Here is a 144,179-nt window from a genome sequence, read left to right as displayed (position 1 = left end):
ATCTCAACCGAAAATACGGATCATCCCAGGCAACTCAGAGACCAGGGTGCCAGCTATGCGGCATCCCCTGAGTGGCTTGGGGTGAAGCCTTTCCTCCTCTTCTGCCTCTCCTCCTCCTGATTTCCCCCCTCTTCCTCTACTTCTTCCTTCTCCTCATCCTCCAGCAGATAGGGGAGGGGAGCACAATGGGTGGTGGGCTACTTTGGGGGTTTGGGATGGGGTGAGCAAACGGAATCTTTTGGCAATCCCCAGGGGCCCTGTTAAAAATCTTCCGATCCAGGTGCGAACCTTCAGCAGGAGGGGGAATTCTAGAAAAACCAGGATGGCTGAAGAATGAATTCCCACATACCTGGACTTTACAAAGAAGTCCCTGATACTGAATTGCCCCCCGGGGGTCCTTTTCCTAAGTCTACCCCAGCCGCCCTCCTCCACCTCCCAACAGCTCCTCCCACGGTGGCTTTTCCATCCCCTCACTTTACAGATGACAAACAAAAACCCAAATCTGACTAATTTCAAGCTTTTACAGTCATGCCACCCCACGGAGCAACGCTTCCCTGGAGGAGGGGAAGGACAGCCAGGAAGCATTACCACCCACCCGCAACACTCAGAAATGGTGGTATTCCTTTAGTGCTCTCACTGTGCTAAGCACTGGCATAGATATAAGATGATGGAATGGGACACAGTCCCTGTACCAGCTGGGATTCCCACTCTGAGAGGGAGGGTGAATAGGATCTCATCCCCATTTTACAGATGAGGAATTTGAGGCCCAGAGAGGGGCCAGGGATTTGCTCAAGGTCACCGAGCAAGCCAGGAGCAGGAGAGATTCAGGTGTCACCTTGGGGAGTCACTTGTTTTTTCTCTGTCTTTTGCTTTTTTTCTGTCTCTGAGATGCCCCGGAGTTTTCTGCAGAATCCACAGGACAGTTGTCCATGGCACCTGGGGGCAGCCCACGGAGGGCCACATCTCCCAGCCTCGCAGCTCCCAGGCAGGATGTACTCATCCGAAACCCTGTAGGCATCTCCTCCTACACCCCCACCTCAATGCTGGAGGATGGCAAAGTGGCCATTCCTCACCTCCCAAGACAAAGGTCCTGTTCCCATGGCAAGAGGAGCCACACAGAGTGTCTCCAAGGGTCCCTCCCCTCAGTGGTGTCTACCTAGTCTCTCCAGCTCACCCGGCCCCTTCCTGGGATCCCCAGGAAGGGGGACGGGAAGCTGCAGGGCTGACCAGGGCCAACAGCCCCCCGACGGGCAGAGGACGGGAGTGGGCGATGGGTAAACCCCCACAGGCCAGAAAGCAGGAGAGGTCTAGACCGGATTGGGCCCCCCAGGTCAGAGTAGTGTGTGTTGCGAGCCCCTCTGACCAGGGCTGCTCCGGCTGGGGCTGGGGGAGCTGCCCTTGTGGCATTGTGTAGAGAAGCAGCGTGGCTCAGTGGAAAGAGCCCGGGCTTTGGAGTCAGAGGTCATAGGTTCAAATCCCAGCTCTGCCAATTGTCAGTTGTGTGACTTTGGGCAAGTCACTTAACTTTTCTGTGCCTCAGTTACCGCATCGGTAAAATGGGGATGAAGACTGTGAGCCCCCTCCCCCTCCCAGGGACAACCTGATCAGTTTGTAACCTCCCCAGTGCTTAGAACAGTGCTTTGCACATAGGAAGCACTTAATAAATGCCATCATTATTATTATTATTATTATCATCTCGGACCAAGAGCTAGGGGCTTGCCTTTTGCAGCCCAAAGCCGGGTGCAGGACCCCTGGACAGCTGTCAGAAGTGGAAGCCTGCGGCCCCAAGCGTTTTACTTTCAGATGGTGCTTCTGCTCATCTGTCCACCCGGGGGGCTGAGTGCCTGGCATTCAGCTGGCCAAGATATGACATCGGGAGTCTGCATTTCTGCACCCGGCCTCCTTCTGCCAGGGCTTTAGCTGCCACGATCCGCGCCTCAGCAGCAGCGCCTCTGTTCCCATGGAGCTGGTCTGGGAGATGCAGAGGACAGTCAATCAGGGACAGACTGCAACATAGCAGCACGTAGGACATCATTACAAAATGCACTGTGCCTGTCCTGGTGTCCCCAGAGGCCTAGGTGTCTGAGGACCTTGTGGGACCCCCTGACTCTCCCTATATTTCCACATGGGGCAAGGCGAGAGCCTGGCTTTCCATCCCTTGCTTAGTTCCAGAGCTCTCACTTTTACTGAGGCCCCTGCTTTTTTTTTTTGCCCTCTAGGAGTTTACAATCTTTTTTTATGATATTTGTTAAGTGCTCACTAGGGTAGATACAAGGTAATCAGATTGGGCACAGTCCATGTCCCACCTGGGGCTTCTAGTCTTAATCCCCATTTTATAGACAAGGTAACTGAGGCACAGAGAAATGAAGTGACTTCCCGGAGTCAAGCAGCAGACAAATGGCAGAGCTGAGACTAGAACCGTGTTTTTGACCCCCAGGCCTATGCTCTATCCACTAAGCCAGGCTGCTGCCCTAGAATGGGAAGCATTGACCAGGACCAAAGAACCCAGGAATGAGAAAATAATAATTATAATAATAGTAATAAAAATAAAGATAATGATGGTACTTGTTAAGTGCTTACTATGTGCCAGACACTGTTCTAAGCACTGGAATAGATACAAGATAATCAGTTTAGACACAGTCCCTGTCCCACATAGGGCTCACGGTCTTAATCCCCACTTTACATATGAGGGAACCAAGGCACAGAGAAGTGAAGTGACTTGCACAAGGTCACACAGCAGACAAGCTACAGGGCAGAGATTCATTCATTCATTCATTCATTCAATCATCATAATAATAATAATCATGACGGCATTTATTTAGCACTTACTATGTGTGAGTCACTGTTCTAAGAGCTGGGGAGGTTACAAGGTGATCAGGTTGTCCCAGAGGAGCTCACAGCCTTCATCCCCATTTTACAGATGAGCAAACTGAGGCCCAGAGAAGTGAAGTGACTTGCCCAGAGTCACACAGCTGACAATTGGCAGAGCTGGGATTTGAACCCATGACCTCTGACTCCAAAGCCCGGGCTCTTTTCCACTGAGCCACGCTGCTTCTCTAGTTACTGAGCACTTATTGGGTGCAGAGCACTGTACTAAGCGATTGAACCTAGATTAGAACCTAGGTCCTCTGATTCCCGGGCCCATGCTCTAGGCCATGGTGAGTGACCATGCTAGACAGGTCCAGGGCCGAACAGGTCCTCTTTAACCAAAGCTGTCTTTGGGAGACAGGTTTCTGAAGGGCAAAGCCATCGCTCACTTTGCCTTTGATATCTAGCCAGGCAGAGACACCGAACGTGAAACCAGACATTCGATTTTGTGTGACGCAGGGATGATAACCAGGTGATGGGTTTGGAGGTTCATCGTCGGACGGAAACGGCTAAGATGGTGGGCCCTAGCGAATCAGTTATTCAGCCACGGTGACCTAATCTTCATAATTTAACACCCGGTATCTATCGCCCAGCCCGACCCCGAGATTGTGTCGATTCCGATTTCACCGAAACGCCGCTTGGCTCCTCATCCACTGCCGCGCTGAAAGTCCAGGGCATTTCTCCGTAGCCGCTCCATAAACAAGAGATTTATTGCGTTATCTTTATCCACCCGGCGCAAACCTCCCCGAATCTCACCCCTCCCCAGTTTTCCGTGAGGCCGCCAGGGCAGAACTACTGGCTGTTTTTCTTTACCTTGTCGAACTGAAGCTAGTAAAATGTGATTTAGAGAGATTTTACTCAGGTCCAATGTTTTTCTCTCGCGTCCGTCTCAGGGCCCCGCCGCCGCTGTCCAAGGCACACAGAAACACGCCTGTGGTCGTTTCTGTTTACTTTGAACATTGTCAATCTCTGCAAGTATGGTGAAATGCTTTCAAATTTGGGGTCTGGGTGGTATTTACATTGGTCCTCCAGGAAAGGGGTGGGCAAGGTGCTGGCTGCCCTCCGTGCCTGCTGTCAGAGCGGGGCTGTAATGGAAATCTGGTTTAAAACCTGGAGCGTGTAAATGTTGGGGGTAATTAAGTGGGGGGGGGGGGGTCTGTGGAAGAGAAGGGGGCGGGACCGGCAGACGACGACGCCCAGAGAGAGCCCGGCAGCGGCTCTGAGACCTACTTTGTCACAGGGCCCAGTCTGCCTGTGCACGCGCAGATGGAGAAGGGGGAGATTAATATGTGTGGTCTTAACCACCTTTCATATCTTTACAGCTAAACATTATTTATAGAAATCAATTAGCCCTCTGTCCCCGCTATTTTATTCTGAGGCTCTGTCCAAGTTTCTGGCAAGCTCCTTAAGAGGATGATGGATGGGAAACTTTCAAAACGAATAAAAAATGAGCCGTCCCTTGGGGGCCGGGCCGGCCGAGAGCAAGGTGAACGAGCGAAATGACAAACTTTGCGAGTCACCGAGAAACCCGTGGAGGATCAGTGTGGTCATTGTTGCCCGCTGTTTTTCCTTTGCATGAGGGGTCCGTCTCTCTCCCCCCCTTCTCTGCCCCCCTGCTCCTGCTCTCCTTTCCCTCCCCCGCCCCCGCCAAACTCCTGTTCGCGCTGGAAACTTCAGGGGAGTTCTGTGTCTATTATTGAGCTTTTTGGAAAGCAAAGCATTCATCTGCCAACCTAGTAAATGCCAGTTTGATTACTTAGCTCGTTGGAGGAGGAGGATCCCGTGCCACGCCGAAAAGAACGCTGTACTGACGACATGTGGAAAATGCGGGCACACAGTTGGGGGGCTCGGGTGGGAAGGCTGGGGTGGGGGCTCTGTTTTCCCCCATCCTTGAACAGAGTACTGGGGTGGCTGGCTACAAAACGATCTCAAAATAGAGCAGGGTAAAGTAGAGAGCCTGGAGCCAGAAGAGACTGGCGACCCAGGTTTGGGGTTTGGCTGCAGGCCGGGTTCAGAGTCTTGGATTCTAATTGTGGTTCTTGTTAAACACTTACTATGTGCCAAGCACTGTTCTAAGCTCTGGGGTAGATATAAGTTAATCAGGTTGGACACAATCCCTGTTCCACATGGGGCTCACACGCTTAATCCTCATTTTACAGATGAGGTAACTGAGGCCCAGAAAAATTAAGCCCAAGGTCACACAGCAGACATGCCACAGCACCGGGATTAGAACCCGGGTCCTTCTGAGTCCCAAGCCCATGGTCTATCCTCTAAGCCACACCGCTTCTAATGGTGAAGGCATTAATAGGTGTAGGATCATCAGGACAGCACGGTCCCTGTCCCACATGGGGCTCCCAGACTAAGTCGGAGGGAGAATGGATACTGAATCCCCATTTTCCAAATGAGGAAACTTGAGGCCCAGAGAAGCTAAGTGACTAGTCCAAGTTCACACAGCCAGCAAGTGGCCGAGACCGGATTAGAACCCCAGGTCCTCTAACTCCCAAGCCCGTGCTCTTTCAGCTAGGCCTTGCTGATTCCCTTTATGAAACACTTGCTCTGTCCCAAGCCCTGGGGCAGATAGATTCGAAGTTGGGAGATCGACCCCAATCCCTGGCCCACGTGAAGCTCATGGTCTGTCTTCTCCCCATTTTACAGATGAGGAAGCAAAGTCCCAGGTTCAATCAATCAATCATATTTATTGAGCGCTTACTGTGTGCCGAGCACTGTACTAAGCGCTTGGGAAGTACAAGTGACTTGGCTGAGGTCACCCAGCTCCCAGGCCCTTGCTCGTTCCTCTAGAGCTTCCGTAGGGCTTGGATTGGACACCGCAGCTCATTAGGCAGAGCGTTTCAGCCTTTGGAGAAGCAGCATGGCTCAGTGGAAAGAGCATGGGCTTTGGAGTCAGAGGTCATGGGTTCGAATCCCGGCTCCGCCACATGTCTGCTGTGTGACCTTGGGCAAGTCACTTAACTTCTCTGAGCCTCAGTTACCTCATCTGTAAAATGGGAATTAAGACTGTGAGCCCCACGTGGGACAACCTGATCACTTTGTACCCCCCCCCCAGGGCTTAGAACAGTGCTTTGCACATAGTAAGCACTTAACAAATGCCAACATTATTATTATTATTATTTCCCTGCATACAGGCAGGAATACGTGTGCTCAGACTTAGACTGTGAGCCCCATGAAGGACAGAGACTTTGTCCAAACTGATTAACTCGTATCAACCCCAGCACTTAGGTCAGTGCTTGATACATAATAAGAATCTAACAAATGCAATAATAATGATAATAATAATAAAATAAACACGTGAGCATGCAGAGAGATGTCTATTAAATCATGCTTATCGATGAGGCTGCCGAGTGACAAGACGGATTGGAACAGCCCTTGTCTGGACAGATTTACTTGTACTTTCAGAGGCTGGCAATCAGCGATTAGCCAATTGTTTGGCTCAGTGACACTGGGCTGTATAGACACCATCAGCGCTTAACAAATACCAAAAAAACAACAGTCAATAGCATAAATGTATCTAGGAAGCCGCCGCTATCAGACATTCTGTTAACCCCCAGACTCGCCAAAGAACGTTGATTTCAGACTAGAGAATCAATCAATCAATCAATCATATTTATTGAGCGCTTACTGTGTGCAGAGCACTGTATTAAGCGCTTGGGAAGTACAAGTTGGCAACATATAGAGACAGTCCCTACCCAACAGTGGGCTCACTGTCTAAAAGGAGAGAAGCAGCTTGGGTTTCAGAAGACTGTTTGCCAAACGTTCGATGAGTCAATCAATAGGATTTATGGAGCGCTTAGTCCATGCAGTGCACTGTACTAAGCGCTTGCGAGAGTCTAGTAAAGTTAGTAGGCAGGATCTCTGCCTTCAGAAACAGCGTGACTTAAGTGGATGTGGAGCACAGGCTTGGGAGTCAGAAGGACCTGGGTTCTGATCCCAGCTCCCCCACAAGTCTGCTGTGTGACCTTGGGCAAGTCACTTAACTTCTCTGGGCCTCAGTCACCTCATCTGTAAAATGGGGATTAAGACTGTGAACCCCACATGGGAGAACCTGATCACCTTGTATCCTCCCCAGTGCTTAGAAAAGTACTTTGCACATAGTAAGCGCTTAACAAATGCCATCATTATTATTATCTGTAAAAAATGGGGATTAGAGAGTGTTCCATGTGGGACAGGGACTATGTCCAACCTGATTATCTTGCAACTACCCGGCGTTTAGAACAGTGCTTGCCACCTAATAATCACTTAACGAGTACCATAATTATTATTATTAATTAGTATTCAAAGAGCTGACAGTCTACTGTGTGCTGAGCACTGTACTAAGTACTTGGGAGAGCCTAGGAGAGTTGGGAGACCTGATCCCTGCCTTCAAAAAGCAAACAGGTTAGTGGGAGAGCCTGATACGGAAATAAAAGGCAGGTAGGGGGAGTGGGCAGTGGCAGGATGTTGAAGGCCCCCCCTCCCCCCACCACTGATGCAACATGGCCTAGTGGGAAGAGCCCAGGCCTGGGAATCAGAGGTCCTGGGTTCTAATCCTGGCTCCACCACCTATCTGCTGTGTGACCTTGGACAAGTGACTAAACTTCTCTGTGCCTCAGTTACCTCACCCATAAACTGGAGATTAAGACTGTGAGCCTCATGTGGGACATGGACTGTGTCCAACCTGATTGGCCTGAATCTATGCCTCAGGGCTTAGTACAGTTCGGGCCACATAGTAAGTGCTTAACAGATCCCATTAAAATAAAAATGATTGTTCTCTCCCCAAACTACCCCTCCGTTCCAGAGCAAAAAGGCAGCATGGCTCAGTGGAAAGAGCATGGGCTTTGGAGTCAGGGGTCATGGGTTCGAATCCCTGCTCTGCCAATTGTCAGCTGTGTGACTTTGGGCAAGTCAGTTAACTTATCTATGCCTCAGTTCCCTCATCTGTAAAATAGGGATTAAGATTGTGAGCCCCCCGTGGGACAAACCGATCTCCTTGTAACCTCGCCAGCGCTTAGAACAGTGCTTTACACAAAGTAAGCGCTTAAGTGCCATCATTATTATTATTAAGGACCATTTTTGTAAAAGCTGTGTGATCCATCAAGTTGTCACCCTTAGGAGACCCTTCTCTCCAGAGAGAGGGACCCCAACAACCCCCGAATCAGGCTCTGGGGGTTTGGGAGGGAAGCAGAGGAGAAAGCCCTCTGGGGTCACATAGCGGGATGATGGAGTAGAGGGAGGATGAGGAAGACCACAAATAGACTCGGATCTTGACTCTGCTGCTGAGTCACTCCACAATCACGGCGAAGTTGCTTCATCGCCCGTTTCTGGCTGTCAGCAGCTGTGGCATGCTGCCTCCCTGCCTTGAAGATTTTGTTCATCCCCGAGATCCCACCCCAGAACGCAACAGTGCATCTGCCATCTTTTCATTTCTCGTGGGGATCCGCAGAGGTGGAGTGAATTGTGACGGAAACTGTAGCGTACAGGGTGTTCTACATAATAATAATGATGGCATTTGTTAAGCGCTAACTATGTGCAAAACACTGTTCTAAATGCTGGGGAGGAGACAAGGTGATCAGGTTGTCCCACGTGGGGTTCACCATCTTAATCCCCATTTTACAGATGAGGGAACTGAAGCACAGAGAAGTTAAGTGACTTGCCCAAAGTCACACAGCTGACAAGCGGCAGAGCCGGAATTTGAACCCACGACTTCTGACTCACAAGCCCGTGCTCTTTCCACTGAGCCACACTGCTTCTCAATAAAGAGTCTCTGAGGGATTGCGGAGGTGGGGTGGGGTGTGTATGGGTGTGTGTGTGTGTGTGTGTGTGTGTGTGTGTGTGTGTGTGTACCTCCCTCCAGCTCTTCCTCCTTTTTTTTTTTAATGGCATTTATTAGGTGCTCACTACATTCCAGACACTATACTAACTGCTGGGGTAGATACTAACTAATCAGATTGAACACAGTCCATGTCGCTGATGGGGCTAGCAGTCTTAATCCCCATTTCACAGATGAGGTCACTGAGGGACAGAGAAGTGAAATGACTTGCCCAAGGTCACATGGCAGACAAGCGGCGGAGCCAGGATTAGAACCCAGGTCCTTCTGATTCCCAGGTCCATGCTGCTTATAAGCAGGGATGGCATCTGCCAACTCTGATGAATTGCACTTTGCCAAGGACTTAGTACAGTTTCTGCACGCAGTAAGTACTCAAAAAATCCCACTGATTGATTTTCCTGTTTCCCTCTCCTTTTCTCTCTCCTTCTCCCCCACCTCTTCACTTCTTTTCTCCTTCTCCTTTCCCTTTCTCCCTCCTTCCGTTCTTGTCCCTCTTTCCCCTTCCTCTAAATCCTCTCTTTTCTTTCTTTTTCCTTACTTTTTCCCTCTCTCCTGATTCCCTTTCTCTCTCCCTCTTTCCCCCCCTCTCCTTTCTTGACTCCCTCTTTTCTCTCACTTTTTCCCCCTCTCCTGCCTCCTTCTTCTCTCTCCCTCTTTTCCCCTCTTCTGTCTCCCTCTCGTCTCCTCTCTTCCCTCCCAGTGCCCTTCTCTCCTCCTCCTCCTCTTCTTCATCTACCTCCTCTCTCTGCTCTCCTTCTGTTTGTTTCTCCTCCAAAGGCCTGGTACCTGCTCCGTTCTGCACTTTCTGGCTTCAATGCTGAACTGTTGATTGGAGAAGAGATAAGGGGACTTTTGTCTCAGCAAACGTGCCCTCTTCGGTGGCCCATATCCTGAGTTCAGAAAAGACTACTACAAAACTCCCTTTTGTTGCTTTTCTTCTCCTGAGGGAAGGGAAATGGAGAGGCTGGGGGGAGAGGAAGAAAATACACGACAAAGCTAATGGCTCTGGCTTCTACATCGTCTCTGAGTTGCCTTTCCTGATGCTCCCTGGGGCTAGTCTCAAGCACGTCCAGTCCAGGCCTTGCTGGCACTCGGTTGTGATATTTATTAAGCCCTTACTATGTGCAAGTAACTCTGCTAGACACTGGGGAAGATAAATGGGCCCAATACACTCCCCATCCACATAATCAATCAATCAATCAATCGTATTTATTGAGCACTTACTGTGTGCAGAGCACTGTACTAAGGCTCACAGTCTAAGTAGGAGGGAGAACAAGCACGAGATGCAGCATTGCCTAGTGGATAGAGCACAGCCCTGGGCATCAGAAGGACCTGAGTTCTAATCCCAGTTCTGCCACATATCTGCTGTGTGACCTTGGGCAGGTCACTTTCTTCATCTGTAAAATGAGAATTGATGCTGTGAGTTCCAGGTGGGACATGGATTAGTCCAACCTGATTAGCTTGTATGTACCCTTAGTGCTTAGTACAGTGCCTGGCATATAGTATGTGCTTAACCAATACCAATTAAAAAAACAAGTATTTAAGCCCCATTGTACAGATGAGGAAACGGAGGCAGAGAGGATCAGGACCTTGCCCAAGGTCACACCGCAGGAGGGTGGCAAACCAAAATTGGAATCCAGGTCCTATGAATTCCAGGCCCACGTGCTTTTCAGTAGGTCAAGCTGCTTCTCAGCTCCTCAGGGTTCCAACCTCAGGAAAGGAGTTCCAACATTTCTGTTTCTCGATGTGTCTATTCTGGGCAGGAAGGACACCGAGACCTCTGGGAGAGTGTCCTGCTCCCAGGCAGCTGGTGGGATATGGGCATGTGGAGTCACAGGCACTGGGGTGGGCCAGAGGAGGAACTCTCACAAAGTTAAACTGGGCTGGGGGGGACGGCTTTCAAGTGTGGTGTAGTCAGGGGGTCTTTCTGGGAGCCCCAAATGCCTGCCTGTTCTCTCTTCTAATTAGACTCCTGTTTAGTCTCCACGAGAGGCAGGCACTAGATCCTGATTATCTTGTATCTATCCCAGTGCTTGGTACAGCGCTTGATCCAAAGTCAGTGCTTAACAAATACCAGAATTATTGTAACTGTAAGAACAGGGTTTGGAAAGAGGTCACCATAGGTACCAAGGAGGGCAGTGGCCCATCTATGCCGGACTACCAACCCTGCTCACGCCAGTGTCCAGACCAGAACCCAGAGTCTCCACCCAAAATGGCAGTTCTTCAAAGCTTGCCTCTCCCAGAGCTGACCCCACCCCCCCAAAAAAACCCAACCTCCACCTCACCCCCATGTTCACAGGCAATGACTGGTCCTTGCGGACTGGAAGCCACAAAATTTAGCCCAGGCTGGGGGCAAAGAGGTGCCCCCATGCCACCCAAGGGCTAATGAACGGTGTCTATTGGGCCAACACTTCTGGGAGCCGGGGTTAGCAACAGGCGGAAGCAGAAATAGGATGAGAGTTGTGACGGGCAAGGGCACAGATTGCAATATACCTGGGGCCAAAGGGTTTGTTCCTTTTTCCAATGAATTACCGGGAAAATTGCCTCAGTTTTGCCACTCTGCTTTCCCAATGCAGTTCCGCCCAGCGGGTCACCTGGCCCAAGGGTCTCTCGGCCCCACCACCCAGGCTTGGGAGGGAAGTTGGGTTCCGGGGAATTCCCATAGGTCAGGGAATGCATGCCTTGCTGCTTGAACACTCGTAAGAGCGTAATAAGGCCCTCCCTGCCCAGGTGAGTGCAAGAAGTGCCACTCATGGGCCGGTTGATGGATCAGATGGGTCGACTGGTGGATCCATGGGTCGACTGATGGATGTAACGCCTCTGTGGGGATTAATCAAGGTCAGGTCATTGTGGTCCTCAGACGCAGTGTATGCTCTGGCCGCGCAGGGCCACAGGGGTAGGGAACCTCCTGGGGCCAGGGTCCCTCTCACCTCCCCAGCCTGGGGCCACACCGGCGGGGGCCAGGACAGGCTTAGAGGCCAAGGCGGCTCCCCCAACTCCTCTGGCCCCCACTCACCGCCTCCCGGCCAGGGCCCTCACCACTCCAAGCCTCCGCGTTTAGTTATCAATCAGCGGAGATCTCGGCCGCCCGGGGCCGGGCAGACAAGCGGGGCTTTCTTCAGGCCAACAGGGGCCGGCTTGAAATAGCCAGACACACACCACTGATTGCTGCAGCCCCAGTGTACACAGCACGCTCCAGACCGTTTGAAATGGTTAGAATTAATGGCTTATTATTAGGTCGAAAAAAAATGCCTCCCCTAGACTCCTAATTTAAATCTATTTATTTGAATTTTGCAGAGTGTGACGGGCCCCCACTAGCCCGCTCAGCTCGGCTCTCGGCTCTCTCCCCTCCGGAGAGGTCCCACAGCCACAGAGGCACCACCAGACCCCCCGGGGGGGGAGGGGGGCGGCGGGGAGGGAAGGGGGAGGCCGCTTATGGCCTCATTTTCCTCCCAAGTGATGCAGATCGCTGTGGTTGTATGCACAGAGGGGTTAAAGAGGCCTGAGAGCCTCCAGGAACCAGGAGCATGAGGGAAAGATCTGACAGAGAGAGGGAAGAGCCCAGCTTCTCTCTGATTCTCTCAGTTCTGGATTATTGGCTGCAGGGACACAGAGAGAGAGGCAGGAGGGGGGAGGGGGGGAAAGAGGGAGGAAGAGGAAGGAAAAAGGGGAGTGGGGGTGAGGGAGAGAAAGAAGGGTGAGAGGGAGGGGAAGAGGGGAGAGTGAAGCAAGGAAATGGAAAGAGGAAGAGAGAGGGAGAAGAGGAATGGAGGAGGTAGATGGAAGAAGAAAGTGGAGAAGGAGGGAGGGAGGCAGAGGGAGGGGAAAGAGAGGGAGAGAGAGAGAGAGAATCAAACTCCAGGGGGATTGGAGCTGTGCTTAGACTCTAAGCTCGTTGTGGACAGGGAAATCATCTGTTCATTGTTGATGTATTCTCCCAAGCACTTAGTATAGTGCTTTGCATTCAGTAAGTGCTCAATAAATAAGACTGATTGATTGATTGTCTTGCTATGGATGCTGTTTAGATTCCTGGAGGGGAGACCTCTTGCCACACACCAGGTGGAGATCTGAGGGCCACCTGGATGGATATTTTGGTATGCAGAGCACTTGAATGGACACCTATTAGGTGCAGAGCACTGAACAAAGCACCTACTATGTGCTGAACCCTGCAGGATGAAGCTCCGCAGAGAATGGAATAGAACTACAACAGGAGCTGCTCAAAGGCAGAGCTGGCTTGAGAGGTGGCCAAGGGGTTTTAAGGAGCTGTCAGAGGGAAACCAGCCTGTCAGGGAAGTAGGCATCTAGAAGTGTACTCTGCATAATAATAATAATGTTGGTATTTGTTAAGTGCTTACTATATGCCAAGCACTGTTCTAAGCACTGGGGTAGATACAAGGTAATTATGCTGTCCTTCGTGGGGCTCACAGTCTTCATCCCCAATTTACGGATGAGGTAACTGAGGCATAGAGGTGTCAAGTGACTTGCCCAAAGTCACTCAGCTTGTCAGTGGTGGAAGAGGGATTAGAACCCACGACTTCTGACTCCCAAGCCCGGGCTCTTCCCACTAAGTCACGCTGCTTTTAGGCGCCTAATTCAACACTCTGCATGCAGCAGGTACCCAGGCAATACAGTAATACTCAATACAGTGCTCTGTTTACAGTATAGATTGCATCTATACTGGACGCAATCGATGCCCAGTGCTGTTCTCTGTAGTAGACACCCAGTGCCAGACACTGGACTAAACATGGGGGTAGATACAAGCTAATAAAGTTGGACACAGTCCATGTCCTACTTGGGGCTCACAGTTTTAATCCCCCTTTTACTGATGAGAAACTCAGTAAGCGCTCAATAAATACGATTGATTGATTGATTGAGGTTTAGAGAAGTTAAGTGACTTGCTCGAGGTCCCAAAGCAGTCACTCTGTATACAGTAAGCACCCAATGCAATGCTTTGCATGCAGGAAGCACCCAGGGCATCATGCTACATGCAGTAGGTACCCAGTACAGTGCTCTACATGCAGTAGACACCCAGTACCAGTGTTCTGCATCCAGTAAGAATAATAATAATGATGGCATTTATTAAGCACTTACTATGTGCAAAGCACTGTTCTAAGCGCTGGGGAGGTTACGAGGTGACCGGGTTGTCCCACGGGGGGGGCTCACAGTCTTAATCCCCATTTTACAGATGAGGTAACTGAAGCACAGAGAAGGGATTTGAACCCATGACCTCTGACTCCAAAGCCCGGGCTCTTTCCACTGAGCCACGCTGCTTCTCACCCAGTAGGCACCCAATGCAGCACTCTGCATGTAGTAAGTGGTCAATCAATAATACTGGATGCCTGAATGATGGTCTGCTGGGTCAGGGGCTGAGGACCCCAGTGCTGGGAGCTGGGATGGTCCTGGTGAGTCCCCTGGTCTGCCGGGATCTGACACTGTCAGGTGCGAGCCATGAGACAAAGGTTGCTTAGAGAACCCTCCCTGTACCCACACGCTCCCCCCATCCCTCTCCCAAACTCCCCTCCTGTACTGGGAACTTGCAGAATACTTACATTGTCAATACCACGGCGTCTGCTTAAGGACCCTTAACAACAAGTGTGGGTTGCCAATAATTCTTTAAGGGTGTTGACATGGTTTCAGCCTGCACACGAGCGGCACGTGACCGTGACCACCAGAAGCCCCGGGCCGTGGCCCCGGACACCGGACACCACGGCCGCCGCTCCGCAACCCCGGCCCGGCTGCCCTAGAGCGCGGCTGGGTTTGGGCCGCACGCTTCTTTCTTTACCGTTGAACAAGAAGCCTTTTGAAAACCGGGCTCCGACCCACTGGCCGCATTTCACCCCACAAAGCCGCTGTGCTTAGCCGAAGCTCGGGGGTTTTTGAACAGCTTGGAAAGCCATGGCTGAGGTGCCCTGATGGCTCACTCTTCAGATAGCCACACTAACAGTCCAACCATCCATCGTATTTAAGGAACGCTCACTGTGTGTGGAGCACCTTACTAAGTGCTTGGGAGTGTCCAATATAGCAGAGTTGGTAAACAAGGTGCCTGCCCACAATAAAGTTCCCGTCCAACCTTTTCCGTCCTCCTGGGAAAATCCCCACAGGTCCTGGGAGTCAGGGACCTGGGTTCTAACACCTCTGACCTTGAGCCAGTCTCTTAATTTCTCTAGGTCTCAGTTTCCTCGTCTGTTAAATGGGAATCCAGTACCTGTTCTCCCACCTACCACTCATTCATTCATTCATTCGTATTTGTTGAATATGCACTGAATATATTCTAACCTTTCCCCCTAGCCTAACCTTTTCCCCGGCCTAAATTTCCCCCTATCCTAACCTTTTCCCCTGGCTTAAACTTTTCCCCTGGCATATCCTTCTCCCCTGGCATAACCTGTACTAAGCGCTTGGGAGAGAACAATATAACAATGTAACAGACACATTCCCTGCCCACAATGAGCTTACAATATAGAGAGAGAGCCAGGCATTAATAGAAATGAACAAATTACAAATATGTACATACTCTGAACCCCATGTGGGACAGGGACTGTGTCTGACCTGACTATTTTCCCCAGTGCTTAGTATTAATAAGCGCTTAACAAACACCAAAAGTAGTACTGTAATGGATGATAAAAGAGTGGTGGGAAAAAGAGTCTTCACCCCCTCCCACCACCCCTAATACTCCTCAGTGGCCCCTGATGGGTCTCTGTGGCTCTGCTTGCTGAAAGATCCCAGCTCAGACTGGCTTCTGGGATGATGGTATTTGATGATGATGGTATTTATTAAGTGCTTACTATGTGTCAAGCACTGTTTTAAGCACTGGTGTAGACAGAAGCTAATTCATTCATTCATTCAATCGTATTTATTGAGCCCTTACTGTGTGCAGAGCATTATACTAAGCGCTTGGCAAGTACAAGTCGGTAACATATAGAGATGGCCCCTACCCAACAACAGGCTCACAGTCTAGAAGGGGGAGACAGAAAACAAAACAAAACACATAGACAGGTGATATGTATTTTTGGTTTTGTGTATAGTTTCCCGGGTTGCAGGCTGACGTAATACCTCTGTTTTTCTTAAGATGTATTAATGATAATCAGATTCAGAAAAGCAGTTTATAATCATTCATGCATCTTAATAATAATAATGGCATTTGTAAAGCGCTTATTACGTGCAAATCACTGTTCTAAGCGCTGGGGGGGAATACAAGGTGATCAAGTTGTCCCACAGTCTTCATCCCTATTTTACAGATGAGGTAACAGGCACAGAGAAGTTAAGTGATTGCCCAAGGTCACACCAGACATGTAGCAGAGACAGGATTAGAACCATGACCTTCTGACCCCCAGGTCTTCATTCATTCATTCAGTAGTATTTATTGAGCACTTACTGTGTGCAGAGCACTGTACTAAGCGCTTGGGAAGTCCAAATTGGCAACATATAGAGACGGTCCCTACCCAACAGTGGGTTCACAGTCTAGAAGGGGCAGGGGGGGGTCTGTGTGTGCTTTCCACTAGGACACGCTGCTTCCCTAACAGAGGTGGGAGTGACATTCCCTGCCCACAGGTGTACAGACTAGAGGGTGCTCCAATGCCTTATATCATCTGCTCTTTTCCCCAAGTCCCAGGAAATGGGGCAGGACCCTCATCCCCAAGAGCAGTAAAGTTCTACAGTCCGTTCTACCCGGACACGGTTCTCCAAGCGGGTTCTGGACAAGATGCCGGCAGAGGACAAGCTAAAAATGAATGTTCATCTCTCAAGGCCCGCCCCACCGGGTGGAGGGGGGCTGCCATGTTGGACAGGGGCAGGGGTCTGGGAGTTGAGGTCCTGGGTTCTAACCCCAGCTCTGCCACTTGTCTGCTGGGTGACCTTGGAAAAGTCACTTCACTTCTCTGGGCCTCAGTTACCTCAGCTGGAAAATGGGAATTAAAGCTGTGAGCCCCATGTGGGACATGGACTGTGTCCAACCTAATTCATTTGCATCTACCACAGTGCTTAGTATAGTGCCCGGCACATACTAAGGGTTTAACAAATACCATAAAAAAAGAAACTGTGGGGGAATGCCTATAGTAATAATAATAATAACGATATTTGTTCATTCATTCATTCAATCATATTTATAGAGTGCTTACTGTATACTAAGCACTTGGAAAGTACAATTCGGCAACAGAGACAATCCCTACCCAACAACAGGCTTTAAGTGCTTACAACGTGCCAAGCACTGTTCTAAGACTGGGGTAGATACAAGGTTATCAGGTTGTCCGACCTGGGGCTCACAGTTTTAATCTCCATTTTACGGATGAGGTAACTGAGGCACAGAAAAGTGAAGTGACTTGCCCAAAGTCACCCAGCTGACAAGTGGCGGAGCTGGGATTCGAACCCATGACCTCTGACTCCCAAGCCCAGGCCCAGATCCCCCCTACCACGTCCGACACGCTCTGCTCTCCCCAGGTTCAAGGCCTTTCTACACTGTGAGCCCACTGTTGGGTAGGGACCGTCTCTATATGTTGCCAACTTGTACTTCCCAAGCGCTTAGTACAGTGCTCTGCACACAGTAAGCGCTCAATAAATATGATTGATTGATTGATTCTGAAAACCCCAGCTCGTCCTCTTCCTTTACCAGGACCTCCAACACCCTGCAGCCTTCTCTGGCCCTCACCTTTCTCCACCTCCTACAGTCAATGCTCAGAGATGTGTCTGTCACCCCAGTCATACCTTCTGCCCACTCTAGTCATCACCATTTCCATGTCTGCCACCGTGTTGGAGCAGAAGCCCTTTTTGGGGGCAGGGCACGGGCCTTGTGCTTCCATAACACTTTCCCAGATGTTTTAACTGAGCCCGTTGTTGGGTAGGGACTGTCTCTCTATGTTGCCAACTTAAAAATAATGATGATATTTATTAAGCACTTACTATGTGCAAAGCACTGTTCTAAGCGCTGGGGAGGTTACAGGGTGATCAGGTTGCCCCTCAGGGGGCTCACAGTCTTAATCCCCATTTTACAGATGAGGTAACTGAGGCACAGAGAAGTTTAAGTGACTTGCCCAAAGTCACACAGCTGACAATTGGCAGAGCCATGACCTCTGACTCCAAAGCCCATGCTCTTTCCACTGAGCTACGCTGCTTGGGAACTTGTACTTCCCAAGCGCTTAGTACAGTGCTCTGCACATAGTAAGCGCTCAGTAAATACGAATGAATGAACTGCTCTGCATTGCTCCCATGGGCACTCAGTAAACACACTGCGGCTGCGGTAGCTACTCTGAGAGATGACTGAGACAGACAGGCCAGCCTGGTGTGCAGTCCACACCTGCCTTCACACATGTATACACACCTGCCTACCCACATGCAACCCACCGGTCTACATACATGCTCACACATTCATATATGTTCCCAGTAGCCACCACATCTGTACAGTCTCCCAGTTGGAAGCAGCCAAGCCAAGGCCTCCCCACCCCATCAATCACGGAGTAAGAAATGCCGTCTGGCCATTCAACCTCAGCAGCAGAACATGGCAGGCGGGCTTCAGCTCGGGGGGGCTTCAGTCAGCCCCCCGAGGGTTTTTGGGAGACCTGGAGTGGGGCAAGGTGGGAGATCAGCCGTGGCCATTTTAATATGTTTGTGAAAATCAGCGAGTGCTTAAAACCATCTAGTAAGAGCACTAATAAAGTAAATTAGGCCGGGCCTCTGCCAGAATCGCATCCACCTCCTCAAGCAGAGGGGCAGGAAACCGCATCCCAAATGGAAAACCCCAACCGGAGAAGAGAAGGGAGTCGATGCTGGGATCTCCCCAAAGGAAACGCTTCAGCCGGCCATTTGTGGAGAGTCTGGTGTATTCCCTCTGGGCCACGCGGTCCCCTGGGGCGGGTGCTGTTCTCCTTGGATTTTTTGTTTGTTTGTTTGTTTTACAGGTCTCACTTATTTGTTTTAACAAGGGTGAGGGAGGAGGATGTGTACCCAGCTCACTGCAACCAGAAGAATAAACGCTTTGTGCATTGTGCAGGCACACAGTGTACTGAGGGAGAACTAATAAGAGGGAAATGGTTGCAAGGAAGAAAAGCAGACGGGCCTTTCCGTGTCCCCAGGGAGAGGAGGAGAATGAGTGGGGGTGGACGAGGGGGTGGTCCCGTCCGACAGATGGACCGGGCCGGGCCATGTTGCTGTGAGCAGCTCTCGACCCCGGGTTGGTGTCGGCCTGGAATAGGGCGAATGCAGTGGATCATCATCATCATCATCAATCGTATTTATTGAGCACTTACTGTGTGCAGAGCACTGTACTAAGCGCTTGGGAAGTACAAGTTGGTAACATATAGAGACAGTCCCTACCCAGCAGTGGGCTCACAGTCTAAAAGGGGGAGACAGAGAACAAAACCAAACAAACAAAATAAAATAAATAGAATAGATATGTACAAGTAAAATAAATAGAGTAATAAATATGTACAAACATATATACATATATACAGGTGCTGTGGGGAAGGGAAGGAGGTAAGATGGGGGGATGGAGAGGGGGACGAGGGGGAGAGGAAGGAAGGGGCTCAGTCTGGGAAGGCCTCCTGGAGGAGGTGAGCTCTCAGTAGGGCCTTGAAGGGAGGAAGAGAGCTAGCTTGGCGGATGGGCAGAGGGAGGGCATTCCACCAGGGACCCAGGTGGGAGGAGCGATGCCCGGGATTGGTCCGATCCCAGGGTGGAATCGTGACTCGGTGCCAAGTGGTCAACTTGAGGTCCTCTGTCCCGGCAAATTACGGAGGCCCTCAGCAACATGCAGCAGAGCCACCCGATTGGAGCAAAATTGAAGTGCGGGTAACCCGGGGCGACCTCGAGCACCGGTTGACTAAAACCGTGAGCCCCATGTGGGACAGGGACTGTATTCAACCCAAATTGCCTGTATCCACACCAGCGCTTAGTACAGTATCTGGCACACAATAAGCACTTAACACTTATTATTATTATTACCGGATCACCACCCCAAGGTGGAGATGGGTTGGGGCTGGTGGAAGGAGATAGGAGAAGGGTGTTTGATAGGGCTGAGTTTGTTAATGAGGGGGTTGATATTAAAGGCGGGGGTTGTTGTCGTTGGGAGATTGTTCACCTGCCGGACTGTACTGGATTAGGTAGACTGACTGAAGGGATGTCGGGGTTGGGGGGCGGGAGGCGTTGTTTCCTTAGAAAGATGAAGCCTGTGAATCAGGGTCTCTGTGGGTGGTCCCTTCCACGTCTGTTGCCTCAGGCGGAGCACGAGGCACATGGATGGAGGGGCGACAGGTGCTGGACATCCAGCTTTTATATCCAAGAAGAGCATTCCTCCCCTTCCCACTGTGTCCACTCTAGTCATTCCACCTAGTATAGTTGTGGCGTTCGGTCTAGCCAGGGTTCCCAGTCTAGTCACGGCCTCCAGTTTAGTCTTGACATCCAGTCTAGCCATATTGCCCAGTCTAGTCAGGGAATCCAGGAAGGCAGTTACTGTGGCTGTGAATGTTGGACCCCTAATCAGCAGTAGCCTGAAACTGTTCTTCTAGCTACAGTACACTACTGCTGTTTAAGCTTTATTTTTGTATCTACCCCCGTTCTTATCTTTCATGTTGCTTTTGAGCTAGTTCCCTTTCCCCTTTATTCTTCAATTGTGTGCCCCTTGAGGGGTGGGTACCCTATCTCAGTCAAACCTGGGTACTCCTTACCCACGCTTAATACAGTGCTTTGCACCCATAAGGAGCAGCGTGGCCTAGTGGAAAGTGCAGGGGCCTGGTCAGAGGACATAGGTTCTAATCTCTGCTCTGTGCCATGTCTGCTGTGTCACCTTGGACAAGTTACTTAACTCCTCTGGGCCTCATTTACCTCATCAGTAAAATGGGGATTAAGACTATGAGCCCCGTGGGGGGCAGGGACTTCGTCCAACCTGATTACCATGTATCTACCCTAGTACAGTGCTTGGCACATAGTAAGCTCTTAAATACCACAATTATTATGATTATTATTATTATTTAGTCAGTACATTTACCACTACTAATAGAGGTGCAAATGTGAGTGACTTCTTCGGGAGTTCAAGAAGGGCATGGATGCATTCTTGGTGGGGAGAGACAACTTCAATGGGCTTTTAAGGGGAAAAGTGACGAAAGTGGGAAGGTACAACCACAGCCACAAGGACGACAACTATTACATGTTCTCTGAAACCACCGTTGAAGGGAGAGTACGGGGCTGGGTGCCCAGTCTATCTGACCCGTTGTGGAAGGAGGTGGCTAGTAGGCAGCAGTCCAGTTGCCCCCACGTGCCCAGAACACGGTCCCCTTTCAACTGTGAATCCCATGCGGGACAGAGACTGCGTCTGATCTGATTGTATTGTACCTCTCCCAGTGCTGAGTTTAGTAGTAAATGCCTAATAAATGCCACAAAGAGGGAAAAAAAGGAGCATTTTGGAAGCTGTTACCCTGCTGACCAATAGGCAGGAGTGTTAGTGCCAAAAGCCAAACCAAAAAAGAAAAACCCAAGGAGCTAATCCTGCATATTCTCAAGAAATAACCAATCCCATGTAAGGATTGGCAGGGCCGAGGCTTCTCAGCCCTCACCCAGTGACATGGCACACAACTGGGTTGACGGGCGGCTTCTGGGCATCTTGATGAAACGTGGAGAATGAAGAAAAACTTCCAAGAACTGCCTCCTACGTCTGTCTGAGTGGAGGGTCTGCCATGAGCTATCAATCAGTCTTTCTTGCAACCGGTTTAATGGCTCCTTTCATTACTAGCTCAGCTTTTTCTAAACCCAGAAAAAGCAGGCACTGGGACATCCCTGAAGGAATCAGCCAAAGCCCCATTTGGGGATCCTGGTGACCCTCCTTGTGGGAGGCCTGGCTGGAAGCGGATTTTGGCAAGACTGTCCGTCAGTAGGCCTCGTGGCCAGCGATATTTTTCTGGGATCCAACAACATCCTTTTTCTCTTCTTGGGGAAGATGATCAGCATCGGTGATCGGGGGATAGAAATATCGGCTTCTTTCAGACTGCAAGCTTGTTATGGGTAGGGATTGTGCCTGCTAAGTCTGTTGTATTATACTCTCCCAAGTGCTTGGTACAGTGCTCTGCACATAGTAAGTGCTCGATAAATACGACTGATTGATCGACTGATTGAAAAAAAAAGACTCGGAAAGCAGCATGCCGATTGGGACATTTCTTTGGAGGGTTGGGAAAATTAGTTCTTCTAAAACAGGTCTTTCAACTCTGTTGTGTTCATACAAGCATTTAGTCCCGTGCTCTGCACTCAATAGACTGTAAGCCCCTTAAGTGCAGGAATCACGCCTACTAATTCTATTGTATTCATCCAGTCAGTCATATTTATTGAGCGCTTACTGTGTGCAGAGCACTGTACTAAGTGCTTGGAAAGTACAATTCAGCAACAGAGACAATCCCTACTCAACAACAGGCTACTTTCCTAACTGCTTAGACCAGTGCCTTGCACTCAGTAGACTGTAAGCTCCCTGCAGCCAGAGACACCCCTAACACTTCTACTATCTCAAGTATTCAGTACAGTGTCCCTCCTACCTAAAGTGGGTGTCCCATGTGGGCCAGGGACTGCTTCTAACCTGATTACTTCGAATCTATCCCAGCACTTAAAAGAGTGCTTGACACATAGTGAGTGCTTAAGAAATATAATAATAATAGAGAAGCAGCATGGTCTAGTGGAAAGAGCATGGGCCTGGGAATCAGATTGACCTGGGTTCAAATCCTGTCTCTGCCACTTGTCTGCTGTGTGACCCTGCGCAAGTCACTTAACTTCTCTGGGCTTCAGTTATTTTATCTGCAATATGGGGATTAAGACTGTGAGCCCCGTGTTTGACATGGACTGTGTCCAATCTTGTGTCTACCCCAGCACTTAGTACAGTGCATGGAACATAACGCTTAACAAATACCATTAAGAACAAAATAATAGTAAATAAACTCCTTGAGGGAGGGATTATATCTTCTAATTCCACGGCACACTCTCAAGCGTTTAGTACGATGCTCTGCACGGAGTTAGCATCCGGAATAGACTCTCAATGGATTGACCATGGCAGCATCATTGAAATCCCATGGCATCCTTCTTCTTCCTCTCTCCAGCCCTCCAAAACCATTCCCATGTCCTGGGGATTGTCAGTGGACATAGCGAGCGAATCGTGTTGAGCTTGGGACTTGGGGGCACCAGCAGGTGTAAATTCCCTTTTCCCTCCTGATGCTTTCAAATGACTTTGACCAGGGGACTCTCCGGTGGCCCTCATCCCCCTCCTGTCTGTCAGGGCTTCTAGTCCCTGATTCAGCTTCACTGTGGGATCATTCCCGTGGATTTTTCCCCCCTTAATAAAACGCTTCTGTAAGTTAATTCAAATAAAAGACTATTTGTCTCCCAGGAAAATCATTCAAACGTGTGGAGACTGAAATCTCATTCTGAAATATTAGGTTTCACTTGAGGCCGCGGCATGCCACTCGCTCCAAAGTATCTATATGAAAAATCCCAAACTAGCCGGGCCTCCCCTCTGTGCCCCTCCCCCGCTGCTAATGTACATTTATAAAAACAGGGACCCATCGGCTGGCACACAGACCGTACGCTAGTTTATCGATTACAATGAAACGGAGTGGGATCATATTTCCCGCGACTGAGAAAACAGGAGAAGTGGAAAACACGGAAGTCGATTATAAGCGACCTGGAATCGGGAAGAACTTCAGATCAGGGCTTGCCTTAGCGTAGGGGTAGAAGGATTTATAAAGCACTTACTAGCCTTGTAAACTCAAACGATAAAAAGAGGCTAAGAAAGTCCGTTCCTCAGCCGTCAATCACTCGGCAACTTTTGCATATCCCCTTATAACCATGCAGATGCCAGACATTGCAATAGTAATAATAATGATGTTGATAATGATTAGAATTATCGGCGTCATTATTATCATAATCACAGCTTTTATTAAGCACTTACTATGGGTCAAGAGCTGGAGCAAATAGCAGGTCATCAGTTCAGACACAGTCCCTATCCCATATGGGGCTCTCCATCTCAGAGGGAGCATGAGGAAGGTATTTTATCTCCATTTTACAGATGAGGAAACAGATCCAATACGGTAAACTGACTTGCCCAAGGTCACACATCAGCAAGGAGGTGGGACCGGGTCTAGAACACAAGATTCCTGATTCCCAGCCCCGTGCTCTCTCCACTAGGCCATGTTGCTTCTTTACTACTTTCCTAGAGAGGTCAGGGGTGCATTTGCTGCCCAGTAATAATAATCAATCCATGGTACTTATTGAGCACTTACTATGTGCAAAGTACTATACTTAGCACTTGGGAGAGTTCAGTACAACAGAATTAGCTGACACTTTCCTTGCTTATAATAAGGAAGACTGGTATTTGTTAAGAACCTGTCATGCTTAGGCACAAGGCATGGATGGAGTAATAATAATAATAATAATGATGATAATAATTACCAAACGCTTAGTACAGTGCTCTGCACACAGTAAGCGCTCAATAAATACGATCTAACGATTAATAATAACGAATTACGGTACTTGCTAAGTGCTCACTAGGTGCCAAGCACAGTTCTAAGCACTGGGGTACATACAAGTTATTCAGGTTGAACACAGACCACATGGGGCTCATGCTCTTAATCCCATTTTACAGATGAGGTAACTGAGGCCCAGAGAAGTTCAGTGACTTGCTCAAGGTCACACAGCAGACATGTGGCAGAGCTGGGACTAGAACCCAGGTCCTTCTGTCTCCCAGGCCCGTCCTTTATCCACTTAGCCGTGATGCTTCTACGCCTCCCTCCACCAGACTGCGCGCTCTGCACAGGATTGTCCTTCCCAAGCGCTTAGTACAGTGCTCTGCACTCAATAAGCGCTCAATAAATACGATTGAATGAATGAATGAATGACTGTGGGCCTCTGTGATTGGGTGACTGTGGTGTGGCGGCCGGCAGTCTGGGACTAAAGCTCTCTGCTAGCGGCAGACGGAATAATAAAGTAGAACTCTGTATTGGGCAGTATCAGTTTTGATGGTGTCTTCAAACCACCTTCCCCCAAATCATACATTCCCAGTGATCCACCAGGCTCAATGATACAGTTTCCCCAGTTCACAAAGTCCTTCGAGAACTCAACTACCCCTCGACTGCAGAATAATAATTCTGGTATTTGTGAAGCGTTTGCTCCATATCAAGCACTGTACTGAGAGCTTAGCGGTACAATATAATCCGGTCCCACACGGATCTCACTCGCGGTCTACATAAGAGGGAGAACAGGGATGCAATTCCCATTTTACAGATGAGGGAACTGAGGCACAGAAGAGCTGAGGGCACACAGCAGTCGTGTGGCGGAGCCGGGATTAGAACCCAGGTCCTCTGACTCCCGGGCCTATGCTCGTTCCACTAGGCCACGCTGCTTCCCAGTGTGCATAAATGACTGCGCATTGTTAACTATGGCTTCTTTGTTGGCCTAACCAGTGCCACATAAAGAAATGTCAACCCATTAGCCATGCTGTTCAAAAGCATCCCTGAAATGAAAGACCTAGACCCATCTCCTGATGCGTTAATTAGGCAAGGCTGAATCTGAAACTTTCCTATGTTAGCCAATTAATTAAAGCAAAATAATTGGGAGCATTCAGCCCTTCTAAATATTTACACGGGGCTGATACAAATATTTATTTACACAACGCCTGTTTGCAATTGTTTATCACCCCAAAGCCCTTTGCAGTCCATCCGATTGTACTTCCCTAAGGCTTGAATTCTGGACTGAACTTACCAGAGTGAAATCTCCCCATTCCAATTCATTGTCCCGTGTACATTTTTGACACAGTGTTTGCATTCCTCATGTACTATGGAAAGCGATCTTGCTGCCGACCTTTGAAAGCACAGACCCTGAGTCTCTCTAATGCCCATTTATCTGATCTCATTACATTCCCCTGGTTCAGTGGGCTCAATTGGAGCCCTTTTTTTTTGCGGTATCTGTTAAGTGTTTACTATGTGCCAGGCACTGTACTAAATGCTGGGTGGATAAAAACTAACCAGGTTTGACACAGACCATGACTCACTTGGGGCTCACAGTCTTAACCCCCATTTTACAACAGATGAGGAGAGGCCCAAGGAAGTTAAGTGACTTGCCCAAGGTCAGATGACAGACAATTGGTGGATCCAGGATTAGAACCCAGTGCCTTCTGACACCCAGTCCCGAGCTCTAACCACTTGGCCATGCTGCTTCACGCTACAGTTGCCGTCTTTGTCGATGTTGATTATGCCGATATCACTTGCAAACTTGTTTAACCCTTCCTTAGCCCTCAGGGATCTATGTCTGTTTATGGGGTTCCCTGAACAACGTCCAAATGGAACAGACATAGGCATGTTCATTCATTCATTCAATCGCATTTATTAAGCACTTACTGTGTGCGAACCACTGTACTGAGCTCTTGGGAGAGTACAATACGATAACAGACACATTCCTGCGTACAACGAGCTCACAGTCTAGAGGGGGAGGCAGACGTTAATATAGATAAATAAAGACGCATACATATATATGTGCATGTCTTCCCTACTCCTCCTCCCTCCTGCATCGCCTGTGTAGTTGGATCTAAGTGCTTAGAACAGTGCTCTACACATAGTAAGTGCTTAATAAATACCATTTATTGATTGACTGATGGGATTGGGGGGTGGGTGGGAGGTAAGGACTCAATAAATACCACCGGTTGATTGATTTGACCAGCAGATGATTTCTAAACTACCTTTCCATTTTCTTTCTATTTTAGAGTCGGCCCTTTAGGACCAGGCCTGCAGCCTGCGGGAAAATGTGAGTAGTGGCACCTCCTTCCCTGCCGCACCTGATGACAGGGTGGATTTATTGCATCACGCTTCCCCAGCCTGGCCCCCAGTGCCCTCTATGTGCCCCCATGCCCCTTCCCGAGGCCCATCATGTCCCTCGGTGACCCCCATTTCTCACCGGGTCCCTATGCCTGCTTTCCAAACTAAAGAGCATTTCAGGCACTCAGAGGAAAGACGGGATCCAGGGGTGGGGGTCTGGGTGGGGCTTCCGGCGAGATCAACTGGCCTGGGTGGGAGTTCCTTCCTTTGGAAACTGAAATTAAATGATAACCAAGCCTAGGGATCCTCCTGCCCCCCGGGTGGGACCAGTTACTCACAACCCACATCGGGCACATCGTGGGTGCCCAGCGCTGTGTCAAAAACCAGGGGGTAGACACAAGAGAATCGGATCCGACACAGCTCCTCCCCATCCCCCATGGGGCTCCCAGTCTCAGAGGGAGGGGGGTGTCCTTCTCCCCATTTTCCAGCAGAGGAATTGAAGGCCCGCAGAAGTCCGTAGACTTGCCCAAAGTCATGCAGTGGACCCATAGTGGAGGTGGGGGAGGACGCGATGCCCCGGCTCACAGGCCTGGGCTTTTCCCCGCGCTGTGAACGAGCTCCCAGAAGCGCCTAGTTGGCCCTCCACAGCCACTGTGACTCTCCCTCCTCCGCAAGAGCAGTGGGCTTGAAGGGGTCACCTGGGAAGTGTGGCTAGGGACTGCCTCGGTCTCCACCCCCCACACTTCCCCACTCTCCTAAAAATAATAATAATAATGGCTTTCTTAAGCATTTACTATGCACCAGGCACTCTACTAAGTGCTGGGGTGGATACAAGCCATTTGGGTTGGACACAGTCCCACGAGGGGGTCACAATCTCAATCCCCATTTTACAGATGAGGAAACTGAGGCCCAGAGAAGTGAAGCAGCTGCCCAAGGTCACATGGCACCTAGTACATGGAAAATGGAAGTTAGAGGGTTGCCTTGTGGGAAGTGACCCCAGTAGCCCTTCCTGAGACACCTGCCCTTCCTGAGGGAGAAGAGGGATGCTACTGCTACTACTACTACTACTACTACTAATAATGGCATTTATTAAGTGCTTACTATGTGCAAAGCACTGTTCTAGGCACTGGGGAGGTTACAAGGAGATCAGGTTGTCCCACGGGGGGCTCACAGTCTTAATCCCCACTTTCCAGATGAGGGAACTGAGGCCCAGAGAAGCGAAGTGACTTGCCCAAAGTCACACAGCTGATAATAGGCAGAGCCGAGATTCGAACCCATGACCCTCGACTCCAAAGCCCGTGCTTTTTCCACTGAGCCATGCTGCTTCTCTACTACTGCTGCTATTACTACAACCACTATAGCTACTACTACTAGTTGTGATACTATTGCTACTACTACTACAACTATTGCTACTGCTTCTATAACTACCATTAGTGCTCTTCCTATTGCTGCTGATGCTATTATTATCACTTAGCTTGGCTAGCTTGAAGAGTAGCCAAAACACCATCCATATTGGTTTCCCAAGGTGAAAGGGCTTTTTTGCTTTTGTTTTTCTTGAATAATAATGATGGCATTTGTTATGTGCTCACTATGCGCAAAGCACTGTTCTAAGCACTGGAGTAGACACAAGGTGATCAGATCGTCCCACGTGGGGCTCACAGTCTTCATCCCCATTTAATAGATGAGGTCACTGAGGCCCAGAGAAGTTAAGTGACTTGTCCAAAGTCACACAACTGACAATTGGCAGAGCCGGGATTTGAACCCATGACCTCTGACTCCCAAGCCCGGGCTTTTCCCATTAAGCCATGCTGCTTCTCTCAATCAATTGAAGCTCCCCAAAGAGGCAGTTTGCCGTATGAAACGAGCATACACCTAAGAGTAAAGAGGTCCCTGTCCTATTCCCAACTCTGCCCCAGGACTGCTGGGCATCTGGGCGCAAGTCACTTAACCTCTCTGAGCTTCAATTTTCCTGTCTGTAAAATGGAAATAAGATCCCTGCTTTCCCTCCCCCTGAGATTGGGAGCCTCAGGTGGGACAGGGGCTGTGTCCAGTGGGATCATCCTGCAACTGCTCTAACACTTGGCAGAGAGTAAGAACTTAATAAAAGCCAAAATTTCTAAGAGCAGATACCCAGTCCCCCAAATTTTGCCCCGAAAGCAAGAACAACATCTTTGAATTATCACTGTGCTAGCACTGGCTTTCTGCTTTTTAAAATACGGTATTTAAGCGATTACTCTGTACCAGGCACTGTGTTAAACACTGCGGTGAATACAAGATAATCCAAGTCCAACATGAGGCTCGCAGTCTTAATCCCCATTTTACGGATGAGATAACTGAGGCACAGAAAAGTTAAATGACTTGGCCAAGGACACACAGCAGGTAAGTGGCGGAGCCAGGATTAGGACCGAGGTCCTCTGACTCCAAGGCCCTCCCTCTTTCCACTGAGCCGCACTGCAACTTGTGGTTTAATAGACTGCATTTAGGAGAAACTTGTTGCATTGTACTAAGAGTTAAATTCCATTTAGTAGGATACAGTTTTATACCAGATGCCGGAGGTGTCGGTGACAATATTTTGCTTTTTGCCTTTTATTCCGATATCTATCCATGAAGATATGATGAGTATTGTCGATCGATTGACAGCACATGCCTCATGGGAATGTCTTGGCAATCGCTGCCCCCCGTGTTACCCATAGTTCGTGGGTCGGGGCATTTATCTGCCATCGCTGTCTGCTGTTGACATGTGTGGCGGATTTGGTGTTGAGGTACGGGTGATCCTTGTGCTACATGGGGGATTTTCTACTTCTTTATGAACATGCCAACTGTAGAGTTCCCATAGCATTCTTTTTACATTAAAATATTGGATTTCTAAAATAATGTTACCATGGATTAGTGGTTTGTGAAACCACTCAGACAGAACAGGGATATTCAGCTGAGGTGTAGAAAAGGCAGCCTTAATCGTCTTTGTGGACCAAATTCCACCCTTCCGTCTTCCTGGGCGGCAGCGTGGCTGAGGGGAGAGAGGACAGCCCTGTCCCGCAATCGAAAAGGGAGGGAGAGTGGGGAATAATAATCATAATTATGGTATTTGTCAAGTGCTTACTCTGTGCCAGGCATCATACTAAGGGTTGGGGTGAATACGAGCAAATCAGGTTGGACACATAGTCATTCCATTCATTCTTTCATTCAGTCGTATTTATCGAGCGCTTACCGTGTGCAGAGAACTGTACTAAGCACTTGGGAAGTACAAGTCAGCAACATATAGAGATGGTCTCACATCTCTATATGGGCTCACGGCCTAGAAGGGGGAGACGGCTCCCACTGTAAAGATCGTGAAACTGAGGCCCAAGGAGGCCAGCTGACTTCATCAATCGTATTTATTGAGCGCTTACTGTGTGCAGAGCACTGTACTAAGCGCTTGGGAAGTACAAGTTGGCAACATATAGAGACAATCCCTACCCAACAGTGGGCTCACAGTCTAAAAGGACTTAACGAAAAAGGACTTAACGAAAAAGGACAGTCAGGTCTCAGAGCAGGCCTGAGGAAGAGCTGGGATTGGAACCCAGGTCTCTGACTCCCAACTCTGAGCTCCTCACCACAGCCTACGCCACCCCAAAGGATGATTTGTCTCATGGTCGACTGAGGGAGAGCGCTGGGGGTCCAGATCATCCAGCCCCTGAATGGCCGGAGTCCCGGCTTACTTCGGGGGCAGATCCAGAATAGGGTCCCAGCAATGACTCCTTCACCAGCTCCGTGTCTGACCCACGGAGTCTGCTTCCCGCACTCACGGCTCCTGGAGAGGAGAGTCATCAGCGTGGTTTAGGGGAAACAGCCCAGACTTGAGAGTCAGAGGTTGTGGATTCTAATCCCTCCTCCGCCACGTGTCAGCTCTGTGACTTTGGGCAAGCCATTTAACCTCTCTATGCCTCAGTTACCTCATCTGCAAAATGGGGATGAAGACTGTGAGCCCCACGTGGTACCATCTGTTTATCTTGTATCTACCCCAGAGCTTAGAATAGTGCTTGGCACGTAGTAAGCGCTTAGCAAATACCAACATTATTATTATTATTATCAATGCTGCCGAGCCAGGCCGAGTGAGCTACCCCGAGGGTGATAAAATGCACAATTACGGTTCAAGAGGTACCCAGCAGGAACAGGGGGCCTGCTGCCAGCAGGGATGGCGTTCTGCAATTTGTGGTTTTGCAATTTCTCTTGAAGCAGACAACACCCTGGCTCTGGTTCAGTGCCCCACGGTGGGGATGGGGAGAGAGAGTCCCCTCCGGGGCTGCGGCTGCTCCTGGAAAGCCAGGGAAGATTCATGAAGTCAGACCGAAGGAATGCTGGTGTGCCCCGGCTCAGGGGGCACCTGAGGGAGCAGCTGGGCCTGTGACTGGCTCTGAAGGCAGTGGGGGCCTTTCAAAATGGTTGCACTGGTGTCCGGCTCGGGAGGCTGGGGGGCGGGGAACCCAAGGGAGCGGCTGTGCCAACGGTCGGGATTCCAGCTCCAACTTGGATCAGGCGATCCTGCCAGCCACCGAGCGTGGCTCTCCGGCCTCCCTGAGCCTCAGCTTGGCTCGGTCAGAGCTGCGCTCTTCGCCTCCGCCCTCCTACATTGGTCACTGGATCTGAAGGGCCCCATCGAGCTCTCTCGTCTTTGCGCCTTTCAGATTTCCGTGGGCCTGGCAAAGCCTCCTTTAAATGCCTTTAATAATGACACTATGTCATAAAAATAATAGGATAATCATCATCATAATAACAGTATGTTTTAAGTGTGTACTAAGTGCTAAAGCACTGCGCTGAGCACTAGGGATCGGTAAGGGATCATCAGGTATTGATGTGGGACGGACTGTGTCCAACCCTATTTGCTTGTACACACCCCAGCGCCTGGCACACAGTAAGCACCTAACAAATCGAACAATCATTATTCTGCTTATTAGACACAGTCTCTGCTCCACACAGAGCTCCCACTCTAAGAGGGTTGGAGGGCATCACTCAGTAGTAATTACTGAGGGCTTTCTGTACTGTACTAAGCACTTGAGAAAGGATACAGAGAAGTAGCGTAGCTCAGTGGAAAGAACACGGGCTTTGGAGTCAGAGGTCGTGGGTTCAAACCCTGGCTCCACCAATTGTCAGCTGTGTGACTTTGGGCAAGTCACTTAACTTCCCTGTGCCTCAGTTCCCCCATCTGTAAAATGGGGATTAAGACTGTGAGCCCCCCGTGGGACACCTGATCACCTTGTAACCTCCCCAGTACTTAGAACAGTGCTTTGCACATAGTAAGCGCTTAACAAATACTATCATCATTATTATTACAGCAGAGTTGGTAGACATGCTCCCTATCCACAGTCTTACAGTCTAGAGCATGGTTCTTATAACCCTTACAGATGAAAAACTGAGGTCCAGCTGCATAAAGTGACTTGCCCAAGGTCACCCGGAAGGCCAAGGTCAGTGCTGAGATTAGACCCCAAGTTTGAATCCAGTTCCGAGGAGTGTGCTCTTTCCACTAAACCACACTGCTTCTCATTATGCCACTGATCTCATCTTGGAACCCACTTGGAATCCCATGAGGCTAGGTTGTCTACATGGGACCTGAGGTCCCCGCCTTCTCCTCTGAGTCTAAAACAACCTTTTCACCTGAGACCGGGCCCCACCGCCAGTTTCCGAGGTAGCACTCATCAACGCTAGAATAATTTGTCCTGGCTTATGGCTTTTACCTCTGGAATCGCTCTGCTGACGTCTGTTTGCTTTCTTTTATGGCGGCGAATCTCTGTGCTGAAGGATTTAGAGCAGCGCGAAGCATAATCCCTGTATTCTTCTCCTCCTCACTCTGTCATATCAAAACAGCTTCTTTGCTCTCCCCCCACATGCTCCTGGGGTGTCTGGGGTGGCCACAGTGAACCTCACTGGACATTGCATTGATGGCATATAGCAGTGTAAGTGTTTCACTCTGTCTGTGGTATGTGTTAAGCGCTTATCATGTTCCAGGCACTGTTCTAAGAACTGGGGTGGATCCAACCTCATCCAACCTGATTAGCTTGCATCTACCCCAGCATTTAGTACATTGCCTGGCACATAGTAAGCACTTAACAAATACCATGTTTATTACTATCATCATTATTACGGTAATTAATTTGGAAAAGTCCACCTTCCACATGGGACTCAGGGTCTTAATCCTCCTTTTACAGATGAGGTAACTGAGGCACAGATTAGTCGTGTGACTTGCCCATGGTCGCACAACAGACACGTGCCAGAGCTGGTATCAGAACGCAGTCTTTCCGAATCCCAGGCCCAAGCTCTATCCACTAGACCACACTGCTTTCCAGGTTAGGTAGGAAGATCTGAATCATGCTCCTTCGGACACAGTCAGAGAAATCCCTGCCTTGGATGATCCGTAATCCCCGGGCCTGGAGTGCGAAAGCCTCTCAGTCAATCTGTGGTATTTATTGAGTGCTCACTGTGGGGAGAACACTGAACTAAACACTTGGGATTGTACAATACAACAGAGTTGGTGGACACATTCCCTGCCCTCAAGAACCTTACTGTCTAGGGGGGAGACAGATATTAAAATCAATTACGGACATAAGTGCTGTGGAGCTGGGAGGGGAGATGAATAAAGGGAGCAAGTTGGGGCGACGCAGAAGGGAGTTGGGGAAATGAGGGTTTAGAAAGGGAAGACTTTTTGGAGGAGATGTGCCTTCAGAAAGGCTTTGAAGTGGGGAGAGTAATTGTCTGTCAGACAGGAGAAAGGAAGGTATTCCAGACCAGAGGCTCACTCACTTCTCTAGAAGGCATGGAACTGAGAGAGAGCAATCCAAATTAGTGTCTCTTCTGGATAACAGTGATTTCCTCCATTGTGTTGCCAAACCTTTTCGTTTATTGCATTGCCGTTACCAAGTATGATTCTAGGATCTAAGAATGCCTGGACATCGGCTGTATTTTGAGTTAGAGAGGTCCCCGCCGACCCCCCAGTGATTGGTCTCGTTTCCCTATGGTTGAGGGTCAACATTGTTTAGTACCGTGCAAAACGCTTAGTAAACTGCTCCGCATACAGTAAAAGTTCAATAAATGCCATTGACTGATAGATCGTGTCACCGTAACTGTCATGTCCATTACATAAGCATGGTATTGGTTTAGTGCTTACTGTGTGCCAAGCACTGTCCTAAACGCTGGAGTAGATACGAGTTAATCAGGTTGGATGCAGTTCCTGCCCCACATGAGGCTCAGGGTCAAACTGGAAAGGAGTAGGATTTAATCCCCATTTTACAGAGGAGGAAAGTGAGGCACAGAGAAGTGAAGCAATTGGCCCAAGGTCACACAGCAGGCAAGTGGCAGAGCCAGGATTAGAACCCAAGTCCTTCTGATTCCCCGGGCTTTTCCACTAGGCCACACTGCTTCTCTGTGGGTATAGAATGTGTCTGTTATACTCTTAGTACAGTGCTCTGCACACAGTAAGCACTCAATGATTGATTGACTGACAACTACCTCCATCAATCAGGGAGTGTCCATTGGACACCGGGAATCTGCCTGGACTCGGCCTTCCCCCATACACCAATCAATCAATGGTATTTAATGAGTGCTTACTACGTGCAGAGCACTATTCTAAACATCTGGGAGAAAGTCCAACAGAATTATTGCATTGCAGAACAGCCCGCGCCTGGATGTGTGGTGTCTGAGTGGAGCTGAGGGTCACGGGCCTCTCCCTGACTGTAGGGTTTCTCCGGGACACGGGTCTCCCCCCACCCCCACACCACCACCCCACAAGAGCTGGATCTCCTCCACTCCCAAAGAGCCGTGTCCGTTTCCAGACCTTCGAGACGTGCAAAAATAATAGGTTCAGACGCAATTATTCAATTTTCTGGTGGCTGCTTCAACCTCAGCCTCGACCATCAGGAACTCATTTGCATTGGAAATTGCTTTTTACAAGCTGAAATGGGAAGATAATTATTATTTACTAAATACGCTCCGCATTACGGGACCAACCCCTCCCCGGCTTCGGCCTCTTCCCGTCTCCGTCGGCTGGAAAGGGAGCGAGAGAGCAGGCCGGGTGGGTGGGCAGGCGGGAGAGCAGGCGGGGAGACCGCTGCTTTCCCACAGCTCAGGCATCTAACGGTTCTGGCCACCACAGCCGTCCCTGCCCGGGAAAGGGAGCCGCGGTCAACGCGGCGTCCTTCCTCCTGGGGTTGGCGTCGCTGTGGCCCCGGAGGCTGCTGGTAGGTGGGTGGGACATGGGCAGAGGACAAGGGTCCCAGCAGGAACCCGTCTTTTTCTCTACAAGGTTAGCATATCCCCCCCGTCCCACTTGTGATAGTCTCACAGAGCAAACAGCTGTAGCTGGATAGGCCTCATTCATTCATTCAGTCAGTCAGTCAGTCATATTTATTGAGCGCTTACTGTGTGCAGAGCACTGTACTAAGCGCTTGGGAAGCACAAGTTGGCAACATATAGAGACGCGGTCCCTACCCAACAGTGGGCTCACAGTCTAGAAGGCCTCAGGAGGGACAGGGGTGCCTGGAGGCTGCCAGGCTGCCTGGTTGGGCCCTAATAACAATAATAATGGTATTTGTTAAGTGCTTACTATGTGCAAAGCACTGTTCTAAGCGCTGGGGAGATTACAAAGTGATGAGGTTGTCCCACGGGAGGCTCACAGTTTTAATCCCATCTTACAGATGAGGTAACTGAGGCGCAGAGAAGTGAAGTGACTTGCCCAAAGTCACACAGCTGACGAGTGGCGGAGCCGGGACTTGAACCCATGACCTCTGACTCCAAAGCCCGGGCTCTTTCCACTGAGCCATGCCAGCCTCTCCCCGCTTCTTCAACTGTGATCCCCAAGTGGGACGGGGACCGTGTCCAACCTGACAAACTTGTATTTACTTCAGCGCATACAACAGTGCTTGAAACTTCAACTGTATTTATTGAGCACTTATGTGCAGGGCACTGTACTAAGCACCTGGAGAATACACTACAAGAGAATTAGCGGACATGTTCCCTGCCCATACCAAGCTTACAGTCAAGATGGGGAAAGAGACAGTAATGTGAATAAATAAGTAATTTATAGTAGTAAGCGCTTAACCAACATCATCGAACCAAGCAAGCCAAACAAATGTCTTCCTCTCCCTTCGTGACTTCCGTGGACACTCCAGCAAGACTTCTCGCCCAGTGGAAGCTACCCCAGGGAGAACCAGAACCCACCTCTGCCACGGAGCGGCAGTCTGACTTGGAGCATGAAGAGGCCGGCCTGGGCTTCCAAATGAGATCTTTCTTGCTCCCATTTTCCCTCACACATGATGATTTTATTAAGATGATATAGTATTTTTATTTGCCGTGAAATCTTAGTTCCGCAAATCTAATGGGGATCAGATGCTTTTACCTGACATGCGAATTTTAAGAACTTCGGTGAACTCTGTCAAACCAGAAATGTCCGTGTACTTTTGTGCCAGAAAAGAATATTTTATGGCAAGTCATACCCAGTTGATGTCAAAGAAATAACTAGAGCAGTAATCTCCAACTAGGTGAGTTTTTCTAAAGTATTTCCATTTGGATGTAACATTCCTCCGACACACGGAGGTCTTGATGAGGTGCAGTGGCAGCAAAATGGGTGTTGAATCAGGAACTTTCTTGCACTCTGGTCGGAGGCAGGGTAGCCTAGCAGAAAGATCGGTGAACTTGGAATCGGGCTACCTGGATTCTAGCCCCAGATCTGCCCCTGGCCTGCTCTGTGACCTTGGGCAAGTTTCCTTATCTGTAAAATGGGGATATGTAATACCTCCTCTCCTTTCCTCCTAGACTGACATGTCAGTTGCTTCTGTTGTACTTTTCCAAGGGCTGAATACAAAGGGCTCAATGTATAATCTCTTTACTGCTAGGTAGTAACTATTTGAGAAATCGTTGTCACTGCATGGCAGAAAGAACCGTGTGCAGATCTCCAGACATTTTATCATTCTATGATGTTAATCGATGCCTGGCAGTCACTGGCTCTCTCCCTTAAATAATAATAATATAATATTGGTATTTGTTAAACGCTTAGAATGTGCAAAGCACTGTTCTAAGCACTGGGGGATACAAGGTGATTAGGTTGTCCCATGGGGGGCTCACAGTCTTAATCCCCATTTTACAGATGAGGGAACTGAGGCACAGAGAAGTTAGGTGGCCTGCCCAAGGTCACACAGCTGTCAAGTGGCAGAGCAGGGATTCAAACCCATGACCTCTGACTCCCAAGCCCGTGCTCTTTCCACCAAGCCACGCTGCCTCTCTAAAGGGACCAGAGGAGAAAGGGACCGTCTGGATTTGATCCCAAGCCTGTCTGTCAAATTATCAGTTCCCATAATAATAAAAACAATTATAATAAGAGTATTTAAGAGTTTACAATATACCAAATACTCTGCTAAACACCAAAGTGGATGCAAAGTAATCAGATCAGACTCAGCTTAGACTGTAAGCTCCTTGTGGGCAGGGAATGTGCCTGTTTATTGTTGTATTGTACTCTCCCAACCGCTTAGTACAGTGCTCTGCACACAATAAGAGCTCAGTAAATATGACTGAACGAATGAACGAATCCTGTCCGCTGTGGGGTTCAACAGATGAGGCCATGGAGGCCCCAAAAAGCCAAATGACTTGCCCAGGATTAGAACCCAGGTCTCCTGACCCTACAGCCCGGTGCTCTCTCCACTAGGCCAAGCTGCCTTCCATCACCCCTACCCTTCTTCCTTCTGGAAGAAGCAGCTTTCTACCTCGCAAAATTGAGCTGAGACCTCCTGGCTCCCCGGAATCTCAGCAAAGCGACTCATTCGGGCTCCGGCGGAGCTGGAGGAGATGAACTTCCTAAGCTTGGCACCTCCAGAGTTATACCCAACCAAACTCCAACGTCTCCATGTCTGGCTGGGACCTGGCCCAAACTGACTTCCTGTTTTGAAGAAAAGAACTTGTTAAAAAAAAAAAAAGAAAAAGGAAAAGAGGAGGCTCATACTGATCCTTGGACACGAGTGGCTTGTACAAAACAACATTCTAATGATTGAAGTGTAAATGAATCAGAAGCATATGGATTCCATTTCCCGTCGCGATCACAAGGGGTTGGAAGTGAAAGATGGGGGAAATTAAGTGCCCACTTGAGCTGGGCTGGCTTTGACTTTTGATCTGAACTCAAAACTTTTGGGGTTCACGTTGAAACTGCATCAGGCGCATGAAACCCCCGGCGATGAAGAGAGAGAAGATTGAAAAAGTCTTATTAAAAAGGGATCATAACTCTTCTTCGACATCAAATAATTCACACTATACGGTATTTTGATGAGTTCAGTGTCAATGAATCAGTACCATACGGATTGTGTTTGAAACACACATGGCTGAGAAATGAAGGCGAGGAATACTCGGAAAAGTATGTCTGGGGTTCGGCCAAAACCCGGAATGTTCAAGGAATAGTTTAAAACAACTGATGAGCCCCTTCATCCCTGCCAGCTTCACCCTGGCCCCAGTGGAAATGGGAGGTTTTGGGGGGCGATCCAATGGGAACTTCAAAAAATGTCAACAGCAGGACTTTCCAAATGGTAACGGAGCTCTAGTCTTTCAACCCAGGTCTCTCTGGGAGAATTTTAAAAGCTTGAGAGCTGGGTTTCCTCTCTCTCTCCTCCCCACCCCCAACAGAGGACTATGAAAAATCTGCTTCAAAGAAGTAGTTTGCTCCCAGTTATTTTCCCCAAACAAAATGGTGGCCTCGCTTGGGAACAGTGAAGGGACTGGATCGGGATGGTCCGACTGTTCGGAAAAAACAGACTGAAAAGCCGATGCTCCGTTGTCTATTAGTCAAAACGTGAACTCACAGGCTAAGTAGGAAGTAGTCTTGGCATTGGATCACCATTTTACAGAGGAGGAAACTGAGGCCCAGAGAAGTGAAGAGAATTGTCCGAGGTCACCTGCCTGGCAAGTAGCAGAACGGGGACTTGAACCCAGGTCCTGTGGCCCAGGCTCTTCCCACAAGGTCACGTGGCTCCCAAGAAGGAGAGGGACCCTGACGACTCCACTGAGAGAGGAGCCTGATGTTGGCCCCAACACCCACTGGGACACACCCTGGCCTAAGGGGAGCTATGGGACAACCCTACCCTGTTGAGATAATCCATGACTCGGGCTCTGGAACCATCTCCTGCCCAGGGGTGAGAGAGGGCCCTTCACTAGAGCATACACCTCACTGGGTTTCTAGGATAACAATCAAATCAAGCCCTTGGGCACTGAGACAAGGGAGGGGTGGTGGGGGACAACAGGCATGACCCCTAAACCATTGTGGCAAAATGACTTGTGCCCCCGTGCCCGCGGGGGAGAAACGGGGCCAGTTTCCCCAGGCTGTCTGAGCGCCAGATTTCAAATAACCAAAATCCACGGAGAGAGCAGGCTTCCTATAAGGTGGGATGGAGCTATATTAGGAAACGGTCTAATTATAGCGATGGGCATATATGGAATCAAAGCAAAACACTATATGGGAATGGAGAGGTGGTCTACCAGACTAGGGTGGTCTGAACTCGGCTTTAATGTATGTACAATATACAAACATTTTTGACAGACCATTAACACCTATAATCTTGTAAATATTTGCAATTTTCTAGATCATAAATATAGCTGCATAAGCAGTTCTTTCAGGACATCATTTATACTCCATTAAAGGTTAATTTACAAGTTAGTACCTTATAGAAAGAAGATATGTGTACTTTTATACGAACTTTCCCGGTGTCTCCAGGAGCAATTTGTAGCTCTCCCCGCGAGTCTCCCCGTGGTGCTATTCAGAGCACCATGCGAATTCTTTTCACCAGCTCATGTTCTCGCAGCAAAATTAATCTTCTGTTTTGGAGAGGGAGGCAGGGGGTGTGTGGGGGTGGGGGGTAAGGGCAAGAGAGAAAGAGAGAAAAATCAAAAGAGAGGGAAAGAGCAGGAGGGCAGAGACAAAGGGATAGGAGAGAGGGAGGGAGAAACGGGGACTGTGGTTGGAGGAAGGGAAGGGAGAAAGAGAAAACGCTTAGTAGTGTGCTCCGCACATACTAAGCACTCAGTAAATCCTGCTGATGAGAGAGAAAGAGGGAAACGGGGAGAGAACAAGAGGAAGAAGAAGGAGATGGGGGAAAACAGTGGGAGGAAGAACAAGAGGAGAGAGAAAGGGAGACATTGCCGGCCAAGAAGGAGAAAGATCTATAGGTAATAGACGTAGATCTGTAATTGACTTAAATGTTTGTCTGAAAGCTGGTTGTGGCAGGGAATGTGCGTACCAACTCTGCTGTATTGTACTCTCCCAAGCGCTTAGTAGCACAGTGCTTTGCAAACTGCTACCATGTTAATACTCATCCTCTCCCTCCTGGATCACTGCATCGTCCTCCTTGCTGACCTCCCAGCCTCCTGTCTTTCCCCACTCCAGCCCATACTTCACTCTGCAGCCCGAATCATTTTTCTGTAAAAATGCTCAGGATATGCCACCCCGCTCCTCAAAAAACTCCAGTGGTTGCCCATCCACCTATGCATCAAACAAAAACTCTTCATGATTGGCTTTAAAGCACCCCACTACATTGCCCTCTCCTACCACACCTTACTGACCTTTTACAACCCAGACTGTATATTTCACTCCTCTAGTGCTAGCCTTTTCACTGTGCCTCTATCTCGCCTGTCTAGCCGCCTACCCCTAGCCCACGTCCTGGCTCTTTAAATCTGACAGACAATTACTCTCCCCACCTTCAAAGCCTTATTGAAGGCACATCTTTTCCAAGAGGCCTTCCTAGACTCAGCCCCGCCCCTCCTTCCTTTTCTCCCATTCCCTCATGTAGCTTTGACTTGCTCCCTTTTTTCTTCCCCCTCTTCCAGCCCCCCTGCATTTATGCACATATCTGTAATGCACTTATTTGTATAGATGTCTGCCTCCACCGCTCTAGACTGTAAGTTTGTTATCACTTTTAGACTGTGAGCCCACTGTTGGGTAGGGACTGTCTCTATATGTTGCCAACTTGTACTTCCCAAGCGCTTAGTACAGTGCTCTGCACACAGTAAGTGCTCAATAAATATGATTGATTGATTGATTGTGGGTAGGGGATGCGTTAGTTTATTATTGTATTGTACTCTCCCAAGGGCTTAATACAGTGCTCTGCACACATTAAACGCTAAATAAATACAATTGAATGAATGAAGTGCTGAGAAAATACTACTGATTGATTGACTGAAAGTGGAGACGGGGAGGAAAAGAGAGAGAGAGGGACACAATTTGGTGAGGGGGAGGGAGGGAGATCTGAGGCCTTTAATGTCACTTGGCACAGACCACAGGAAGGAGTGAGTGATGAGGGGACGGGGCTCCCCAGGTCTGAGCAGTGTGGGTCGGGGCAGGGAAGTGAGTTTAATCCCTGTTTGTCATCGCAGCCGAAAAGGAGTTGGGTTTAGCAGAGGTTTTGTGGGGGTTCTTTCAATGGTATTTGTTAAGTGCTTACTATGTGTCAAGCACTGTTAAAACCGCTGGGGTAGATACAAGCTAATCAGGTTGGACACAGTCCCTGTCCCACGTGGGGCTCACAATCTTAATCCCAAATTTTGCAGATAAAATAACTGAGGCACAGAGAAGTGAAGTGACCTGTCCAAGGTCACACAGCAGACAAGTGGCGGAGCCAGGATTAGAACCCTTCAACTGACTCCCAGCCCCCTCCTCTATCCACTAGGACTCACCGCTTCCCACTAGGCCACACTGCCCCCTGTAAGAAAGGCTTGGGGTTGGAGTAGACACAGTGTCTAACCCACACGGGCTCACAGTAGACAGAAGAGCGAGAACAGGTATTCAATCCCCATTTTACAGATGAAAAAAACTGATAAGTGAAATGTCTTGCCCAAGGTCACCAACAGGAAATTAGAGAAGCCAGGGGTAGAATTCAGGTCTACTGACATCCAGTCCTCTGCTCCAACCACCTGACGAAAGAAGGTTGATAAAAATGTTCATTTTAATTATGCCCTCTTTTCCTTGTCTTCCATGCCCTTCTGCGTCGCCCTGACTTGTTCCCTTAGTCATCCCCACTCCCAGCCCCTCAGCGCTTATTTACATATCTGAAATTACATATCTGAATATATGCACACATATATATTGTGTATATATTCATGTCCAGGTCCCCCTCTAGACTGTAAACTCGTTATGGGCAGGGAATTCGTCCATTACATTGCTATATTATACTCTCCCAAGTGCTTAGAACAGTGATCTGTACACAGTAAATCCTCAATAAATACCAATGACTGGTGGGTTATTTATTGAGTGCTTATTATGTGCCGAGCACTGTACTAAGTGCTTGGGAGAGTACAATACAGCAATAAACAGATACAATTCCTGTCCACAAAGAATTTACAGTCTATAGTTCACACTGACTAACTACTACAAAGTTCAATAGCCACATTGTAGAGGAATATTAAACCTGAATATCATTTAAAGCTCTTGCAATCAATGTAACTTCAGATGAAAGACAAGCCACCACATTAGATTATCCTTTCAAAACATAGTTGGATGAAATACAGACAAGTTAAAAAAACAAGATCGATAGAATATAATCATTTTCTGATCACCAAATCTTGCCACATGATCATCTTCCAACAAAAGGACCACGCTACTGTAACCCAGGTCAATGGCAAACGATTTCCACCCTGGGGTGGAGGCTGCCGTTTGCTATTTATAGTGAAATGAGAGAGATTCAAGGTCAAGGAAAGAGGCTGGAGAGGACTAAATTCTAGCCTGCCTCCAACACACCCAATGACAGAAGAGACTCGGCCCTGAAACGTTAGGCCACGCGGAGGAGTTGATTGGAGTGCTAGTGTCTGGCCCAGTGTCACTCGTGCTCTATTTTCTCTGAACGTCAGGCTCCCTCCAGGGTCCAGAACACAAGGAGCAAAGAGAAGCAGCATGGCTTAGTGGAAAGAGCAGGGGCTTTGGAGTCAGAGGTCTGCCAATTGTCAGCTGTGTGACTTTGGGCAAGTCACTTAACTCTCTGTGCCTCAGTTCCCTCATCTGTAAAATGGGGATTAAGACTGTGAGCCCCACGTGGGACAACCTGATCACCTTGTATCCCTCCCAGCGCTTAGAATGGTGCTTTGCACATAGTAAGCGCTTAACAAATACCATCATTATTACTATGGGCAGCAGGGCAAGGTTTTCTATGTGCAAGATCCTTCCCACTGTCAGTAGAATTTGTTGAGTACTTAATGAGCTCACAAGTACAAGCACACATTCACCATCCTCCGTTGGTGGCCAAAGTGAGAGCAGCACAGGGCCGACGCTGGGCCAGAGCGGTCGGTGGTGGTCCCCATAGCCCCTGGGGTCTTCACTGCCCACATCGGCCCACTATTTTTCAGGATCCCCACTGGGCCCGTCCACCTCTTCGGTTGGTCGGAAACCTTGCCTTGCCCGCAGTTGGAGCTCTAAAGACAAATGCCTAATGTTGACCTCCTTGACCTTTAACAATGGCCCGGAGACCCCTGGGGGACACGTGGATTCTACTTCTGGGTTCAGCTCAGCCAGGAATGAAGAAATGGGGAACAGGCTGTTCCTTAATGATTCTTTTCAGAGTCCCTAGGTTGGCTCAGGGGGAAGGGAAAGCTTGCTTTGTTATGCAGAGCAGGAGAGGGTAGGTGAACTTTCCATGGCCTGATCCGTGATAGAGGGGGCCCCCTCCCACCACTTCACATACAAGAAGGCCCACATACACACGTTCCCCGGCTCAGGAGGCTTTCAGCTGGTTACACTGTGTTCTCGGGAAAATGTAACTCTCCATTGTACTGATTCGGCCTCCCACCCTCCGTCTTCCTTCCTTCCCTCCCCTCCCTCCTGTGTGTGGGGCAGAGCCAGGGCCAACCTCCAGGGTTCCTCCTCAAGCTTTGAAGAGGCTCTCCCCCTTCCTCAGAGAAGCTCCGGGCAGCTGGGCACACACAGTTAAGGACAGCAAGCGGAGGAGCCCTGCCCACAGGTCTGCCAAGCCTGGAGAAGGTGCCCAACAGCTGGGTCCCAGGGGCTTCGGGGGTTGTTTTCAGATTTCTGCTACCCTCACACTTCCTATGCCTCATCATCATCATCCTTCTCTCTTTCTCCTCTCCGTCTGTCCATCAATCAATGGTATTTACTGAGTACTTACTGTGTGCGGAGCACTGTCCTAAGCTCCTGGGAGAGTGCGATATAATAATGATGGTATTTATTAAGCACTTTCTATGTGCAAAGCACCGTTCTAAGCACTGGGGAGGTTACAAGGTGATCAGGTTGTCTCACGGGGAGCTCACAGTCTTAATCCCCATTTTACAGATGAGGTAACTGAGGCACAGAGAAGTTAAGTGACTTGCCCAAAGTCACACAGCTGACAGTTGACAGAGCTGGGATTTGAACCCATGATCTCTGACTCCAAATATGACACACGTGCCCTCAAGTGCCTTACAGACTAGTGGGTGTTCTTCTCCTCTTCCTCCCTCTCATCTCTACTGCTGTTGGCGAAAAAGTTCTTTGTGCGGTTTTGCAGGTACTAGACACTAACATAAATTTGGTAAGAGTGAAAGCTTCCCCAGGGCAGGCCCCGGCTGGTTTACAATTCCAGGTTGGGTGACTAGGAGCAGCTGCTGTTGCCTACAGTCCAGGAGAAGACTGGGAGCCCACTTTCTAGACTGTGAGCCCACTGTTGGGTAGGGACCGTCTCTATATGTTTCCAATTTGTACTTCCCAAGTGCTTAGTACAGTGCTCTGCACACAGTAAGCGCTCAATAAATACGACTGAATGAACGAATTTCACCTCCCTTTCCTCTAAATCCTCTCTCGCACTGGTCCGAGACTCTCAGAAGAACAGGCAGGGAGGACAAACTGGGACCCCAGCCTGCCCCTAGGAAGGGCATGAACATTCATTCATTCATTCAATTGTATTTATTGAGCACTTACTGTGTGCAGAGTACTGTACTAAGCACTTGGGAAGTACAAGTTGGCAACATATAGAGACAGTCCCTACCCAACAGCGGGCTCACAGTCTAGAAGGGGGAGACAGACAACAAAAGAGAACATATTAACAAAATAAAATAAGTAGAATAAATATGTACAAGTAAAATAGAGTAATAAATATGTGCAAACGTATATACATATATACAGGTGCACTGTGGAGGGGAAGGAGGGGGAGAGAAAGGAGGGGGCTCAGTCTGGGAAGGCCTCCTGGAGGAGATGAGCTCTCAGTAGGGCACTGGGTGGGACTCATCAATCGCTGTGTTGACGGAGTACCGTCCACAAAGACTAAGCACTCGGGAGAGTATAACAGAAGCACTCTGTCTGACCCGATTATCCTGGATCTACCCCAGCGCTTAGTCCAGTGCTTGGCACGTAGTAAGCGCTTAACAAATACCACCGCGATTTCCAAAACTCACTGAGGGATCCAGGGCCAGCTTCAGACATCTGACCACCCCCTTCCCGTTGCCTACGATGTGACATGATGTTTTAGGAAAGCCCAATCAAACCTCCAGACCCCGATCACATCACTGGGTGTGGGGGGATCCCTCACTCCAGAGCCCCCATCTTCCCTGACCAGGCCCCGAGGACCAGGGCACCATTTCTGATTCGGACAGAGAGAGTCTAACCTCTGCCAAATCTTCAATCCCATTGGATTTTCATCTGGAAACTCAATTTTTTAGTCTTCAATTTCCCCTGGGCCCGGCTGAGCCATTCCCTCCCACACAGCCTCTTGGAAATCATTCTTCTTTCCACCTTGGGCTCCCCAGTTAGGCCAGAAGCTACTGAGGGCAGGGAATGCAAGGGTCGCTTCTCTCGTGCTCTCCTCAGCAGGAGCCCCATAAAATGCCACCGGCCGACTGATCGGTTGGCTCGAGTCTTAGGGATGAAGGAGTCTGTGGTCAGCGGGAGGCGCCCGGAGAGGCAGGTGGGCAAAGTTGCCACCTTGGGGCTCAGGAGTCCCAAGGTCTGAGGCTACCACTGCTCCACACATCTGCAGGAGTCTCCGTGCTCCCCAGCCTCCCTCCCCTACAGTTTCTCAGCCTTTCGAGTGGCCAGTCATGCCGAACCCCGGTCTTGTCCTGAGCCCCCAACTCTGAGGAGAACCCACTCAAAGGTGACCCCTCATAAGAGGGAGGAATACAGCCCAGAAGGTCCCACCTCTGATCAGTAAACTGGGGCTCAGTCAGTCACCAAAGGGCGGGAGCAGAGCCGCTTGGAAGATTTTTCAGGAGTTTGGGCTTGGCACAGACCAAATGTGCTTTGCCAAGTCTCCCCCCTCCTGCCGCACCCCTCCTCCGCTTAATTTTTAAGCCCATGTGTGTTTAAAGGGAAACTTAATCCACGTGTTGCTGTTTCCTTAACACTTAACTCATAAAAATGGTTTGTCAGAGCAGCCTGGTGTCCAAGAAGCATTTGGAGCCTTTTTAATGATATTTTTAAGCCTTCTTTTCCCCCCCTCGAGAGACAGGAAATTGCACTCTGCTGAGAGCATATGAATCAAACCCGGAGAGGCTGGAGTTCAGTGTCGATAGGTTAGATAGGGCCGAAGGTCTGAGGGGTGGGGTGCTTGGAAACCTGGGTTTCCCCATCAGGGGGTGGAGGGGTCTCTAAGTGAACCTGGACCAGGTTTGCAGGTGGGGCTCTGCTCCAAAGCCTAGCCTCTGGTCTGGCCTCCCACCCAACCTCCCTCCTGGCCGCCAGACCAGCCTACCACAAAACCTTCTTCTCAGCTTCCCTCTTTACCTCCCTCCCGGTCTCCCAGCCAACCTCTCTCCTGGCCTCCCATCCAGTTTTCCCCCTGGCCGCCCACCCAGCCACCAGCCCAGCCTCCTTCCCAGCCTCATCCCAGCCTTTCACTCCATCTTTCCCCTGGCCTCCATCCCAGCCATCAACCCAGCCTCCCAAACAGCCTCCAGCCTAGCTCTCACCCGGCCTCCCAACTGGTCTCCCCCCTGGCTCCCACCCAGCTTCTCTCCTATTTTCCCACTCTCAGTTAAAGGGTATCCAGGGCAGGCAGAGGAGCAGAAGGGAGGGACCTCACCCCAACCCCGCCTCATGGAACCTCATGCCTGTGGAGTCAACTTCTTGCACCTCCCATCACCCCCATCTTAGTAGAAGAGCCTTCCCTGCTGGCCCCCCAGGACCCCAGCAATACCAAGCCAAGAACCACCCCAACCACGGGTACACCATCTCCCTAGCCTTAGCTCTTATGCCCACCCCCAGATTTCTACTTATTTGGATCTATCAGTCCATTAATGGTACCAAGAGCTTGGGAGAGTACAGTACAGTAGAGTTGGCATATTCATTCATATGCTTATTTGTAAATTCAATGATTTATTCCACAATTTCTGCCTGATATATTTGTCCTACTTCCTGCTTGAGCCTTAGTTATTCTCCTGCTCCTACTAACAGTAAATAGTTTGGATCTGTCCATTCATTCCCACCCGCCCCTGACACACACTAGATGATAACTCCCGAAGGGCAGGGCAAATGTATCTTGTTTTTGCAGAGCTCCCCCATGCTTGATGATGATGATGGCATTTGTTAAGTGTTTACTATATAACACCTGTACATATGCATATGTACATATACACCTGTATATATGTATATATGTTTGTACATATTTATTACTCTATTTATTTATTTATTTATTTATTTATTTTACTTGCACATATCTATTGTATTTATTTTATTTTGTTAATATGTTTGGTTTTGTTCTCTGTCTCCCGCTTCTAGACTGTGAGCCCACTGTTGGGTAGGGACTGTCTCTATATGTTGCCAACTTGTACTTCCCAAGCGCTTAGTACAGTGCTCTGCACACAGTAAGTGCTCAATAAATACGATTGATTGATTGATTGATTTACTATGTGCCGAGCACTATTCTAAGCGTTGGGTTAGATCCAACGTTATCAGATTGTCCCATGTGGGGCTCACAGTCTTCATCCCCATTTTACAGATGAGGGATCTGAGGCCCAGAGAAGTGAAGTGACCTGCCCAAAGTCACACAGCTGACAAGTGGCAGAGCGAGATTAGAACCCACGACCTCTGACTCCCAAGTCCGGGCTCTTGCCACTAAGCCAAGCTGCTTCTCACTAAAGCCAAGCTGCTTCTGGGCTGGGCTTGCTCATCACCCCATAAATATCATCAGTTGATAAAATGAATCATTACTCACAGATTGTAATGTGACACGGATAAATACAGATAAAGGTGACAATCATAGCCAAGAACTTCACTAAGCACTGAGAAAGATACAAAGTAATCAGATCGGATAAATTCGCTACCCTGACATAATGATCACAGTCATTAGTCAAGTAGGGAGAGCAAGGATTTTCTCTCCATTTTACCAAAGGGGAAACTGAGGTCCAGGAATGTTAAGCAACTTGCCCACACAGAAACACAGCACATGAGTGGCAGAGCTGTGACTAGAACCTGGGTCTCTCAATGCCCAGGTCTGTGCTCTTTCCACTAGGCTCTGCCACCCCAAAATAGGCGGGGGTAGAATAACAATAATAATGACATTTATTAAGTGCTTACTATGTGCAAAGCACTGTTCTAAGCACGGGGGAGGCTACAAGGTGATCAGTTTGTCCCACGGGGGGCTCACAGTCTTAATCCCCATTTTACAGATGAGGTAACTGAGGCCCAGAGAAGGTAAGTGACTTGCCCAAAGTCCCACAGTTGACAATTGGCGGAGCCGGCGTTTGAACCCATGACCTCTGACTCCAAAACCCAGGCTCTTTCCACTGAGCCATGCTGTTTCTCAGTGATGGTGAATAATCAATCAATCAATCAATCGTATTTATTGAGTGCTTACTGTGTGCAGATCACTGTACTAAGCACTTGGGAAGTACAAGTTGGCAACATATAGAGACAGTCCCTACCCAACAGTGGGCTCACAGTCTAAAACTGTGATAACTGTGGCATTGGTTAAACTCTTACTATGTATATACAAGATAGTCAGGTCCCACATGGGGCTCACAGTAAGATGGTGAACAGGCATTGAATCCCCATTTTGCAGATGAAGGAACTGAGACACAGAGAAGTGAAATGACTTGCCCAAGCTCACACAGCAGTTACCTGGTGGAGCCGGGATTAGTACCCAGGTCCTCTGTCTCCCAGGTCAATGCTCTTATTCCACTAGGCCACACTGCTTCATGCTTGGCGACAGGCCCCTCAACCACTTCACACGATCGGCAGCTCCTGAGTAAAGAGACTGAGAGGTTTCTGACCTGTTCTTAGTGGGTTCTTTGTCTTTCACTCATTCATCCATTCAATCATATTTATTGAGCACGTACTGTGTTCAGAGCACATTATTAACACTTGGGAGAATACAACACCACAGTAAGCAGACACATTCTCCGCTTAAATTCCCGGCTCCGCCACTTGCCAGCTATGTGACCTTGGGCAAGTCACTTAACTTCTCTGGGCCTCAGTTCCCTCATCTGTAAAATGGGGATTAAGATTGTGAGCCCCACGTGGGACCACCTGATCACCTTGTATCCCCCCCCCAGCGCTTAGAACAGTGCTTCGCGCATAGTAAGCACTTAAATACCATTGTTATTATTATTTAAACGAGCTTATAGCCCTGCTGTGGGCCCAGTAGGAACAGCATCATTCTGGGAATCAGTACTCCAGAGTCTTAGTCCTGGTTTGGCCAGTGGCCGGCTTCACCCCCCTCCAGCCACCTCGCTTGTTCCACTCGGTACCCCACGGGAGCACAACCGTCAGGGACGAGAGAGCAAGCCGCTGGCACTAGGCCCAACTCCTCCGGGCGACTTTTCGGTCTTGGAGTCTCAGGCCTAAGGCATGACCTTCTTTCCTGATGGGAGACGCCGCCACCGCCTTGTCCAAAGAAATCCTTCAGGGAAATCACAGATGAGGCGTAGGGCCTCAGCTGCCCTGTCTAAAGGGTCAGAAAGAGGCCTGGGGCTCTCTCCTTGGTACTGAGAAAAATCTCCTGGCTCGCAACTACTTGATCCCATGGTCTTTGCACTGGACGGGTCTTCCCTGGGAGCCACTCTTAGATAAGCGACCTTTGATCAAGTGGCCTGGCCTCCCCCCAAGCTGTTCTGACCTGACATGTGGCCTGGCCTGTGAGTGGACTTCAAAAGTAAATCCTGCGGAGGAAGAACTCAGAGATTTGTAAATTCCTCCACTCTATTGTAAGCTCCTTGAAGCCATGATCCATTCATTCAGTCGTGTTTATTGAGTGCTTACTGTGTGAGAACACTGTACTAAGCGCTTGGGTGGCTACAATATATAACAATAAATAGACACATTCCCTGTAATTACAACTTTGCAGTCTAGCTCCTTGTGGGCAGGGATTATCTATATTCTTATAGACAGTCTAGTCTTTACAAAAGCCAGCTGCCTACTCTATTGTACTTTCCTGAGCACTTATCATAGTGCTCTGCACGCACTAAGTGCTCAATAAATACCACTGGGCTGATTAACTGACAGAAGGAAGATCGTGCAGTTTTTCTAGGTAGTCTGATTCAATGTTTTATCACCTGGAAGGTCAAGTAATAGAGCGCTCCTACTCTATAGCACTGTGTACCTATCTGTAATGCATTTATTTATGTTAATGTCTGTCTCCCCCTCTATCTGTAAGTTCACTGTGGGCAAGGAATATGTCTGTTATATTGTTATACTGTACTCTCCCAAGTGCTTAGTACAGAACTCTGCACACAGTAAACAAACAAATAATACGATTTAATACGTAATAAATATTTACATACTGAGTATTGAGTATATGTATTGAGTATAGATTTAATATTCAATAAATACGATTGACTGACCAAGTAGTAACAGTAGCATTTATCGGGCTCTCACTTGGTGCAGGGCACAGATTGAAAGCTTGACTAGTACAAAATAAAGAAGTCGTAAGTTCTATGCCCAGAAGGATCTTACACTCTAAGGGGGAAGGCAGGCATGAAAACATTTACAACCAGTGAAAAGGAAGGAGTATCAAAGAAGCTCTGTCTTAAAGCCTCCCGCACTCTTCCCTGCTGATGTGGGGAAGAGAGAGCAAGAAAATGAGGACACAAGGAAGGTAGATCTGTGTGGCAGAGAGAGAATCCTATGGGCTTCCAGTAGGACTGCAAAGTTGCTCCCGAGCAAATAAATAATAATAATTATGGTACTTGTTAAGCGCTTACTATGTTTCCAACACTGTTCTAAGCTCTGGAGTAGATACAAGTTGGACACAGCCCCTGTCCCACATGGAGCTGATGCTCTTATCCCCACTTTAAAGACGAGGTAACTGAGGCACAGAGAAGTGAAGTTACTTGCCCAAGGTCACAGAACAGTCATGTGGCGGAGCTGGGATTAGAACCCAGGCCCTGCTGACTCTCAGGCCCAAACTCTATCCACTAAGCCACGTACCAGCCCCTAAAGCCATCCCTAGCCCGGAGGGTCAGGGTGAGATTGAAGACACAGAAAATCTGAAGAAGGTTCCTCTGAGGTCCAGCAGGCAGATTAACAATCAATCGATCAATCGATGGAATCGATTGAGCGTTTACTGTGGACAGAGCCCCGTACTGCGCACTCGAGAGAGGACAATATAACAGAGTTGATAGGCATGTCCCCTACCCCGAGGGAGTCCTTCTGCTGCCCTCAGATTGGCCTTTGAGCCCACTTGCTTGACAGATGCTGCCTGAGGATAATGGCGGCTTTGGGCTGCTCCCATTTTCCAACTGGTTTCGGAGCTCTGTTTGGCAGCATCCCCTAGGCCACGTGAGGCAACAGGCAACTTCCACAGGCAAATCCCTGTCCCAGAACATGGCTGCAGACCCAACCAGCAGATAGACATCCCTCTCCCCACCCTCCCCCACCTGATCATTAAACCAAACCCATGCTCCTTGGCAGGGTTGTAATTGGCAGAAAAACACACACACATACACAAACAAAAACTTCCAGCGTGATTGCTCCAGAACCTCCTAAGATTACCGAGGTATCTTTTGAAAACTAGTCAGTATTTGTGGGTTCTGAATTGGTCTATCAGTGATCTATTTATTGAACACTTACTGTGGGCAGAGCACTGTACTACTAAGCACTCTGTGGGCATCTGCATTCCCTGCAAATGTCCACATTTTCTGGTGTGGAGGGCAGAAGATGCCCAGAGCAGCACTATACACACAGTAGATGTCCAATACAGCACTCTGCATGCAGTAGACACCCAGTACAGCGCTCTAGACACCCAGTTCCACACTCTGTATACAGCGGCCGTTGAGTGCACACCATTAGTAATACGTAATAGGGACCGGAGGAAACAAAATGCTTTTTTCAGTCCACAATAAAGCTATAAAATAATTTTATGTCCCAAGGGTGTTATTTTCCTGTAACGGAGGTGAGGCTCTAAAGCCCACTCAATCTTCCTTGCTGCAAGGTGCTTTCATTTGCAGAGCAACCTCTCTGGGATACATTTTCCATCCTTGCCTCTCCACCCCACAGGAAAGAGACCTGAGGACTTGGTTCAGTTCATTTTGGCAGGGCTGGTCCTGAGAGAGGCAGGGTGAGAACAAGGCAGAGAGAGAAGGTTGGACAGTTATTGGCTCTGGAAAACTGCAAGCCCTCTAGGCTGCTTAAATACTCTCCAGGAGCCCCACCTCAGTGAGGCCGGGGCCACAGGTCTCTGATGCGATTGGATGCAAATAATCTCCCGTCCAACCGGCATGGGGTCCTCGGGGCACCCCCCACCCTGTTGCTCTTGACAACGTCATTATTTTCAGGAGAGTCGGCAGGGTAATTGGTTTCGGGAGAGCAGCAATCATGTTCTGATGGGTCTAATGGGGTCAGGGTAATTTTGTGAGCTTTTGAAGATGACTACGTCCCCTCATCAGGCCCTCCACTCTTCCCTCTCCGGGAGAACAATGATTGCTGCAGCTAGGAAGCAACTCTAGAACTCTGGATCCTCAACAGGAGGCCGGGCTCCCCAGGTACAAAAGCAAGAAGCATTAGCGCAGGGCTTGATAAGCTAAGTGGGATCACCAGTGGCCTTAGCTACTGGTTTTTGATTCTGCAATTAACCTCTGAATGACCACAAGCACTCCCAGCTTCAAGAAGATAGCGAGACCTGTGGGGAAAAACACAGCCTTGGAAGTCAGGAAACCCAGGTACAAATCCCAGCTCTGTTCCTACCCAGCTGGGCAGGTAACTCTACAATGATAAGAGTAACAAAAAAAATAATAATAATAATGGTTGTAGCATCTCTTTACTACTTACTATAGGTCAAGTGCTGTACTAATCACAATAATTATGATTGATTGGGGTAGATACTTGTTAACCAGATCCCATATTGGAGTTCACATTCTAAATAGGAGGGAGAACAGGTATCGAATCCCCATTTTGCAGATGAGAGAACTGAGGCACAGAGAAGTTAAGTGACTTGTCCAATGTCACACAGCAGGTAAGTGGCGGAACCAGGGTTAGAATCCAGGTCCTCTGACTCCAAGGCCCTATCTGAGCCTCAGGTTCCTCTTCTATGAAATGATGATGAAGTTGATATCTGTTCTCCTTCTTAAACTGGGAGTCCCTGTGTGGAGCACTCTGATGATCTTATATTTGCCCCAATGCTTAGTACAGTGCCTGGCACACAGAAAGCACTGAACAAATTCCACAATTATTATGATTATTATTATTATTGTCATCATCCCACATCTACCCCTACCCTTAACATAGTGCTTGCCAGATAGTGCTGGATAAATATTATTATTTAGGCATGGTGATGACCCAGAGGTTCGCTCGCTACCGGACGGCTGTTGCCCGTCTGTGAACTGAAAGGCCAAGATCGGATGGTAGGAGCATTGGCAGGATCCCCACGTGTCACCCAGCCCAAAGATTAAACCTTCCTGGAGAGGCCCAGGAAAGGGACAGCGACCAGCGGGAGATCCACAGCCTTCTCTCATCTCATCTTGCATTTCCCCATCCCTCAAAGTCCTGGAGCCCAACTTAGAGAGGCAGAAGCAGAGATCAGCAGGAGCACTGATCCAACACCAACTATGAGCGGAGTAGTTCACGGCGCTTGGGAGAGCACGGTAGAATTGGAGGTTAGGATCCCTGCCTTCGAGGAGCTTACAGTCCGACCGGGGAGACCGACACTTAAATAATGCAGGGATGGGAGGAAAGAGAGAGTGGAAAGGTGGATGACTGAGAGCAGGTGGGGAGGGAGGGAAGGAGGGAGGGGGCCATGCCAGCAGAGAACTGAGTGGCTGCTGCCATCTATTGATACATGGCATCGATCGGAGCACGGACCATCGGCTCCGAGGAACCGAGAGCGGGAAGCTCCAAGGAGGGCCAGCGGAATCACTGCCGCTTGTTTCCGTACAGAGAAAATCCTCCCAGTGGGGCTTTAACCCAGGCCCTGCAACCTGTCTGCAGAGGGGATGAGAAGCAGCGTGGCTATAGAGAAGCGGCGTGGTTCAGAGGAAAGAGCCCGGGCTTTGGAGTCAGAGGTCATGGGTTCAAATCCCGGCTCCCCACTTGTCAGCTGTGTGACTTTGGGCAAGTCACTTCACTTCTCTGGGCCTCAGTTCCCTCATCTGGAAAATGGGGATTAATCAATCAATCATATTTATTGAGTGCTTACTGTGTGCAGAGCACTGGACTAAGCGCTTGGGAAGTACAAGTTGGCAACATATAGAGACAGTCCCTACCCAACAGTGGGCCTGTGAGCCCCCGCCGTGGGACAACCTGATCATTTTGTGACCTCTCCAGAGCTTAGAACAGTGCTTTGCACATAGCAAGCGCTTAATAAATGCCATTATTATTATTATTATGAGAGGAAATCAGAATGGTGTGAGCAAGGCCTATGATCTGCCTAATTGGAAAACATGACAAAAATAATAATAATTATGACATTTATCAGGTTCTTACTCTGTGACCAGAGGGCCGGGGGAGGTGATAAAAATAATAATAATAATAATGACATTTGTTAAGCATTTACTATGTGCGAAGCACTGTTCTAAGTGCTGGGGGGGATACAAGGTGATCAAGTCATCCCCTGTGGGGCTTTCAGTCATAATCCCCATTTTACAGATGAGGGAACTGAGGCACAGAGAAGTGAAGTGACTTGCCCTGTGAGCCTGCTGTTAGGTAGGGACCATCTCTATATGTCACCAACTTGTACTTGTACTAAGAGCTTAGTACAGTGCTCTGTACACAGTAAGTGCTCAATAAATACAATTGAATGAATGAATGAATGAACTTGCCCAAAGTCATACAGCTGACTATTGGCGGAGCCGGTATTTGAACCCATGACCTCTGACTCCAAAGCCCGTACTCTTTCCACTGAGCCATGCTGCTTCTCTAATGCTTATGAGCTTGGACACGGTCCCTGCCCCGACACGAGATTTACAATCCAGCTCATCCCCATTATACAGATGAGGAGACCAAAGCTAGGGACAGTAAGAGTCTTCACCCAGGTCACCCAAGAAACCACTGGTGGAGCTGAGACTCAAAACCCGGCCTCCTGACTCGTATCCCCGGGCTCTTTTCCTCGTGGGGAATGAGGGTAATTCCCTGTCAAAATCCCCTTCCTTTCTCAGGGGGACAGCAAGTTGAAGCAGGTACTGAGCTGCGATCCCACCTCGGAGCTGGCTTGAATCCAAGGAATGGGATAGAGTGGATGTACATATGGGGCCCACTCGGTGGACGGCTGAAGAGAAGACACAGGTGCTTAAGTTGGTCTTTGAAGAAGGCCTTTGAGAACCTCCCATGATAATAATAATCATAATGGCATTTACTGAGCACCCACCTGGTGCAATGTCCTGTACTAAACTCTTGGAAGAGTAGAGACTGTAAGCTCATTACGGGCAGGGAACTTGTCCACTAATTCTGTAGCATTCTCCTGAGCTTTAAGTACAGTTCTCTGCGCATAATAAGCACTCAATAAATACCAGAGTAATTGATAGAGATGACAGGCCTGGGAGTCAAAAGGACCTGGGTTCTAATCCTGGCTCTGCCAATCGCTTGTTGTGTGACCTTGGGCAAGTCACTTAACTTTTCTGTGCCTCAGTTACCTCATCTACAAAATGTGGATTAAGACTGTGAGCCCCCCGTGGGACAACCTGATCACCTTGTAACCTCCCCAGCGCTTAGAACAGTGCTTTGCGCATAGTAAGCGCTTAATAAATGCCACCATTATTATTATTATTTAGAGCAGTGTTTGACACATAGTAAGCACTTAACGAATACCATTTTTAAAAAATGCTAATAGGAGTGATGGTATTTATTAAGCACCCACCGATTTTACTGCACCGCACTAAGCACTTGGGAGTGAACCGCTAACCAAAGGAGTGAAACCATTTGCCAGTGGGCATTGTACACCTTTAGACAAGGTCTGAGCTAGTCCACAAAGTCTTTGTTTTGGTTGTATTTTGGGTGGAGGAAGAGGAAGAGGAGGGAGAGCAAGGGAGGTAGTGTGCATTGCTCACAATTTCACCCAGATTAATAAAAACGGCGGTATTCCCGGTTCCACCCTGGGGTGGGGGCCTTCTTTTCCGACTCTTGTTATCCCTTTGTACCGGGATTCAACAGCTAGCAGATTTTATCTGAAAAAGGAACCAGAGGGCAAGGGCAGTGGGGGTGGAAAGGAGGATTGGCAGCCTGCCTCTCTGGGCTAAGGAAGGGCAGGAAGAATGGGGGCCAGTGACACTCAGATGGAGAAGGACCACCATTCCGAGCCTCTCCTGCTTCCCTGCCCCCTTCAACTGATTTCTGATTAAAAGCCCCTGAAAAAAAAAATCCCTGCTGAAAAGAAACAGAAAAATTGTTAGAAAATAGCCATAAAATGGTGATAAATTCAAATTTACTTCTTGCGAAACCACACAAGACTGACCGCAATCAGAGGCATTCCTCGGGATGTATGGATTTGTGGGAAAATGTGGGGCGGAACTTCCAGTGGGGATTGTCCGACTGGATGGGGCGCTGCTCCTTTCTGTTTCAGTCCAATCCTGATGGGACCCCTGGAAGTCTGACTGAACCCCCAGCAGCCAAGGTGAACCGCTCTGCAGCTGGAGGAAATTCTGTCAATCACTTGTATTCACTGAGCACTTACTATACACCGAACACTGTTTTAAGTGCTGGGGAGAGTCCAGTATGGGAGAATAAGCAGGCATGTTCCCTGCCCATAATGAGCTTACAGTCCTGGCCATCCCGCTGCCCCTCCAATGGCACAGGACCATTAATCCCATTCCCAGTGGAGACAGCCAGGCCTTCCCATGGAGGGGTCAGTCCAAGACACGGAATTGGGGTTGGTTGTCAGTAGTGCTTACAGCTTATAGACTGCCCTTCCAGTGCGCCCAGCACTGCACTAAATGCTGAGACAGATAAGAGATGATCAGATCAGACATGAGCCTGTTCCACAGAGGGCTCACAGTCTAGGTGAGGCAGAGATGGACACAGAGAAAGCAGGAATAAGTCACAGACAAGAAAATAAGTCACGGAGGAAGAAAAATACTGGAGAAGCCGCTTCACCTACTGACAAGAACCCAAAGGACCTGGGTTCTAATTCTGGCTCCACCCCTTGCCTGCCGTGCGACCTTGAGCAAGTCACTAATCTCTGGGCCTCATTTTCCTCTGTAAAATGGGAAATCAATACCTGTCTCTTCCACACCTTAGACTGTGAGACCCAGGTGGGACACGGGGCTGTGTCCAACCTCATTATCACGTAGTTAGTCTGGCGCTTAATAATAATAAGCATCTAACAAATACCACAATTACTATCAATACCGCAATAACTATTGTTATTTTCATTAAAATAAAACTTCAGGGCAAAAAATAGGTGGCTGCACTTAGGTAAGAATAGGGAGGTGAGGTGAGTGACAAAATGAGGAAGAAACAAGGGGAAGAGAGTAACAGGAAATGATGCCTCCCCACGCTGGAGTTCCTCTGCCCTTCCACCGCCGCTCCGGCCAAAATCCACTGGGTTTCTTCAGGAGTGGGGTAGTTTAGTTTGGGGATTCTCTGCCAGAAGCACCTTCCAGGGAGCCAGCTTATCCAAACTTTTTCCACTCTAACCCAGCAGCCCAAGCCCAGAAGAGCTGGACAAAGACTCCGTCGACTTTGAGACCGTTAGCTCGTCGCAGACAGGGAACGTGCCCACTTGCTCTCTTGTATTCTCCTAAGCACTTTGTACGGTTCTCTGCACTCAATAAGTGCCCAATAAATGCCACCGATGATCATGATTAGCCATTCGGCCTATTGGATAGTGCAAAGGCAGAAGGACCTGGGTTCTAATCCCGGCTCCACCACTTGTTTCCTGTATGATCTTGGGCAAATCACTTCACTTCTCTGTGACTCGGTTACCTCCTCTGTAAAATGCAGGTGAAGACTGTGAGCCCTGTGTGGAACAGGGACGGTATCTTGTGTCTATCCCAGCACTTAGTACAGTTCCTGGCACACTGTAAGCGCTTAACAAATAAAACAATTATTATTATTATTATTATGATCACTCATTCTGTGGGCAGCTGGGTGATCTGGTTGGCGGTGAGGCAAATGGACCTGGGAGAAGCTCTGATAAAGGCAAGTCAAGGGACCCCAGAGCCCATCAGCCCCACCCCTGACCACCCTGCAATCTGCAGGATTGGCTTCTAGACTGTAGGGTCCTTCTGGGGAGGGAACATGTTTAACACCTCTTATCTTGTACTCTCCCAAGTGCTTAGTACAGCATTCTGCATGCAGTAAGGGCTCAGTGAATACCACTGATTAGTTAAGTCAGAGCCAGCATGCCTCATTTTTCCTCTGGCACCTCCGGCCCCTCCGGATGGCGTGTGCTGTGTGCTCTACCCGCCCGGACTGAGAGTGTGCGGGTCTCTGCCTCCCCTGCAGAATAGGCAGGACGTTCACCTGCTTCGCCCGGAGGCTGAGCCAGAAGAGAAAGCCAAGCCGAGGCGGCTTGCTGGATGAAGACGCCGGATTTGAACCCACCACCTGTGCCTGCTCCACCTCATATCCCCTTGACCGGTGAGTCCCCTTTTGCGGCCCCTTCCTCTGATCCTCTACGGGGCCAATAGCGTGGTGATGCCTCTGTGAGGACCTGGGTTCGGCGGGTGAAAAATAGGCATGTTCCCCGGTCAACCTCCCAGGCTGACACTCCCACTCCCACATCCTTTCAGGGGGTCCACAGGGTAGGACGGACTTACCCCGCAGCTGACCAGGGGAATTGGTCAATCAATGGTATTTATTGAGCACTTCTGGTGTGTAGAGCACTGATCTAGTATGATGTGCGTCTTTGGCTAATGTGCAGAATGGGGCAGCTGACAGCAGAACCTGATGCTTTTCCCTGCAGGCTCCCTTCCTCTCAAAGGGTTTCTTTGGGGCTCCTGAGGGATGGTCTTTTGGGGTTCTGGGCTCCCCCCAGGATGGGAAGGCCGGTCACAGTGCCAGGAGCACAGAGGAGATTCACCCAGGCCTGGACAGGCCTGGCTTCCCAGCCCATCTGCCCCTGTGTAGGCTGGAGGATGGATTTCCCTTGGGGCCTGCATCGGGGAGTGGGATGGGCAGCAGAAATCCCGACACCAGGGCAGAGCATAGCTTCATGTGGTCACCCCCACCAGGAACCACCCCGAGACAATGAGCCAACAGATCCAGGGTCTGCTGCCATCCCAGGCACGGAGAAACCACACCCTGTCTTCACCCAACGCCGCCAAGAGACTCTACAGGAACCTCTCCGAGAAGCTCAAGGGAAGCCACACCTCCTTCGATGAGGCCTACTTTCGGGCCAGGACGGAGAGGCTCAGTCTCAGAAAGACCTCCGTGGTGGGTACCGCTCTCCTGGGGCAGTAACCGCGGAGGGCGGCGGGGACACCGGGCCGTCTCTGCAGGGGGGTGGGTGTTGCGTTCATCGGTGAGCTGTCACTTAGGACATGATAGGTTCCTTCAAGCGGCGTCGCAAGCCCTTTTCCCAGAGGAACGACACTGTCAATGCGGGCGTTGGGTTGGATGCCCAGTTCCTTCTCATTTTGACCAGGATCATTTACCCCATCGATTACAGATAAATAACAGAACTATATGAATGGATGTATCTTGAATCTGAGCATTTCCATCCTGGGGTAGCTAGCTCTTCCACCATCAGAAGTAAAGTGGACACACCACCCTAATGATTATAATAATATGGTATTTGTTTAGCACACACTCTATGCCATGCACTGTACTAAGTGCTGGGGTAGATACACGATAATCATATCAGATAGAGTCCTTGGTCTATATGGAGTTCACAGTCTAAGGGGGTGGGAGAGCAGGTATCTTATCCCTTTCTTACAAATGAAGAAACCAAGGCCCAGAGAAATTAAATGACTTGCCCACTGTCACACAGTAGTTAAGTGGTAGAGCCAGGATTAGAAGTCAAGTCAAGATTTCCAGGCCCAAGCTCTGTCCACTATGCCTTGCTGCTTCCCCAAGTTGAAACTCCATTCCACTTCCCTCAGGCAGGAGCAAAATTTGCCTTGAGTTTTCTTCCACGGCGAAACCCAAGAAAGAGACTCAAAAACTGCTTTGGGCTTTGTAAACAGATTCCATGGAATAGACCATTCTCCCTCACTAGAAACTGCACGACACTAAGACAAAATGACAGCCCTTCAGGAGATTACTCTTCCATCTTTCCACTGTCCTCTTCCTTGAACCTGGAATTATCTAGTGTTTGTCCCCTTCTATGGACTGTAAGCTCCTTGATGACAGTGATCATGTCTCCTAATCCTACTGTACTCTCCCAACCCCATAGCACAATGCTCTGCACATAGTAGGCACTCAGATCATAACTATCAATTCCCCAAGAGGCCTAAATATCACCAAGAGTTAGACTGAGTTTCTCCTCTATAGTTGAGATGGGCATAGCATGGGATTTCCCGACTCACTCTGTTTCTGAGCGGCAGAGTCGCCTTGCTCAAAATACCTTCACTGTGGCTCATTTGTGACAGAACCTTCGGTGAGTTTCCAGTTTGGCGTCGGCCACCCGTCCCATATCATTCCATCCGGCAGACTGTCCTGGGGCAAGAGCGTCTGCGTTCCCGGGCACTTCCTTCCTGAGATCCTGGCTGTCAAAACGAGCGTTCGCATGATCTTTTTGTGTCTCCAAGCCCAGGTTGGGTCAGCTGGAGCCGATTCTGGGAGAGGGAGGAGGACTGAGTTTGAAATGAGGCTGCAAATGGGAGCTTCCTGTCAGTTCTTCATTTGGATTCTAAGGCCTGTTATTGCCGTATGAGCATGGCATGGAGCCTGCAGAACAACTCAGCTGGAGTTCCTTGGGGAGCACTAGCTATTTCCCTTGAATCATCCCACAGAATGTGTTGAGCACTGAAATGGGTGCCTATTTTGCATAAGGCACTGAACTGAGTGACTATTATATGGAGACACCACCTATTTTGTGCAGAGCTCTGTAGTGGGTTCCTAATAATAATAATGATAACTGTGGTATTTGTTAAGCACTGACTCGGTGCCATGCACCATCCTAAGGTCAGGGGTAGAGGCAAGGTAATGGGATTGGACACAATCCCTGTCCCGCAGTGGGCTCTCCTTCTGAATCCCCATTTTACAGACAATGGGACTAAGGCCCAGAGAAGTGAAATGACTTGCCCAAGGTCCCACAGCAGACAAGTGGCAGATCTGGGATTAGAACCCAGGTCCTTCTAAGTCCCAGGTCCTTGCTCTATTAGAGAAGCAGCGTGGCTCAGTGGAAAGAGCCCAGGCTTTGGAGTCGGAGGTCATGGGTTCAAACCCCGGTTCCTCCAATTATCAGCTGTGTGACTTTGGGCAAGTCACTTAACTTCTCTGGGCCTCAGTTACCTCATCTGTCAAATGGGGATGAAGACTGTGAGCCCCCCGTGGGACAACCTAATCATCTTATATCCTCATCAGTGCTTAGAACAGTGCTTTGTGCATAGTAAGTGCTGAATAAATGCCATTATTATTATTACTATTATCCACTAGGCCACACTGGTTCCTCCTATGTGCAGTGCATTGGACTGGCCACCTGCTGTGTGCAGAGTGCTGAACTGAGCTCCTGTCATGTGCAGAACACTGTACTAAATGCCTGGGAGAGTACACTAGATGCAGTGACACGCTCCCTGCTCACAACCAATCACTGAGTAAATCAAGGGTATTTATTGAATACTTTCTATGTGCAGAGCACTGCATTAAGTGCCTGGGAGTAAAATAGGTGCAGGTGACATAATCCCTGTCCACAGCCATTCAATCAATCAAGGGTATTTATTGAACATTTTCTGTATTCGGAGAGTTTTCATTTTTTCTGGTTTTTTAATGGTATTTGTTATGTGCTTACTCCTAGAGAAGCAGTGTGGTTTAGTGGATAAGAGCCTGGGCCTCAGAAGGACCTGGGTTCTAATCCCAGCCCCACCATGTTGGCTGTGTGACCTAGGACAAGTGATTTCACTTCCCTGGGCCTCAGTTACCTCATCCGTAAAATGGGGTATTGAGGCTGTGCATTCTGTGTGGGACAGGGACTGTGTCCAACCCAATTTGCTAGTATCCACCCCAGCGCTTAGTTCAGTGCCTGGCACACAGTGTTTAAGAAATACCATAACAATAATAATAATAATAATAAAAGTAATATTGCAAGCCCCATGTGGGACAGGGACTGTGTCCAACCAAATTAACTTCCAGTGCATGGAACAGGGTTTGGCACATAATAAGGGCTTAACAGGTACCATCATTATTATTATGTGCCAGATACTGTACTAAGCACTGGGGTAGATTCACTGTCATCCGGCTGTGGTACTCTCAGTCTTAATCCACATTTTACATATGAGGTAACTTAGGCACAAAGAAATTAAATAACTTGCCCAAGGTCACACAGCAGGCAAGGGGCAGAACCAGGATTAGAACCCAGGTCCTTCTGACTCCCAAGCCTGTGCTTTCTCCACTAGGCTCCGCTGCCTCTCTGTGATTTGATTAAAATAGGGCTTTGAAGATGGAGAGAGTGGTGTTCTGTGGATGGGAAGGAGTCCCAAGCCAGCTCCCTTCAAGGTCTTGGTTCACTGGTTTGTCTTTTTTCCCATTCAGAACTTCCAGGGCAATGAAGCAATGTTTGAGGCTGTGGAGCAGCAAGATTTGGACGCAGTGCAGGGCCTCCTGGACCACTACACAGTGGAAGAGCTGGACCTGAATACCCCGAACAGCGAGGGCCTGACCCCCCTGGACATCGCTATCATGACCAACAACGTGCCCATCGCCAAGACCCTGCTGCGGAACCAGGCCAGGGAGAGTCCTCAATGTGAGCAAAGCGGGATCTGGAAAGGGAGAGGAGGGAGAGGAGGGAGAGGAGGGAGAGGAGGGAGAGGCGGGAGAGGCGGGAGAGGAGGGAGAGAGAGTGTGCCTTCCCATAAGCGTGCATGTGTACCTATTCCTGTGAGAGTTAGTGTCTGTGTACCTGGAATCCAAACTCTCCCACCCGCGCTGTGGTCACCGAAATGGCCACTACCATGGTAGACCGCAACAATATCCTATCGATCTGAAGACATTGAATGTCATGCCGAGATAGTATCACCAAGGAGAGCCTTGTAGGCCAAAGAGGGAAGAATTACCTGATTGGATTTGGGAAGGGAAGCAGTGGAGAATACTGATGGGAGAGAGGGAGAGAGAGAAGGCCGGAGGGGTGGGAAAGAGATAGAGAGGGAGAGAGAGAGTGATGTCTTTTGGATTTGATGGTGTTGAAGTGTACCGGTGGGTATGTGTGTGACTCCAAAGGCCCTCGCCAGACTTTCAGCTCCGGCCATAGGGAGCACCCACAGAGACCATCCCCTGCCAGCCAGCCAGGTTTGCACTGCCCTGGGTCGGGACAGTCAGTGGCCACAAAGTCTGCCATCCACCTTTCTTCCGAAAGGGTGGGAGCCGGATAGGGAAATCTCCCCAGCGCACAGGCCACTACTCTCCCAATCCGAAACACCCCTCCCCAAGAAGGCTGGGAGTGAGAATCCCAAACGAGGTCGGCGTCTGGAAGAAAACAATCTCCCTCTCTGCCTCTGCCTCTCTCCGTCTGCCTCGCTCTGCAGCAGACATCCACCCTCAGACGAGAGCGTCTCGAGGAGAGGGAGGCCGCTGGGGCTGACAAGGGTCTGTAGAGAGACGGGTTTACAAGGGAGAAATAAAACCAAAAGGGCATTTTGCTGCTCTGAGATTTATTCAGCAATAATGTCGGGCCCGGCGAGGCAGCGAGGGAGGGAAGCAGTGGGTCTGAATTCTCTAAGTGCAGACTGAGTGGCATTCTGTGAGCAGAAACAAGGGTGCCATTCATCTGGGCCGGCCCCTGCCTCCCCGCCTCCCCGCAGTGGCCTGGAAGAAGCATTGGTTGTGTTTCACCTGGACGCCGTAAAGAGTTGTGCACTTCTCATGAAAAGAGCAAGAGCCCACCGGCCCGCCCGCCCTCCCCACCAGTGGACATTGAAACCGCCTGGGCCACCCGAGTCCTAGAAACGCCAATTAAACCAGAGCTGACGCTTGGGGGAGACGGGCCCCCGGCACGTAATAATAATAATAATAATAATTGTGGTGTGTATGTTAAGCACTTACTGTGTGCCAGACACTGTACTAAGTGCTGGAGAGGATACAAACAAATACGGTCAGGCATAATCCCTGTCCCACATGGGGCTCGGAGTCTCGATTCCCATTTTACAGATGAGGTAACTGAGGCACAGAGAAGTAAAGCGACTCGCACAAGGTTGCACAGCAGACAATTAGTGGACCTGGGATTAGAACCCATGACCTTCCTACTCCCAGGCCCATGCTCTATCCAGTATAAGCGCCTAACAAATACCATCATTATTTGGGAAGCAGCATGGTGTAGTGGATAGAGCCCCGGCTCCACCACTTGTCTGCTGTGTGGCCTTGGGTAAGTCACTTCACTTCTCTGTGCCTCAGTTACCTCATCTGGAAAAAGGGGATTACGACTGTGAGCCCCATGCAGGACAGGGATGGTGTCCTACCCGATTTGCTTGTTTCAGCCCAGCGCTTAGTACAGTGCCTGGCACATAGTAAGTGCTTAACAAATACCATAGTTATTATTATTATTACTATTGTCTGCCCCCAATCCTCCCCCACTCCTCCCTGGGCCCAATTGTACCATCCCTTCCGCAAAAACATCAAAGCACTGGGGCCCTGGGAGAGGCCATGATTTCCAACAGTGTACCTCGATGACGATGGGGCACCGGGGGGACGGAGCCCTGAGCCCTAATGATCAATCCTTCAATCCAGCGGGACCCCTTAGGCAACATTTCCCGTCACAATTGGAAAACTACAAGAGTCTGGAGACATGATTCCAGCCCTCAAGCACTGTACTGAGCACTTGAGAAAGGGCAGTAGACTGAGTGGACACAACCCCTGCCCTCAGGGAACTGACAGTCCGTTATGTCTCCACTCTGACAGTATAATCGCTTTTTCTTTTTTTCCTCTTTTAATGGTATTTATTAAGCGCTTACTACGTGTCAGGCGCTGTACCAAGCACTGGCGTAGATGCGAGCTAATCAGGTTGGACATAGTTCATGTTCCACGTGGGGCTCGGGGTCTTAATCCGCATTTTACACTTGAGGTAACTGAGACACAGAGAAATTAAATGCGTAGCCAAGGCCATTCAACAGACATGGCGGAGCCGGGATTAGAACCCATGCCCTTCTGATTCCCGGGCCCATGCTCTATCCAGTAGGCCATGCTGAAGTTTGAGGACCTGTGCCGCCACCTGCTTTAATAATAATATTTGTTAAGCGCTTACTATGTGCCAGGCACTCTACTAAGTGCTGGGATGGATACAAGCAAATTGGGCTGGACACGGTCCCTGCCCCACACGGGGCTCACAATCTCGATCCCCATTTTACAGATGAGGTATCTAGTCTATTTATTTTATTTTGTTAGTATGTTTGGTTTTGTTCTCTGTCTCCCCCCTTTTAGACTGTGAGCCCACTGTTGGGTAGGGACTGTCTCTATATGTTGCCAATTTGTACTTCCCAAGTGCTTAGTACAGTGCTCTGCACATAGTAAGTGCTCAATAAATACGATTGATGATGATGATGAGGTAACGGAGGAACAGAGAAGTTAAGCGACTTGCCCAAGGTCACACAGCAGAGAAGTGGTGGAGTCGATGACAAATCCAAAGTGCCCTGGACCCCGGTCATAACCCACGGCTGATTGAGAGCTACCAACTTCCTGGCCGACCAAGGGAGGGATGACTGGTGAAGGAGGGGTGAGCGGTGAAGGAGGGCCAGCCCCCAGAGCACACAAATCTCCTTCCTTGAGCAGTGGGGACAAAAAGAGAAGGAGGAGGGAGAAAGGAGCAGCACTGGGAGACCATGGGGGAGCAGGGGTCCCAGGACCATTGGAGGGGCAGGCCCCTGTGGGATCCACACCCTCCCCACAGAGGGCAGGGAAGAAGGGACAGTCACGGGGTGAGGACAGGAAGCGTCTAATTAGGGCACGCAACTCCTCAGTCTTGAACCTCATTGTCCTTAGAGAGGGAGTCAGGCCAGACTCCCACATTAACAACCGGGCTAGAAAAGCACAGCCAACACTGAGAGCTGTTTATAATTCATGCTATTAACAGTAATTAATACTCATAATAATGATAACAACAACAGTTATGAAGAGCTTCCTAAGGGTCAAGCACGGTGCTAAGTGTCACAGTTGACACGATCAGTCGGATCAGACAGAGTCCCCTCCCCGCACAGGACATTCTGCCAACATCGTCTTCATTCCACCCTCCTCCTAACTCCTCCGCGCCGAGAGAAAACGTGCTCCCTAAAACCACTCGCCAACCAAGAAGTGTTTTGCATTTCACGCTCCGAGACTTTCCAGGCTTTTCCTAAGCGACATCCGGGGCCTGATCCCGACTCATTAAGAACAAGGCAACCGGAGTTGGTGAGCCGTCCCCTCTCCACCCCCACCCCCCCAACTACCCACCTCCCCGGAACCGGGTCCTCAAGAAATCCGTTCATTCATCGAAGCCTCTTTATCTCCACTCACACAGTAACTGTGCGTCCTCTAAAGCCAACATTTCCCCGGCAGTTAATTAGCCGGTTGTGTATCTTACATCCAGCGCCGGCAAGCTGGCCCGGGGTGGCAGGAATTCTGGTGATAATTAAACACCACAATAGCACTAATTCTAGTCTAGGAACCGGAGAGAGTGAGAAACTCCGCACACGTGTGCATGCACACACATACACACACACTCTCCTTTCTCTCTCTCTCACAGACCCTCCATTGTGTGGCTGCAGGCGACACAAGGATGGTACCCCTGAAGAGAGAGCCCAGCAGGAATGAGGCGGAGACCCAGAGATGAGAATTCCCAGGCCTACTGGAAAAGGAAAGACACCCAGGGGCGCAGAGATGTGAGCGAGGACAGGAGAAGGCAGAAAAGAAAGGGGACAGCAGAAAAGTCAGTGGAACCAAAGACTGTCACAACTTCCCTACAATTTCAAGGACCACATGGCCTAGTGGAGAGACCACAGGACAGGGAGTCAGGAGAGCCGGCTTAGAGCCCCGGCTGCACCAGCGGACTACTGCTAGTGACCCTGGGCAAGTCATTTAACCACAACTGGATAACGGGGATGAGATAGACTGTAGACCCTTGCGGAACAGAGACTTTGTCCGATCCCACCGTTTTGTAGCTACCCCAGTGCTTATTATTATTATTAAGTGCCGTCGAGTCGTTGCCAATTCATAGCGACTCCTTGGATATAGTTTCTCCAGAAGGTCCTGTCCACTGCCATAATCCGCAACCTTTCTAATGGTTCTTCCATTACTGTTGTTATGGTCTCTATCCATGGTCTTTACCCCAGTGCTTAGCACAAAGGAAATGTTCCATCAATGCCATAACATTAAAGCTGGTACTAATGACTGCTGATTTCCCTATTGTCTGTGTTAATTGGTGTGGGATTTTTTTCCTCCAATTTCTCCTGGGATGAGTCTCTTCTCCCCAGAGTGAAATGCGGTTTTTAAGGAGGAGGCAAAGCTGACTTTGGAGATTTCAAATTGACCATCAGAAGTCAAGAGGAAATGCAAATTTAATTTTCATTCCATTAGAAAGACTTCATGGCCTCCCTTTAGGCTGTAAGCTTGTCTCTCTAAACGGTAAGCTCGTTGTGGGCAGGGAACGTGTCTACCATATCTGTTACACTGCACTCTCCCAAGCCCTAGATACAGTGCTCTGCCCACAGCAATCTCTCAAAAATATGATTTATTGAGTGATTCCACACCCATTTCAAGTGGATAAAGTGTTTCCCCTTCCATTTGCTCTAGAACCCGTAAATGAGGAGGAGCATGAGATAGCATTTTCCATAGGAAAATGCAGGCAACCTTCCAACCTGTAATAGTGATCTGAATGGACACTGGTGTGAAAAACAGTGTGGTCTACTGGAAAGAGCACGAGCCTGGAGACCTGGGTTCCAATTCTGCCTCCACCAATCACCTGCTGGGTGACAGAGGACAATTCAGTTAGCTTCTCTGGGCCTCAGTCTCCTCCTTTGTAAAATGGGGACTCAGTTTCCTGCTTTCCCTCCTACTTAGACTGTCAGTCCCTGTGTGATTCAGGCACTATGTCTGACCTGGCTGTTTCGGTATAACCCAGCGCTTAGCATGGTTACTTGGCCCGGAGTAGGAATTTAACAAAATACCACCGTGATTATTATTAGGGTGAAAAGTTTCTGGGACTTAGGAGAGTGAGACCCAGAGAGACTGAAACTGCGCCAGCGAAAAAAACAAAATTGGAATAAAGCCCTAGCCCAGCCAGGGGAACAGAATAGCTCGGGACCTGGGGGTGGGGCAGATAGGTGTGGGTGAGGCTATTTTCAGAGTCTCCATATCAGAACTTTTATCAATGCTTCCGTCACGGACTTGTCAGGTGCAAACACACAATGTATAATAATAAGCCCACGCTGAAAACGGTTGGTAATAATGACAATTCCTCCTCACCCCACACCGTTTTCTACATAATTTGGGGAGGACGGGGAGAATGAAGGGGGCAGTTACTGGGTCGATTAATCAACTTGAAAACCCTGACACCTAGTCAGACGCCCAACCTGAGTCTAAAAATATGCGAATGGATACGAATTTGTTTTAAACTGTCAATGGCTATATTTAGTTCATTCCCAGCAAGGCTATAATGAGACTGTGTTTGAGGGCGTCAGTCCTAGCAGACGATGCCATTAATTTGAAGTTAGTTAAATTAACAACATTTAGGACTGACTTGTCGATCTCACCGAGCCAGGAAATTGCACCTTGAGGCAACTAATATTGCCAATTTTTCCACTGGCGTGCTCGTGTGTATGTTGTGCATGCAGGCGAACGAGCATGCGTATGTGAGGGCGAGGGAGAGAGTGGGTCTGTGTGCACGCGGCTGGCTTTTTTTCTTCTCTCCAGAACCACACATTTGTCCACCTTTATTGCTTTTCTATGTCCACAGCACTTATATTATCATTTATTCTGCCTCCGTTAGCCTCCCCAGGAGACTTAGCGCAGTGGGGCTGCCCAGTGAAAGAGTTTTTTAGCCTGATATTTATTTGTTTATTTTTCTGTCATGGCTCATGAGTGAGGCTTTTAAAAAAAAGTGTGACAGTGTTTCGAGGGCATGATTGACTGCTGCAGCAACATTCGTTAACTGTGACAAATCTTCGGGAAAACACAGTTCGGAGTGTTCTAAACAGCAGTTAAAAAAAAAAATAAAAAGACTCAGCTAATTTTTCATTGACCTCATCTGTAAATAAATCCAGTCTGATGGTGAGCAGGGGCAATCATAAATTAGTATTCATTTCCTGTAATTAATGCAAACATGCCTATGAACACAGGGAATATGAATATATAACCACCTCATTTCCATTTCAAAATACGCCTAACCAATTTCCACTTGGGTTGTCTTCATTTTTTCTCGCCGCCGCCACCGAAATAATGGGATGGCCCTTTTTTCAGCCGACGGGATGGTTGTTTTAGACCTGGAGGGTCTAAGTGGCCACTTGGGGAAGGATCAGACCGCTCCTGAGACCAAGTTTCTATGCGAATGACTCGCTTTCTTCGCTATCCGAAGGAGCGTTTCCTTAATCTCCCTCCCAGATGATTTGTGTCCTCCCCCCTGCCTTCCCCCTCGTTGCCCAAGTGGTCACCGCGTCCTTCTTCCCACAGTTGTGAGCCTGGAGAGCAGGTCGCTGCTCCTCAGCACGCTGGTGCAAGAAACCGAGCGGAGAGTGGCCGAGCTGGCCTCGCAGGTGGAGCACAAGGGCTCGGGCCCAGACGGGGCTGGAAAGGAGAAGCAGCTGAAAGCCTGGGAGTGGAGATACCGACTGTACAAGCGCATGCAAGTGGGCTATGAACACGCCAGTAAGTGCAATAGCAATGCAAACTATGATATTCATTAAATCCTTCCTATTTGCCAGGCTTTGTACTAAGCGCTGGGGTGGATATAAGCAAATCGGGTTGGACCAAGTCCCTGTCCCATGTGAGGCTCACAGTCTCAATCCCCATTCTACAGATGAGATAACTGAGGCGCAGAGAAGTCAAGTGACCTGTCCTAGTTCACACAGCAGATAAGTGGCGGAGCCGGAATTAGCACTCGTGACCTCCTGAACTTCCAGGCCCACACTCTATCTGCTATGCCAGGCTCCTTCTCCATCCCATAGCCCACTGGCACTGGAGTGTGCCTCCATGCAATGCGTTTAGATTCAAAGCCCAGGGGAAGGAAAATCTGGAATTTCTAGACTGTGAGCCTGCTGTTGGGTAGGGACCGTCTCTATATGTTGCCAACTTGTACTTCCCAAGCGCTTAGTACAGTGCTCTGCACACAGTAAACACTCAATAAATACGATTGAATGAATGCAATGGGGTCGGACCATGTCCTCGGGGGCCCTGAGGAGACTTCTAAGAGGCCTCCGTTCATAGGAAGTCCCCCATTGTGAACTCCCTAGAGTTCCCCCCTAGACTGTCAGCTCCTTGAAGGCAGGAAGTGTGCCTAACAACTCTACTGTACTCGCCCAAGGGCTTAGTACAGTGCTCCCCTCACAGTTCTGTTGTCTTGAAACCGATTAAGGGTGTCAACCAGGGTAGAGCAGGAAGCCCTGAAGGATCAGGTCAGAATCTCCTTCAAAATGTAGGACTCAGTTTTACCTTCCAATCAATCAATCAATCAATCATATTTATTGAGCATTTACTGTGTGCAGAGCACTGTACTAAGAGCTTGGGAAGTACAAGTTGGCAACATATAGAGATGGTCCCTAGCCAACAGTGGGCTCACAGTCTAGAAGGGGGAGTGGGCACAGGTCTGACTAGCATTTTCAATCCTGAATCCCTACACTAGGGTTGCAAAAGCATTACATCTAGGTTAGAAAAGAGGCTTAGCCAACGGGCTTTGCCCGTTCCCTCTGGCCATATGTGTGCGTAAACACTACTCCTCTCTATTCCTGAAATAATAATAAAAATAGTTGTGGCATTTATTCATCCTCTGCTATGTGCCAGACACTGTGACAGATATGAGATAATCAAGTCAGAATCCGGTCCCTCTCCCACGGGGCTCATGGTCTTCATAGGACGGAGAACAAGTATTGAATCCCCATTTAACAGATGAGAAAACCGAAGAACAAATTAGTCAGGTGACTTGGCCAAAGTCACACAGCAGGAAAGTGGCAGAGCCAGGATCAGAACCCAGATCCTCTGACTCCTAAACTCATGCTCTTTCCACTAGGCCATGTTGCTTCTGTAAGAGAGTCTGAGAGGGAGATAGAGCAGGTATTACATCCCCACTTTACAGATGAGGATACTGAGGCCAAGGTAAGTCAAAAGACTTGCCCGAGGTCACACAGCAGGCCAGTGACAGAGACAGGTTTGTGGCACTAAAAGCAAAGGGATATTTTAGATTGTGCCCTCCAAGCCAAGAATGAGTCACCCAATCTTTAGGGATGATCTGAAGTGGCCCCTTGTCCCTTGGAGACACACCCCAGAAGCAGCATGGCTCAGTGGAAAAAGCCCGGGCTTTGGAGTCAGAGGCCATGTGTTCAAATTCCGGCTCCGCCAATTGTCAGCTGTGTGACTCTGGGCAAGTCACTTAACTTCTCTGTGCCTCAGTTACCTCATCTGGAAAATGGAGATTAAGACTGTGAGCCCCCCATGGGACAACTTGATCACCTTGTAACCTACCCAGACCTTAGAACAGTGCTTTGCACATAGTAAGCACTTAGTAAATGCCATCATTATTATCCCGAGCATCAGCACGGACCCCATTTCTCGCATTCCCACCTCTCCCCAGTTTCCCTTCCTCCAGCCACCTGGGGAGACCCCAATCCTCATCGTCAACTGAGTCTTTAAACGGAAGCTTGCTGCGTGGTGGCCAGTGGGGAGGATTGGCGGGCGGTCAGGGTGCGCTATGAAGAGTTTGGGAGCGTCAGTTCCGCGAGGGTGAGCCTGGCTGAAATCCTCTTGTTTCCTCTCCCATCCCAGGAGCCCCTGAGGCCCCGACCTGCGTCTGCCTCACGGTGACTGGAAGCACATCGCTCACCGTCACCTTCCAGGAGCCGCTTAGTGTCAACGCAGCCGTGGTGACCAAATACAGAGGTACCAATTGCCGACAATCTTCTTCAGTCGCCCTTAAGGAGGCTGGAGCTCTCGGGAAGGGCGGGGTCCAGGACACCGTCTATTCTGTCCTGGTTTTTTTCCGGCCGATAGGCTCTTCTTTTGTGTGTGAGATACAAGGTTGTCAGGTTGGACACAACCCTAGTCCCACGTGGGACTCAGTCTTAATCCCTAATTTACAGATGAGGTAACTGAGGCACAGAGAAGGGAAGCAACTTGCCCAAGGTCACACAATAGACAAGTGGCAGAGCTGGGATTAGAACCCAGCTCCTTCCGACTCCCAGGCGCATGCTTTATCCATGGGGCCATGCTGTTTCCCTAACACTTTCACCCTTCCACTACTAAGGGTTTTTCAGCTTTGAAATATTTTCAACCATCCTTGGTGGTAGGATGAAATACAACGCCAACATTGTTGGCTGGGGAGGGAGAGTTGACTAAGACTCCTCAATTTTTTTTTTTTCCAATGGTATTTGTTAAGTGCTTTCTATGTGCCAGGCACTATTCTAAGCAGTGAGGTAGATACAAGGTAATTCATTCATTCAATCGTATTTATTGAGCGCTTACTGTGTGCAGAGCACTGTACTAAGCACTTGGGAAGTACAAGTTGGCAACATATAGATATGGTTCCTACCCAGGTAATCAGATTGGATACAGTTCATGTCCCACATGGGGCTCAGTCTTAATTCCCATTTCACAAATGATGCAACTGAGGCCCAGAGAAGTGAAGTGACTTGCTCAAGCTCACACAACAAACAAGTGGAAGAACCAGGATTAGAACCCAGGTCCTCTAACTCCCAGGCTCATGCTTTAACAACTAGGCCACACTACTTTCCATCAGGTCTGGACTCCCCCGAGACCTTTCCCCAAGCCCAGGAAAATAGGCCCCCTTTCTCCCTGCCCAAAAAGCCAGTTAGCCCAACTCTCCCAGCCGACCCATCCCTCAGGGAGCACCCTGAAAGATTCAGTCAGGAATATGGGATGAAGGGATTCTCACCTCCATTTCACAGATGGAAAAACTGAGGCTAGTAACTGAAATGGTATTTATTGAGCATCCACAAAGGGCAGTGTCCTGAGCAATGGAAAAAGTACAGCAGAAGCACAAGATATCCCCTGCCCTCTGAGAGCTTCTGCTCTAGAATGTTGTTTTTCGGGGCTGGTGGCGGCGGGGTGGGGGGGTAATGGTATTTGTTAAGCATTTACTATGTGCCAGGCACCATACTGGGATTGATAACAACTAATCAGGTTGGACACAATCCACGCCCCACATGAGGCTCACAGCCTTAATCTCCATTTTTACAGATGAGGTAACAGAGGCAAGAGAAGTTAAATGACTTTTCCTGGGTCAAAGCACACAAGTGGCAGAGTTGGGATTACAGCCTAGGTCTCTCTGATTCCCAGGCCATTTCTCTATCCACTTGTCCACTCTGCTCCTCTTTTCCCAGACAACATGTGAAAGTTCATCTAGTCCGACTGTTTCTTGGTGTTGTCCATTACAGGCAGTTTTTTTTTTAAATTTGTTAACAGCTTACTATGCATCCTAGCAGTAGTAATAGTAGTACCATTTATTGAGCACCTACTTGGGGCAGTTCACTGTTCTAGACACTGGGAAGTACAGAATAACAAAATGACATATTCCCGGCTCATAGGGAGCTTAAACTTCAAGAGGAGAGCCAGATGTAAGCTATTTACAATAGAGTCCAAAGAAATAAATTGAATATTCACATATAAAGGAGAGGAGTATAGCTTTCTCCTGCTTCTCCTTCTCTCTCTGGAATTTCCTGGGAGCTGTGGGGCAGGGGCCTGGGGACTAGTTGGTTCATATCCAATCCCCCTGCCATCCACCTCCGCCCACGCTTCTCCTCCTTTGTGTTTTCCCACGACCGCTGCCACCCCTCTCGCTGCCACTTCCCGTGGGGGACCCCCATCCTGGCAGGCGGCTCCCGTTTCCATTCCGGACCACGAGGCCAGCCTGCCGCCTCAGCGCTGACCTCTGACCCGGGCTCGATGGGGGAGACCCAGGCCTGAGGCAAGACGTTGGAAGGAGAGGGCCCGGTCTGGCCCGTGAGGGGCTTGCGGCAATTAATTAGGCATTAGGAATAGAATTGTCTCTTGCATTATGGAGTGCATTTCCTTGCATTAATTTACAAGGCCATAAATCGGGCCCTTACCCTGGCCACTCACAGAGCTATTAAAAACAGATGACAGGAGGCACCGGACCTCCGAGGAGACCCCTCGGCTCCGAGACGGAGGCACGATTTGCTCCTGGCTTGAGGAAGGCAGCGCTGTGGCACCAGAATTAGACGAGTTCTTTTCTCCATTTCCTGAAAACAGACAGCGGCCCACCAGTCCTCAGAAATAGGCAGCGGGTCCCCAGGCAGGGGACAAGGAAACCTCCAGTGGACCAGTTTGGGATTTGAGCCAACATTCTGGCCTCCGGGGAGTCCCCTACCACTTCTCCACCAGCCTCCCTTTGGCTTGGGGGGGTCTTCTGAATCCCAGGACTCCGGGATCGTGCCACGCGGAACCTCCGACCCCGGAGCGGGTCGGGAGGTTCAAGCGCAACCACAGATTCCCCAACAAATCACCTCTGACTCTCCACTCTGACGGACATTCTCCAGCAGAATTACTGGCTCTGATAGCTCTATCAGAAAACATTTCTGTCTCTGTCTTTCCCATTAGAGGAAACTCCCCGAGGATGAGGAACAAGGCTCTAGCTTCTCCCAAGCACTTCCTAATAATAATGAATAAAATAATAATAATGGTGGGATTTGTTGAGTGCTTACTATTTGCCAAGCTCTGGGTAAAATACAAGGTAATCAGATAGGACCGAGCCCTTTTCCCAAAGGGGGTTCACAATCTGAGTTGGAAGGTGAATAGGAATTTAATCCCCCTTTTAGAGAGGAGGAAACTGAAGCCCAAAGAGGGACAGTGACTTGCCCAAGATTACGAAACAAGCCAGCAGCAGACGGGGATTAGAACCCCGGATCAGTCAGAGGTATTTATTGTGCATCTTCTGTGTGCACAGCACTATGTTTTGACTCCCTCTAGGCCACACCACCACAGCATGAACCAAAAGCTTCTTAACTCTACTATGTTAATCAATCGATTGTAATTACAGAGAACTTACTATGTGTAGAGCACCGTGCTAAGCGCTTGGGAGAGTACAACAGAGTTGGTAGACACACTCCCTACCTACAAGGGGACTCACCATCACCCTCTAGACTGTAAGCTCGTTGTGCGTATGCAATGTGCCTGTTATATTGTTGTGCTGTACTCTCCCAAGCACTCAGTATAGTGCTCTGCACACAGTAAGTGCTCAGATGATTGATTGATTGATAGAGGGGGAGACAGACATTAAAATAAATGATAGATATGGACATAAGTGCTGTGGGGCTGAGGGTGGGGTGTGCTCAGCGCTTAGAACAGTGCTTTGCACATAGTAAGCATCTAATAAATACCATTTTAAAAAAAACGAGAATACAAACCCAAGTGCAGTGGTGACACAGAAGGGAGAGGAAGTAGCGTTACTAGCAGCGTAGCTCAGTGGAAAGAGCACGGGCTTTGGAGTCAGAGATCATGAGTTCGAATCCCGGCTCCACCAATTGCCAGCTGTGTGACTTTGGGCGAGTCGTTTACCTTCTCTGTGCCTCAGTTACCTCATCTGTAAAATGTGGATGAAGACTGTGAGCTCCACTTGGGACAAACTGATAACCTTGTAACCTCCCCAGCGCTTAGAACAGTGCTTTGCACATAGTAAGCACTTAATAAATGCCATCATTATTATTATTATTATTACTAGAGAAGGGAAAGTGACACGGTTAACCATACACAGCTTCTCCCTCCTCCCCCAGGACACATTCTGAATGGTTTTCAACCATCCATACCATCAGGGAGTGTTTCTTTGTGAACAGTCCCAATCTTGGGCTACCATTTAAATCCATTTCCTCTGGTTCTGTACTCTTTAGCCCGCTTTAATTAGCCGGGGAGGGTGGGCGGAAGGTGGGGGACGATATACGCAATTTGATCTGGGTGCCTGGGGACGTCAGATGAGGAAACGTGATGCAGGTAATAGATAAACCTCATCATCCTGACCCTCCGCTCTGGAGGACTGGAAATAGGTGAGTCTGCAGAGATGGGTCACGGGAATTCAACTTGCTTCTGGCTGCTGTTGTCCTTGCAATCCTGCCTGCCGCTTGTTTTCCTAAACTTTGTTCAGGGTGAATCCAGATGTCTTAACTCATAATAACGGGAGGGGGTCAGGAGAGGAGCAGCAAGGAATACAATCATAATAATAATAATAATGGCTTGGCTTTACAGGGAACTGCTTTTTCAAAGGATGGCCTAGTGCCTATGGGAGTCGGAAAGATCTGGGTTCTAATCCTGGCTCCTCCACTTGTCTGCTGCGTAACTTGGGCAAGTCACTTGAAGCCTTTCCCTGTGCCTCAGTTACCTCATCTGTAAAATGGAGATTAAGGCTCTGAGCCCCATGTGGGATATGAACTGTGTCCAACCTTTCTTGTGTCTCCCCCAGTGCTTAGAACAATGCCAGGCACACAGAAATATCAATGTCCGTCTCCCCCTCTAGACTGTAAGCTCACTGTGGGCAGGGAATGTGTCTGCTATATTGTGTGGGAGTCTCCCAAGCGACTACGATAGTGCCCTGCACATAGTAAGAACTCAATAAATACAACTGATTGACTGATAGTAAGTGCTTAACAAATACCATAAAACACAAAACCGTAAAACACAAACGTCATTTTCTCACTTGCTCCTCACAACATCCCTACTTTCAGGTGAGGAAATCGAGGCCCTGAGAGGTTAAGTGACTTTTCCAAGCTCACCCGGCAGGCCAGTAATGGAGCTGGGACTGGACTCCCAGCTAGACTCCCAGAGACATGTTCATTCCACCAGGACTCATGAAGCTTAAAGCAGAGGCTACAGCACACTGAGAGACTGCAAGCCAGAAGAGGAAAGATAGAAAAAAGCTGAGAGGAATAAAAAAAAAAATACCTCCAGAGTTGCCGGAAGAATGGACCCTGATCCTACTGGCTTTTTCCTAACCAAATCCACAGTAAAAATGGGATGAGCAGAACTGAGAACAGTGGGGAAGAGAGAAAAAATCAGCCTCCTAACAGAGGTCTCATTAGATCTGGGTCTGTCACACAAAGTGGAGATAGGAACAGGGGGGAGAATAATACCTGTGTTTTTCATAAAGTGCTTTCTATTTGCCAAGCACTGCACTAAGCAGAGGGGGTAGATACAAGATGATGAGGCCAGAAAGAGTCCCATCCCACATGGGGCTCACAGTCTAAGAGGGAGGGAGAACTAATGAGGAAATCGAGCAGTATAAGAATGACATGACTTGCCCAAGGTGACACAGCAGACAACTAGCAGAACTGGATTCAGAACCCAGGTCCTATGACTCCCAAGCCTGTGCTGTTTCTACTAGGGTGGAGACAGAGACAGAGGAAAAGAGGATGGTGGGGGGGAGACAGAGACAGATTCAGATAGGCAGAGACAGAGAGACAGAAAGAAACAAGACACTTGAAAGCACAGAGAAAGAGAATAGTGATAAATCCTGAAGTTTTGTACCGAATTGTTCCCCCTTTATACCAACAGGTCAGATTGTCCCTTGCTGGGCCAGACTAGTGGATTTTAATCTTCTAGAAAGAAATTTTAGGGAGCTGATGTTGCACCCAGGACAGACCCCCTCAAGGACCCAATGATCCCCCAGAGAACTCTCCCTCATCTCTCTTCTGTTTGCTCAGAGCACTCATCAAGGAAGCCAGGTGTTTCATTTTATTGGGAGGGAACTCCAGAACTCCCAGATGTTCCGTGTTTTAGGTGAAACATATAACACAAAATGCAGGTAATTCCTACAGCAATTTCTGAGTGAAAAATGCACGCATTATCCAATATCCTGATGGAATGAAAGGAGAACGTGGCAAGGCATAGTAGAAAGAGCCGAGTATGGGAGTCAGGGCCCTTGAGTTCTCTTTCATGCTCCAACATTTCCACCTGCTGTCTGCCCTTGGATGATCACTTAACTTCTTTGGAGCTCAGTTTCCCTATCTGTAAAATGGAGATATCGTTTCCTGCTCTTCCTCCCCATTGATCTGTGGGCCCCATGTAGGTGAGGGTTTGTGTCCTCTAGACTGTAAACTCATTGTGGGCAGAGAATGTGTTTTTTATATTGTACTCTCCCAAGCACTTACTACAATGATCTTCTTACATTAAGTGCTCAATAAATATGATCGACTAACTGACCAACTTACCTACCTTGAATCTGCCCCAGTACTCAATATAGCGTGTGGTACATAATAATTACTTAACAAAAACCACCATTAGTATTTTTCAGGAACCTCAACCAAGAGGCATTTAACTTGTCTTTCAGCATTTCTGAAGAGAGGCAAAAATGAAAAAGCCCCTTTGTTATTCCAATTTAGTTCTGTGGGATTCACCTGTGCGCACCTGATAATAATAATAATGATAATAATGGCATGATCTCCATGACCACCTAACTAGCTGTTTGTGGTTGTCTGGAGTTTTTCTCCTCAAACAAAAAAAAAGTGTGTTTATCATCATCATCATCATCAATCGTATTTATTGAGCGCTTACTATGTGCAGAGCACTGTACTAAGCGCTTGGGAAGTACAAATTGGCAACATAGAGAGACAGTCCCTACCCAACATTGGGCTCACAGTCTCTATGACATATTCAGACATCTCACTGGTAATAAGTGGGGTCTTATATTCATTAGTGAGATTTTTATTTGTCCCCTTACCCCCCAAAAAAATTTAACCAGTGAGTTATATTTCAGTAACTAAAGAGAAGGGCAGTTTGATTCCTGGATTTTTCTCTCTGGTGTGTAACTCCATTCCTCAGAGTGCATGCTTTCATCAGCACAAGGCATTTTTCCTCCCTTAATACTTATGCACATATTTATACACCCTCACTAACCTGTGTCCATAGCTCCTTTCTCTTCTTCCTCCTATCTGTAACTCATTTGAGAGCATGTCTCCCCAACTAGATCATAAACTTGAGGGCAGGAATCATGTCTACTGACTCACTGTATTGTCCTTTCCCAAGCGCTTAATACAGTTCTCTGTACACAGTAAACCATAAGCTCCTGGAAGGCAGGGATCTAACTACTAATTCTGTATCCTTCCGGGACAATGCTTCCTTACAGTAGAAACTCAGTAGTTACCATTAATTGGTGCAGCCTGCTAAAAAAACCCTCCCTGTGGGTCCCACCCCACCCCACCCCACCCCCATTACGCACTTACTAGGCGGTCTCTGGACTGCATTAAGCCCTCCCCATGACCGGTTCCCCATATTATTATTAATGTTATTCATGGTATTCGTTAAGTGCTTATTATGTGCCAGGCACTGTTCTATGCTCTGGGGTTGATATACAATAATCAGGTTGGACACAGTCCCTGTCCCACATGGGGCTCACAGTCTAAATGGGGAGGAGAAATACGTTCTCAACCTCTATTTTACAGTTGAGGAAACTGAGGCCCAGAGAAGTGAAGTGATATCCCCAAAGTCACAAAGCAGACAAATGGCAAACCGGGATTAGAACCCAGTTCTTTCTGACGCCCAAGCCCGTGTTCAATCCACTAGGCCACGCTGCTTTTAACGAGGAACGTTTTTCAATGGCCGGGGCTCCCCGTTCCCAGATCTCACCATCACCATAACGGGAATTTCTAGACATTTTAGTGTGTGACCAAAGACCCAGGCGAGGAGGCGGGGAGGCAGGAAGAAACCGTCTGGGCAGGGACAGACAGTCAGGCCAGTGACCTAATGGCGTCCATTGATAAAATGCAGAAAACGCAGGTTTACAATGGAAAAAGTGACAGACCGTCAGAGGAGTGGAATTGTGAGCAAGAGGGCTTAATTACCAGACGTGCAAAGAATGCCACAGGGCTTTATAGTTTGGGGAACTTCTAGCAGTCGGGGGTGGGGGAGAGGAGTGTGTGGCGAGGGGGGAGACTCACTGCAGGACCCTCAATAAAGTTGCTGGTTTATACAGCTCCAACTCCACTGCAGTCCCGATAATTTGCCTGGATAGAGTAGTCACAAATGCTGGAATTCCTCCCTCCCTGCAGTTTCCCGGATCATGAATCAAATCAATCAATCAATCATATTTATTGAGCACCTACTGTGTACAGAGCTCTGTACTATCATCATCTTGTGGAAATACTGCTCAGGGTCTGCAGCCACCTCGGACACTTTGGTGTTAACTTGAAACACAACCTTGGCCCTAGGTGTATCGATGTGTACTAAATTGTGCATTCAGTGATTTCTTCTGATTCCGCTATTATTAAACATTGCTATGTCCGCCTACCCCATTAGAGTGGAAATTCCTTGCGGGCAGGGAACATGTTCATTCATTCATTCATTCAATTGCATTTCTGGAGCGCTTACTGTGTGCAGAGCACTGTACTAAGCGCTTGGCAAGTACAAGTTGGCGACATATAGAGATGGTCCCTACCCAACAACGGGCTCACAGTCTAGAAGGGGGGGACAGACATTGTGTATTGCCCAATTATTCTTCACCAAGCACTTAGCACAGGGCTTTGCACCCAGTAAATATCATTCATGGCTACTATTGTCTGTGTTCAGGCAGCGCACTCTGTGTACAAACTGATAGCTCTTTTGGGAGAAGGGGTTTTCTCCATGTGCCGGATTTTATTTTCAATACTTTGGGATTTGGAAAAGAAAGAGAAAGTCCTTTCAAGTCCCCCCCAAACTTTTTTTCCACTTTATTTAAATCATTGTTTTTCTAGGGAAATTTAATTTGAAAAAAAAAATGTTTTTCTAATTAGAAGGAAAGCTGTGCTATGCAAACAATAAAGATTCTTGTGTGAAAGCAGTGCATTCCCTGCTTCGAGGACTACCAGGGGAATCAAATAAAAAAAATGAAAAAGAGCTCGCGTTTGCTCCAGGCCCGTGCCTTGCCAGAGTCAGACAGGACACCCCGCGTCAAAGTTTTGGCTTTCTACCCACAAATTCTGAGCGAGTTCAGACGCCAGCACTCCCTCATCTCTCAAAATTGCCCTATTTGATCTCTCTCTCTCTGAGTTTTTTTTTTTTCCCCGACTTGTGCTCCTCTCTCCCGTCTCTCCGGCTCCTATTATGTTTGGTCTGGAGAGTCAGAGAGAGGCACCAGTGGTAGTGGAGGGAAGTGGGGAGGGGTAGGGTTCATGATTCTCTCCCAGAGCGCTGAGGGGCCACTGGAGCCCTCACAGTGGCTAACACTTGTGCGCAGGAGGGGCCAGGGGATGCCACCCTTAGGCCCAGCATACAGCTGTGCTGATGTGCAGATTTAATACCCTCCTGACTCTTGAGAGGAAGCAAAGATTGGGACGAGGGAACTGGTGGGAGTTTTGGGCTCCTGGCGTCTAGATCCTCCCCACCACTGACCGTGTGGCCTCTGACAACCTAGCTGAGTCTCCAGTAGAAATAAAGACTCCTAACCATTGGCTTCAGGGCGCTTCATTAGCTCTCTCCCCCAGTCTCAACCTCACTCCTCTCCCATTACTCTCCAGCTCACACTCTTCTTACCTTTCAAGTTAACCTTCTCACTTTACCACATTCTTGACCTTCCCTCCTCTGACCTCCTGCAACCTCCCTCTTTATATTCATTCATTTAATCGTATTTATTGATTGCTTACTGTGTGCAGAGCACTGTACTAAACACTTGGGAAGTACAAGTCTGCAACATATAGTGACGATCTCTATCCAACAACAGGCTCACAGTCTAGAAGCGGGGGGCAGACAACAAATATGTGGCAGCACCCATCTCCCAATCTTCTAAGCCCTTCCAAAAGCCCACCTACTCCAGGAAGCCTTCCCTGATTCACCTCCCATCTCCCCACCTCCACCAATTTCCATTTTAACACTTCCACCTAAACCAAGTCCTCGAGTACTAGCCACCCGCCACATCCGCAGCACTTATGTACATTTCTTTATACTCCATTGTTTCATCCCACCTCTAATGTACCTCAGTGTCTGTCTCCCTGATAGAGTGGAAGCTCCTTGCAGGCAGAGAGCAGGTCTTGGATTTCTTTTGTTCCTTCCTAAGAGCTTAGTCCAAGAGGAGCTCAATAAACACTTTCTTACACACAAATCCCATACAAGCGCTTAGTACAGTGCTCTGCACACAGTAAGCACTCAATAAATACAATTGAATGAAATATACCAACTGTGTTTTCAGGATTGCTTCAGATCTAATTTTGATTCCCAAGCCTTTGGGACAACTGTCACGACCTCTCAAAGCTTGCGTCTTTTCTTTCTGCCAAAAGCTGAAACTGTGCCTTGCCACCGGTGGCAAAAATAAGGCAACTGAGGAAGGGGAAAGAGAGGAAGGGGGAAGGAGCACCTAATTCTTTATTGGTGAAATTTAACTTGCCCTCTCCCCTTGCTTTGCAGTGGAGTGGAGCTGCTCTAGAGACTTCTCCCCCGTGGCTGGGGAAATCATTGTGGATCAAGTGCAGGCTCTGCGATGCTCCATAACCGGGCTCACCACGGTAGGCAGCGAATCATCCCATCACAGCTGGCATCCCGATGCCCATTGGGTGGGCGCAGAAGCCGGGGAGGAGTGGAAAATGTGAAGGGCTGAGGAGATGGGGATCGGGGAGACACCTTTGCCCCAAAACTGGGGCAGCAAGCAATGCACCACCATCCCCTCCTGCCAGTCATTCATTCATTTTCATTCATTCAATCATATTTATTGAGCGCTTACTGTGTGCAGAGCACTGTACTAAGCACTTGGGAAGTACAAGTTGGCAACATATAGAGACGGTCCCTACCCAACAACGGGCTCACAATCTAGAAGGGGGAGACAGACAACAAAACAAAACATGTGGGCAGGTGTCATCAGAATAAATAGAATTAAAGTCTGTTTGGAAGCAGCACTCAAGTACCTCCCAGAGGGCTGTGGGGCATTGTGAACCATTATAGCAGTTGACAAGTCTAGAGAGTTCAGAAAGGATAGATCTCACACACACCTCGAGAGCTGCTGCTTTTTCACGCCCAGCCTCACCTGCCCAGGGTTCCCAGGTTTTTGATCAGTCAGTGGTATTTATTGAGAGCTTACTGTGTGCAGAGCACTATGCCAAGCGCTTGGGAGAGTACGACAGACTTGGGAGCCACGTTCATTTGAGCAAACCAATTCACACCCCACTTGTATAGTTAAAACAACAAGTCCAGTGACCCTATGCTAGGGCCTCATTCGCTGTCTGTCCCCATGTTTCCCTCCAGGAATCTGTCTTCCCACCCCCACCCCCACCCCAGTTTCTAAAGTTTCTCTTTGTCTCTGTCTCCCTCCCACCACAGGGGCAAAACTACTTCATCCGGGTGTCGGCTCACAACATGAAGGGATGGGGACCGGCTCAGACAGCGACTCCAGCTTCGGCTGCTCCTTCCAGTAGGTGACTGGGGGAGACAACCCCCGATACCCCCAAAGCGCGGCGCTCCCCACCAACCAGCCCCATCTCCCTGAAGCACTGGTACCAGCACAACCCCTTCAGGGCCAGTAACCCGGCTGGCAGTGATGTGATGAACGCTTTCTGGGTGACCTTGGGCAGCAACCCCTAACCTCTTTGTGCCCCCCTGAGATGAACAACTGTTGCGTGACCTTGGGCAACTCAGTCAGTCTGTTGATCATATTTATTGAGTGTTTACTGGGTGTAGAGCACTGTACTAAGCACTTGGGAGAGTACAATAGAAGAATATGATCTCTGTGCCCACTGAGATGAGGGTCTCCCTCACACTTAGGGGCCACAACTGGTTTTACATGAGGATTAAGCGAGACATTATTTTTCATAATATGTGGCAGACCATCCATCTCCCAATCTTCTAAGCCCTTCCGAAAGCCCATCTCCTCCAGGAAGCCTTCCCTGATTCACGTTAATCAGCATTATATCCCCTTCATGGAAAAGTGAGTATCACTGCGTGCTTAATTTAGGTAGAACATTTAAACCCAGGACCAGATATCAAAGGAAACAAGGAGGTCATTATCCCAGGACTTTTAATAAAATTATAAACTACTAGCTAGGATTATTATCATGGTAATCATTAAAAGCATATTACACGGGAAGCACTAAGGTAGATGAAAGGAAATCCTATTGGCCTGCTGTGGGATTTGGGAGAGGCACTCAACCTCTCTGGGCCTCAGTTTCCTCCTCTGACAAGTGGGCATAAGATATCTACACTCTCCCTTCCTGAGACTGTAAGCCCTATGTACAACAGGACTGGGTATTTTGTATCTACCCCAGCACTCAGCATGAAAACCACCTTTTTTATAACAATGAATATATGCTCGGAGAATCAACTAATTCTCAACAAAGTCGCTAGGAGATGGATTTTTCCATCATCCTTGCAGGAACCCTGAACCACCCTCCAGAGTGGGGAGAGTAATCCAAACGAAGCCGATGCGACCGATTAAACAGGCCATCGAGGGAAATGTCTCCTTCGGATTGGACCCTCTCCCAGCTTCTCATCTCATTCAGAAGAAACAACATAAAAGCGTTCTGGTTCCATTTAAAAACATTCCATGACATTGGCATGTAGCATTCAAGATTCTAATATTTACCAGGGCGGGGTGGGGGGGTGCTGCATTCTGACAGAGAAGAGTGGTTGGAGGAGGGACTATAATAAGTTCCAGTTAGACATAAAGTGGGGGCTGCCTGGGAAAAGACTTTGCAGTGGTTTTATAGATTTCTGTTTGATGGTGAAGAACATAATAGAAGACCCAGAAGGATGTATCCGAGCTGTGGTCAAGACTGGGTCAATATCATCGACCAATGTGAGGATTGTATTGTGTTGGAGGCGGTGATCTCGTGAACACCACTGACCACCATTATGGATCCCAACATAAACGACCCCAGGCACCCCTTTGACTCTTTCTTCCATGACTCTGATTTACCTAATGTTTTTTCTATTTTCTCCCTCATCTTCACAGTCTGCTCTTTCATAGAGGGGCTCAGACCTCCCAAACATCCCTAAGGGAAAAAAAAATATCATGGGCCAGTGGCCCTGACACTGACTGAGCTGCCATGTTGCATTTGCATTTTCTAATGGAGCCCTTTGAGAAATCGGAATAGATGCCCACAGCAGACACCCAAACCCCTCCTGTTTAGCTCGGAGGCATCATGGCCTAGTGGAGATGGTGTGGAGCAGCCAGCTGTGCCTCTGATCTCCTGGATGACTTTGGGCGAGTCATAGAACCTCTCTGGGCCTCAGATTAAAGGATTACAGGCACCTCCGCCTGACAGGTCAACAAGCCCAGACCTATTTTCTGACCGGTCCCAGGGCCCTGCATTTCCTGGGGATGCAAAAAGGGACCAGACTGTGTGCAAATATTTCTCCCCCAATGCCCTGTGCAGGTTTGAGATATCAGGGCATTTTCTATGATCCATCAGAACCGGAAGGTTTTTTGTTTGTTTTATTTCAATTTTATTTGTTAAGCACTTACTATGTGCCAGTCACTGTACTAAACTCTAGGGCAGATACAAGCTAATCAGGTTGGACACAGTTCATGTCCCACAGGGGGCTCAAAGTCTTTAATCTCCATTTTACAGATAACAGGCAAAGAGAAGTAAAGTGAGTTGCCCAAGGTCACAAAACAGACAAGTGGCAGAACTGGGATTAGAACCCGCGTCCTTCTGACTCCCAGACTCATGCTGTATTCACTAGGCCATGCTGCTTCTCATCCCAGAGTTCAGCTTATCCTGGGCCAGGACCGAAACCTTTCCCTCAAAAATAATCTCAATGACAGCCGCCTCAGCACTGAGCATCTGGGCCGCAACTGTTTAATTTTAGGGGCCAGAAATCCTAGCATTTTTGCCCAACTGGGCTAGCTGCCTCTTTCCTAGGCTGTTAATTGACTGGAATGTGCCTGATTAATTCATTAATCAATCAATCCGTCAATAATAATGATAATATTTGTTAAGCGCTTACTAGGTGCCAAGCACTGTTCTAAGCACTGGGGTAGATTGCTTGGCACGTAATAAGTGCTTAACAAATTCCATCACTATCAGTATTATTATTACAAGATAATTAGGTTGTCCCACGTGGGTCTCACAAACTTCATTCCCATCGTACAGATGAGGTAACTGAGGCACAGATAAGTTAATTGACTTGCCCAAAGTCACACAGGTGGTAAGTGACAAAGCCGGGATTAGAACCCACGACCTCTGACTCCCAAGCTTGGGCTCTTTCCACTAACCCATGCTGCTTCCCTGCAATGGCACACTGTACTCTATTTTGGAGAGTACAGTAGAGCTATGAGCTATGATTCCTGCCCTCAAGGAGTTGCCAATCTAGAGAGGGAGAAAGACGAGAGAAGAAAGTAATAGAGATATAAACTTAAGGAACCTCATTCAAACCCAGCAAGAAGGGCACCAGTGTGGAACATGGGGGTCTTCAGATGTTGATTAGCAGCAGAATGAAAACAGGGGGAAAGCTACCCTTATTCTTCAGGATGTGAGATTCTCAGAAGGGGGGTCCCCGGGGAGACTGATGCCACATGTTTGGAGAAAAAGCATTCAGTCGATTCCTGGCTCTTGCCTAACAGCAGACACTCATGCGAGTCAAATGTCAATTTCCCTTCCTTGGCACTAGGCCTGAGTTCTTTCCTTGTGAAGAAACTTTTACTTGGCAAAGAGGATGAGACTGTATAAGGATAATTATGGAGGTTTATTTAGCACATACTCTGTGCTAAACATTAGGGTAGATGCAAGGTAATCCAATTATACCAGCCCAGCTCCACCCAGAACTCCCGATGGGTGAGAGGGGGTCAAAGAGGAGGGGCAGGTGATTTATCCCCATTTTATAAATGAGGATACTGAGGCACAGGGAGATTAAGGAACGTGTCCCTGGTCACAGCGCAGTTCAAACTAGATGATCCCAGGGCCATGTTCTTTCCACTAGACCACACTACCTCCTCCCATCACCATCCCATCACCACATCAGAGCCTCTGTCCTGTCACCCACTTCCTTTGCTTAAGGCAATCTGGGTAAGCATTAAGGGACAGGAAGGGCAGAGAAGACAAGGATTGAAGTGGGACTTTCCCTTGGCTCCCAAATCCATCCTCTGCCTTGCACCAAGCAGCCAATCACAAGCGCCAGATGACAAGCAGCGGATGCCGGGAGAGGGAAGTCCCGTGGTGGCCAAGGAAAAAATTCCGATTCCGGGAGCTGGAGGGGGTGGAATTGAGTGCCTTCACTCCTGGCCATTGCCTTGTCTCTGTTTCCTCTTCCCACTAGGCTGGAAGGATTGCAACGGCGGAGAGTCCCGGAATCGGGGCCGGATCAAGGCCCTGGAGAGCCTGCTGCAGGAGGTCCAGGCCATTCACCGGCCGCCCAGTTGCCGGGGTGAGGATGGGTCCCCAATCCTGACCGCTCCCCTCGGTGGGGTCGCAGGGATGCCTGGAATCTTGCCCTTTCCCAGCTGAGCCGGACCTGCTCCCACGTCAGGAAGAGGCAGATATCAATATTGAGATGCCCGGACACACTTTAGTTAACGATCTGGTGGCCACCCTTAAAAAGGAGTTTTCCCTTAGCTTTCTCACGCTCTCCCCACTGGCACAACTGACCACCACATCCACCCAGCTCCCTTGGCCCATGGAGATGGGGTGGGCATGGAGTAGAAAGGGTGTTCTCACTGAGCCCCGGATCCGGGGAGGTTCACACCACGATGTTGCCCACATACGGATGACCAGTTCTTCCCAGTCTGCGGCCCCCGTGTCCAGATAGATCCCTGGGTTCAGGCAGACGTTCCCCAAATGCCACCCGCCCAGGGATCGAGCCAGAACATGGGGCGAATGGACGCTTTAAGGCAAAACTAATTCCAACCTGATTTGCTCGTATCCACCCCAGCACTTAGTACAGTGCCTGGCACATAATAAGCACTTAGCAAATACCACAATTATTAGTATTGTTATTATTATTTAAAATGAGAGTGCAGAGAAGCTACCATGGGCTCTGATTCCTTTGCTCTCAAATGGCCTCACCCTGAAATCTCCAAAGTTGAATAGGGTCTTGGGTCTGAAAAGTCAGTCAATCACTCAAGGGTATTTATGGAGCACTTACTCTGTGCGCCACACTGTACTTAGCACTTGGGGGAGTACAATGCAACAGAGTAGATAGATTAGTTCCCTGCCCACGATGAGATCCCAGTCTAGAGGGCTCTCCCAAGCTCTTAATTCAGTGGTCTGAACCCAGAAGGTGCTCAAGCAATACTGGTGATTGATCAGTTGATGGAGTGGCAAGGAATCTGACGAGAAGGGTCTTATCCTCTCTGTTTCTCCTACATACACACTGATATATGCATTCCTTCATTCAGTTGAGCCCCCACTGAGCGGAGAGCACTGTACTAAGCGCTGGGAAAGAATACGAGAGAACCAATAAGGCCCTGAGTGTCTCCTGGATGCTGAGCAGGGTATTAGAGGTCTACAGGGCAAAAAGCACTGTAATCAGTCAATCGATTGTATTTATTGAGCGCTTACTGTGCGCAGAGCAATGTACTAAGTGTAATATAATAGAGTCGGTAGATACAGTCCCTGACCACAACAAGCTCACAGTCTAGAGGGGGAGGCAGCTTTGAATAAAATGCACTGTATCTGATACTCTGCTCACCACTGTAAGCTCTCTCTAGACTGTAAGCTCGTTGTGGGAAGGGAATGTGTTTAGTGTTATACTGTATTCTCCCAATCGCTCAATACAGTGCTCTGCACACACTCAGTGCTCAGTAAATGCAACTGAATAAATTAATACACCTACTGGACGCAGAACACTGAACTAGGCACCTGCTGGATGGAGAACACTGTCCTGGGTGCAAAGCACTGTCCTCAATGCTTGAGAGCGCATAATAGAAGTATAAGGCAAACGGTCCCTCCTCTCAAGGAGCCAATGATGCAGCTCCTGCAGTTTCCAAGCCACCTTTTAGTCAGAGGGGATGGCTGGGGCGTCTTGGCGGAGGTAGGGGTGGGCCGGTCCCTCTACAGAGCAGAGCTGAGGTGTCCCTGCTGGTCCCTCATTCCTCATCATCCCGGAACACAGGATGCTCACATTGCTCCCTCGCCTCCCATTGCAGAAAACTCCAAGTTGCCAACTCCAGGCCGCAAGCAGTCGGTTTCCAGGAGCCTGAAACACCTATTCCACTCTTCCAATAAATTTGTGAAGACCCTGAAACGGTATGTTTTGACGGGAACCGCGAGCCCCTTCAAGGGGTCCCCCAGAGGAGAAGCAATGTGGCTTAGTGGAAAGAGCACAGCCTTAGGAGTCAAAGGACCTGATTCCTAATCCTGGCTTTCCCACCTGCCTGCTTTATGACCTTGGGCAAGTCACCTAACTTCTTGGGGCCTCAGTTTTCTTCATCTGTAAAATGGGGATTCAATTCCTGCTCTCCCTCCTGCTCAAACTGGGACCCCATGCGGGACAGGCACTGTGCCCAACCTGGTTATCTTGGATGTACACCCCAATGCTTAGTACAGTGCTTGATACATAGTACTTAGTAAATACCACAGCTATTATTATTAATATGAACACTTTTCATTGAGCCCTTCCCAGAGGGTTGAAAATTCTGACAGGAATATCAAAGGCATGCCATTACAGGAGAAAATAAATATCCTAAGCAAAAAAGATTTGCCAAGGGTTGAGGCTGGTGAAGAAATGAAAGACGGGTAGATTTTTGTTGGGCTCTTTCTTTCCAGGGGACTCTACATCGCTGTTATATTTTATTACAAAGACAATATGTTAGTCACCAATGAAGATCAAATACCAATTGTGGAAATAGACGATTCTCACACCAGCAACATCACCCAAGATTTTCTGTGGTTCACAAAGGTACTGGGGTTGTGTTCTGTATTCCTTTCTCACTTTTTTTCCCCCTTTTCCATTTGAGGGCATAAGTAGTTCAAGCCCCAGAAAGCTGTATTTGAAGCAGTGAGTTCTACTGGAAGTAGCCAGGTTCTGCTTCTGGCTCTGCCCCGAGATGCCGTGAGACCTTGGTCAAGTCTCTTACCCTATCTAAGCCCCAGCTTCCTCTTCTGAATAATAATGATAATAACAATAATAATTGTGGTATTTAAGTGCTTACTGAGTGCCAGTCACTGTACCAAGCACTGGGGTTAAGATACAAGCAAATCGGGTTGGACACAGTCCCTGTCCCTCATGGGGTTCACAGTCTCAATCCCTATTTTCCAGATGAGTTAACTGAGGCACTGAGAGTGAAGTGACTTGGCCAAGGTCACACAGCAGAGCCAGGATTAGAACCCAGGTCCTTCTGACTCCCAGTCCCTGGTTCTATCCACTGGCCCTTGCTGAGTAATAAATCCCTGCTCCTGCCTATCTCCCCAATTTGTTCCTCTGCCCCTTCTCGGTTGGGTGCCAGGGTACTGGGACCCTGTTGCCAACTTGTACTTCCCAAGCGCTTAGTCCAGTGCTCTGCACACAGCAAGCGCTCAATAAATACGATTGATTGATTGATTGATTACTGGGGAGACAAATTCAACCGCTTCTGTTATTATCACCATCAAGAAGGCGGGCCCTGGGCCTCCCTGTTCTGAGTTCCTTCTGCATACAGTACTCTCTGCTGGGCACACTGTGTGCAGTGCACTGCGCCAAGCATTTGGAAAGTACAAGACAAGCGCAAGACACGTTCCCTGCCCTCACGGACTGAGGCTCCAGTGGAGGAGCCAGCCGTGGAAATACTTTCAAGCAGTGTGGCTAAGGGTGGTGGGTAGTAGGGGAGGACGGGAGATAGGGAGGCAAGAATCTGATCCGTGCTCCACCTCGTAGCTGTCCTGCATGTGGGAAGACATCCGGTGGCTGAGACAGAGCGTGCCCAACTCCATGTCTTCGTCTACTGCCCTGCAAGCCCGACAGAAGATGCTTGCTGCCACCGCCCAGCTACAGGTGAGGGGCTGCGTCCACCCCCAGCTGCATCACAAAGATGGAATGGCACCAGGGGGTTGGGGGGAGGGTGCTCGGAGAGGGCCGTCTCAGCCCCTGTCCCCTTCCAGTCAGCTGGTTGGCACCTACTATATGCGGGGAACTGTGCTGAATGCTTGAGAGAGCACAGTACTTACTAGACACAAGTCTCTGACCTCAAGAAGCTGAGTGTCTGCTGGAGGCAGAGTAATAATAATGATAATAATGGCATTTATTAAGCACTTACTATGTGCAAAGCACTGTTCTAAGGCACTGGGGAGGTTACATAGTGATCCGGTTGTCCCATGGGGGGCTCACAGTCTTAATCCCCATTTTACAGATGAGAGAACTGAGGCCCAGAGAAATTAAGTGACATAATAATAATAATAATAATAATAATAATAATGGCATTTATTAAGCACTTACTATGTGCAAAGCACTGTTCTAAGCGCTGGGGAGGTTACATAGTGATCCGGTTGACCCACGGGGGGCTCACAGTCTTAATCCCCATTTTACAGATGAGAGAACTGAGGCCCAGAGAAATTAAGTGACATAAGAATAATAATAATAATGGCATTTATTAAGCACTTACTATGTGCAAAGCACTGTTCTAAGGCACTGGGGAGGTTACATAGTGATCCGGTTGTCCCACGGGGGGCTCACAGTCATAATTCCCATTTTACAGATGAGAGAGCTGAGGCCCAGAGAAGTTAAGTGACTTGCCCAAAGTCACACAGCTGACAATTGGCAGAGCCGGGATTTGAACCCATGACCTCTGACTCCAAAGCCCGCACTCTTTCCACTGAGCCACGAGTACAGTACCAAGCTCTTGGGAGAGCACAAGAAAATTAGTAGACCTAAACCCTGGCAGGAGTTTACAATCTATTGAGAATTAAGGTCACCCTTGGCCTGGGTCTTTTCCCCATTAATAAGTAAAATCACCCCAGGCGTCCTCTTCCATTCTTCAGACTCTTCGCCGTGAGTTCTGAAATATCAACACCATTTACTGAGCACTTACTGTGGGGAAAGCACTGTACTAAGAGCTTGGGAGAGTACAGTACAGCAGAGTTGGAAGACACTTTCCCCACTTTCAACAAGCTTTTGATCTAGAGGGGGAGACAGACATTAATCTAAATAAATTACAGACATATATTTCAGTGCTGTGAAGCTGAGGCTGGAGTGGATGCTGAGTCACCAAAGGGCACAGATCCAAGTGTATAGGCAATGCAGAAGGGAGAGGGAGCTGGGGAAATCGGGGAAAGCCTCTTGGAGGAGAAAAAAAATGGAACACTTGCATCACAAATGTGCTTGTGGTTCTGTGATGATCGCACAGCCCCCTCAATCCTCTAAACTGTTGCGCAGTTAAGAAATCTTGAACATAAATTTTCTCTAGGCCTTCTCGTGATAACTGCTTCTCCCAGTAATCAGAGGACAGTTGACCTAGTTTATAATCAATAAAAACTCCTTCTGTGGCCAGAAGTCCACTGGAGGCAAAACCTCTCCATCCAAATGTCATTAGGGGAAGGTAGCCACTATCAGATCCATACAATGGGCTGCTTTGTCCATTCACCTCTTCATCTGCAACAACTCACCTCAGACTGGCTTACTGTAGTTCCCTTGAAAACTCTACAAGTAATAAGCGTATTTGAAATGTTAGGCATTTTTCTTTAAAAAACATCTGGGGATCTCTTCAGGAATTGGTAACTGTGGTTTGTGTGCTCGTATTTGTATGTGGGAGAGAGATATTTGCAGATATTGAGTTGGCTCTTTTTCATAATTTTCATTCCTCCAAGTCAGAGCATGCTTTTGGCCAGAAGGCCCGGCGCTTCCAGGGACTTATGTCAAGTCCATCTGTAAACACCCCATCTTCTGGGGTGAAAACTGTCATATAATTCCCCAGAAATGCTCCAGAATCACTCCCCCAAAGCAAAAAGATCAACGTGTTAGTGGACTTGAGGAAAGGTTGCAAAAAACTCTGTGTGTTCTATGCACTGCATGAACATGAAACGTGCCAAGATGGTTGGGTTTGTCGCTTGGCAACAAATGCATAAAGTTGGACGTGCCCATTGCTCTATGCGCTTTTCCTCCTTCGCCTTCCGCTCATTTTCAGAACCTACTTGGAACTCACAACCTAGGAAGGGTTTACTATGAGCCCATCAAGGACCGCCACGGAAACATGCTCATTGTTACCATAAGGGAGGTGGAGTCACTCTATTCCTTCTTTAACGGCAAGTGGATGCCCATAGCCAAGCTCCAAAGCCAGAGAAAATCCCTCTCTACTCCAGAGGAGCCAACGGCCCTGGACATTTTATTCATCACCATCCAGGTAGTGTCCTGCTGTCTCATTTCTTTTTTTTTTTATGTGCTATTTCTTAAGCACCTACTCTGTGTCAAGCCCCATTCTGAGCCCTGGGGTAGCTATGAATTTATTTATTCATTCATTCATTCAATCGTATTTATTGAGTGTTTACTGTGTGCAGAGCACTGTACTAAGCACTTGGGAAGTACAAGTTGGCAACAGAGACAGTCCCTGCCCAACAACGGGCTCACAGTCTACAAGGGGGAGACAGACAACAAAACAAAACGTGTAGACAGGTGTCAAAGCCATCAGAATAAATAGAATTATAGCTATATGCACATCATTAACAAATCAGGTTGGACACGGTCCCTGTCTCATTTGGGGAGGGAGGGAGGGAGGAGGAATCAACCCCCATTTTACAGATGAGGTAACTGAGGCACGGGGAAGTTAAGTGGCTTGCCCAATGTCACATAGCAAGCAACTGACAGAGCCAGGATTAATACCTAGGTCCTCAGATTCCTAGGCCCATGCTCTTTCCACTAGGCCATGCTGCTTCTCTAATAACAATAATAATAGGAGGAGGAGATAGTAGTTGTTAACTGCTTACTGTATGCCAAACACCATACTAAATGCTGGGGTACATACAAGATCATTAGGGCAAACACAGTTCCTGTCCCACATAAGGCTCCCAATCTAAGTAGAAGGGAGGACAAGTAATGAATCCCATTTTGCTGATGAGGAAACTGAGGCACAGAGAAGCTAAACGACTCACCCGAGGTCATACAGTGAGCAAGCGGCAGAGCTGGAATTAGAACCCGGTTTCCTCTAACTCCCAGGCCTGTGCTCTCTCCACTAGGCTACCCTACCTCTCTGCACTTACTCCATGTGCGAGGTTGGAGAGCAGTTAATCCATCTAACCCTGCTTGATTTAGCAATCCACTGCATGCTGAGTACTCTGGTAGGTCAGGACAGTGACAGGGATGCGGCAGAAGCCACAGTTCCACCCTTTATGGAGCTTATAGTCTGAGAGGGAGACCAGCCCCGGGGAAAACCTGAACAGATGAAAACATTAGAGGGCTAAATTACATTCGGAGTACAGAAAACAGACACAGAATACCACCCTGCCCATGGAAATCAATCAATCAATGGTATATATCGAGCATTTAGTACATACAGAGCACTGTACTAGGAGTTCGTGAAAGCATGGTACGATAGAGTCAACAGATAGGATCCCTGCCCTCTTTTTTTTTTTAATGGAATTTGTTTAGCACTTACCATGTGCCAGGCACGGCACTAAGCACTGAGGTCAATACAAGTTAATCAGGTTGTACACAGTCCATGTCCCATGTGGGGCTCACAGTCTTAATCTCCATTTTACAGATGAGGTAACTGAGGCACAGAGAAGTTAAGTGACTTGCCCAAGAGCACACAGCAGACAAGTGGCAGAGCTGGAATTAGAACCCAGGGCCTTCTGATTCCCATCCCCGTGCTTTAGGCCATGTGGCTTCTCTCGAGCTTTCAATCTAGTGCTTCCCTACGAGGAATCAAACGCAATCATTGGCTGGATCTGGATGCAGCCACCACCGAATTACGATGCCACGATAGCCAGGGATGCAAAGTTGGACCAGGAAAGATAAAAATCAAATCTAGGAGGCAAGCCCTTCTTTGAGGAGCCTGTGGGTCAGACAGATAGCAGGGACTGCGGCGGAAAGGACAAACAGCCAGATGTAAATAATGAACCGAGAGGAGTAGGTGAAAGGCTTAGGACAAAACTAGTTCTTACTCCACTCTAACCCAGAATGCCTAAGGGTTATGTGAGCTGGGGATTGGATTTTTCACTAAGAGCTTGGAAAAAAACTACAGAAGGCAACACAATTTCTTTGCCCTTTGGCCCCGGGCCCCACTCGGACTATTTCAGCAGTGAGGCAAGCACTGCAAGGAGATGGAAACATACATAGTTCTGAACCCCAAACTCAAAGGAAAAGGCAGGAATTCAATCAGTCAGTCAGTCAATCATATTTATTAAGCACTTACTGTGTCTAGAGCACTGTACTGAGTACTTGGAAGAGTACAGTATAGCAATAAAAGAGACACATTCCCTGCCCACAACAAGCTTACAGTCGAGGGAGGGGGAGACAGACATTTATATAAATTGCAGATACATACATAAGTGCTGCGGGGCTGGGAAGGGGGATGAATATAGGGAGCAAGTCAGGGCAATGCAAAAGGGGAGTGGGAGAAGAGGAAAGAAGTTCTTAGTCAGGGAAGGTCCCTCGGAGGAGATGTGCCTTCAATAAGGCTTTGATATCTGTTGGATATGAGGATGGAGGGCGTTTCAGGCCAGAGGCAGGATGCAGGAGAGAGGTCAGCAGGGAGATAGATGCGATCAAGGTATAGCAAGAAGGTAAACAGTAGAGAAGCGAAGAGCTCACTCTGGGTTGTAGGAGGAGAATAGCAAGGTAAGGTAGGAATGGGCAACGTGATTGATTGCTTTAAAGCCAATGGTGAGTAGTTTTTGTTTGTTGAGGAAGGTAGATGGGAAACCACTGGAGGTGGTCCATCCCAGGGGAGGGAGCCTTCAGACTCAGGGTACAAGGGGTCTGGTTTCCGATTCCAGCTCCTCCCCTACCTCACCCTCTGACTAGGAGATACTTTGAGCTTCTGTTGGTGAACTGGAAATAATAACACAGCAACAGCCCCCTAGGTACTCTGTGGGGCACTATCAATATTAAACCATATGTTGATACACAGCTGCTTTGGACTGAATACGATTGAATTTGGAAAATCTCAAAACTGCCACCTAGCACAGAGAGAGAAAGAGATTCTTCCCTGCAATAAGACTGAACTCGCCTCCCCATTATTCTCAGTGCTCTTTAAAATGTCTCAATCCAACAACAATCCATGAGGTATTCTATAAAAGCCGGGTTAAAGGTAAAATACCCAGGAGAAGTTCAAGGTTACCACAGTTATAAAACCAAGCCAGCAGTCTTAGAAAGAGCCATTTCATTGTCAATGTTCAAGGAGGAAAATGGGGAAAGACACACCAGAAACAAATGCTTGTGTTTCCCTAATTAAACAAGTTTCAGTAAATACGCAAACAACCAAAAACATCCCTAGTACCCTTCCATGAGTAACCAACATTCTGCAAACATTTACGCTTTCTTGGGTCCCAGCAGGTGTCCAAAGTAACTACAAAAGAAAGAGAAGCCTCACCTCAGTCAGCCATGGGAGTCAGGGTGGAAAGTCAGGCAGAAGAGAAACAGCTGCAGCCTCTTGCCACTCCTGATTTTAAAAGTTGCGCTGTTTGCTGATTGGCTCTCATTTCCTCCTCTAGATTGTGAGCTCTTTGTGGGCAGGGAATGCATCTGATGTAATATTGTACTCACTCAAGCACTTAGTACAGCGCTTTGCACACAGAAAGTGCTCGATAAATTTGATTATTATTAATAATAATGATAATAATCATGATAATAATATGGACTACCTGTATCCCTCAAAGGACTCTGGGAAATATAACAAAATAAAATGCTGCCTGAATAGGTTCCTCCTCAACTTTCCATTTCCCTTTGACTTCAGTTCCTTCACCAGGTGGGGCTTTGAACATCTCCACCCCCAAAATCAGCCACCAGGCCAAGAGGGAAAGGAGAGTGCAAAGTTGTTGTTTTTTTAATGGTATTTCTAAAGTGCTCACTATGTGTCAGGCATTTGTGTAGATACAAGCTAATCAGTTTGGACACAGTCCATGTCTCACATGGGGCTCACAGTCGTAATCCCTACTGTACAGATGAGGGAACTGAGGCACAGAGAAGTAAAGCGACTTGCCCAAGGTCACACAGCAGACATATGGTGGAGCCAGAATTAGAACCCGGGTCCCCTGACTCCCAGGACCATGCTCTTTCCATTAGGCTATGCTGCTTGTGCAGTTAGTTTCATAAACCTCTCCTATCCCTCCAGGATATCCTGGCCTATCAGAAGAGGAGCCAGCAGCGTCTCGCCGCGGGACTGTACCTCGGTTACCTGAAGCTGAGCAGTTCAGTGGACCAGATCAAAGTTCTGGTCACTCAGAAACTTCCCAACATCCTCTGCCATGTCAAGATCCGCGAGAACAGCAACGTGTCCAAGTAAGTGGGTTATCCTTCCCCTGCCAAGCCCCTGGTTCATGGATGATGATGGTATTTGTTAAGCACTCCACTATGTGCAAAGCACTGTTCTAAGCACTGGGGAGATTACAAGGTGATCAGGTCATCCCACAGGGGCTCACAGTCTTAATCCCCATTTTACAGATGAGGTAACTGAGGCACAAAGAAGTGACTTGCCCAAAGTCACACAGCTGACAAGTGGTGGAGCGGGGATTTGAACCCATGACCTCTGACTCCAAAGCCCGTGCTCTTTCCACTGAGCCACGCTGGATGTGATTAGATCTGACTAGAGTGAGGCGCTGGGCAGAAACCCCCTCCAGAGTGGTGGGGGTGAGCGAGAACGAACGAAACTCGCTCGGCAAGAAACACACAATTGGCAAATGCTAAACAGCGGGAAAATACACTCAGAGAGAGTGGGATGAACCAGGCGAAAGGAGAAGGAAGAGGTAGGTTTTTCCCTTAGTGTCAGCTCCCTGCGGTTTAGATCAGCAACCCCCTCCATTAGACTGTAAGTTCTTTGAGGACAGGGATCATATCTACCAACTTTATTGTATTATACTCTCCCTAGCATCAAGAATGGTGCTTTGCTCACAGTAAACACTCAATAAATTCCATTATGGATCAGCTTTCCATGCGTTAGTCCAAGAATGCAATAGTCCCATCAGCCTTCCCGCTAAACAGAAGCCTCCTGGGCTCAGGGACCCTGGGTTGGTTGGTTTTATATGCAGCTTCATTCATTCATTCATTCATTCAATCATATTTATTGACCACCTACCCTGTGCAGAGCACTGAACTAAGCCCTTGGGAGAGTACAATATAACAATAAACAGACACATTCCCTGCCCACAACAAGTGTATAGTCTAGAGTGTTTGACTCCCCAGTGAGAACCCTTCAGAATCTGTCAGTTACTGAGCGCCTGACGGGTGTGGAACACTGTACTAAGCGCTTGAGAGAGTATAGTACAGTTAGAAGGTACGATCCAATCAACTACATGCAGAGTACTGTACCAACTTGATCGGGAGAGTCTGATAGAGTTAATAGACACGGTCCCTGTCCTCAAGGAGCTTACAGCCTACTGTGGGTAGTGCACTGTATTAAGTGCTTGAGAGAGTACAATAGAATTAGTAGACACGATTCCTGTTCCCAAGGAGTTTATAGTCTTATTTTGTGAAGAGTACTTTATTAAGTGCTTGTGAGGGTCCAGTAGTGTTAACTGTGACAATAACCTGATGCCACAGAGCGTGTGGTCTTGGAGGGAAGATAGACAGGAGTAAGAAACAAGGAGGATGGCCTTCCCTGATTAAGCCCTCTTTTTCCCCTACTCACTCTCCCTTTTGAGTCACTGATGAAGTTGGATATACACCCTTTAAGCACTTGGGATTCACCCCAACTGCAGTCCCAAAGCACTGACATTGTATACCTACCCATAATTTATATTAATTAATGTCTTTCTCCCCCTGTAAGCTCCTGTGGGCAGGGAGTGTATCTATCAGCTCTATTGTAGTCTCCCAAGTGCCTAGTGTTCTCCACACAGTAAGTGCTCACTGATTGACTGATAGATTATTAGGTTACGTGAATAAGTACTACAGTGAATTTCTGGGGAGGCTGACAGCCCAGTGCTGACAGATGCTGATGTCAGAGTCAGGTGGAGTGTAAGGTGGGGATCTGAGAGATGAGGATCAGGGAAGGCTTCCTGGAGAAGATTGATTTCAGGAGGAATGGGAGGAAGATAGGAAGAAACCCAAAGTGAGTTTTGAAGAGCAGGGAGACACGTCCCCCAAGCCCCTCAAGGGGATGTGCTAATCAGCCATGCATTTCTTAAAGGGTTGAGACAGAGATCCCATCGGGAATGATATCTCTGTCCTGAGACGAAGTCAATCTGCACCCTGGGGGCTGAGACCTCCCCCATAGCCCAAGGTAATCCTCCCACTCCCAGCCCCCGCCCCAGCCATCAGCCTCTGGTCCATTCCAACCTTCCCGCTGAACTCAGGTCGCTTCTCGTTTTAACTGACTGGTCCACCCAGGGAGGAGTGGGACTGGCTGCAGAAACACTGTGGTTCAGAAGCTGTGGAGAGTTTGGCTCAGGCTGCGGAGTCTCCCTCGCCATCGTTCTTGGAGGAGCTTGGGGTGGCCGTGAGAGCGCTCCTCAGGCAGGCCAGCCTGCCTCTGCAACAGGTAAGCGTCACGCTCCACTCGCCTTCTTCACCAGCTCCGGCACCTCACGGGCTCAGGCCAAATGTGCCTGAGCTGCCATCTCCAAACCCAGGCTGACTTGTGTGTAGTTTTGCACATCATTTGCATGAAAGTCACCTGATGGTGCAAGGGTAGCTTAGAAGCCTCCATCCCTTACATCCCCTTCTGCGTCTTCTGCCCAGTCTGTTTGTTCCTTAAAATCCCCCGACCGTGGCTGCGTCTGGTTAGCCCAGACCCTCATCCAGCTTAGATCACCGCCCCTCCAATCCCACCCCATCCCTAGCCCAACCCACTAGGGAAGTGGGAGCCAAGCGTGGCAGATTTGAAGCCTAGACTTTGGCCCTGAAGCGAAGATGTATTTATGTGTAGCTGATACCTCCAGGAACTTCCTTGGTAGTATTAATACTGCTTATTGAGCACCCTCTAGGCATGGTGCACTGTACTCGGTGCTTGGGAAGTACAGAATGAAGACATCACCCGTTCCCTGCCCACAAGGAGCTTGCATTCTAAAAATACTCATTATCATACCTGTGGTATTTGTTAAAGTGCTTACTATGTGCGACTAAGCCCTGGGATAGATACAAGATAATTAGGTCAAGACACAGTCCCAGTCCCACATAGGGCTCAATGTCTAAGTGGGAGGAAGAACAGGGATTGAATCCCCATTTTATAGATGAGGAAACCAAGGTACAGAGAAGTGAGGCGAGTTGTGCTGAGCCACACAGCAGGCAAGTGACAGAGCCAGGATCCGAACCCAGGTCTTCCAACTCCCAGGCCCAGGCTTTTTCCAGGAAATGTTACAGTGAGATCTGTTGTTCTGAACAACTTAAAGAATCAGGGGAGGGTGAGGGCCTGACTTGCTCTGGGGTAGGTGGATGGCCCTAATGACCCCTCGGGACCCCTTCAACCCCAATGAGGAGACTGTAGTTCTGAGCCCCGGTAACCACCCAGAGCAACCTGGCACTAGAAAGGTGTGGTTCCCGGCTGTATCTGCTCGGACACTGGAAGGAACATGAAGCAACCTCATCTGCTCACTCTTCCCGGTCAGTTCTCTCTGCCTCCCTGCCCACGAAGGATTGCTGGAAGAAGGTTCCCTCCCGGGCCTGGCAACAATTTCTCTCTCTTCTCTCAGTTCTCGTAAAATTCTCCCCACCATGAGCCAGAAATGCCTTTTTTCCCTCTAACCAGCCTGAAACGAGAGTGGCGGATTTGAGATTTGGGTCTTAGGCCTCTAAGTCATCCCCACTCCCAGCCCCACATCACATATGTACATATCTGTAATTTTAATTATTTCTATTAATGTCTGTCCCCCCTCTCTAGACTGTGAACTTGTTGTGGGCAGGGAATGTGTCTGTCATATTGTTATAGTGTGCTCTCCCAAGCATTTAATACAGTGGTCTGCACACAGTAAGCACTCAATAAATACAAATGATTTATTATTTATTATTATCATTGATTTATCTCTCAATAAATACGACTGACTCACCGGGTCACTTTTGTTGCTTTTCATCATCCTCATCGTTTTTCAGAGCCTCCCGAATGCACTCATTTTCTGTTTTTTTTTTGAAGAGGGATAGATGTTGTTTTCAGAGTTTATATGGAGCATGCCTACCTTAGATGGTGATCTCATGTAGCACGATTAAATGGGTCGAGCCCCTATATTGACAAGGTATAAACATTTCAAGCCTGAAAGTCGTTTCATTTATGGGACGAGCAGTGTCGTTTAAGTAACGGCCGCGTTATAAATCTCCTCCTCTTTCTGTCCACGCGTGTCTTTCTGCAGGCGAAGCACTTCCGTCTGTACACACAGGAGGTGTTGGAACTGGGCCACAATGTTTCCTTTCTTCTCCTGCTCCCTCCCTCTGACGAAGTCTGCACGGCGCCGGGACAGACTAACCCTTACCCCCCACACTCTGGATTTCTGCACCTCCCTCTTCAGATGTTTGAACTGGGTATACTGGTTTGTTTCACCTAGAAACTCTCGCCTGGGCTCCTGATGATAAAGTCACAAGGTGGTATCTGTTTCCCCGGGCCCCAGAGGCAAGTCAGTAAACCAGTAAGGCCTGGGGGAACAGTCCTCCCCTGGCTAGAGCAGAGCTCCGGCCCCTGGGTGGGACCGATAATTGCTGAAATGTTGACCAAACCAGAAAGGTGCCTTGTGGACTCCAGACTGAGGCTTAGCTCACCCCAGTCCCAAAGCACTTCGATAAACATCCTTCTACTCTACTCTTCCCCCTTTCCCTAATTTTGTTTACTATCTGTAGATCGTAAGCTCCCTGTAGGCAGGGATTGCCTCTACCAACTTAATAATATAGTACTTTCCAAGTGCTTAGGACAGTGCTCCGCTTAGTAAGCACTCAATAAATTCCACTGATCGATTGAGGGGAGTTGGGTGTTCATTAATTTTAAAGACATAAAGCAGTGCGGTCTAATGCATGGCTCGGTGGAAAGAACGGGCTTGGGAGTCAGAGGTCATGGGTTCGAATCCCAGCTCTGCCACTTGTCAGCTGTGTGACCTTGGGCAAGCCACTTAACTTCTCTGTGCCTCAGTTACCTCATCTGGAAAATGGGGATTAAGACTGAGTCCCATGTGGAGACAACCTGATTACCTTGTATCCCCCCAGTGCTTAGAACAGTGCTTCACACATTGTAAGCACTTAACAAATACCATCATTATTATTATTATTATTATTGTTATTATTATTATTATTATTATTATTAATGGATAGAGCACTGGGCTGGGAGTCAGAAGGACCTGAGTCCTAATACCAGCTCCACCGCTAGTCTGCTGTGTGAACTTGGGCAAGTCACTTAAATTCTCTATGCCTGTTACCTCGTCTGTAAAACAGGGATTTATGTGAGCCCCAAGGCGGGGACAGGGACTGTGTCCAGCCTAGTTATCTTGTATCTACCCTAGCACTTACTACAGTGCCTGGCACGTAGCAGCACTTAACCAATACCGTTTAAAAAAATAAAGAATGAAAAAGGAGGGGTAACACAAGTTTGTTTCGTTTTTCCCAAGTTATATAAGCCAAAAAAAATCATACAACTTTGCAGGGAAGCAGCATGGCCTATTGGAAAGAGCTTGGGCCTGGGAGCCAGGAGACCTATGTTCTAATTTTGGCTCCACCGCTTGCCCCCTGTATAACCTCGGGACAAGTCATCTATCTTCTCAGTGCCTCAGTTTCTTCACCTATAAAATGGGGATCCGGTATCTGGTCTCCCTCCTTCTTAGACTGTGGGACAGGGCCTGTGTCTATCCTACCCCCAATCAATTGTAATTTACTGCACTTAGCACAGTGTTTGGCACCTAGTAAGCACTTAGCAAATCCCACAAATATTATTGTTATTAATAGATCTCATTATAATCTATTCAACCAATCCACCCACTCAAATACTTACAGTGAATGTGTTAGGACTTAATATGTCCCATTCACTCAACTAAGTGCTTGGGCGTAGACAATACAAACAGATTGGACTCAAAATCTGTGATGTGGGACTCACTTTTTGCTTGATGTGTGCTGAGCCCCGCACAAAGCACTTGAGAAAACGTAGCTGAAGAAGCCACGATCCCTGCCCTCAAGGTGTTTGCAATCTAGCAGGATCAGAAAGGCCTTTGCAGGAACCCTGTGTCAGCTCAATTCTGTTCAGAAAAGAATCCAAGATTTGGCTTCTTATCTGGGGCCCGAGCCGGAGCGAGGAGGGAGAGGAAATCCGACTGGGTCCCCACATCGGGTGCGTCTGTTCCCGGGACCATCTCCGCTCCTGCCCCATCTCACCCGGCAGAGCCAAAGCGGGAGGGTGATCTGCCAAAACAGGCAAGCTGGAAGGAGACTCCAGCCAGGCTGGGAATTGTTCGCCAGCAGTCTTGCTTGCTTCTATTTCGGTGCCTCTGGTCCTGGGTGGAATCACGACGTTCAGCGAAATCAGACGCAGAAATCAAAACCAGGTTGGCGGTTTCTGCTGGGCTTTTTCTTTTTTTAAAGCCGTAAGCAACTTTTTTTTTCACCGACTCGGCCTCTGCTAAGGAATAAGACCCTTCCAAACCTCAGGCTTTCTTTGACTCCATCTGCTCCGTCCCCGTGAAGATGATAATGGCGTTTTGTGAAGTGTTTAGTATGTGCCAAACAGTGTACTAAGTGCTAGGGTAGATGCAGGATAGTCAAGTAGGACACAGTCCCTGAACCATGTGGGTCTCACAGTCTAAAGGGGAGGGAAAACAGATTTTCCATCTCCATTTTACAGTTGAGAAAACTGAGGCACAGAGAAGCAAAGAGACTGGCTGAAGGCTTTATTTTACTTGTACATATTTACTATTCTATTTATTTTGTTAATGATGTGCATCTAGCTTTACTTCTATTTATTCTGATGACGACACCTGTCCACATGTTTTGTTTTGTTGTCTGTCTCCCCCTTCTAGACTGTGAGCCCGTTGTTGGGTAGGGACCGTCTCTATATGTTGCTGACTTGTACTTCCCAAGCGCTTAGTACAGTGCTCTGCACACAGTAAGTGCTCAATAAATACAATTGAATGAATGAATGAAGGCCATGCAGCTGGGAAATGGCAGAGCCAGGATTAGGACCCAGGTCCTCTGACTCCCAAACCCAGACTCTTTCCACTAGGATATGCTGCTTTCTCTCACGAAGGAAAACCACCTGCCTAAACCCCAACAAGTGGCCCCTTAAGAGCACATTAATGACTTATTAATGGCTAAAGATTTTCCACCGATAGGATTAATAAGTCGTGTTTTCATTCTGCGGGTTTTCTCTGAGTTAAAGCTTTCTCGGTTTTGATCCCAGATCTTCACGGGTGGTGTTTTGCTTGTCCGTTTTCCAGTTCACTTCTGCACTTACAAGGAGAAATTCATTAGCCTGTATTGCCGCCTCTCTGCTGTCGTGGACCTGGACGCTCTGAGCACCCAGCAATCACTGAGGGAAGCCATCTCAGACGGTGAACTTTCAGCAGCCAAACAGAGACACCAGCAGGTTTTGGATTACACACAGGTACCGTGCCCGGCCCGATGGGGTTGGAGCCGAGGAGGTAGAGCCATTGGATGGGGATGGGGTAATGTGAGGCCCTGAGGAAATGCCAGGATGCTGGGGGGAGCCAAAAATATGGTGGATAAAAGGGCCTGTTGGTTCTGAACAACCCAGACTTTCAAGGCAGGTCATCTTGAAGCCAAAGCATTTAGCGATGGGGTGGAGAGTGGCTAAGATCTTGAAACGCCCCAGCAACATGCATCGGCGAGCGGGGCAGAAGAACAGCTTGCCCCAGCAATGTGGAAACCTTCGCCCCACGAGTGAGTGCAAATGTCTTCCCGTTTCCATTAGAAAAAGAATGTCACCCAGGCCGCTCACCCAGAAAAGAAAACTCTGGAGTAGAAATGTTGCCCGGGAAGCTCAGCCAGGAAAGAAAATGATAGAAAAGGTGGGTCCTACTAGGGGAGGAAATTATTCTAGAAAAGGAATGTCACCCAAAAAAGGAACTGTGGAATTGGATTTTGCCCAAGTGGCTCACTCAGTCAATCAATCATATGTACTGAGCGCTTAATGTGAGCAGAGTACTGTACTAAGCACTTGGGAGAGTACAATATAACAATAAAACAGAGTTGGTAGACACATTCCCTGCCCACCACAAGTTAACAGTCTAGAGAGGGAGAGAGGCATTAATATAAATCAATAAATTATGGATATGTACATAAGTGCTGTGTGTCTGAGGGGGTTGGTGACAAAAATCAGGGTGACACAGAGGGAGTGGGAAAAAAGGAAATGAGGACTTAGGGAAGGCCTCTTGGAGAAGATGTGCCTTCAGGAAGGCTTTGAAAATGGGGAGAGTAATTATCTACCAGACATGAAGAGGGAGGGCATTCCAGGCCAGAGGCAAGATGTGGATGAGAGAGGTCGGCAGCAAGATGGACAAGACTGAGGGGCAGTGATTAGGTCGGCATTTTAGGAGTGAAGTGTATGGGCTGGGTTGTAACAGCAGAGCAGTGAGAAGAAAGTTCTAGAAGAGACTCAGGAAAGGAAACTCTAGAAAAGAAGAACTGTGCAACAGAAAAACTTTGCCCTTATGTTGCTCTGGATTGAGTGAACCTAAATCCAGACACGGTTAGAATATGTGGCATGGCATCCGGTCAAACAATCAAAAGCGCTGACTGAGCACCAGCTGTGAGCAGAGCTCTGTACTGAGTAAGCTCGAGGAGCTTACCATCTAAAGGGAGAGAAAGACAAAAAAGAATTTATAGATAGGAGGAAGAAGTGAGTGAAAAGATGGGCCAGTGAAGAAATAAGCTGTTAAATAGCAGAGTACATAAATGGATATGTACATAAGAACTACATGACTCCGTGTGGATTGGAGATGAAGGAAACAGAACAGGGAAGGCCTCCTGGATGAAGAGCAATCGAGTCAGGGAAGGTTTCTTGAAGAAAGTGGGGTTTCAGGAGGAACCGGATACAGGGAGAGCTGTGGGGTCCCAAACAGGAGGAAGGTCCTGAAGCCAGGGGTGGGGCTGGGAGAGTTGAAAGTGAGACGCCTGGAGAGTCAGTCAGTCAGTCAGTCAGTTGTATTTATTGAGTGCTTACTGTGTGTGGAGCACTGCACTAAGGGCTTGGGAGAGTAGAATATAACAATAACAGACACTCCTTACCCAAAACGAGCTTACAGTCGAGGTGGGGAAAGACAGAAATTAATATAAATAAATTAATTAAAGATATGGACAAAAGTGGTGTGGGGCTGGGATGGGGGAATGGATAAAGGCAGCAAGTCAGGGCGATGCGGAAGGGAGGGGGAGAAGAGGAAAGGAGGTCTTAGTGAGGGAAGGCCTCTTGGAGGAGATGTGCCTTCAATAAGGTTTTAAATGAAGGGAGAATAATTGTCTGTCGGATTTGAGGAGGGAGGGCACTCTAGGCCAGAGGCAGGACGCAGGCAAAGAAGTCCCGGCGAGATGGACGAGATCAAGTTACAGTGAGAAGGCTTTCGTTAGAGGAGCAAAACATGGGGGCTGGCTTGTAGTAAGGAGAGGTGATCTTGGCTAGAGTGGAGAGGTCCAGCTGGACTCTGCATCACTGTTGTCACCAATCATTCAATTGTATTTATTGAGCACTTACTGTATGCAGAGCACTGTACTAAGCGCTTGGGAAGTACAAGTTGGCAACATATAGAGACGGTCCCTACCCAACAGTGGGCTCACAGTCTAGAAGGGGGAGACAGAGGACAAAACAAAACATATTAACAAAATAAAATAAATAGGATATGTACAAGTAAAATAAATAAATAAATAGAGTAATAAATACGTACAAATAAATACATATATGCAGGTGCTGTGGGGAAGGGAAGGAGGTAAGACAGGGGGGACGGAGAGGGGGAGGAGGGAGGGGGCTCAGTCTGGGAAGGCCTCCCGGAAGGTGTCCCAGCTCAGGCCCGGCTATGGTTTCGAGCCGGTGAACAGCCATGCTTTGGCCCCGGGGGAAGCACTGGTCTGCCTGTCCCCGTGGCCAGTGAGGAGCCCGGTTGGGACCAGCCTCCCCACTGTCCCTCCTGCTTAGGCCGTGAGCCCATGAGGGATGAGGACTGTGTCTGACCTGATGATGCCCAAATGAAAACCCTCCACAGGCTCTGATAGCAGGCTGCGATCCCCACTCAGTGCAGTGCTGTGCACACAGTAAGCACCTAATAAGTACGGTTGAATGAATGAATGAGCCCCCCACAGGCCATGACCCCTCTGAAGAAACAGCCACCAGTCGCTTCCCTGCATCCGGATCTGAGGTGGCTCAAAAGACATCACACAAACCAGACAGCGTAGCAGCAGCGTGACTTAGTGGATAGATCACGGGGCTGGGAGCCAGAAGGTCATGGCTTCTACTCCCAGCTCTATCACTTATCTTAGAGAAGCAGCGTGGCTCAGTGGGAAAGAGCCCAGGTTTTGGAGTCAGAGGTCATAGGTTCAAATCCCAGCTCTGCCGATTGTCAGCTGTGTGACTTTGGGCAAGTCACTTAACTTCTCTGTGCCTCAGTTCCCTCACCTGTAAAATTGGGATGAAGACTGTGAGCCCCCCGTGGGACAACCTGATCATTTTGTAACCTCCCCAGCGCTTAGAACAGTGCTTTGCACACAGTAAGCGTTTAATAAATGCCATCATTATTATTATTATTATCTGCTGTGCATCCTTGGGCAAGTCACCTCACTTCCTTGGGCCTCAGTTACCTCATCTGTAAAATGGAGACTGAGACCGTTCACCCCATGTGGGACAAGGATTGTGGCCACTCCGCTTTGCTTGTGTCCACACCAGTGCTCAGTACAGTGCCTAGCACATAGTGAGTGCTTAACAAATGCCATCATAATTATTACTATTATTATTATTATTATTATTGTGTAAAAATCAAAGACGTCCAGGTCAGAATGGTGAAGGAAGCCAAGTCAGAGAGAACAGAGCCAAGCAGGGAGACAGGGAAGGAGTTGGAGATTCATTCATTCATTCAATCATATTTATTGAGCACTTACGGTGTGCAGAGCACTGTACTAAGCACCTGGGAAGTATAAGTTGGCAACATATAGAGACGGTCCCTACCCAACAACGGGCTCACGGTCTAGAAATAATAGGATAATAGTGGCGATAAGGCGTAGAGATTCCAGAGGACAAGGGCGGCAGTTTGAAAGCTTCCAGTTCCAGGGAGTTGCCACAGAACCTCAATTGCAATTAGGCCATAATTTATGTACTGGAGTGTCAAAGCCCCCTAAGCTGTGTTAGAAACTCCGTTCATTAAGTTCAACTAGCCCGTTAACCCCAAAGGCCCGCGTAACCACACTGGTGGGAAAACTGATTGGCTTTGCATTTTCATAAAAATATTATTTTGTCTGCACACGGTGGGGAAATAATTTATGGGATGAAAATTGCCATTTTTGAAAGGGAAAGAAAATAAGGGCAGGATGGCAGCTAACTGATCTCTGAAGATTGCATTCTTGCATTTTTGAATGTGCCAGAAAGTCTCTGGCAGCTGGAGGTTTTTGTCTGTTTAGTTTTTTATGGTTCTTATTATGTTCTTACTATATGACCGGCACTGTACTAAGTGCTGAGGGAGATGCCAGGTTCTCAACTTCGACACGGTCCCATGTCCCTCATGGGGCTCACAGCCTAAATGAGAGAAAGGAGGTTTTTAATCCCCATTTTACAGTTGTGGTAACTGAGGCACAAAGCTTGCCCAAGGTCACACCAAAGACAAGCAAAAGAGCTGAGACTGGAACCCAGCTCCTCTGATTCCCAGGCCAATGCTCTTTCCACTAAGCCACTCTGTTTGAAAGCAGATGGGACTTTCAGAGCCACAGTTTAAAGCTAAAATGGGTGAGAAGTGTACATTTTGGGAACCCCTCCGCTAAATATGGGGTCCCTCCTGAACCCTTGACTTCCTGAGTCAGGAAAGAGATTTTCACTTTTCCACCTTGCATTTTCCAAGTTCCACGAGGGTCTGGGAATCCTCCATAACCTCAGTTTCACCAAACAGGACTCAAGAGTTGAAAATAAGTGGATTATTCTGACCTGGTTTCAAGCATTTGTCACTTAAAGTTAGAATTAAGATTATGGGAAGTGCATCATTTCAGTCAATCACTGTGTGCAGAATACTGTTCTGTGCACTTGAGAGGGTAAAATAGAATTAGTAGACATGATCTCTGCCTTCAAGGAGCTGACAATAGTCATTTCAGTAGTTCTCAGAGTGCTTTCTGAGTGTAAAACCCTGTGCTTAGCACTTGGGAGAGTACACAGAAGCAAGGCAAATTCATTACCGGCCCTCAAGAAAGTTACAGTCTAACACGGGAGGCAGAAAGACAAAGACGACTGACAAGTTGTATGAGCAGAAAGAAGGATGTGGATGTCATTGGTAGCGAGTAGTACACGCATGCCTGGATGAACTAGCTGAGTCAACCATTAAATATTTAATATACAAGTAAAGGCACATGTCCCTCCCTCACTATACTGTAAACTCCTTGAGGGCAAGAATCCTTTCAATTCTATTCTACTATACTCTCCCAAGCACCTAATACAGTGTTCAGCACACACAGTAAGCACTCAATAAATACCATCTATGATTGGATTAAGGTGTGCTTGATATGTATTGTGCTTTCCCAAGTGCTTAGTTCAGTGCTCTGCACACAGTATGCACTCTGTAAATACCATCAATGGATGCAAGAAGTTCAGCTTGATAATAATAATTGTGGTATTTGTTAAGCACTTACTTTGTGCCAAGCCCTGTACTGAGCACTGGGGTAGATAAAAAGTAATTGGGTTGACCACAGTTCCTGTCCCACACTGAGCTCACAGTCTTAATCCCCATTTTACAGATGAGGTAACCGAGGCACAGAGAAGCAAAGGGACCTGCCCAAGGTCACATAGCAGACAAGTGGCAGAGCCAGGCATGGAATCCAGATCCTTCTGACTCCCAAGCCCATGCTGTAACCATTAGTCCATGCTGCTTCCCTATCAATCAATCGATTAATCAATTCTTCAATGGTATTTCTGGAGCGCTTATTATATGTAGAGCACTGTACTAAGTACTTGTGAGAGTACAGTACAATGATAACTTGGTTTCCTCTCTCTGCACTCTATAGCAAATTGACGAAACCTGGCGTGAAATGCGGTGGATCATGGAAGCCCTCCAATACGCCAGATTCAAGCAGCCCGCGGCCGGCCTGCCCATCTCGAGACTCATCGACCTCTCCGAGGAGCCGATCCACAACAAGGGGAACTCCTCATCCTCTCCGATAAACTGTCTCCCCTCCCCGCCCCCGTCGCCCTCGCCCGAGACGCAAAGAAGGAAGGCCGTGAGTGGTAAGCGATAGCGGCCGGGGGCGGCAAGGGAGTGTTGTCAAGAACCTTATAATAATAGTGATATTTGTTAAGCGCTTACTCTGCACCAAACACTGTACTAAGCCCTGGGGTTGATAGAAGAGAATCAAATCGGACACAATCCCTGCCCCGCACAGGGCTTCAGTAGGGATTGAGTCTCCATTTTCCAGATAAGGTAGCTGAGGCACAAAGAATTTAAGTGGACTTGTCCAAAGTCACACAGCAGGCAGGTGATAGAGCCGTGATTAGAACCGAGGTCCTCTGACTCCCAAGCTCTGGCACTTTCTATTAAGCCACACCGATTTTTCCCCAAGTGGAGGTGCTCTTTCTCACAGGTGTCAACCAAATGCCAGGTGAGTACAAGTAAGGTCTTCCTTTCTCTGGGGCCCAAACATTTCATTCTAAGTTAAAATTCCCTAGGCTAGGACCCCCTCAAGAAGTTCCGCTCTGGGGTTTCTCTGTTTACGCATCTTCCCGCCCCCAGCCAGTCTCTCCTTCCCTCCCTCACTCCCTTCCAATAATAACAATAATAGTATTTGTTAAGCATTTACTAAGTACCAGGAACTGTACTGAGCACCGGGGAGGATACAAGCAAATCGAGTTTGATGCAGTCCCTGTCTCATGTGGGTCTCACAGTCTCAATCCCCATTTTACAGATGAGGTAATCGAGATACAGAGAAGAAAAGTGACTTGCCAAAGGTCACACAGCCGGCAAGTGGCAGAGCGGGGATTGGAACCCATGACCTCTTGATTCCCAGGCCCATGCTTTATTCACTAAGCCAGACGGGCAGGTCCACAAATGCTTAGAATCAATCAATAAATCAGTGGTATTTATTGAGCACTTAATATGTGCAGAGCACCATAGAAAGTGCTTGGGAGAGTACAATATTACAGAATTAGCAAACACATTCCTTGCCCATAACGAACAGTGTTCTGTACACAGTAAGCGCTCCATAAATACCATTTGCTTGATCACAATACTCAGTGGCTTACACTGAAGGTCTTAGAGGGGCAAGTTCTTTTTATCGTATTTGTTAAGCGCTTACTATGTACCAGGGACTGTACTAAGTGCTGGGGTAGATACAAGCTAATCAGGTAGAGCACAGTCTGTGACCCACGTCGGACTCACTGTATTAATCCCCATTTTACACGACGTAACCGAGGTGCAGAGAAGTAAAGTGACTTGCCTAAGGTCACACAGCTGACAAATGGAGGAGCCAAGATTAGAACCCAGATCCTTCAGACAACTAGGCCTGTGCATCTTCTAGGTCACACTGCTTCTCAGAGAGAAGCACTGAGAAATTAAGTAACTTACCTGAAGCTACACAGCAGGCAAGCGGAGGAGCCAGCCTATTACCCCAGCATCTGGATTCCCAGTCCCGTGCTCTTTCACCTGGGGAACTTTTCCAAATGCATCAAGAGATGGTATTCACGGGGGCTGGTCAGTCAGTACAGTGCTCTGCACACAGTAAGCGCTCAATGAATACGATTGAATGAATAATTTATCAAAGTGGGACAAGGTGAAAGCCATCCCCCTTTTACTTATGTTACATAAGCAAAGATGAATCAATCAGTGGTGTTTATTAAGTGTCTACTGTGGGCAGAGGACCATACTAAGCATGTGCAAGAATATAATGGAGACCTGAAGGTCTCTGGAAGATGTTGTTTCCCTTCTTGCTCTTTTAGCTCACCAGAATTTTGGAAGGGTGATCTCACTGTCTCTCTTGGACACCTCTTTCCATACAAGTAGAAGCTCCTCGTGGGCAGGGAACATGCCTTGTGCCTCTTCTCTGGTTTCCCAATTCCTTATAATAATAATAATAATAATAATAGCATTTATTAAGCACTTACTATGTGCAAAACACTGTTCAAAGTGCTGGGGAGGTTACAAGGTGATCAGGTTGTCCCACAAGGGCCTCACAGTCTTCACCCCCATTTTACAGATGAGGGAAATGAGGCCCAGAGAAGTGAAGTGACTTGCCCAAAGTCACACAGCTGACAAGCGCCAGAGGTGGGATTTGAACCCATGACCTCTAACTCCAAAGCCTGTGCTCTTTCCACTGAGCCACGCTGCTTCTCACGCTGCTTAGCACAGTGCACTGCATTCAATCAACCAATAGATCTGATTGAGCACCTATTGTGTATCAGTCACTTGGGAGTCTTCTAGACTGTGAGCCCACTGTTGGGTAGGGATTGTCTCTATATGTTGCCAACTTGTACTTCCCAAGTGCTTAGTACAGTGCTCTGCACACAGTAAGCGCTCAGTAAATACAATTGATTGATTAAGGGTCCAGCAGAAGCAAAAACCCAGTCCCTGCCCTTAAGGAGCTTAGCATCTAACTTGGCATCTGGTGTATGTGATGGAGGCAGAGGTAATGAGAGAAGGTGGTGAATAGCGTGTCAGGGTCATCCATGTGGGAGCCTCAGTCCAGAGAGTTGAGCTCAAATCCCCACCAACATCAGAGTCAGAGGCCGGGATGGGCATGGGGAAGGTCAGGGTTGGGAAAGTCCCTGCTGTCCTCAGCCCCGGGGGCCTAACTCACCTCTGCCGGTCCAGATTCCCAGCCCTGCTCGGACGAAGAAGGCTGCTCGGAGGTCTTCCTGCCCACGGACAGCGACTACGATTCCAGCGATGCCCTGAGCCCGCGGGAGCTGGACCTGGTGTATCGGTCCTCCCATGACATCGCCCAGCAGGCCCTGCATGGGCTGAGTGGCAGTGCCCCCGACGTCCTCCAGGTCCACGACACTAAGGGCCCACCGGCCCTGAGGGCCTCCGAGCTCTGCACTGACTCCCCGGACAACCTCAGCTCTTCAGGCCTCGGGGCCCAGGCTCCGGACGGGTCGGACACCGGCTCCCGGCCACCTCCGCTGAGCCTGCTGGGACAAAGGAAGCTGGCCAGACACCAGCGCTGTGGCTACGTCACCCGCCACCACCGGTGGCTACAAGGGCGCAACGAGATGCAGTCCCTCTCGCTTTCAGAGGGTGTGTACACCCAACGCCTCTCCCGGGCCACGGAGTGGGCACCTAAGCAGGCCCCGCTGGGGGAGCAGACCGGGGCACCTGGGCCGGCCCTGAAGGACGAACAGACCCGGGCACAGTGTGATGAGGAGCCCACCCTGTACCTGCCCCACACATCTTGCCTCCTGGAAGATGCCCAGTACAAGGTTGGAAGGCCCACCATGCAGCAGATCCACATGGAACCCTCCCCCACAGCCCTCGTGTGCAGCGGGGGTGAGCCGTGGGGGCTGGACCCGCTCGCCGGGGGACGGGGCCACCTGCCCAACCCCTCTGGCTCAGAAACGAGCCCAGAAAGCCAGGAGACATCTCGGGGAGCAGTTCAGAGAGCAGCTCAAGAAGGAGAGGTGTTCAGCAGTGTGCTCTAGGGCTCGGGGTCGGACCCCTTCCCACCCCTCTCTCAACCTCCCTGTCCTTCCCCATCCCTCAGCCTAAAACAAAACCCCGAGAACATTCCCCATTCTGTCCTTTTCAAGCTTCAGTCCATTGTCTTTGAGCGTCATTTAGGGAGTCTGCGGCCTTACCCCGATTCATCTCGAGACCTGATGTGTCTGGGGAATCTGGGCCCCAGTGGAGGTTTAGGCCTCAGTTACCTGGATCTCTTGGTGTGCGCCGGCAGCCCCAGGTGAAAGGTGAATGTGAAACATGGAAGGGCTTGTTGCACAAAGCAGAGGAGGCATCTCGGTGGACTCCCCGCCCAGACTCTGAGGGGGTGGCCAGGGTCCAGGGGTAGGAGTGGCGGGAAGCGCTGAAGCAGAAGGTGGAAACCCAACAGCGACTCTCCCTCTCGGATAGCACGGCAGGCCCCTGCACTCCCTCAGAGCCTGTCTTTCCTCCAGCTCCTGTTTCTCCCTTCCTCCAGCCCACCTGAGTCTTGCTGGGGGGTGGATCTCCCCAGCACAGAGGGCTAAGAAGACCAACCCATGTCCAGGAAGGCACACCTGGGTACCCCCTAGATGGGGACGTCCACTCTGGAGGTCCCCAGGGAGATCGGCTGGTTCGTTCAGCCACAGTAATTCCTGGTTGTCCCAGATGGCCATCTGTGTCTGTGCATCCCCAGTCCAAAGCCACAACTGCAGCGTGTTAACCCCAAAAACTCCCCCGCAGCAGTGGGGGGTTCAACTCTCTCTGCTGAAAAGGCCACTTTGACCAGAAGGGCCACCAGGGCTCAGGGCCAGGGGCCGGTTTGACTCCTTTAGCTCCGTTCTCTGTTGAAACAGGGCTTCCCAAAAAGAAAGGGTTACATTCCTGCAAAACCCCTCATAATAGTAAAGTGGCATTGTACTCTCCCTGCTCAATGCCACGTACATGCTCATATAGCGTGCAAATGCAGACTCACATATATACGTGTGCATGCTTTCATGTACATGCTCAGACGCATGCACACACATGCTCTCAAGCTGTTTCTTCCAGCACCGTGGCACGCTGTATTCAGAGTAGGCTCGGTTGTCAGAAGCAAGTTTCTTAATTCCCTAATCGTGCCCCAGCCAAAACGCACCCTGAGATGAAGGGCAGTAGCAGAACTGGGTTTACCTACATATGCAACCTCCCAAAAAATGAAATACCAGCATTATCAGGAAAGGAAACATTTGGCAATTGAAGGAACCCCAAAACTGACACGAGGGGAAGTTTGTCATCCCTAACTCTGCAGCTAGGGCCAAGCTGAGTGGCCTCTAATCCCCCAGCCCACATCCCCGCACTTTTCAGCAGAGCCTGACCAAAAAGGAGCAACCTGGTCTATTAAGTTCACAGATGCTTAAACTTCCCTCGGGTTGGGGTGATATGGGAAGATGCAGGAACTCACCCAAGTGGTAGAGGTGACTCCAGCCTGAAAACATGGGCAGGGAGATGCCTGGTGGGAAACCCAGGGCCGCGGATCTGTCCTCTGCATCTGACCGTCCTGGTCTGTCAGCTGGGTGATGAAAAAATTGGAAAGAAGTGGGTGACTTTTAAATTTCCAGAGTAAGCTGTGGTACAGAAGTAGATGGCACTTGACACGTCTCCCCTCTATTCCCACTCCCCCAGCACCACTCCCTGAGGCTGTATAAACCCAAAGCACTTTATGAACAATAATGACCAAAGTCTGGGGGGCTCTTCAGCCCCTTCCTAACCGCCCCCACCCTCACTCATCCAAGACATGAACATGGAGTCATTTTACAGATAGCTACTTTCCCTTTGCCAGTGGTAAATTGCAAGGAGAGAAGAAAAGAGCAAGGATGACATTATTGCAATTTCTTTTGAATTTCTCAAGAAACAGCCAGGTGGGTGGGCAGGCATGCAAAAGGCCATTCTTATTTGCAAGACTGCCTTATGCGCTCGCAGAAAGTCCAGGTGCCCAGCCAGTTGGCATTTGGGAGCCACACCCTGACTCATAAGACCGCGCTTAACATCTAAAAGCCCCTTTCCCCTATATTGTTCCTTCCAGAAAAGCCCACTGGGCTGAAGGCATGTGGGTTCACATTATCGTGAGAACAAAATTAACCCGCAGTTAAGAATTTATCCATGCTGATATCTGAGGTACGAGCTGGGGTCTACTTTACACTCTCATTTGCACATAAAACACCACCACCACCCCACTCCTGTACGTACATTTTATACATCAGAAGATAGAAACAAAAAACAGAACCCACTCAACACATCCAGAAGTTATTCTCTCTTCTAAAGTGTAGATATTTTCACATAAATATTTTACCGCAAAATGTACCTTTGGGCTTGGTAAAAGGTAGCATTTTGAGACAGATGACACCTCTTTACAGGTAACACAGTAAGCTATAAAGAAATTCATTGTGTTGCTGGCCAACTCTTTAAGGTATTTATACATGTGGCTTTAGACTGTTAGGTAAAACTTCGGTGCAGCTTGGTTGGAACGACAAGGGTAATGTATTTGGAGCCATAACGTCCTGCTTGGAAACTTAGTCCAGAATATAATTCAGAGTCTTTGTGGAGTCATTGAGCTTGGCCATTTGCAAACTGTCACTTTGAAAAGGCCAGTGAATTCTCAAAAAATACAGATTGCTCCTAGTCTTTCCACCACAGCTACACGGAGTAGCTAGAATCACTTCTTTATTATCATAATAAACTATAAAATACTACTTCAGCTTCCACTAGTGAAGCTTGAGCTGGTCATTCAGGAAGCTATGAAATGATGGCTTTTGATTCTAATAAGCATATTTTTGTTATTAGTGAACACTGTTGTTTATCAGCCAGTACTATGAAGTTCTCTGTGGCTATATTGTATTCGTCTTTCAAACTGTAACAAACTAGTTTGAACACACTCCACTGAATTTATATTCTACTGGCACACCTTGCTCCTTGGCAAAAGTCATATCTTTGACTCTGATTTTTATTGCCACTCCACGTTGCTGGGCTGGGGCTGCCCTGGGAGAAAGAGCTCAATATGGGCAGGGAGTGTGTCTGTTTCTTGTTAACATTGTACTATCCTAATCGCTTAGTTCGGTGCTTCGCATACAGTAAGCACTCAATAAATATGATGGAATGAATGAATGAACAGGTGCACCTCAGAGTTTCACACGTGAAGTTCCAAGCGGCAGTTTAAGGTTTGAGATGGAAAAAGAGAATTCAAGAGTGTTTTTTGTTGGTTTTTTGTCACAGAATTAAAGTGACATCTTATAAGGTGGTGTTTAACTGTTGACTGCCTTATGTGTACATAATCAGCTGTTTGCTCTTTGTTCAGGTTGGATTTTGTTGTACCTTGTTGCTATATATGCAACTGAGTGTATGTTAAAGTTTAAACTTTGGTACTTAATATGCACAATTTTGTGTGCTTTAAAAATCTGTAAATGTACAGATGAACCTTGTATGGTATGTTAACTGTGATTTCCCAAACTGGTACAATAATATTTTGTGGTATGCTCCTTTGCAAACTATTTAAAAATTTTAAATGGACATTGAAAATGACCAGTGGCCAGTAACATGGGTCAGATAAATGACCTTTCCTGGTTTCCAAGGAGAGGTGTGGGTATTTAGTTTAAAAAAAAAGAAAAAGTAATTTGCCTGATGGCAAATATTTTTGATAATTTCTTATATGTTCCATTTGTATTTGCAAGGAAAAAGGAGTCAAAGTAAGAAGCAATCTCCCTGTTAGAATAAATGACTTGGTTTCTTAAACAATAAATAACACTGACCCATTTTATGTCTAATCAGATAGTGTAGAGGCCTTGAGAAGTCAAAATGTGTTTCTGAATTCCGGGGGAATTTTTTTTAATTCTTAGAAATTTACATGTTTTGAGTCCCTTCGTCCTCAGTGGGGACAAACAACAGCTGACCTGTCAAGGGCCAAACGAGCCGCCACTTCCCCCAGAAATCCACATCTCCCAAATTTTGACAGGGTCAAGCTCCCTTTCCTTTCAAAAAGGAAGGGGAATGAAAAGCAGTAGGTACTGTGGTAAAGTTTCGGGTTCAGGCAGAAAGCTGGCTTTGATTTTTGGCCCCTCGTTGGCTTCCTTCTTCCCCGTCTCCTGACTGGCCCAGATTTACCCCAATTGGAGGTTATGTTCTAAGCGGGCTAGGAGTTTCACCCCTCCCCAAAGGTCTGATATAGGCCCAATTGTCTCCTGGGTGGGCCGGGGGCTCCGCTCTCCTCTCCCTGGGTGGCATGGAGACTTCTGGAGTCAAGAGGGGAGGGGAGGTGCTGCAGAGCAGCAGGACTGTGGGTGCCCGGTGGGTGCTGAAAACTTACTCTATCTAAAAGTGGGTTATCAGGACAACTCTGGATAGGACAGTGGTCTGATGGGATGGCAAGTTTCACTTGCAACAACCCTCTCCCTGGGCCCTCTTCCCCACCTGCACCCGGGCTTAACCATGCTTCCATCATATGGCTCCCAGAATCCTGGAACTGGGAACTAACACTGGGCTAGCCCAGGAACCCCAGCAGAATGGACCTAGTTGCAGACACACAGTTCCAGAGCCCATCTCTCCATCTCTCCAGAGACCATCTCGAGACTGTAAACTCATCTCCAGACTATAAGCTCATTATGGACAGGGAATGTGACTGCTAATTGCGCTGTATTGTACTCTCCCAAAAGCTCAGTACAGTGCTCTGCACATAATAAGCACTCAATAAATGCCACTGATGGATTTCTCCACTACCACCATCACAAGGCTCTTTCCCCATAAACTCTGGCTTATTTCCCCAGATTAGGTCTTCCCTAGGGAAATTAAGGCTGTCAGAGCTTTCCACCAGGGGAACCCTTCCCTGATGCAGCTCAGCCCTCTGCAGCCCTACAAGGCCTGATTCACTAATCAATCAGTAGTATGTGTTGAGGACTTACTGTGCGTGGAATATTTTGTATTAAGCGCTTGGGAGAGTTCAGTACAACAGAGTTCAAAGTCCTTGCCCACAACAAGCTTTCAGTCTAGAGGGTGTCCCAATTTTAGTCCTTGACAGTCCCCAGGTACATTGTGAACTGGGTCACTCCTCCATCTGAGCTGTCCCTAATCCCTGAGATTTCGGCATTGCGTGACTGAAGAGACCAGCGGCAGAAATGGACCCAACTTAAGTGCAGGGCCATTTCTCTTCCACACTCTATCCCACTTGAGGGTTAGAAATTCATCTCTCAGGCTGTGATGGGCAAAGGTAATAGAATGATAACTATTATTTGCTAATGCTTACTATGTGTCAAGCACTGTGCTAAGCTCCGAGGTAGATACAAAATAACAAATCAGTCATAGTCCCTGTCCTACATGGGACTCCCAGGCTAAGTGGGGAGGAGGAAAGATGCTCAGTGCCCATTTTACAGATGAGGCAATAGACAGAGAGAACTGAAGTGACTGGCCCAAGGTCTCACAGCAGGAAAGTGGCAGAACCGGGCTTAAGAACCTAAGCCCTCTGACCCCAGGTCTCTGTGCTTTCCACTTGGCTGTGCTGCTTCCCAATTCTGGGTAACTCTGCTGCCCGAGGAGATTTTTGGTAAGAACACAAAGATGTCCAGCATAGCCTGCATGTTTCAGTGTCTTTCTGCATGTGCCTTCATGCCTTTTTGAGGTGTGAATTTTTACTCCCTGAGGCTTAGGGTTTCTTCTCTGCCCAGGATGCCACTAAGAGACCATGACAATTTCAAGGTGGCGCCGAGCCCCGCTCAGTGAGTAGAGGGAGGCTGCTCGAGAAGGTGGATTTGTTGTGCATTGTTTTCTGGAATTCTTTCAGCTGAAATCAAAAGGTGTTCCGCCTCCTACCGGGATGTTTGAGGCCACTTTTCTGAAACGGGTTTCTCTGTTCCGCCCGAAGGTCTTGTTTTTCCTATGTAAAGTGTCGTCTTTCTAAGCCAACTATTGCTTTTTCTAATTCAGTCTTCAAATAAAAGTCTCCATTTTTGGAACACCAACTGATGACATTGGTCATTAATTCCAACTGTCATCTCTTCGCACTCTTCTGGCAGGGGAGGATGCTTTCATATTTTCACTAATGAATAAATGCTTTCATCTTGTTGGTCTACCTTTCTTGTCAGTGCATTACTCTGTGCCTGTATGCCTCTTCGGATCATAAGGTCCTTGAGGGCCGGGATTATGTCTGCTTACTCTGTGGTACTCTTCCAAGTGCTTAATCCAGTGCTCTGAACAAAGTAAGCATTCAATCAGTACTATTGATGGGTGGAAATGTCCCCAGTGGACCGGGGCACAGAGTAGAAGGAATAGTATTTATTAAGCACTCATTATCTGCAGAGCACTGTACTAAGCACTGGGAGGAAATACACAGAAGGGAATTAGACACGGTCCCTGCCCCTTGTGGGGGCTACACAATCTAAGAGGGAGTCCAGGAAGACATTGGTTGGAGGCTTGACTTGAAGCGTCAAGGAGCGCTCTGCCTGAAAAAGGCATTTGGTAAATTCTTGTCTTATGCTGTCGAGTTGATTCCGACCCATAGTGACACCAATTCCGACCCATAGTGACACCACGGACACATCTCTCCCAGAATGCCCCGCTCTCCATCTGCAATCGTTCTGGTAGCATAAACATAGCGTTTTCTTGGTAAAAATACAAAAGTGGCTTACCATGGCCGCGTTCCATGCCATAAACCCGAGTCGCCACCCTCAACTTTCTCCCATACCGCTGCTGCCCAGCATGGATGAGTTTTGACTTGTAGCAGAGTGCCTTCCACTCGCTAGCCACTGGCCAAGCTAGGAATGGAATGGGTAGGCCTCTGCTTGACTCTCCCTCCCATAGCCGAGACCGGTAGAGTACTGGAAACTCTCCAGATGCGACCCTGAGAGGGGACATTCAGTAAATAACTACTGATCTGTGGGTTGATTACCATCACCTTTCATCTTTTTTTAATGGCATTTGTTAATAATAATAATAATGGTATTTGTTAAGCATTTACTATGTGCCAGGTACTCTTCTAATCGTTGGGGTAGATCCAAACTAATCAGGTTGGACAAATCCATGTCCTACATGGGACTCGGGCCTTAATCCCCATTTGACAGATGAGGTAACTGAGGCACAGAGAAGCGAAGTGGCTTGCTGAATGTCACATACAGCAGGCAAGTGGCAGAGCAGGGATCAGAATCCAGATCCTTCTGACTCCAGGCCCGTGCGCTATCGACTAGGCCATGCTGCTTCTCTTCTCTCTTTCATCGTGGGGGCGTGGGGGGGGGGGCGGTAAAGGGTGGGATCTCCAAGCTGCTCTGGTTCTGATTCTTCTGTCTTCTCAGCACCGACACGACCAGGTTCTGGACTGGCTCCTTCCAGGATGGCTGCAAGTCCTTACCACCCAAGTTCCGCCAAGAGCCCCCGGGAAAAGAAGGTCAATAGGGTACCCATACTTCCAATTTCCGGCCAGAGGGAGCCTCATCTGCCTCTTTCTATGGTGATTTTCCCCCATGCTTGTTTCTACAATCCCTTTAGACTGTAAGCTCACTGTGGGCAGGGAGTGTGTCTACCAACTCTGTTATATGGTACTCTCCCAAGTGCTTAATACAGTGCTTAGTACAGCTCTGCACCCAGTAAGTGCTCAACAAATACCACTGATCGACTGGATCAGTCTCCCGCTCCGCCGATGCTGCCTCGGCTCGAATGGCAGTCGGCTCCCCGACAGAGCCACCCCTGTACCCACAGGGGCTAAGCCCAAGCCCAGACCATTGTTTGAACACTGAATTCTCTCACAAGGCTGGACATCACTCCGTTCTGAAAACATTTAGCCCACTGATCCACGTCCCTGGAGACATTTATGTTGAAATGTTTTCCTCCCCATTTAATAAACCGCATAGTTAGATTTTCCTTGGTTGAAAAGTTTTGTTTTGGAAGTTAGTTGCTACCCTGTCAAGGTAATGACTCAGTACGGGAGGCCGGCGTAGAGGGAAAAAATGCACATCAGCAGAGGGGACTGGGAGGCTGGTGGGAAGAGCTAGAGAGGAGAACTTGGGGTGGGGAGACCAGGAGAAAAAGCCTAGGGTGAGGAGAGAAGGGGGAGAATTTAGGGTGGGGAGAGGAGGAGGAGAACTTTGGGCTGTGGGGGGAAGTTGGAAGTGGGGAGGCAAAGAGGAGAGCTGGGGGTTGGGAGACCTTGGAATGGGGAGAGAGTGAAGAGAACTTGAGTTGGTGGGAGGGAGAAGCTTGGGATGGGGAAAGAGGGGAAGAATTTGGGGTGGGGAGAGCATGGAATGGAGAGGAGAGGAGAGTGTTAGGGGAAAGAGTGGAGGGAAATAGTGAAAGCTTGGGACGGAAAGAAAAGGGAAGAATTTGAGGTGGAGAGACTTGAAACGGGGAGAGAGTAGGGAGCTTGGGGTGGGGAGCGAGTGGATAAGTTGGGGGTGAAAAGAGAGGGGAAGACCTCGGAGTGGGGAAACTGGGAGAGCTTAGGATAGGGAGAGAGGGGGCGATTTGGAGATGGGGAGAAAGTAGAGGAGCTTAGAGTTGGGAGAGAGGGGAAGGCCTTGGGTGAGGAGAGAGAGAGAGCAAGCACAGGCTCAGACCCTGTCCCTGGGGGTGAGAATTCTCGACTGGGCTCTCACTAGTGTGTGAAGGCACAATGGTTGTGCAATAGATGCCGCTCCTCTGTCTCTCTGTTTCTCTTTCTCTCTCTGGGTGTCTATTTCTGGACCAGGAGGGAGCCACTCTCCTGGAAAGATCCCCTGGATGGAGAGAAGAGGACCAGATGCGCCCACCTCCCCACCACCCCCACATCTAGTACATTTTCCCGCAACAAGGCCCGCACACATCTGGAGAGAAGTCGGGCAGGACTGAAGGGCTGGCCCCGTGCCAGAGCCCGAGCCCCCAGTAGCCCAACGAGGGTCCAGCTAGGCCTCCCGATAGAGGTCAGAGCCAATGAAAGAGCCCTGGGAGTCTACAAACGAACACCGGTACCTCTCATACTGGGAGGTCAGAGAACCGAGTGGGGGTGGGGCGGGGCGGGGGGGAGGGGGTTGCTCGCTCATGTGCTGGCAGCTGAGCCTCTGCTCTGGCATCACTCCAAAAGATTAAAAATAGAGCTCTTAGAGTGTCCTTCGGACGCCCGCCTGGCCAGCCAGAGAGTTGACAATTCTTGGCTTGTGCTCAAACACCAGTCTCCAGAGAGACAGAGCTCCGACTCGGACAGCTGGTTAGAGGCCGGCCTCCCTGCCCAGAGTCTCCACGCCCGGCGCGGTGCCCAGCCCGCGGGCTGAGCTCGGGGCGGGGAGACAGGAGACCCGGGCTTCAGTTCCAGCTCTGCCCCTGGCCTGCTGTGCGATCCTGACCTAGTTGCTTAATCTTCCCAGGCCTCAGTTTCCTCCTCTGCCTAGTATCGAAGGCAATTTGTACTGAGCAAGGGGACTCACGTGGGTTGCCCGCTAATGCACCCCAAGTATGTCCTAGTTGTTTCTTACCACCATCATTTTCCCTTTGGGGGCCCAGGAGGCACAGAAAGGTTCAGAAATCCTGTCCCTTAAAGGACAGGCTACTGAGGTCCAGAGAATGAAGCAGTATCCATCCACCACTGTGACAGCTAACCTTCAGTATTGCTAGTTCCTCTCATGTATGCATGCACACACACAAAAACACACACACACACTCTTCTGCAGATAACCAGGGTTCACTTAAGGACTCCAGCAGTAATCGGAGTTATCCAGCAGAAGCAGAGTCTTCAATAAGACTTAGGAATAGCCTCCTCTCCCTCATGTGGACCTTGTACCAAACTTAATAATAATAATAATAACAATTATGATTTTTGTTAAGTGTTTACTATGTGCCAGGCACTGAACTAAGTGCTGGGGTGGGTACAGAGAAGCAGCATGGCTCAGTGGAAAGCCCAGGGGCTTTGGAGTCAGAGGTCATGGGTTCAAATCCCAGCTCTGCCAATTGTCAGCTGTATGACTTTGGGCAAGTCAGTTCACTTCTCTGGGCCTCAGTTACCTCATCTGTAAAATGAGGATTAAGACTGTGAGCCCCCCGTGGGACAACCTGATCACTTTGTAACCTCACCAGTGCTTAGAACAGTGCTTTGCACATAGAAAGCACTTAATAAATGTCATTACAATTATTATTATTATTATTACAGGCAAATCGGGTTGGATACAGTCCCTCTCCCACATGGGGCTCACAGTCTAATTCCTCATTTTACAGATGAGGAAAGCGAGAACTAAAGTGACTTGCCCAAGGTCACAAAGCAGACATGTGGCAGAGCTCCAGGGGACACTGCTCTCCCTCCCCAAACCGCTTTCTTTAGCAACTCCCCTGAGGTCAGGCTACCCTCGGCTCCCTCCCCAGTCACTCACCACACTGATCAGTGGGGTGACCAGCCCTCCTGGAAAATCCTTCTGGGCGCCTCAAATGGATTCCACTCCTCGTACCAAACCCGCCTCCCCCCAGTTCTTCCCCTGCAATCGGTTGTGGTCTGGTTGACATCACCAGGTGAGCAATTGACAACCCTCTTGGAGGCATCCTTGGGAGAGAACACTTCCTCTGCTCTCGAAATCTCTGACCCTTTCCCCTCATTTCTCCACATGAGGCCAGCGTGCTTGACCATCTGCGCTCCAAGGGCCAGAGGAAACAGAAGCTTCCTCTTGAATTGTTACAGAGAGAACAAGTTCACCCAGATGGTAAGATCCCGGTTTTCCAAACTCATGGGAATTGGCCATCAAGGATGCTTCAAGAATCAGAATCAGAGAAGCAGCATGGCTCAGTGGAAAGAGCATGGGCTTTGGAGTCAGAGGTCATGGGTTCGAATCCCAGCTCCACCATTTGTCAGTTGTGTGACTTTGGGCAAGTCACTTAACTTCTCTGCACCTCAGTTCCCCCATCTGTACAATGGGGATTAAGATTGTGAGCCCTCTGTAGAACAACCTGATCACCTCGTAACCTCCCCAGCGCTTAGAACAGTGCTTTGCACATAGTAAGCGCTTAATAAATGCTATTATTATTATTATTACTATTCTACCCAGTCCCCATGTGGGAACGGTCTGGATGGTGTGAGAGCAGGCAAGGCCAGAGGTGGCAAGGGAGCTGCCCATGCTGGGACCAATGAACTCCCTGACTAAATCAACAGGGAGGGAGCAGGGGACTACCCAGCATGATCCACACAAAATTTGGCCCGGAAATGAAGAGGGAGGGATGGTTCCGAATGGTCTCTCCAGACGAGTGGCATGCACATCTGCCTCCTCAATGACCTCAGAAAAGGCCCCCTGAGGAAGGACTGAGAGGTACTCTCTTCCCTCACCCTCAATAATAATGTGAGGTTTGCTAAGTTCTCACTATATCATCATCATCAATCGTATTTATTGAGCTCTTACTATGTGCAGAGCACTGTACTAAGTGCTTGGGAAGTACAAATTGGCAACATATAGAGACAGTCCCTACCCAACAGTGGGCTCACAGTCTAAAAGACTAAATATCCCAAGCACTGTACTAAGTGCTGGGGTAGAAAAAGGACAACTAGGTCAGATACCATCCCTGTCCCACATATGGGTCGAGAGGAGAAAGAGGATAAACAGTGAGTTCTCATCTTACAAATGAGGAAACTGAGGCACAGAAAAGTTAAGTGACTTGCCCAAGGTCACACCGCAAGCATGTGATGGAGGTGGAACTAGAATCCAGGCCTTCTGTCTCCCAAGGTTCTGCTCTTTTCTTAGACGATGCTGCTTCTCATCAAGGGTGAAGATCTGGAGGGCTAAGCCAGTACCAGCCAGAAACCAGATAAACTCCCCAGCCCCCTTGGGATGTGGCTTGACCCAACAAGCTACACCAAAGAGTTTGCCTTGGCTTAAGGGACTCAGTCGCCCAGTGACAACAGCTACTGACACCGAACACAGACCCACTCCTTGCTGCTGGGGCTCCAAAAACATTCTTTGCACGACAGAAGGTTTGGGTTCTCCCCTGTTACTGCAGGCTGGAAATCGGGTCTCCTCCTTCCTCTTCAACTGCCTTGGGACTTAGACTAATTTGTTCAAGAGAGTGGCCTCAGTAGAGGGAGGAGAGGAGGTGAAAGGGAGAAGGGGTGGAGGAGAGAAGAGGTGGGAGGGGAGAAAAGATGGGAGAGGAGAGGAGGTGGGAGGGGAGAATAACTGGAAGGGTCATGGAGAATAGAGCAGGTGGGAGGGGAGAAGACATGGAAGAGGAGAGGAGGTTGGAAGAGAAGAAAAGGAAGAGGAGAAGAGATGGAGGGGAGAGGTGGAAGGCAAAGATGAAAGAAGAGAGGTGGGGAGAGGAGAGAAGATGAAAGGGAAGAGGAAAAGGGAAGAAGAAAATGAAGATAACTTTCAGGAAGCACATGAGTCTTTGAAGGTTTCTAAGCCTCCTGTATTTCTCCCGAATTTCCATGTTTAGAGTGCACACTTGTGCATGAAATTCTCTCTCAACGACTGGCTCATCCACCCTCGGGTTCGGTTCACCATTGGCAGTGCCATCTTGCACTGGAAGCACAACTCTACTACCACCCTTCCTGCTCTCACTTCACTCTATTCCTTGCCTCCCCCATCGCCGGTTGGCAGAGGTGAGACGAGAACCCAGGTATCACGACACCCAGAGCCGGCTCTCTCCCCTGGGCCTGCGTCAGGGCTCTGTCTAATGACATTGGTCAGAAAGGGGCCACAGCCTGAGCAGAGTCCTTGGCATCTACCATGGCAGGGGGACAAGTGCGGGAGAAGAGGAGCTCTTTGAAGATTGAGGACAGTGGGTTCGAAGTGGATTTCTCAGTGTTTTATAATGGCGGCATCGGGTGGTCCAGTCAAGGAGACCACATGCCCATGTCCTTCCCACCGTCTCTCCTCCTCCATACCCAAGAAGTATCCCAAGAAAACAAGGCCGAGAATCTTCTCCCCATTCGCTCATTTCCTCTAGGGTTTCTCAGGTCCTAGTGGGCAGTTCCCAGACAAGGGCCATCCGTTGTACTTTAGCCTACCATCACGCCTCAGCCTCCCTTCCCAGCGAATGACACTGCTTTGGGGCTCTAATTTTCTCTGCAGCTCAAGACACGTCCAGTAAATATCCCCCGCTGCTGCCGATAATTTGTACCGTATTTACTAGGTTACTTAGCACTTGCAAATAAAGCCCTTTAAAATGTAAATGTGGGCTAGCTTAAATCGTTCTCAGGCAACAATCCCCCCTCTCACACACATCAGAAGGCTTACAATCCAGGAACCGGTGGCCACCCACGCGCGCTCCTCCTCTTTAACATTAATCACAGCTCCTTGCCACCCGCGGCTGAGGCCGAAATCTGTCGGGTGCTGATTCCCGGCCCTCTTTCATCCTGAGAGAACAGGAACGCACCGGCGGTGTTGAGTCGCAGGGAACACACCAGAAACAGGTGAAAAACGGCAAGGACCTCATGGATCCAATTATATAAAAATCCTCCGAGATCCAGAGTTTCCTACAAAATTTTCTGGGAAACCAGATTGCATAATGGATGATTTATTCCTAAACTAAAATTATGGGGGAGATGTGGTGAAGGGGGTGGCGAGGAGTCCAGACTCCTAAAAGGTAAAGTAAGAGACTTAAAACGGGCTCCTGTAAGGTAAAAGAAAAGATTAGAACAGCAAGGACTCAGTCTCCAGAAGGACAACCTCAAGCTCATGTCTGGGACTTGTAAGGAGACCTTATTCCCTGAAGCACTTGGGCTGAAATCTGTAGTGTGGGTGCGTGGTGTGTGTCCCTGGTGTGCACGTGTCTGTGCGCATGTTTTCAATGATGACGAAGAAAACTACCACCTGAGAAATACCCTGACATTTTTTTCTGGTCCAAGATTCCACCAGCTCCTACCATAACTGCTTGGATCTTTTCTCTTTCCCCTCAATAAAAGCATGATGGATTTTTATTAAATGGGAAGAGTTGGCTCCTTGGAGGCAACAGCATGCCTTTATTCAGTTGAGTTAGGCCCAAGTGCGATGTTGAGGAGGGAAAGGGAGGAAAGCTGTGACCAGTCCATACAGGAGAAGGAGTTGCCTGGGAGGAGGCGGTCCGGGGACCGAGTTGGGGACTGGGGGTGCAAAAAACAGTCTGTGTGACTAGGAAAATGTCATAATTGTCTTGCTTTTGGTATGTTCCACACCTTTAATAAATAAGTTTCATGGAAAACCTGTTTAACCTGCTTGCAAAGGAAAAGCTTTTTTCATTTGGCGATTGGAAGTTATGAGTAAGGGCTGTATGGGTTTCTTGTTCCAGAAAGTCCCCTGCAGGATTTAACAATTAAATCTCTCTTTCTCCAGCTTACCTGCTCCATGTGGGGCTCCGCCTCTGGGTCTGGAGCATAAACGGCAGCTTGTGGATGCTACGGTTACCCTGTAGGATGAGATCACCTTGTTACTTTCAACATTTCTACTGCCATACAGATAATAAAATCATTTTGGGGCAGCACCAAACAATGCCACACAAACCATACCACCTGTGCCCCTTCCAGAGAATTTTCTCTCCAAATGAGTTCTCTTCTACTTTCTCCCCCGTCAGCGTTTCCATGGAGGATTTGGGTAGAGTAGAGTAACAGAAGAACCAAGAATGGCAATTTCAAAACCCTCTCCCTACCATCCGTTTCCCCTCAACCCCCATCCTGGCCTGAAATCTCCTTTCTCGTCTATAAATCTTTCTGCTCTGCATTCCCATATAACTCTTCTTTTGGCCATGGGGAGAGAGTAGGGAACTGAGTGTCTCAAGACCCAGATTTTAGTCCTAGTTATGCAACTGGGTGGCCGTGTGACCTTGGGCAAGTCATTTAATTGCTCTGGGTCTCCGTTTCCACATCTGTAAAATGGGAAGACTGACGTCTCCCTCTCCCTCCCTCACAAGGGTGTTTTGAGGATAAAATGAGATCACAGACATTGAAAGGGCTCTGGAAAAACAACTAAGCACTAGGCAGATTCAACTTATAGGTAGTCCTTCACTTAAGCTGTAAAAGAAAGTGAGAAAAGTTGGGACAAAGCTACCCAAAGGCCACAGAGTCTATATCCTGAATTAGCGGCCAGGGCCCTGGCTGGAGACCAGCTCATTTGTGAAGGCTCTTGCTTTTGACCCCAGCCTGAAACTCTGTTTCCTTGAGCTACTGACCCAAGTGACTCCAAAGCCACATTTTGTCCATATTTTGTTCTCTTGGGGACAGCCAAGATGACACAAGAAGGAAAAAAATTGATTCTCTCTCGTGAGATCTGAAACCTACCCAAAACATGGTTTTTTGAGGGAGGTTTTTTTTTTTGGTTTTTTGTTTAAAAAAAAAGCATACTGAGTCCCCTGGGTTCCCCATTTTTTCAGCTTGGTCTTGGAAACTCATTTCAGAATACCAAGACCAATTCTTTCTGGGGCAGATGTGCCAGGAAAATGTTAGGGTCTGAGCAAATAAAACAGGGATTCCTTTTTTTTTTTTTTTCCTTTTTCTTTTCAAAGAGCCAGTACTAAGGAGCCTCTTTCCTAACACTCACCAGTTGGAATCAATCAATCATATTTATTGAGTTTTTACTGTGTACAGAGCACTGTACTAAGCATTTGGGAAAGTACAATATAAGGGAATTGGAATCAGAGAGAGCCATTTCATTGGCTGTGGAGATGGCTGAAGCATTTACTTTGTGCCAAACATTGTGCTATGTGTTGGGTTAGATACAAGACAACTATAGCAGACTCAGTCCCTGTCCCACAAGGGGTTCAAAGCCTTAAAGGAATTATTATGTCCATTTTACAGATGAGGAAATAGACCCAGGGAAGTTAAATGCCCTGCTCAAGGCCAACCGAGAGCCAATTTGACCCTTGCCTTTTCCTTCTTGATTCTCATAAAAGCTCCCTGAGGGCAGGGAATATGTTAACTAACCCTATGGTGTTCTCCCAAGTGCTTAGTATAGTGTTCCGCACACAGGTAGTAAACGGTGAGTTCCTTGAGAGCAGGGATCATGACTATTCAGTTTGCTGTACACTCCCAAGCGCTTAGTTCAGTGCTGTGCACATGGTAGGCTGTAAATTCCTTGAGGGCGGGATCAGGTCTAACTCTCTTGTATCCTCCCAAGTGTCTAGTACAATGCTTTGCTTTGGTAAGCGCTCATTAAATACCACTGATGGATTGATGTGGCCCCTCTGCAGATAGGATTGTCTTCTCAGTCAGAAGAGTTTGGACCCAGGAGGGTGAAGTGATTGACTTGCAGCCTCCCCCTTCTAGACTGTGAGCCCGCTGTTGGGTAGGGACTATCTCTTTGTGTTGCCGACTTGTACTTCCCAAGCGCTTAGTACAGTGCTCTGCACACAGTAAGCACTCAATAAATACGATTGATTGATTGATTGACTTGAGGACACACAGCAGGTTCTGAGGTCAGTCCACTTAAGTGGTAAAAGATACCACAGAGCTACTGGTCCCATCCCAGATCTTTGAGTCCTTCTTCCTGCAGGCAGGACAAGCCGGGCTTCGGGCCACCTCTGGACCACAGCAGGGACCCCAGGGCTGGGGGGGGCCTGCAGACAATTGTCTGGGGCAGGGGAGCAAGTACACAGCCAGCTCTGCCAATAAAGTGACCCCCTCAGTACAGCTTCAAAGGCTGCACGAAGAACAGAAAGCAAGGTCCATAAATCTCCACAGAGCTAGTCACAGCCACACTCCAGAGAGCTTTGCTGAAACCATGGCTGGGATTCCTCCCAGAGAAGGGAAGAAATCTCAGAGTTGGGAACGTCCGGGTGAGTAAGGGGTCACCTTCTAGTCCCCTTATAGATCACTTCTCTGCAGAGACCAGACACCGGGAGTTGATATTAGTGCTAGTGGCTGGCTCAGTGCCTCGTATGCTCTCTTGGCCCTCCTTTTTGAGCTACCGCCTAGGCACCCGGGCCGCACCAAGCCAGGAGGTGGGCAGGGGTACATGGGCAGTCTTCAGCTTCAAGGGAACCAGGAAAAAAAAATACATGCCTGAGAATCTGAGGAATTAGAAAGGAAAAGGCAACAGAAGCTCCTGCCTACAAGGAGCTTTCACTCGAATGATGTTATTTACCATGATTCCAGAGTTAGTGCATTTATGATCGGAAGCAAGAGCGAATGGAATAGCTCTGAGGTGGTTCCACTCTTTCCTACAGAGAACCAGCCAGTAGTATTTCCAGACACCATTTCCTTCGTAGCCGGCTTTAGACTACTTTTACATCAGAAAAGTTTTCCCACACGGGGCAGCCATGTAGAGGGCCCCTAATCTGCTGTTCACCATCTTTATTTTTTTAATATGACTCTCAAATGTCAGCCGACTTGCCTGTCTGTCTGAACTCTGATGTGCATTCGGTGACTCTTGAAAACCAGGACAACCAAACTCTGAGACACATCTCTTTTTTTTCCCCTAGGCAGGTTCTAGGCTCCTTTTGGATTTTCATCTGGAAAATGTTTGCTTTGTTACCAGGTAGTCACCTGGTCCAATGCCCCAGAATTGGGGTTGGGAAACATCCTTTCTTCTTTCGTCCGAAAGGGAAAAAAGAATAAACATTGCTTACCGACTGCTTTGAGATTGACAAAAAATGAGGAAGAATGTCTGTATTTCTTAGCATATACGTACTTGTCACAAGACCTAAAATTAACAAAATTTGCCCAGGCCACATAGCTAGCGAAAATCTGAAGAAGTATTAGTAACAATAACTCCTTGTTGGAATGCTTTTATTTCATTTTCAGGTCAATTATCCAACTCCTCTCAAGGCTGTAAGCTCGTTGTGGGCAAAGCAGGGCCAACTCTGAGAAGCAGCGTGGCTCGGTGGAGAGAGCACGGGCTTTGGAGTCAGAGGTCATGAGTTCAAATCCCCGCTCCACCAATTGTCAGCTGTGTGATTTGGGGCAAGTCACTAGACTTCTCTGTGCCTCAGTTACCTCATCCATAAATTGGGGATGAAAACTATGAGACCCCCATGGGACAACCTGATCACCTTGTAACCTCCCCAGAGCTTAGAACAGTGCTTTGCACATAGTAAGCACTTAATAAATGCCATCATCATCATCATCAACTCTATGGAGTCTCCCAAGTGCTTAGTACAGTGCTCAGCACATAGTAAGTGCTCAGCAAATACCACTGATGATGATCCTCACAACATCTCTGTGAGAATAAGGGCAGGGAAGGATGCTTATCCCCACTTTACATAGGAGAAACTGAGGCCCAGAGAGATTTAGCAATTTGCCCAAGGCCGCACACCAGGTCGGGGCAGAGCGGGGAGTCAGATCCACATCTGCTAATTCCGGGTCCCCAGCTCTTTCGGCTAAACCCCGCTGCTTCTAAAATGAATTCAGACAGCACGAATGCAGTTTCCTGAAACTAAAATTTCCTAAGGACTCTAAAACCAACTCTTTGTGGCCTTGGGCAGCTCATTTGCATAGCTCTGGGTCCAGTTGATGTATTATTCATACGTGCTCTCATCCCGGGGCTGTTGTGAAGCAGGGAATAAATATCAATTCATAAGAAGGCAAATGACTGCTGATTTGGCCCCCAGGATCTCCCAATCGAGATGCACAGAGGTAGACTGTTTTCGAGGACCCGGCTGCCACCCCAATTAGCCACCGTTAGCCCCAGCCTGGGATGATACTCATGGGCAGAACAGAAGAGCTTGTCACCTACTCATCAGGCAGAAACTCCTCACCATCAGCTTTAAAGGAAAATTGAGTTCATTTTAGGTCTTATGACAAGTACATATATGCTAAGAAATACAGACATTCTTCCTCATTTTTTGTCACTCTCAAAGCAAGCTGGTAAACAATGTTTATTGTTTTCTTTCCTTTTGGACAAAAGAGGAAAAGATTCTTCCCAACCCCAATTCTGGGGCATGGACCAGGTGACTGCATGGTAAAAAAGCAAGCATTTTCCTGGTGAAAAGATCAACTTGCCCTCTCCTACCTCACCTCACTGCTCTCCCATTTCAACCCAGCCAGCTCACTTCTCTCCTCTAATGCCGGCCTACTCCCTATCTCAATCTCACTGCAGACCTCTCACCATGTCCTGCCTCAGGCTCCCTCTTTATAGCTGACAGACAGTTCCTCTCCCACCCTTCAAAGCCTTACTGAAGGTACATCTCCTCTAAAAGACCTTCCCTGCCTGAGCCCTCCTTTCCTCTTCTCCCACTCCTTTCTGCACCGCTTTGACTTGCTCCCTTTATTCAATCCCCCCTCCCAGCCCCGCAGCAGTTATGTCTATATCTGTAATTTTATTTATTTACATTAATATGTCTCCCCTTCTCGGCTGTAAGCTCACTGAAGGCAGGGAACGTGTCTACCAAGTGTGTTGTGCTTTCCGAAGCCCAGTGCTCTGCACACAGTAAGCACCGAATAAATTGATTGATTGATTAATAGTGCCCAATTACAAGCTGGCTCCTGAGGAGCTCAAAGAGCAGGCTCACTTCCACCTCCAACACTCTCCACTCAGCATTCGGAAGCTGCACGGCCCTAGTGGAGGGAGCCCAGGCCTGGGTGCTAATCTTAGCTCCACTACTTGCCTGCTCTGTCTGTGGGCAGTTCCCTCAATATATCTGGGCTTCAATTTCCTCATCTGTAAAATGGAGACTAAATACCTGCTCTCCCTCCCCATTAGACTGTTAGCCTCATCAATCTATCAACCAGTGGTGCTTACCGGGCACTTACTATGTGCAAAGCACTGTATTAAATGTTTGGGAGAGTACGATACAACAGAATTAGCAGACATCATTCATTCAATCGTATTTGTTGAGCTCTTACTGTGTGCAGAACTCTGTATTAATAATAATAATAATAATAATGGCATTTATTAAGCACTTGGGAAGTACAAGTCGGCAACACATAGAGACGGTCCCCACCAAACAATGGGCTCACAGTCTAGAAGGGCGAGACAGACAGGAAATGTGTCTGATCTGATTACCTTGTATCATCCCCAGGGCTTACTACAATGCTTTATCCCGATCAAGTGATTAACAAATATCACAATTGCTATTTTTAATTTTATGTTTTTAAAACATCATTACTATTATCATTAAAATACTTGACCCTAGGCAAGTCGATTAATAATGATAATAATGGCATTTATTAAGTGCTTACTGTGTGCAAAGCACTTAACTTCTCTATGCCTTGGTTCCCTCATCTTCAAAACGGGGATTTAATACCAGTTCTCCTTCCTACTTAGAGGAGCAGTGTGGCTCAGTGGAAAGAGCATGGGCTTCAGAGTCAGAGGTCATGGGTTCAAATCCCAGCTCCACCACATGTCTGCTGTGTGACCTTGGGCAAGTCACTTAACTTCTCTGAGCCTCAGTTACCTCATCTGTAAAATAGAGATTAAGACTGTGAGCCCACCATGGGGCAACCTGATCACCTTGTATCCCCCCCCCCAGTGCTTAGAACAGTGCTTTGCACATAGTAAGCGCTTAACAAATGCCATCATCATCGCCGCGAGCCCCATGTGGGACCTGATTATCTTCTATCTACCCCTGAGCTTAGTAGAGTGTTCGGTACCTAGTAAGTGCTTAAAAATATCACAATTACTATTACAATTAGTATTGTATAGAAGTACAGAAGAAGCATGGGCGGAGCGGAGTCAGAGGTCATGGGTTCAAATCCCAGCTCCACCACTTGTCAGCTGTGAGACTTTGGGCTAGTCACTTCACTTCTCTGGGCCTCAGTTACCTCCTCTGTAACATGGGGAATTAGACTCCGCGACTCGGCTCCGCGAGTTGTCAGCTGAGTGACTTTGGGCAAGTCACTTCGCTTCTCTGGGGCTCAGTTCCCTCATCTGTAAAACGGGGATGAAGACAGTGAGCCCCCCGTGGGACAACCTGATCACCTTGTAACCTCCCCAACGCTTAGAACAGTGCTTTGCACATAGTAAGCGCTTAATAAATGCCATTATTATTAGTAGTAGTATCATTGTTACTTGATTTCAGTGAGATTTCATTCAGCGCTTGAGAGACTGGACAGGATTTAGGTCAGAAGAGAGTGGACAAGATTTAGGTCAGAAAAAGTTTTCCTGAGAAAGTTCCCCTTGGGTTTACACAGTGAGCGCTCAAGAAATACGATTGGATTAATTAATTAATTTCTCCCCAGTCTTTGGTTTTGCAAATTAATTAATTTCTCCCCCGTCTTGGGTTTTGCAAGATTTCAAGGTTTCCTGGGACTTTGTCACTCTGACACTCCACGCCCCCTTCTGGTCGCCCAAAGGGATACCGTCCAACGGACTCCTCGCATTGCCATGGAAACCTTCCCAACTAGCGTCCCTTCATTTTTTAATGGCATTTCTTATAATAAGAATAATCATCATAGCATTTACTAAGCGCTTACTATGTGCAAAGCACTGTTCTAAGCGCTGGGGAGGTTAACAAGCTGATCAGGTTGTCCCACGGGGGGCTCACAATCTTCAGCCCCATTTTACAGAGGAGCCAACTGAGGCCCAAAGAAGTTAAGTGACTTGCCCAAAGTCACACAGCTGATAAGTGGTGGAGCCGGGATTTGAACCTCTGAATCCAAAGGCCGGGCTCTTTCCACTGAGCCAAGCTGCTTCAGTCCCTATCCCTCAAGGGGCTCACTTGGTAATAATAATTAATAATTATTATGGTATTTCTTCAGCACTATGTGCCAAGCACTGTTCTAAGTGCTGAAATAGATACATTCATTCATTCAATCGTATTTATTGAGCGCTTACTGTGTGCAGAGCACTGTACTAAGTGCTTGGGAAGTACAGTTGGCAACATATAGAGACGGTCCCTACCCAATAATCAATCAATCAATCATATTTATTGAGCGCTTACGGTGTGCAGAGCACTGTACTAAGCGCCTGGGAAGTGCAAGTTGGCAACCTATAGAGACGGTCCCTACCCAACAGTGGGCTCACGGTCTAGAAGGGGGAGACAGAGAACAAAACAAAGCATATTAACAAAATAAAATAAGTAGAATAAATATGTACAAGTAAAATAAATAAATAAATACATAGAGTAATAAATACATGCAAACATATATATATATATATACAAGTGCTGTGGGGAAGGGAAGGAGGTAAGGCGGAAGGGATGGAGAGGGGGAGAAGGGGGAGAGGAAGGAGGGGGCTCAGTCTGGGAAGGCCTCCTGGAGGAGGTGAGCTCTCAGTAGGGCCTTGAAGGTAATCAGGCTGGACATAGTCCCTGTCCCACGTGGGGCTCACAGCCTTAATCCCCATTTTACAGATGAGGTACCTGAGGCATAGAGAAGTCAAGTGACTTGCCAAAGGTCACACAGCAGAGCGCTTACTACGTGCCAGGGCACTGTTCTAAACGCTGGAGTAGATACAAGGTAATCAGGTTGGACACAGTCCATGTCCCACGTTGGTCTCGTAGCCTTAGTCCTCATTTTACAGCTGAGGTAACTGAGGCACTGAGAAGTTAGGTGACTTACCCGAGGTCACACAGCGGACAAGTGGCAGAGCCGGGATTAGAACCCAGGTTCTTCAGACCCCCATGCCTGTGCTTTATCCACTCGGCCATGCTGCTTCTCTTCATTTGCAACCCGTTGTTTCTCCTTTCTTGGGCCACTATCTTCCCAAAGCTTTGAAAATAGGCAGTCATTCCAATTCTTCCCGTGGCACACCAGGGGCACCAACAGAAGTTATTAGAGGCCAAGGGCCTCCCCAAGACCTCTTTTTGAAATACAATGTGTCCCCTGACTAGTCAATAGCCCTTCTCCTCTGTTCCCCTCTGGCACTGCCGAGTTTGGTCTTGCTACCAAGGAAATTTTTTAATACAAAGCTTTTCCAGTCAATTAATGCTGTTGTTTGAGCATCTACTAGGTACAAGGGCTTGGGGGAGTGCAAGAAAAGTAGAATTCACAATGCTTCCCTCAAGGAACTTATACTCTGGCAGGAGAGACAGACACAAACTAAATGAGAGAATGGAGAGGGGACCGAGAGCATGAGCCATTGAGTGGATAAGTGAACAAGGACAGGAGTACTGGGGTTTTTGCAAGTGCCCAAGTGTGGAAGGAGTGCAGGAGATAGCTGGAATAATAATTTTTAATGGTATTTGCTCAGTTTACTATGTGCAAGGCACTGCATTAAGCGCTGGGGTAGAAGCAAGTTAAACAGGGTGGACACAGTCCTTGTCCCACATGGGCATCACAGTCTTAATTTCCATTTACAGATGAGGTAACTAAGGCACAGAGAAGTGGTGTGACTTGCCCAAGGTCACACAACAGACAAGTGGCAGAGCCAGGATTAGGACCCAGGTCCTCTGGCTCCCGGGCCCACTTTCCTTCCACTAGGCCATGCTGCTTCTAAAGCATATGATATGGGGAGAAGAAAAATAAAGCGGGAAAGGGTAAATTTTCACCGGCCCCTGAAAGCAGCATTGCCCAAAAAACAGTCTTGAGAAACCATTCTCCCCTTGTTGTTATCCCCAAAGTTCATCCACTTTGTGGTCTGGGTAGCCACAGCATGGGGAAGGAAGGGTCTAAGGAATCTAAGGAGAATTGACCTGTCCGTGTTGACCTGAACTCTGAACGCCCCCCCACCCCTTTTAGACTGTGAGCCCACTGTTGGGTAGGGACCATCTCTATATGTTACCAAATTGTACTTCCCAAGCGCTTAGTACAGTGCTCTGCACACAGTAAGCACTCAATAAATACGATTGAAAGAATGAATTAATGAATGAAGGAAGGAAGGAAGGAGAGTAATGAGGTCAGACCACATCCGTCACCCCAGTGGCTAACCCCCATCTGAGCTTCATTCCAACCTGCTCACTCACACCCACCCAGTCCCCCGAAACACGAATTTCGGTTACACTCACTCTACCTAACTCACCCCCACAGCTGAGGGTCATGAGTCTGACCAACCCCTTTTTAAATCCTTGACCCGGTGACCTTTTCCATCAGCAAGTTCCTTGGGCCTGAAAAACACTTCTTCCTTGGATCTAGGCTGATGCCCAGCCTAGGGGTCAAGTTCGAAAGACCCTCTTTGTGGTCCAGAAGCAAACTGTGCACTGCAGCTGGGCCACCGGGCCTTGTTGTTCAGGCCCTGTGCACTCCTGCTGATCTGGCTCGGAATTAGTAGTAGTAGTAGTAAGTGGTAGTAATCAATAATAATATTAGTAATAATAATAGTAATTGTGACAACTGTTAGGTGGTTACTATAAACTGAGCACTGTGCTATGCGTAGGGTAGTTCAATCAATCATATTTATTGAGCGCTTACTGTGTGCACAGCACTGTACTAAGCGTTTGGGAGAGTATGATATTCATTCATTCATTCATTCAATCTTATTTATTGAGCACTTACTGCGTGCAGAGCACTGTACTAAGCGCTTGGGAAGTACAAGTTGGCAACATATAGAGATGGTCCCTACCCAACGGGGGCTCACAGTCTAGAAGGGGGATATCATCATCATCATCAATCGTATTTATTGAGCGCTTACTGTGTGCAGAGCACTGTACTAAGCACTTGGAAAGTACAAATTGGCAACATATAGAGATGGTCCCTACCCAACAGTGGGCTCACGGTCTGGAAGGGGGATATAACAAAGTCAGTAGGCATGTTCCCTGACCACAGGAGCTCACATTCCGGAGGGAATACCACGCAACGGGTAACACATCATACAACTACCAAACAACCAGATCAGATCCCCAGCGGGCTCCCAGACGAAGGGGGAGAGAGTGCAAGTATTCTATCCCTATTTTATTCTATCCCTATTTTACAGATGAGGAAACTAAGGCCCGGAGAAGATAAGCACCTCGCCTGAGGTCGCAGAGCTGGCAAGTGGCAGAGTGAGAGGGGTTAGAACTCAGTCTCCCGACTCTCTGCTGCTTCCACGTCCATTCGCAGTGGTTTCGCTGTGAGCCGAGCAGAGGGGCTCTGGCCTGTCCCGCTCCCCATGCCCGCAATCTCCCGGGCTTCAGCTTCAAGCGACAGGCCGCCGGTCGGAAGATGCGGTCCGCTTCTGGGAGCCCACGGGCAGCGCCTGGACAGCTGCAGCACGCAGCCATCTAAGTACCTAGAGTGCGGCTGGCTCCCAGCCCCCCGCATATTTCTGCAAAGAAATCCACGCTCGCCGCTGGGACGGGGGCTGAGCAGCTAAGCTGCAATCAACAGCGACACAAGGACACAATATTTTCTCCTGATTTACAACACGCTCATTTATTTTCCAGCTTGGTGCCAGCCGAAGGTGCCAGCTGAGGGTGCCAGCTGAAGAGACAGGGCAGTGACAGTGGAAAAGTTGTCAGGAAGCCAAGCCAAAGAGAGAGCTGCAATTGAGCTCCTGTTCGGCATCGGAATGCTAGAAAGCAGAGCGAAGCTGGAGAACGCCATGAAAGAATAGCTTTCAATGAACACTTTCAGGGCAGTCGAGACGCTGCCCGTCAGGCCCGGCCAACAATGAGCAGAACTGACTCGTCACCCCAGGGTTTTCTAATCCTGAAGCTCAGGGCTCAGGAATCGCAAAGCAATTTCTACTGCCAAATAACGCCTCTTTGTTCCTCAGAGATCTGGGTGCTGTATTCGAGCCCATGTCTGATTTCTCCGTGCTTCTTGAGGGACCATTGAGAGAATAAGCCTTGCCCTCGAGGAGATTGCGGTCTAAGACATCACTCCACTTTGGAGGATTGTGCTGCTAAGGTTGTGCCGAGCAGCGTGGCCTAACGGATAGAGCTCGGGTCTGGTTTTAATCCCATCTCCACCACTTGTCTGCTGTGGGACCTTGGGCAAGTCACTTCAATTCTCTGGGCCGCAGTCACCTCACCTGTGAAATGGGGTTAAGACTGTGAGCCCCATGTGGGGCAGAGACTGCATCCAACCTCATTAGCTTGTACCAGCCCCAGAGCTTAGAACAGTGGTTGGCACATAGTCAGCACCTAACCAATACCATAATAATTATTATTAATTCTTATTATTAAGAGTGGGATCTCAGTTGTGAGTAAGGGTGGCTACTCTCCCGGCTTTACACTGGACAGTTCAGCTTGTATCTACCCTAGTGCTTAGGACAGTGCTTGACGTATAGTAAGTTCTTAATAAATATCATCATCAGGTACTTGGATTAACAATGGTAGCAGATTGGATGGAGAGGAAAAGACGGATGGGCGATTTTACGCTGGGCAGTCAGGAATGTGGCCACCATTCCAGTTTTACACAGGCCACCTGTCCAGTTTTTACTGGCCTGTCCTCTGACAAGACTGCGGATGGCTCCCAGCCCCCATATATTTCTGCAAAGAAATCTACACTCGCCGCTGGAGCGGGGGCTGAGCAGCTAAGTTACAATCAACAGCGACACAAGGACACAATATTTTCTCCTGATTTTCAGCGTTTTCATCACAGCCCCTGCCCTCCACAATTCCTACCACCTCATTCTGCAGCTCAGATATAAGAGTTGATGTTGGAATAAAAGGAAGGTTCAGAGTCTCCCTTCCCCTGCCAAGGAAACATGTAGGATCATGGGAAATCGGCATACCTCCTTAAAACGGCACGTGTGATCTCATCCCAGTACCCCACATGCCTGACACATGCGTGCGACAGCACACATATGTGACAAAATGTGCATCTCCTTGTCTGGGCCTCACAAGAGTGGCTGAGATCGATGTGCAAAATCCCCAGTTCTGTGCCCCAGGGGACAGTTAGGAGGACAGAGAGAGCTACAATGGTCTAATGAGATTGGGAAGAGCAATTAATTAATCAGAGGGTTTACTGAGCACTTTTTCCGTATAGCGCACTGCACTAAACACTTGGGAGAGTGCATTATAACAATAAACAAACATAAACAGACACGTCCCCTGCCCACAATAAGCTTACTGTCTAGAGGGGGAGACAAACATTAATATAAATAAATAATTTACAGATACGTGCATAAGTGTTGTGAGGCTGGGAGGGGGATGGATATAAGGAGCAAGTCAGGGGGCTTAGCTTAAAGTCTAATGGGCTATAATGTAATGGGGGCAACTGTGAGATTCGGGGCACTCCCTTAAGTCTTCACAACACCATTAGAATCCGTCCTTTCCTCTCCATCCAGGCTGATACTACGATAATCCAAGCACCTATAATGGTATTTATTAAGCACTTACTGTGCTTCGAGCACTTTCCCAAGCATTGGACAAGCTAATCAGGTTGGACACGGTCCCTGCCCCACATGGAGCTCACAATCTCAGTCCCCATTTTATAGATGAGGAAACTGAGGCACTGACAAGTAAAGAGATTTGCCTGAGGTCCCACAGCAAGACATGTGGCAGGGCCAGGATTAGAACCCAGGTCCTTCCGGCTCCCAGAGCTGTGCTCTATGATGATGATGGCATTTGTTAAGCGCTTACTATGTACAAAGCACTGTTCTAAGCGCTAGACTAGGCCATGCTGTTTCCCTTATCTTATCCTTGATACTTATCTTATCTTTTCCTTGCTACTTATCTTAGCCTTGACTACTGTGTCAGTCACCTTATTGACCGCCCTGTCCTCCTGGCTCTCCCCATTCCACTCCATACTTCATGCTACTGTCCAGGTCATTTTTCTACAAAAAGTTCAGTCCATGTTTCCCCACTTCACAAATATCATTTAAAAAAATTTTTTTAAATGAAGTAACTTGCCCAAGGTCACACAGCAGACAAGGGACAGAGCCAGATTAGAACCCAGGTCCTTCTGATTCCCAGCCCCGAGCTCCGCCCGCCATGCCACACTGCTTCTCATTTATTCAGAGACATTCAGTGCTTTTGTGGATAAATATGTGTATTGGGGTGTGCATGTCTAAAGTGTTTGGGCTGCCTCATTATCTCCTAGATTCATTCATTCATTCATTCCTTCATTCAATCGTATTTATTGAGCGCTTACTGTGTGCAGAACACTGTACTAAGCACTTCGGAAGTGCAAGTCGGTAACAGATAGAGACGGTCCCTACCCAACAACGGGCTCACAGTCTAAAAGGGGAAGACAGGCGACAAAACAAAACATGTAGATAGGTGTCAAAATCGTCAGAACAAATAGAATTATAGCTATATGCACATCATTACCAAAATAGAGTAGTAAATATGTCCAAGTAGAATAAATAGAGTAATAAATCTGTACAAATATATACAAGTGCTGTGGGGAGGGGAAGGAGGTAGGGTGGGGGGGGATGGGGAGGCGGAGAGGAAAAAGGGATGGACTAATTGGGTCTAATATTCCCCGAGGATCAGTTGGCTGGGAAGCAGCATGGCCTTGGGAGTCAGAGGACACGGGTTCTAATCCCGGCTCCACCACTTGTCTGCTGTGTGACCTTGGGTAAGCCACTTAACTTCTCTGGGCCTCAGTTCCCTCATCTGTAAAACGGGGATTAAGACTGTGAGCCCCGTGGGACACGTTCACCACCTTGTATCTACCCCAGCGCTTAGAACAGTGCTTGGCACCTAGTGAGCGCTTAACAAATACCATCATTATTATTATCTGAAATCCTCCTTCAGGAAGCCTTCCCTGATTCATCTTTCTTCTCCTCGCCTCCTACCTTCCCAAATACCACCTTGGCACCTTGACACTCGGAGCCTCCCGTAGCCCTTCTGAACAGGTTGACTTGCACGCTGGACTGGTTCAGCCCCACTGGTCCACATATCGATCTTTCGACTGTCTTCATCTTCCTATTATGTGTTTTGTGTCTTGTTCCCCCACTAGACTATAAAGCTCTCTGAAGGCTGGGATCATGTCCTTCTAGACTGTGAGCCCACTGTTGGGTAGGGACCGTCTCTATATGTTGCCTACTTGTACTTCCCAAGTGCTTAGTACAGTGCTCTGCACACAGTAAGTGCTCAATAAATACGATTGATTGATTGATCATGTCTCTGAGAAGCAGCATGGCATGGGGATAGAGTACGGGCCTGGTAATAATAATAATAATAATAATAATAATAATAATAATGGTATTTGTTAAGCGCTTACTATGTACAAAGCACTGTTCTAAGTGCTGGGGGGGAAACAAGGTGATCAGGTTGTCCCACTTGGGGCTCACAGTCTTAATCCCCATTTTACAGATGAGGTAACTGAGGCACAGAGAAGTCAAGTGGCTTGGCCAAGGTCACACAGCTGACAAGTGGTGGAGCCGGAATTCAAACCCATGACCTCTGACTCCCAAGCCCACGCTCTTTCCACTGAGCCACGCTGCTTCGGTCATGGGTTCTACTCCCAGCTCCACCAGTTGCCTGCTGCGTGACCTTGGGCAAGTCACTTCACTTCTCTGGGCCTCAGTTACCTCATCTGTAAAATGGGGATTGAGACCGTGAGCCCCACGTGAGACAGGACTGTGTCCAACTGGATTTGCTCGTATCCACCCCCAACATTTAGTACAGTGCCTGGCATATAGTAAGCACTTAACAGAAACGTTGTTATTATTACTAACTTTATTGGACTCTCTCAAGTACGTAGTACAGTGCTCTGCACAAGGTAGATCAAAAATGCCCTGAGGGCAAGGACCTTGTCTACTCAATCCATTGAACTCTTCCAAATGGTCTCCACACAGTAGGTACTCGGTGCTTAGTAGTGATTGTGAGCCCACTGTTGGGTAGGGACCATCTCTATATGTTGCCAACTTGTACTTCCCACGCGCTTAGTACAGCGCTCTGCACACAGTAAGCGCTCAATAAATACGATTGAATGAATGAATGAATGAATGATGGATGGATGGATGGTGTCAACCCCATAGTCCACCTCTTTAACCTCTCTGGGCCCTAGTTTCCACGTCCGTAGAGGGGGTTAAGAGTCCCACTTTCCCCACCTCTTAGTAGTGATGGTATTTATTGAGCACTCAGCACGCTACACTGTATTAGGTGCCAGGGAAGTTCGGATTAAAGAAGCGAGGTATTCCCTGCCCACGAGGAGCTTACGCTTTACAATAGCCTTACTTCCCGTGAGGGCCTGGGACTCTGTCTGGTGTGATGACCTTGTATCTACCCCCAGCCCTTTTGCAGCGCTTGGCGCATAGTAAGCACTTAACGAACACCGCAGTCATTATTATTATAGGTGAGTGGTCTTGCCACAAGTGGCTCCCCTGCACTGCCTCCTCCCCCTCCCCTCCCCTGGGGAGTTTGGCAGAGTCAGCCAACTAGATGTGTGTTTCGCATTAACTCCATCTTAGGATGGAGAAGTAGTTTCATGCTGAATTAAAAATGACTTGGAAGCGTACATTGTGTGCACGGGGTTGGCCCTATGAAAGGAATCAAAAAACGAGAGGAAGCAAGTTTCTCCATCCATCTGCAGAGAAGCAATCAAAGCTCCCAGCTCCCGTCAAATGTGAAAGGAACGATTTCTTTCTTCCTTTGACTGACTGTTAGCAACCCTCTTGGCCCCAGGGTGAGATAAAGAGGCAGTGCAAAGGCTGCGATCTTTAAACCACCTTAAGTACCCATTAAGCATGTTAATAACATCCACCGTAGTGAGACTTACCAATATAATTTCCTACTTTAAACCTGGCGTGAAAAAAAGCCAGCAGACAAGACCCCCTTAAATAAGAGGCTACTGGGTGGCAAGAGAGAAGAAAGCTTTTGCT

The 144,179-nt window shown here is 48.5% G+C and overlaps 1 protein-coding gene and 1 non-coding gene across 2 annotated transcripts; one reads left to right on the top strand and one right to left on the bottom strand.

Moving 5' to 3' along the window:
* The first annotated feature begins 26,404 nt into the window (after positions 1 to 26,404).
* ANKFN1 (ankyrin repeat and fibronectin type III domain containing 1) lies at positions 26,405 to 113,946 on the top strand. Its single transcript, XM_038757320.1, has 19 exons — positions 26,405 to 26,440; positions 58,229 to 58,363; positions 58,957 to 59,158; positions 62,417 to 62,627; positions 69,512 to 69,706; positions 71,816 to 71,929; positions 82,385 to 82,482; positions 83,291 to 83,381; positions 87,224 to 87,331; positions 89,052 to 89,151; positions 89,671 to 89,803; positions 90,758 to 90,874; positions 93,000 to 93,215; positions 97,143 to 97,309; positions 99,353 to 99,503; positions 101,305 to 101,473; positions 104,359 to 104,525; positions 110,123 to 110,342; positions 112,918 to 113,946. The coding sequence occupies exons 3-19, from the start codon at positions 58,973 to 58,975 to the stop codon at positions 113,742 to 113,744; spliced, it is 3,270 nt and encodes a 1,089-aa protein (XP_038613248.1). The 5' UTR covers positions 26,405 to 26,440; positions 58,229 to 58,363; positions 58,957 to 58,972; the 3' UTR covers positions 113,745 to 113,946.
* Positions 113,947 to 120,470: 6,524 nt separating this feature from the next.
* On the bottom strand, positions 120,471 to 120,608 carry LOC119937879. Its single transcript, XR_005454251.1, has one exon. It is a non-coding gene; the product is annotated as a small nucleolar RNA SNORA7 (small nucleolar RNA).
* Between the last annotated feature and the right edge of the window lie 23,571 nt (positions 120,609 to 144,179).

The sequence above is a fragment of the Tachyglossus aculeatus genome, chromosome 15 (assembly GCF_015852505.1).
Source record: "Tachyglossus aculeatus isolate mTacAcu1 chromosome 15, mTacAcu1.pri, whole genome shotgun sequence".
Taxonomy (NCBI): domain Eukaryota; kingdom Metazoa; phylum Chordata; class Mammalia; order Monotremata; family Tachyglossidae; genus Tachyglossus; species Tachyglossus aculeatus.
Note: the sequence above shows the minus strand (reverse complement) of the source record. Positions and strands in the feature narration are given on the sequence as shown.

What these genes read in the sequence shown, in the direction of transcription:
- ANKFN1 (XM_038757320.1), top strand. Translation starts at nt 58,973, where the DNA reads ATGAGCCAACAGATCCAGGGTCTGCTGCCATCCCAGGCACGGAGAAAC. An exon ending in CCGGCCGCCCAGTTGCCGGG is followed by an intron (nt 87,332 to 89,051) that starts GTGAGGATGGGT and finishes CTCCCATTGCAG; the next exon opens with AAAACTCCAAGTTGCCAACT. An exon ending in TTTTATTCATCACCATCCAG is followed by an intron (nt 93,216 to 97,142) that starts GTAGTGTCCTGC and finishes CTATCCCTCCAG; the next exon opens with GATATCCTGGCCTATCAGAA.